General features: G+C 40.9%; 2 protein-coding genes across 2 annotated transcripts; both read left to right on the forward strand.

Moving 5' to 3' along the window:
- Positions 1-27098: 27098 nt before the first annotated feature.
- Positions 27099-89268, forward strand: LOC129110685 (E3 ubiquitin-protein ligase HECW1). The gene is given in 30 exon segments (XM_054622852.1): positions 27099-27157; positions 30929-31250; positions 32153-32260; positions 34777-34871; positions 43119-43194; positions 45807-45976; positions 57195-57337; positions 57636-57736; positions 58647-58689; positions 58691-59630; positions 60300-60894; positions 64094-64186; positions 68633-68786; positions 69388-69491; positions 69800-69906; positions 70598-70783; positions 71901-72035; positions 72938-73043; positions 73143-73239; positions 74578-74661; positions 74771-74877; positions 78592-78706; positions 79251-79364; positions 81008-81160; positions 82553-82651; positions 83627-83756; positions 83853-83999; positions 84220-84334; positions 84931-85129; positions 89157-89268. Coding segments are annotated over 30 exon segments (4977 nt in total). The 5' UTR covers positions 27099-27130.
- Positions 89269-95056: 5788 nt separating this feature from the next.
- Positions 95057-126516, forward strand: stk17a (serine/threonine kinase 17a). The gene is made up of 7 exons (XM_054623397.1): positions 95057-95499; positions 111606-111818; positions 121815-121962; positions 123014-123140; positions 123234-123282; positions 124522-124701; positions 125610-126516. The coding sequence occupies exons 1-7, from the start codon at positions 95315-95317 to the stop codon at positions 125962-125964; spliced, it is 1257 nt and encodes a 418-aa protein (XP_054479372.1). The 5' UTR covers positions 95057-95314; the 3' UTR covers positions 125965-126516.
- Positions 126517-144179: the final 17663 nt, after the last annotated feature.

A 144179-nucleotide genomic window follows, 5' to 3' on the forward strand; every position in this document is an offset into this window, starting at 1 on the left:
ATATCGGCTGTGAAAAGAAGCTTTCGGCTGGTTGTCCACATTTGGCGGGGTTTCAAAAATATTTTGAAAAAATGACTGCATAACAAGCTGTCATTTTATGGTCAAAAACACAAAATTCATTACTCTTTCTAGCGTCCACTCAGTAATGTGATTTTAGTTGAGTTGAGATAAGTTGTAGTCAATCAATAATGGAGGACAGGTCATCATCATTGACATGAGAACTTGTGTATGGGTGTCTGTAATGGTTTTGCGGATTTATATTGGTTCTGGAAAGGTTATGATTTGGGCTGTTTGTTAAGTTGTGATGGGGCTGAAAGCTGCCAACCTGATCTGGCACCACCATCTGCGTGGGCATTTGTTGAGATGGATACAGGTTAACATGACTGGGATAGCGGCCAAAGAGAACATACAGAATATTCTTGAATAAAGTCTGCAAAAATAGTGATGCTAATAAAGTCATTTGAGATAAACACAGTAGATCAGTGATGAGTCAAAGTGGAAAACGCTCCCTCTGTAATTTTTTTAATTGGTCTGCTTTTATTTGTGCGGTCTGAAAAAGGATAAGACTTAATAGGAAGCAAACCCAAAAGTATCAATTTCCCTGGGAATCGGACTAGCCAAACGGACTATGGCTTGTGATAGCTTCCTGCGACTTGGAGGACTCAGAAATAGATCATACAACCTCACTGACAGGTACAATGACAACGTGAGGGAGTCCCAGTGCTGGCTTATACAAATCAAGCGGGCGCGCACAGGAAACTCAGGGGACATCCTCCAGGCTAAAGACAGGAGCCCACAGGAAGCACTGCTCAGACAAGACAGAGCCAAATGGCAAAGGACCACATGTCTTTCCGTTTCTGCCCAACAGACATCACATGTTCATCAAAAAAGAATTGCATCACGTCATCGCAATGGAAACATCATTATGAACATGTGAACTATGAACTGCAAATTCAATTTAATATTGAGGTGCAAATTCTGCGATATTGGAGTCAAATTGCATTTGTCCTTGCGATGCCATAATAATGCAGAATTGATTCGCAAAATATAGGATAAGAGAATGGAAATAAATGCGAGAATTCACTGCACCTGATTTACTGATCAGCGTAGAATGACGACTGTGTCTGAAAAGTAACATCTGGGCAAAGCAGATGTAAAATCTGCAGCCCTGTTTTAGTGGACACACACACACACACACACACACAGGGAGAGAGAGACTATAAAAAACAGGGAGGAACCAGACATAACGAGAGAGAGAAACACAAATTAAAAGATGCATTAAAAGTTACTTTACCGAAACAATCCGCTAAGTTATTTTCAAATGACTTTACCTCCTCCGTCTCCTGCAGTGGCCTCCCGTTTATTTTTTCCCGACAGCAGCTACAGTCATGTGCAATATGATTTAAGCAGCCAGTAATCTGGTAGGCTGTAAAAAAAATTATCTGTATATAAAAACAATCCAGTGAATTTAAAAGTTTTATGAAGAGCATTTAATTACTGATATTTTAGTTATCAGCAAAAAAATATTTTCTTTTGCACAACTATTTTACTCTAAATGGATTATAATTTACTAAATGAACATCATGCTGTATTGAAGAAGACTTGAAACTAGAGATTGAGTCAATAAACTCAACTTTACTGAGGGAATAAATCAAAAGAGAAGTAGAGTAATTTTCTCATAGACACCTGCTGGTCAGTAGAGAGAATGCAAGGTCGAAGACACCTCCGCATTGGCTTCACTTCACAATTACACCTGTCAGAAGGCTTAAAGTTGCCAGAGGAAAGGACAGTGTGTCGGAGTTGCTCCACCATTATAGGGGACGTTAATGGAACTACATCCAACATGCTTAACACACATTCAAACAGACAGCATCAACCAGATGTGCTGATCACGGTGATGTGGAAGGAACTTAGCGGAGCCCAACCCCTCTCTAAAGCAGCCTTTAGATGCAAAGGCAGAGTGGGAAAGGCCAGCAAGGCCTTCTCTGCTGGCCTAAACATCATCAGAATATTAATTATATATTTTTTCCACAAATATGTATTAAATTATTCCCCATAGTCTATTCTCTTAATTTCATAGCTTTTCTCTTGGTTGCGCTGCTTCCAGCCTCAGGTCGAGATCGAAGGGCTGGCCTTTATGTTAGAGCTTTTATCCAATCATATTTCAGCCATCATGTGTTGCTAGGATCCAAGAAATCTGCCCTTGGGCCTTCAGAATCAACAGTGCGGGTGCCTGTAGCTTAAAGTGAACGGAATCGAAACTGTGGTGTTAACCAATCAGATTTCGAGTTGGCGACACCGCGGCCAGCTAGCAGGCGTACAATAACGTCAGCACGTGCACGTCTTTTGATTGGATGCGCACTAGTGAGAGGCGGAGCTACGCAGAGCTAGCAGAGTGAACCTGTGGCGACATGAACGAGCTAATTTGTGTAGATCTATAAGCGGTTTTTTTTCAACCCAAAATGGCTGATGGAGGAGAAGAGATGGATTTGGTCGCAGATATACTTACAACGCCATTTTCAAGATGAACTGTTCAAGAAAAGCTAGACATTGTGAGAAGGGGTCGGCCAACCCTGATGCTAGCGAGGATGCTAGGATGGATTTTGTGTTCAAATAAGCAGGTGTTTTCTGGAATAATCAGTCGTTTTGGTGAGTTCAAAGCATTTTTTTTTATTTATTTTTTTATTAAATAAAATATATAGACAAATATATAAAAAATAAATGCTTGATGCTTCTGCAAGAGATGATGTGTGACACTGGCTCAGCTGTGCCTGCAGGGAAAGGACTCAAGGAGACTTGTTGAGTTGTTTTGGTTTAACCTATATCAAAGTTTCACCACTGTCGCAAATATATTCTCAAGAACAACTGCAAATTATTTCTTTGTTTTCTTTTATTTTCAGTGAATAGTTTGTGTCTTTATCATCACGTTTCTTAAATGAAACAATGCGCTGTTTAGTGAACACACTTGTTAAAGCTCACATACTGTTGGTGTTAATAAAACTTCTTAGACTAATCCCTTAAAAGCGCCTTTTATTTTAACGTTTTGACAGTATCCAAGAGACCTTAAAGCTGGTAGTTTAACACTCTTAATTGTAAATGCGGATTTATTGATTTTAAATGCTTCGGAAATATTAATATAACTCTGTTGTACTCGACTATGTTAAGGTGATGCAACGCCCAGTTATAATGCGTTTCTGTCTAAATGTATAGTTTCTAGAGCCATGGCGTCATAATGGTGGTATTAAGAGGTGGATTAATTCAGGTAGGACTGTGTAGGACATCACTGAAGGCCTAGGTGTGAAATGCACGGCCCGCTACTGGAAAAAAACATTACAGAAGTAACAGCATTTATGTTGGGATATAGCCAAGGTGGCTGAGACACTCCAAATGCATACGTATTATTCTTATGCCTCTTTGCCGGCAACAGCTGTGGTCAGAGGCACTATGTTTATGGGTTCTTCTGCTTGGTCCATTCTCGTGAACATGGTATCTCAGGAACTACTTGAGCAGATTTCTTAAAATATTGCACGAACTTTCACCTTGCCTCGAGGACAAACTGATTTGAATTTGAAGGTCAAAGGTCACTGTGACCTCACGTCCGTCCCACTCTTGTGATATCTCGGAAAGGTCTTCAGCAAATTTAATAAAATTTGACATAAATGTCCGCTAAAGGATGACCTGATTTAAATTTTGTTTGTCAAAGATCAATTTGGCTCTTCTTTTTCATTTTCATGTTAAGGCCCCCCAAAAGGCCTGTGCTCCTCCACCTGTCATCAGTTTGTGACAGCTAAGTTAATATCCTCCATTGTTCCACTAAAGCCATGTCACACTTATCTTTCAGTTTGACTTTTATTTCTAGTCATGCTAACTTTGCACCTGCCAGCTCTGTTGTCCAGATTTCGACTCTGGCAAAAACAATGAATACTGTGAAATAAGCTACTAAAGCTTTCCGAATACATGAAATATTACAGAAATAATATCAAACTCTCTCTGAACCAAACCGAACGCAATCACCTAAATTAGACCCCTAAGTTAGCTATAGTAGCTAACTGATTTAGGATCTACTCCCGCAGAAACTTCCAGGCTGCGAAGGATATTTAGGAAATTAGTCGACATTCTAAAGCAGTGGATTCCAGGTCAGATTCCCTGAGCAGCAGTTGAACACAGAATGTCTTAGATATGGTCTGGTACACACCCAGAAGAGAGAGAGCTATTAATAATAGAGAGCACATTAGAGCGTATGGCCCCTATTATCTCTCTGGACAGTCTTGTGGGGAAAATGTCAAGGGGACTGAATGAGGGTCTCATACGCAGCTCAATATTCATAAGTGCATGAAGAGATATTAGCTGAAAACTATTCAACACATTTAGACAGAACTCAGGTGCAACAGAAGTCCAGTGCAGAGACAGGAGGTGTGATGTCAGGCCTGGTCAATTTTATTGACAAAGCCGTATTATTATTATTTTTTTACATTAGTAGCAGAGGGGGCTGCACAGTGGTGTAGTGGTTAGCACTGTTGCCTCACAGCAAGAGGGGCCTGGGTTCAATTCCCGGGACAACCTTCTGTGAGGAGTTTGCATGTTCTCCCCGTGTCAGCGTGGGTTCTCTCCGGGTTCTCCGGCTTCCTCCCACAGTCCAAAGACATGCAGCTTAGGTGCATTGAAGACTCTAAATTGCCCGTAGGTGTGGATGTGAGTGTGAGTGGTTGTCTGTCTATATATGTCAGCTCTGCGACAGACTGGCGACCTGTCCAGGGTGTACCCTGCCTTCGCCCATTGACAGCTGGGATCGGCTCCAGCACCCCTGCGACCCTTAACTGGATAAGCAGGTTACGGAAAATGGATGGATGGATGGATAGTAGCAGAGGAAGTATTTGCGACCTTCAGTTTACTTGTATTCTCTTTTAAAAAATATATACACATCAAAATCATACATTAACTCCCCCCCAAAAATAATCTAACATGTTTAAAGTATTATTTATATAAGAACTAATGTTATTATGTACAAGAGATAGAGGATAGCATAGAATATGTCTATTTACATACAATGATCCATAGATAACTACTTATACATAGATCGACACACAAATACAGACAAACATAAATAAAACGTAAATGTACTTAAAACAACACATATAAAACAAGAAACTAGTTCAGCTCTCAACCAGGCTATTCCCACAGATGTCTTGTGTGATTGAGTGAATACAACCCACGATTGGCTAACTCCCCCCGTCTCGTCCTTTGATCCCCGACACCCCCAGTCCATGTTGATGTGTACTTCGGCAAGACACCAAAAATTGCTCCCGTAGGTTGTGCCTGCGTTGTATGAATGCTGCGTACCACAGACATTACTGATGGGGAGGTGGCACCTTGCATGGTAGCCCCTGCTATCAGTGTATGAATGGTTGATTGACATGTAGTGTTGAAGGGCTTTGAGTAGTCGGAAGACTAGGAAAGTGATATACAAGTATAAGTCCATTTAGCATTTACTAATGGACTGTTCAATTCAATTCAATTCAGTTTATTTTGTATAGACCAGAATCACAAATTACAAATTTGCCTCAGAGGGCTTTACAATCTGTGCACATGCGACATCCTCTGTCCTTCCCTCACATCGGCACAGGAAAAACTCCCCTAAAAAACCCTTTAACAGGGAGAAAAAAGGAAGAAACCTATGGGAGAACGACAGAGGAGGGATCCTTCTCCCAGGATGGACAGAATGCAATAGATGTCATGTGTACAGAATGAGCAGCATAACAGTTCTTAGATACAACACATTCAATGTATATGACATAAATGATTCATATAATAAGACTACTTATAATAACAGCAGCAATTATTACAGTAGAATTATAGCCATGAAAATAGGGATAGTAATGTGACCAATAATAATAATCGAAGTAGCAGTGGGTGTCAGTCGGCTCACAGCAGGAGGCACGACTACGGTCCAGGTACCACAACGATTCATGGAAACCTGCAGAACGAGAAAGCAAAAGGGCTTCAGGGTGGAAGTAAAGCTAAAATGCTTAATGGTACAGGTAATAGTAATAGTAATGTGACTAGTAATAATAATAATGGTGGTAGCAGTCGGTGTCAGCAGGGCCGTAGCAGGATGCACATCCACGGTCCAGGTACAGCCACGATTTATAGAAGCCTGGGAAGCGAGAAAGCACAAAGACTCCAGGGTAGAAGCAAGTCAATAAGCGTAATAGTACAGGCAATAATAATAGTAATGTGACTAATAATGATAGTGGTAGTAGTAGTGGGTGTCAGCAGGGCCTCAGTAGGTGGCACGATGACAGTCCAAATATAACCCCGATTCCTGGGAACCTGCGAGGCGAGAAAGCACAAGAACTCCGGGGAATAAGCAAAATCAGTAATGTGCATAAATAGGAGATTAATACATAAAGAAGACTGTAAGACTGTAAGGTGTCATAAAACACACTTCATTCAAATAAAAGGACAACCGGTGATGAATGCAGGGAATCCGTTCGAAGTTGTTGTATACAGGTCATACAATCTTGCCAAAAACAAAATGGAACCCACAAAGCTGTTGGCCCACTTGGCAGCGGTTCAGTTGCGGCGAGGTTCAGCAGTGCGTGAATGAGTAGTTCCGTTAGATGTATAGTAAGCCAAACGCACCGTCAATAACAATAAAAGTGAGTTGTTACAGTGTGTGTACTGGTAGTTTCGTTAGATGTTAGCAGTTAGCCAAACACACCATCAAAAACAATTAAAGTGGGCTGCAGAGGAGCACACGAGAAGTTACGCAGGAGTTTGTGTATGAAAGTTCTGTTAGCTGTTAGAAAAACACACCACAAACTGTTATCCCCCCACTGTGTCTCTGGGCGCAGAGCAAAGACTGGGAGTCGGCGATGCACTCAGCTGTGTTGTCATTGGCGGTGCCTACCTGGCGGATGATTAGGAGATAGTGAGTGAGCAATAAGGAGGCAGTCAGTGGCCTAATAAAACAGGTAATACAAGTTTGTTTCAGCAGTGTGAGTCACCGCGACCACAAAGTCCTTGAGCATGCAGCCATAACAGGGCACCCAAATTAAAATGCAGTTATCTGAGGCAGAATTCAATTAGTCGTAGACAGATTCAGAGGTGCACATTCACTCACTCACATGCTAAAGATTGCATGATCTTCCTGGCAGAGATAATTATTATATCTCAATGTTTCAAATGAGAAAACAACAGTAAATCATTCATACATTCAATTGTATTAAGTCAGTACTGCACCGCATTTTGTGGTTACTTATCATTGGTAACCATCTACCGAGAATCAGTGATATTAGTGACGGGTGGGGCCTGCGCAGAGCCCAAAGATATTTAAAGATACTACACACCCAACCCCCAAATAACCTTGAACCTCATGGTCCCTATGCAGAAGATGGTTTCCATTGTTAGATATCATCTAGGTATGGCATCAGTGTCCCTCCATCTACTAATGAAACACACCTCCAGACAATGATCTACAAATAAATTATCGGCACATCCCTTATTGCAGTTGTAGGCTGTAGATACAGCTAATGGCTATATACACATCACATGTAACTCGAGAAAACAAACAGCTGTCATAAATACTGGCAGAAAAATAGACACCTCTGTAAATATGAATTCAATCTAATTGGTAAACAAGTTACTCAAAAAACAGAGCAATTGAAAAGGTGAACACTTATGAAGTCATGTTTTTGGTTAGCTTTGTTGGTTTGTTTGTCAGCAGGATAATGGAAAAACCACTACCTTGGTGAAACTTGGTGGAATGATATAGCATGCTTAAATTGATCAAGTGGGATCAATATTTTTTTTCCTGGCTAACTGGCTAAATATTTAGCAAAGATGTAAATGTCTACAGCCCTAGGCCCTCACCTGGCCCTTCTTCCTGCACCAAGAGCAGCTTAGGCATGCCCCTGTTTGGGCATATCAAGATGTTTTCAAGTCCTCCAATACATTAATACTTTCCAATATTATGGAAACTCCTTTCAATGTGGAATGAAACACACTGGATTGGGTAGAGTTTAATGCAATTATAGATAGACTAAACCAAAAAATACATCAAACCAAGGGCTGGTCCATTGAGTAGCACTGCCAATTCTATATATATATATATATATATATATATATATATATATATATATATATATATATATATATATATATATATATATATATGGTTCTATTCATATATATATATATATGATATCAATATGTATATATATTTTATTTATTAACCTTTTATTTATTAACCTGGTTCTGGTTCAGATGAAAACATGAGCTCACGCTGTACCTGGTGTCTATCTATGCCTTACACAATGGCCCTGCCAAATCTAATAAGTTTATGCTCTGGTATAAAACACACATGCACTCCAGAACATTTTAAGCATTCCATTCTTGTTACATTTAGCTTTCTTGTCGTATTTTCTATTTATATATTCCACAACATTGAAAACATGATTTGAAGATTCGTAGAACTAGGAAGGTTCCACTGGCTTATAAATGATTGATTTCAAATTTAGGATGACATATTTTGTACATTAGATGATTGCTTCTAACCTCTTGTCATACCAGTTTTAAAAACACTCGAATTCATGTCAACATTGCCAATTATGGCTCGGAGGAAAAGGTGATATCTCTGATCTGATCAGTTTATTCTCCTTGATAATAATTATGTGATAGTGACTGGAGCTAAGAAACATGTTGCCAAAGTAAAACCGTTGACTCCTCTACAGCAGTGTTTCAGTATGAACAGCCTACAGTGTGACCATGTCAAACCAACCACACAAGTGCAGAGCATTTAGTATAAGATAAGAGTACTACATCAACCACATAGCTGATGCTACAGACTACATTACATTACATTTTAGAACCTTGAATCCCAATCTTCTATTATATTTTCTGCCATGCTTGAGATATCACACTCAAGTCCCTAAGTGAGTTACATCAGTCTGATGCACGAAGTCAACTTCTCTGTTCCTGTCAACAGTTTGGTTGTTCTATGAGGAGGTCGCTTCATGCCAGGGATGAATAGAAGAAATGACCACACTGAATAAACCTTTCGATGTATATATAAGCATTTGAGTATGGTGTTAAGGTACATGTGAAAAACTCAAGACCTGTCCTTTATAGCTGCAGTAGTTACGGTAGCAGCAATACTACTACAGTTACTACTCTAGAACTAATAGACACATTAGCAGTACTAATAGGAGTAGCAGTACTTTGCCATGGGCATTTTTGTTTTACTGCTTTTTTTTAAGCCTTGAATGATCTGTCTGCTTTTGCTGGTATGGTAACTATTATAACTTTTTCATGTATTTTATCTCGTTTATGTCTAAAGTTCTGGGTCTTCATTCTTTTTATCATGTTTTTTTATTGTAAAGCACTTTGTAACTTTGTTACTTAAAGGTGCTATATAAATCATGTTATTATTATTACTAGTTACACCAGCAGTGGTATACTGATGGTGGCACTAGATAAAGGAGTAGTATTGGTAGCAGCAGCAGTTGTAGTATTAGTGGCAGATGCAGCAGGAATAAGGTAGCAGTAAAAGCACCAGTAGATGTGGTAGAAGTAGTAGCCGCAGTAGCACTGGTAGAAAATAGTGGAAGTAGTTGTTCTAATAGTGTCAGAGGGAACTGAAGTAACAGGGAATAGCTGAAGCTGTTTTAGTAGTAGTACCAGCAGTCGTATTAATAGTAGTGGAAATAGTTACAGCAGTCTGTTAGTAGCAGTTTACTATCAGTGGCAGAAGCAGTAGAAGTAAGAGTTAAGGCAGTAGTAGTGGTTGTAGTTGTATCAGCAGTCTGGTTGTAGTAATTGCAGCAGTAATAATAATAGTATGTTGAGATAGTTACAGCAATAGTACTTGTAGTAGTTGTATCAGCAGTCTGTTATTTATTAGTGGTACAGTAGAAGTAGTAAAATAAGGAGTAAAGGCAGTAGCACTGGCAGTAGCAGTGACAGCAGATGTAGTATTAGGAACAACAGCAGGAATTTTAGTGGTAGTACCAGCTGCCGTAGTAAAAGGTGTATAAGTAGTAGTGCTAGTAGTCAGAGCAGTAGTAGTGATACTCAGTAGCAGTGACAGTGATAGAGGCAGCAGCAGCAGTATTAGTAGTCGATCAGTATACAAATATTGGTATGAGCGCTGAAAAGACGCTATCAGTGGAAAGCCTGTGTGATTGTGTCACCTTCACAGACATGCAGGATTTTCAGAGAGAACAAGACAAACACAGAGGAGCGAGCAAAGAGAGGAAGAGGAGAGAGAGAGGAAGAGGAGAGAGAGGAAGAGGAGAGGGAGAGAGGAAGAGCTGGTGGTGTTAAAAGATGTTCGTTCATTGGAGCAGATGCCGTGCCTTGCTGCCGCTGGCCAGTACAGACGAGGCAAACCAATACTGCGACTAGTCACACTCACTCTCTCTCACACACACACACACACACACACACACACACACACACACACACACACACACACACACACACACACTCCTCCTTCTTATGTAAATAGTAGATTGTGCACTGATGTGAGAGAGGGAGACGGATGGAACCACATGATGTTGCAGAGAGCATACAGCGAGCCTTTTCAAAAGGCCTTCTTCAAAAACAGTGAGGGGGAGAAAAAAAACCTGCAGCGTGTCAGCTGAGGAGAATGACCACACTGCCCTCTAGTGCTGCATTAAGGTACAACACTGCAGATGATTTAACCCCCCCACCACTTCAACAAGATAACGTGGTTTCTCTGAACGACACTTTTGTTTTAGTCTCCCTTGTTTCTTTCACTCTCCCTAGTCTTATCTTCTAAAGGTTTCAAAGTATGACATATTGAAAGGGACGGTTCTATTGTTGGTCAAGGCTTTATTTTAATGATATACATATATCATTAAAATCTTTATCATAAAATGATTGGATGGTGGGCCATATACTGAAAATTACAAGGAGTGAGGGGGCCAAAACAATAGTGAATGTTGAGTTATACTTTTATATATTTTATTGGTTTCCCCACATATTACAAAAAGTATTTTTCTATCTACTGCTCTTAAATTTTAATTCATTCCGTATATTTTAAACTGTAATACAGTTCTTGGCCTACATGCCCACTTAAGATATGCTACTGTTATGTGTAAATCTGTTAAGACGTAAAGTTACAAACATGCAGAAATTGTTCCGTATACCGATATTGGTTTCTGTTCATGGCCTAACGGCCCACTTAAAAGATTGCAATGCAAAAGATGTGATTCTATAAGTCTAATGTTAAGATGTAACAAACAGAAGAGGCAGAAATGGCTTTCATTAAATGTAGTCGACATCTAGTTTTTAAACTCGGATGTGCAATACAGTGTTATTTAATAGAAACATGCTCAAGCCATATTGTAGTTTATTTTTTATAAATTAACTGTTGACAACTTGCTTGAGTTTGGCCTGCCCAGGTTTAAATTATGTTATTCAATTTATTTATTTATTTTAGAGATATGTTGCTATGAAGGTAAAAAACTACAGAAATTGTATATACTATACAGGTAGAACACCAAAATAAAGTGTTCAGTTGGGTTGAGATGTGGTGACTATGCCATTGCATATGATTTACATTTTTTTATAATCATCAAACATGATGATACTTAAAAAAGCATCTGCCTTCATCATGTTTCTCCATTCTCACATTCAGCTTTTCTCTTTTTTTGTCTCCATCTGACTTCATCAAACTAGGCTCTCTAACCCTAATATGGTTTAATTTCCCAAACATAGCTACAAGCATGGATGAGATTGATACAGCAGGTCAAATCCCCTTAGAGAAATAACGACTCTTAACATACGTATTTGATCAATATGAACTGCTCCTAACGACCGCTACTGCAACCTCTGTGTCAAATGGAAATGATGTCGGAGGGGAGATACAGCAGTTGTTACTGAAGTGTGAAGTGTGAAGTCTGAAATGGATCCAGCTTCCCAGCACCAAATATTGGACACATTTAGCAACTACCTGGTGAACAAAGCAGAGTTTAGCAGCTGAAGACACGGATATCTTTCTCAGGAGACCAAACCAGAGCTTTATGGAGAGGGATTATTGGACTTCAATTTATCCGGTGGACACAAACACAACTCCTAATCAATGCTATGTCTTTCTGTGTCCGCTGGATGTCTCATGAGCACCTGTGTGTTATGACCTTTATAGAGTTGTTTTACTCCGTTCTGTATTTATTTAAATTCAACGATATCAACAATGTAAGTAAAAATGTAAGACAAAAATCTGTAATGATCATATAGGTGTACATGAGGACCATCAGTTTGGATTATTCAGAATTAACTTTGTTTCTGAGAAAACATGTTTCATCCACCTTTTAGCAAAAATAACCATGAGCCTCAGCTGTTAACGAAAATAAAACATAGTTGCTTTAATCAACCAGTTGACCCCAAAATGAAGGGTGAACTGATTCAAACATCAGATTGTAAAATATGTTTTCTCATCTGCGTAATCTTAAACTTCCAAGTGATTTAAAGCTAGGCGATTGAATGTTTCCTGCTGAAATGCACCTTGGGAGTCGTGATTACTTTTCACCTGATGTTTACAAAGCTTGAGCCTTTGAGTCTTCATCAGAAATTTTGAATGTTTTTTTGCACAGTTGTTAATCTTTTGTATTCATAATTTAATCTGGAGAGTTTCATGCCACGCTGCAGAAAATATCCAGCTAACATTGTCTTTGAGAAAAATGAAAGAGATTTGACTTCAGAACAGGACACACCCAAAAATGGCTCCTGCCACTTAGCAGCACGGTCTTCTGAAATGTTCCCGTACAACCAAACTGCTTTGTCAAATATGATTTGCTGGAAACTTATTATGTTTATTTTTGGCGTATCACAGATACATTCCTAATCAAAGCCTACATAAGGAAAAGGACAGGGGGAATGGGCAGGTCAACACAGGACAATCACCCAGGAGACAGCTGTTACTATCTGGTGTGTAATCCAAAGGCATTGACTTAATTAAATTTACATCTGTAATTTAAGGGTGCCAAATTCAATATTCAGAGCATTAATAAAGCAGCAAACAACTGTATGTCACATAAGATATAGAGGAGTAATGTCTACCTGAGCAGAGAATGAAGTGTCTCTCCTAAATAAGGTAACAAACATACTTAGTTTGAGCTAAACCCTGATGTTTTACTTAACCATATGTGGTGTTTTTTTCTGTTATCCGGTAGAAAATATGCTTACCTCGACACTTAATAGATAATGAAGTTTAGTTTTATGAGAACTTCATTTTGAAGGAGACAGGGTTGCACTTATGTGGGCCCCAAAAAAAAAAAATCAACCTTTATATTTCTAAGCTACAGTTCATATGCAAAAAAAGTTTTGTTCATGTACGTCACACAATAGCATATTGTTACTATAATATTAGCCTGCACTAAAGTTAAACAGGGATTTTTATTTGAACGCACGCAGCCTTAAGCTTTTCAAAACCCCTAAACATGAATCAAAAGTTTTTGACTTTAAAGCCCACATCCCTTGTCGGTTTTGGGATTTTGCACTATCCCCAGGTGCCTCTAGATTGTTCCACAAACTCTCTGGAGAACTGACTCTCTAATAAGGAGGAGAGACTGCATTTTAATTACTCTCCACAGTGCTTTGCATTACCAGCCCACAGCAGAATATACGTCAATATAGCGTCAATTTAAAGGTAAACAGACTGGGCCACGGCTGCTTTAACTGCAGTCAAATTAATGTCACTGGTGTAATTAAACCTAAACTACACATCAAGGGCCTTCTTCTCCTCAAAGCTGTCTGATGGGGATTTTATTAATTAGGACATAATCATGTTTGACTGTCAATAAGAGCAATTAAAAGTGTCGTACACACCTTTTAATGAGAGTATACGGCATACATCAAACAGCTGTTGTCCCTCACAAATCATTGAACATTGTCAACCTGACATTATCTTACACTCTTATTCAGTGTAGCAAGAAACATATTTATTTATACTGTTCATGTTTAAGCTATAATTCCAGCGGGGCACTAATTATGATTATCTGATGTATACCATAGGAACAGTATTATATGGTTCACATCAGTATTAAAAATATATTTGTCACTTAAAGTTGTCACTTAAAATGTATTTTAAAAGTTTACTATGTCCATCAGTTTATTCAGATCTCAAAATAATTATTCTCAAATCTCAATAAAGATAAATCTTGTTATGGATTTATGGTGTTCAGTTCCTCTTTTGAACACCACCAGTGGTTTGACAAAAATACAAAATGGCTTCACAAACCAACAAACCATCTATGTTTTGACAGCCATAAAGCTCTTATCTGAATCAAACTTAGTACAGAACCTAAAGACACTTGATAAGCACTTTTTGCCAGGAGAGCCTTGACTTTGTTTGGCTATAAAGGAAGTACACAGCTTAGCTAAACTGCTAGGTGAACCAGCCAGGGAGGCTGTGGAGCCGTTTAGAGACTGGAAACAGGGCACACCACAGGGAAAAAAAACACTGGACAGACTCTGCACTCAACTCCACGTCTGCTAGGTGTGAGAGAAGATTTTCAGCCATTAATGAGAAAGCCAGCCAGAGCCGCAACAGAGAGCCAGTCTGCACTTCTGTTTGTCGACTGAAACGGACCGCCTGCGGACACAATTTGATCTAGTGCCGTCCATGAGAACCTGGATCAAAGCAGGACATCTACTGTCCTCTTCTAGGACAACAGGAGGTAACGAGAAGAAGCTTAGCCATGGCCCCTGTGGTCCATTCTTTTTTTGGATAAGGTCAAATATTTTTCCATCTCTAGCCAGTAATCTGAGACTAAATTGTGCATGAGGTGAAAAACTGTACAGCGACACACAAGTGTGCTCAAAACAGGTTCCAGTGTGTGTGTGTGTGTGTGTGGTGAAGAGAGAGAGAGGCAAGTGTGTTCAGGTTTGTGTTGCAGGGCAAAGTTGTTATTGTGTGAGCGTCCTTATTGTTATTGCTGATGTGTGTGCTGTGCAGCGTGTGTATAGTAGGACTTCAGTGTAACACTGGAGCACTATAGGAGGACATGAGGAACCGGAGCTCTCCAAGGTGCTGATTCGGCTGTGGGAGCAGCTACAATAAGGAGCTGTCCAGAGTGCTGTCTTTCTCCCCGCCAACAATAGTGAGAAGATCGAGGCTAAATAAACAAGACTTTTTTTGGTGTTCTTTATTGTTGAATAGAAGCAAAACAAGTAAACGTTCATTACTGACATGAACTCTGTCTGTCTCTCGACCCACACATCACTAATAGTGGTTCCACCGGGGTATGTTGCACACTGGTTATTAGCCTAGTGAACATGTTGGCATTGTATGTTTCTGCAAACCACGGATAAATTGAATTTCAACCTTTTGTTTTTTTTTGTTGTTGTAGGTTACGTGTTATTAAAAGTTAATAAGAATAACAAGTGAGGAAGTACTCTATGGGAATGATGGCAGGCACAGGACTTTCACTCAGGAGATCACTGTTCCTGTCCCATGTGAAAACGTTACGCTTGTTACGTAAGGTTACGGTTGTTGTGTTATTATTTTAGCAGGCGATCTTTCTGTTCGTTCCCCATGTGAAGCAAGAAGTCAACGTGGATTTATTCGCAACAGACTTGCGTACTTCAGTAATGCACTTCGGTAGTTACTTTAACCAATACCTAACCAAGTAGTTCTGTTGCTTAATCCCGACTAAAGTTGTTTCCTGTGAGGAGGGAAGTTTATTTTGAAAAGATCCCATGCATGTAACGAGGGTAAATTGACACGAGTTTCTGACTTGAGTAGCTTTTTCCTAAGATATCACATAAACTGTTTTTTTTTAGGACACGTTGACCCACATGCACACATCTGAACAGCAGGTAAGGTGAGAACAAGTGTTTTTGCTGAAAGATGCAGGTAGGGACAGAGAGCAGCTTCAGAGAGAGGTGGGGGCTTGGCACAGGGAGACCCCATGTAATGAGCTGGCTGGAGGACTTGGCAGACCGGAGAGGTGGGAAAAGCAGGCAGGTAATCCTTAAGACGAGGAGAACAGGTTTTAGGGGAACTGCTGGCAGACAGCAGACCATCTAATAGGTTGGACAAGAAGCCAACAGACCAGCATCCAGAGCTGGCTCACTGACAGACCATGTGTCCAGAGGAGCAATAATCCAGAGGGGACTGAACGGTTGGACCAGGTTCCTGTAGGGACAACTTGATTACTTGATGACAGGCAGGGTGTGCTGATTCCAGATGATTACCAGGTGTGAGAAAGAGAGAGGGAGGCGGAGAGGAACGGGGGGAGGAGAATGGACAGACGAAAACAAAACACACACACACACACACACACACACACACACACACACACTCAACCAAAAAGGGCTGACTAAGACACAATCACACATCCAGCAAGTGGCACAGAGCAGGAACCATGACAACTTTAAAGTTTTAAATCAGGTAGAAGTTTAGACTTTCTCTGATTTAAAAACACGATCTGTCTTCATTTAATGTTACTTTGCAGATAAGGACGTGTAGAAGGATCATTGTCACAAACAAGATAACCTCTCTTATGCAGTCTGACAGTTTATGGATAAGATCTGTCACTGTCCTGTTTTCTCTATGATGTCTGTATTTATGGACTCGGGCATAAAACTATATTAATAATCACAATTTCTTTCCGTAAATCTAATAGTTTTAAAGTATAACATATTACAGCGCAATTTGAAAAAACAAATCATAACACAAGAGCACATATTGCTATTGTTTTTGACACCTGCTTGACTTGCATTTGAATGCTGGCCACACGACAAATTGCCTCTTGGCGGCAGCTTCTAAATGAATGATAATCAGTTATATGCCATGATGAAATTATTAGGACAGTATTTCCGAGTCAACAATATCCGTACCAAAGCTGGACAAAGTGATCAAGGCTCAAGCTCCAGTGGGATTTTGAGAGGAGTTGACCCGTGTTTTTGTCCTTATATCAGTCAAAATCAAACTGAGTCAAGCTGCAGGAGTTGCACGCGTGACTAAGCGGTTACTGGACAGCACCAAATAAGAAATCCTCCATCCCCTCCTCCTCCTCCTCTTCCTTCTCCTCCTCCTCCTCCTCCTCCTCCTCCTCCTCCTCCTCCCTCTCACGTCTCAGTCAGTGGAAAGGCAAATAAGCAGCTGTTTCTCCTTGTTCTCCAATGAATCAACCTTAATGGAGAGGAGCTGACGGAGGGGCCGGGGAAATGAAACCGAGAACTGGAAGTGGGAAGAGGGGGAGGAGGCGATGGTGTTAGTTTGGGGAAGAGAGGGATGGGTGAAGACAGTGAGTGAGTGGAGGGGACTGAGGAGGAATGAAAGGGAATGGGGAATAATGTGAGGGGGCGGGATGACAGGAAGGCGGGGGAGACATCAGGAGACTACGAGCGCAGCCAACCCAGGAAGATGTAATGTTGGTTACTCATTTACATTCATATTGTCATTTTTCTCTCCCCTCCTCTCCTCCCTCCCTCCCCCCCCCCTCCTACACACAAACACGGGCAGAATGTTCACCGAGTCCTTGCACAGAGATCCCACATACAGCAGAATCATTCTTATCAGTGATGTCATACAGGCGCACTAGCAGCTTCGGTCCAGCAGAGGCCACCAGAGAATCAGCCCACTCTCTCCGACCTCTGCAGCAATTGACTACGGTGATGAATATCCCACTGTGCTCGGCGGGTTTCCCAACCTTTTCTCCATGTAACCTCTTAAATTGTGTCAAACTTCATGAGTAATCAGCAGATTCAAGTCATTTTTTTTCCACTTCCTCCATGTGTTCTTGTCCTGATAAGCTCAGTATAATGTCCATTATCACACCATTAGTAATATTAGTACTGCAGGAGTCATGTCAGGTGTTCCCATAGACTGTATATGTAGCTAGACGATGCGTCTCCTATTCCTCCCACTTTACATAAGTGAAGCCACGTATCAGTAACATAGACACACACAGATGTCTAACATAAAGAGTTACAATAGTTTGGTCGTTACATTACACATTGCACCTATAAATCTGTCAGAAGCAGGATCTGATCTCCACCTCTAGGTGGCACTAGAACCTTCTCTAGCACAAAAACAAAGTCAAAGTTTGAAGGTCTCAAAGACGTACAGAAACTTAATGTATTTGTGATGAGGACGTCCAGGTGAGCCATCCATGTGATGAACTGGCTTTCTTGACAACAGGTCCAGGTGTGATAAGCCAACATGTTTGGGAAACACAGAATCATGCGACACTCTGATTTAAATGTTTTAGTGTAACTATTTGGACCTGAATATATTTGATCACACCTGCATGGTTCCACATTGAAGGGACATATTAAGCAGTCTGGATCCTCCCCCAGGATGATTAAATCTCAATCACTTCATTCTGGTGATTTGTTATGCACCGGTTTATGGTGTAAATGTTTTTATTCATGCAAAAAGTCAGGTGACGATTCAAAATATAAAAATATAATGCAATATTATGAAGCAATGCTCTCGGATGTTTTGTTTTTATTTCAAATATCTATTCCCCAATGATCAACCTCAAGAATAACGCTGTAGTATTCTGAGGAAAAACACATTATATTATGAGAATAGAGTAGTAATTAAATGGGAATAAAGTCATTATACCATCATTGAGACGGTCTTACAGGCTCAGAACCTTGTTTTTGACTCTCTAGATGAGACGAAGGGAAGGGAAGTGGCGGTACGCTGCTCTGCATCGGAGCTGGTAAACCAAAACTAACTAAAAGTGCTTCTGATCAGGTGTAAAACTCACCATTGTGTGACTTATTGTCCACACAGATGTAACTTCACCCCTTTGCATTAGATGAATCTCATAGCCGCTTCACAGTGGGAAGGATCCTTTAGTCTGGAAACAGTCTCAAACAGAGCTACTTCCTTCTCCGTTCTCTACACTGGTGTCTCTGAGTGAGAGGGAGGCAGAGACTCTAAGGGAGGCAGCAGTAGCACATATAACGAGGGAAAACTCACCTCTTCAAGAAGTCTCTGAGTGAGAGGGAGGCAGAGACTCAGAGATCCGGTCAGAGGGAAGACCCCCCACTGCAGCCCAAACGCTCTACTAGTCAAAATACCTGGAGGCTGCAGTAGCACATATAACGAGGGATTATTGTCCCTAGCTCTCAGCTGCTGTCAGGTGAGCAACTTGATCTGCATTGTCACTATCTCACTGTATAGACCAATGTGGTACATTATCAACAAGATACTATAAACCTTTGACATTGATTTATCCTTAATAATAATTATTATTATTATCCTTCTGCTGTTCTTCAGTGTGTGTAGTTTTCTCTTACTGTGTGATACTGTGGTGAAATCAGCTCACTTCTTCTCTGTTAAGAATGTTTGCTGTCCGAAATCATTCAGATTATTGTCCAATGAAAACTCGATGGGCATATATCAGGTCATTCTATTGTACACTAGTTAATAAAAGGAAAGAGAAGACATTATTAAACCTGTTTAATCTGGACTCTGAAAAAGGAAGAGTGGTATATCACGTATCCAGTGATGCTGGAAAACCGATTTGTTGCTTTTTTCTGCGTTAACACAGAGAACTGCAGAGACTTGAGTAAATGTATGTAAAGTGCATTCTCTTTGCATTCATTTCCTGTGGAAATGATCTTTACGCAGACAGTCCATCAGACGGAGCCACCGTTTCTACAGAAGCACCGCTCTTAATGTCCCGCTGTGGCTATTCTCTGCTGTTCTCCCTCTCTTCTTGTTTGGAACTACACTAAGAACACTTCACCATGTTCACAGGGTCTGTCCGTCTTATCCCTCTGTGTGTCTTTGTGTCGGCTGTGGGGCGGCTGTGGTGTAGTGGAGAGCAAGGTAGTTCTCCAATCAGAGGGTCGGTGGTTCGATACCCGGCTTCAGCAGTCGATGTGTCCTTGGGCAAGACACTTAACCCCAAGTTGCTCCCGAAGGCTTGCCATCGGTGTGGACTGGATGTTGCATGAATGTTAGTTAGAGTCTGATGGTGGCACCTTGCATGGTAGCCTGTCATCAGTGTGTGAATGGGTGAATGATATGTAATATACTACTGATTGTAAGTCGCTTTGGATAAAAGCGTCTGCTAAATGACTGTAATGTAATGTAATGTAATGTGTCGTCCCACCTATCCATGCTCTTCTGACTCTTTCTTTTTGTTTTTCCATAACTTCTGGTTTCTCTGACGCCTCACCCTTCTTCTTCATCTTCTGAGTCTTATATCACACCACATCTTTGGTTTTACACCTCTCCTTTTTATTTTTCTACCCACTCTTTTCTCCTTGTCTTACTGATAGACACGATGCCCATACGTCAATAAAATGTAGGAAACACAGTCATAAAATACACCCAGCAGGTTAACTATGACTATGTTGCATCTGTTAGTAAGGCAGAGTGTTTTATTTCTCCAATAGACTCGTTACTTTTTCAATTCTAAACAAAAGTTACAGAACAGTGTTGTGCAATGAATAGTGTTGTGCTACAGATTACTGACACAAATATAGCTAATAATGCAACGCTTTATTGACGTGCATATTGATATTTGTGGTCCATTACGTGCAAATGTGGAATTAATACAACAGAACAATTTTGAGATTTCTTCTTTTTTTGCTTTGGATTACTTTTACCTGATGTAAGAAAAGTTGGAAAATAAAGTGAGTGCAAGAGATCAACGGGGGTTGGGGACTCTTTTTGGGGGGTTCTTTCACAGAAAGAAAACATTGGGGGAAAAAATGTGGTAACGGTTTCTTTTGTAATATAAGGGACGTTTTGTAATTCCTGCTTGAAACGATTAAGGTCTCTGCAAAATCTCAGTAATATTATGGAAAGACCCGCATTTTCAATATGAAACACGTGAGCCATTATGATGAACGAATAGGCCACAGAAAACATGTTGTGAAATAATCCAAATAAAATGTCATCCTGCCTCTTTTCACAAGAACACATTGGCACTTTATAATTACACCGTCTTCCAATCAAGAATAACAGGTTTACATAATATTAATATTAAGTTTACGAAAGGAAAGTTGTATTTTGAAATGACATTACTTATATATAAGTAATGATACTACTATTCATTTTCATGTTATTTCATGTACTATATTCTTCTGCTTGGTCCATTCTCGTGAACATGGTCGGGGCGGCTGTGGCGTAGTGGAGAGCAAGGTAGTTCTCCAATCAGAGGGTCGGTGGTTCGATACCCGGCTTCGGCAGTCGATGTGTCCCTGGGCAAGACACTTAACCCCAAGTTGCTCCTTGCCATCGGTGTGGACTGGATGTTGCATGAATGTTAGTTAGAGTCTGATGGTGGCACCTTGCATGGTAGCCTGTCATCAGTGTGTGAATGGGTGAATGATATGTAATATACTACTGATTGTAAGTCGCTTTGGATAAAAAGCGTCTGCTAAATGACTGTAATGTAATGTAATGTAATAGTACCAGCTACAAAATTGTAATAGTAGTCCAATATCTATATCCTTAAACCTGGATTTTTTTTTAACTGCATGTCTCAGTAATATTTCAAGGCTACTACATGAAAGCTGAGTATTTACCATCTAGTAACCTAGCGTTTCTCTCCTGTTCCCCCGCTATATTCCCACCTCCACGCTGAAGTGAACAGTGATGTAATTGCCGCGCTCCGCCTCCTCACGTCAGCTCCCTGCACGAGAGTAAAGTGTGATGTGGATAATAACTGCGCCCGCGCCACCGTGTGCGCGTGTGCTGGCTTACATCTTCACGTGCGCGAGGAGAAAGCAGCGCACGCGAAGAGAAAGGCGCGCTTTCCGATTGGCTGTGAGGCATTGGTACCCAGCTCTCTCCGACACATTTATCTCGAGCACGACCAGAAGAGGAGCCTTCAAAATAAAAGCCTATTTTAAATCGTGATTGCCTAACTCCATTATTTCTACACATACAGCGTATTTGCCACACCCGTATATCACATGCTTATCATAGAAAATGTGCTTTTTGATTTAAAAACATTGAACAAAAATCCCCCATCAAACACCTTCACAGGTCGCGGCTTTGTAATGACCGATTTCGGCGGTGGCCGGAAATGCTTGTTGGTATTGTAGCTAGCTTGACTTTGGTCCAAAAGGATGTGACTCCAGCCTCTCTCGCGTGCCTCGCCGGCCCCTTTACTCGGTCCTCCGTTTGTTTGTGTTCCTCCTCCGTTAACCGTCGAAATGGAGCCCGGTGGGAATTAGCAACCGTGCGCTGCTTCGAGTTCTCACCCCTACCTTTTGGAGAATGATCCACCGGCAGCTCCTTTTATCCCAGGTAGGTCGTCTCCATTGTTGCCGTGCTACGTGAGGTGATGTAGCCCCGTCGGATCGGTCTCTCAGCAGCGGCCCGTCCATCGCTCCGTAGCCCGCATAGGCTGTGTGTCATCCCCGGAATCCCGTTCACAACATGGAGTGATTAGCGTTACGTTGGGTTGGTCGGTAAGGACACGGTAGAAAACAACCAGTGGGACATATGGTTGTCTTTTTTTAGAGGCGGTTAACCGGCCAAACACGGTTCTCCTCCGGCTTAAGTCCCTGTCGTTGCAAGCGAGTCACATCGGTCCTAAATGAGAGGTTTATATTTACCGACCAGGCTGATGCTGCGTTAGTGGGAGCCGTTAGATGTGTACGACTCTGAGAATGTCTGATGTCATCTTTCGTGTTAAACGTCCACATTTGCCAATAAGCGACGTGACAATTAAAGCGGTTAATAATCTGAGTAATGGTGTTTTGGCGTGATGGACCGGCGCTGCAGATGCTTCGCCCCATACTCGCTCTTGATTTGGGGATGTAGCCTACTACTGGTCCCCCCCCCTTAAGTGGGGATTCCCATCCTCAAAAATCCTCTTAAATACTGGAGCTAAACAACACGACGTGCATTTCCCTTTTGTTTCCCTCTGTGGTCTGGTGTAATCAGTCCACAATGGTTTAGCAAACAAAACAAAACAAACAATTGCAAGTGAAAAAAATGCACATCACTTTTTACAAAAAGTGCCAATGATGGTGGTTGTCAAGTTGTCAGGAATTTAATTTGAGTAAATGATCATGTCCTTCAGTTGGTGACCATCATATCCACACCTACCTACCTATATATATATATATATATATATATATATATATATATATATATATATATATATATATATATATATATATATATGTATATATATTAAAAAATGTTAAATGCCATTTTATGCATTCTCTATTCTCTCATTGCTATTATTTTTTGGCCTTTTTATTATTATTATTATTATTATTTGTACGCTTTAGGGCTATTACTTTAACAATTCGTTTTGGTGGTTTTCCATTAAACTCCATAGAGGCCTGTCATTTCCCATTAGCTCATAAATATGAATATGCATGTATCATAACTGGCACCCAGTTTAGGATAACATTAGCTAATGTATGCAGAGAAAGTGTGACTGAAGGCGTTGCTGGTGTACAGTTTCTCTTTTTACGAAGCCGCAGAGATAAATGGAGCTCTGCAGCGGTTGGCTGAGGTCCCAGAGGTGAACCCAGGTAGCCTATGAGGACTAGTAGTCTACTGAGTACTGGGCCTGGTGCCGGATCATCTTTAGTTATCAGCTATTTATCTTACCCCCAGTTATCTCCCCTTGTAACCACAAGCAGTGGTTAACCTTTGACATTGTTTACATTATATGTTAAATTTGCACATGTTTCTTTTTCTAATTCGTTATGTTCTGAGCTCTTTAGATTAGATTTCAGTGCCGGTGTTGCCTCTCTCTGTGCATAGAGAAAGTTAAAATGAGCATCAGTTTAACATTTCATCTTCCTTGTGTGACTCCTAATCTTGTTCAGGAGATACTGCTCTGTGATCAGACCCATGCAGACCAAACCGACAGCACCACTTGTTCTGGGTTTATCACACAGTTTGAAGCATGACAAAGCAGTCGCTGACATCCACACAAACAGAAAGTGTATAACTAAGCAACCAAGGGAGACTCCAAAGAGAACTTTAAGATATTAACACAACGGTGTTTTTTTTTTTTTTATTGTTTTGCAGGTGAATACATATTTTTTCGATCTGTTTTATATGTCATGCAATTTTTTTAATTTTTATTACCATTTTTCTGAGCCCTCATAACGTAAATAAAAGCATCAACTCTAAATTGTACAACAACACAGAGGTTCCACAGTCTGAACCAAGACAGCAAACTTTACTACTCATTTCAACCTAGACAAAAGCATTGCAGACCAGATCCTCTCTTCCTGTTCTTACCTTTCACAATAAAAGCCCTAGACATATACAATGCGTAATTGTTTAGCAGAGGGAACTCAAATTCTCTCAGAGCATTTTGACTTGTTGATGAAGTGTTGCAACTGTCATACATTTGTTTTGCTGCCGCTATGAATAGTTTTGAGCATCTATTTGTCAACTTAGTGTGTTGTTTATGTGTCTCCTCCCTCCCTTGTGAACAACTTTAAACAGTATGTTTGTAGGGTTTTTCTATGAAAACATGGATATTAGTATGATGCCATCAATCACTACACAATAGTCACTGCCATTACCAAAATGTGATCCAATCATCTCACAATATTCACTTCACGTTAAAGACTAGCATTGGCAGCAATAGAATACTGACAATACAACATATTAACTATTGTTTTATTTTGTACTCTTTTCATGAAACACATCAGTGCAAATACACACACACACACACACACACACACGCATTGCATATCAGCTTTCACTTGAAGTGAAGAATAGAGCAGCTACAGAGTCCCGTGTTCACGTGGACAGGAACGATGACATCATAGCTATGGTTACCCATCTTTATGTGAACAATGAGCTGAAGGAGGGCTTCCTCTGTAGTGATCATCAGGGAGATCATTAAGGATTATTTCCAGCAGAAGCTTTTGCATGCTCTAAAAATGTGTGCAGAATTAATAATCATGTAGTCTGCAACGCAATTATATTGTTTAATTGTGCAAGTGTCCGAACAACTAGAAGAAGACAACTGGGGATATTTCCCAGGAGATTACTGTGTGTGTGTGTGTGTGTGTGTGTGTGTGTGTGTGTGTGTGTGTGTGTGTGTGTGTGTGTGTGTGTGAGAGAGAGAGAGAGTTTGTGAATGTGTGGAGCTATCTTGGGCATCCTACTAATATGGTTCTACATGACTAATGAGGACTGTAGGGATTTGAACATGATGTGAAACAGCAGCAGGAATAGTTTCTGTATGTGCCTCTGTGCTAATGTGTGTCACATTGTGCACCCCTTTGTGTTTATATGCATTTGTGTTCACCCCTCATTGGTTAGTTACAGCCAGGACAGAACCACTGCTGGAGTCACAGGATGGCTGGAGAAAAATACAGGGAGGTAATAAGACAGTAGGGACATTAAAATAAATGAATATGTGAATTCAGTCGTTTCTTTGATTGAACTTGCTATTCAGCAGCTGGCCCTCTTAGATGTCAGATTGTCCTTGAAAGCACCATCAACAAAGGAGTGAATTGTATTCTCGTCAGAGCCGAGTTGATATGGTGAACTTATCAGCCAACAGTTGCTTATTTACAGAGACACACTCTTCATTTGGAGTTGTGTTTATGTCAACCCGATGAATTTAAGTCCCATATTCACTCTCTATTAGCTTTGCTTTGGTCTCTATTAACTATTAACTGAGAAGAACATCCGGCTCTTTTATTCCTAACGCTCCATTATGTTCACCAGCTTGTCGCTGACTGTGTTGCCTGGGTCGACCCGCGACTGACCCACTGGGTCAGGAGGGTTTGTGTGTGCTTATGAGAAGATATTGCGGGTTTTGGCGGGCGGGTCAAAAGTGACCGAGCAGCGCTCTGGGGTAACATTGCGGGCAACAGTCCATCTACCACTCCCCTCTCTCTCTCTCTGTTGCTCTATCTGTCAAAGACACACACACACACACACACACACACACACACACACACACACACACACACACACACACACACACACACAGACACGATGAGCGGTCAAGTCTGTCCTTTTCACAGACCTCAGTCCTGACCAGGCACCATCCTCCGGTTCTGAAAAGTGAAGCCATGCTGAAGTGCGTTAAACCTGCATTCTCTCTAGTGTCCATCAGGAGGCGACTCCTCTGGTTGTATAGAAGTCTATGAGAAAATGACTCTACTTCTCTCTTGATTTATTCCCTCAGTAAACATTGTCAACATGAGTTTATGGTCTCAATCTCTAGTTTCAAGTCTTCTCCAATACAGCATGCATAAAGTAGTCTGTTTGGGTGTCGGGTTGGGTTCTGGTGGTTGATTAACGCACGCTAAAAGAACACTCTGACCCGCTCATCACTACTCTGCCTGTCTGCTGTTTCGGTACCAAGCAGCGAGGGCTAGAAACCAAGACAGTAAAGTTGTGCTGGACAATGAGCTGAAACTAACATTTAACAGCTGCGTTAAGTTGAGTGAGCTTTAGATTCAGCTGATAATTCTCCATAGGTTCCTCACTTCAAGAGAGCCCTTCCACATCGTTCCCACAATGCCATTTCGATCATGCTGTTATAGAGATATTGATTACAGCAGCTTTAGATTAACTAAGGGTACTGTCCTCACATACACGGACAGTGTAGTATTGATACTACAGTGAACACAGCCCACAAACATGCCATAGCAGAGGTCAGCCCCATCCACAGGACCAGACTGATGTAAAGAAAAGCACACATCGTATTCCGGCTGACATTTCCCCCCTTTGCAGGCTTGCCCCTCCACGAGAGCAATGCCAACCATGTGACCATCGATGGATATGAAAACTAGAGATGTGGAAAATGAGATGCCGCTGTTGTTGAATATGTTTTCGGTGGAGCGTCATTATCCGATGTGATGTGCTGTCTGTTTGTTGCTGTCTGTTTGTTGCTGTTTATCTCTGTGTGGAGGTCAGCGTCCTCGTCTCTCCGCCTCCTCTTGTTTGTCCATCTGTGCTTCTGCTCCCTCTCAATTATTCATATTTTTATCCGACAAAGATGGAAGTATGATAACGTGTGATGATGCTGTGTTTTTTTGTTCATTTTTTCATACTTGAGTCCCTCCTGCTACATTCACAGCCTGTGCTTTTTAGTTTCTGTGGTTTGTAACACGCCCCCCCCCCCTTCTCCTCCCACTTCCCCTCAGGTTTTGGTCTGCTTTGGGTTGACTGGTCATTATGCTGATGCAGCTCTGTAGTATCAAGGTCAGTGCCCCACCCCCCACCTTCTCCATTTGCCTGCTTACCACCACCCAGTCTGTCTGTAGCATTTTGGGATTTTGAAGCCTGGTCCCATTAGCAATACAGAGAGTTGTTCCGATTCTGATGTGTCAGAAATGCCTCAAACATAGCTTCAAATCCTGGAGCGGGTATTGTGAGTACGATCTGATAGCACATTATCATATCATTCATCAGCACATTTACACACAACAGGAACTACAACCCAGTTCACTTTCTACCAGATCCGTACATCCTTCCTGATCAGTGCTGCACATGTGCAATTGGCAGGAAATGGGCAGGAGGAGAGCGAGTCACCATTATCTGTTAGCTGTTAGCAGCAGGTGGTAAGCACAATCCTGCCTGGCTATATAACGTTAACGGTGGTCGCATTGTGTTACAAAATGATGCATTCAAGCTCCATTTAGTTCAAATTAGTATTTGGCAAAGGTACATTTTAACGTTATCATGATGTGTTATAAAATGTAGTTTTTTGTGAGAATCTTAAATAAACTCAGTAGTATGAAGTAGATATCTTCACAGCAATATGAAATAGATATTAGAGATGAATTATGAGCTGTTTAACGTCCTAACACAAGCTCTATGCAGATCATAATGCATCATTAAAACTAATAATGACACACAGTTTTTTCAATCAAAGCAAATAAAAATACAATCATCTATCTTCTAATCATTTGAACAGTTTTTTTTATATGAATGATCTACGGACGAAAAAAAACAAAGTTTAAGGATAACATTTAGAATTTTAGATGGTTTACACTGACTTCGGGGTGGTTGAAATTATTGTTTGGAATATGTGTATATATGCATATACATATATAGTTTAAACTCATCAAATCAGATTTGCTATTGGAAAAGAAAAAAATGGTAGCAATATATATATAATTATGTACAACGTACATTTTTTACATTTAGTATCGCTAAATCGTGTTAATTCCTAAATATAAATTTACTGCATTATATATTATATAATATATATTTATCATCCCATATATTCTGCAATATTTGCCAAATCAATGAAAAGAAAAAAGCATATATTGGTACGACCCTCGGCTAAATCAATAACTATGCTGGCTTTTCACTAATATCCGTATCACACAGTGACACAGGCAGACACATGAACATCGCACGGTGCATGCAGACGACTTTCTCCTCATCACCGACTGCACTCGCACAGTCCTCAGCATTTAGGACAGTCAGTCAAGGCTGGCTGAGTCGCCGAGTCGTGCCCCGGAGCTACTTCCCAACTAGAGCGTTCTCTGATCCGATGGACGGCCCTCCCTCACATCCAGACGTGCTGGTGATGATGCCACATCACGCAGTGATCACAGCGTCCACGCAGACAGACACACAACTCTGAGGGGCTCACACCTTTAAACATGTTCACGGGTGATGAAAGGTTCAAATTCACATGTTCTTACTTTCAGTAGGTAGGTTTTGTGGAAACACACTTATTTATTTTTATACTATTATACTTCACACTATTACCAGTGAACACAGGATGCGGACACAATACAATATGTGTAACATCTAATCAAACATTTTGATTCAACATCATGCTGATATCTGAGGTTATAGTGGTGTTCTGTTGGTTTGAATTATGTTAAGGGTGTTTTTGATATTTTGTGTACTCAAAATTGTTAAACTAAAACAATACAATCCAGTGAATTGATACTACTAATGACAGTGGACCTGAATGAGTACCTCTCTGACACTTTATTATGAATCACAAGACCGGCCCTTTGTAGCATTCTAGCTGAGGATTGGCACTAACTACTTGAGGTCATATAACTTCAACCAATAGCAATGACCTCAACAAGCACTGCAGGGGGGGTCCTCCCCAGAAAAGTGGTGAAGTGTAATAGTTGTAGTTATTACGCCTTTCTGACAGTCTTGTAGTCCTTAACTCGGTTTGTAGTTTGCTGTTGTTAAAAAGGTTCAGTTTCATTTTTATTTTATTTTATTGAGCCGAAGCAGATTAAAACATTCAGCACACCATTGTGTAAATGCTCATTTTCATTTACACTTAAAAAAGATAAATTGTAGAAAAAATTATTGTATTTGAGAACAGGATCAAAAATAAATAAACCAAAAACAGAAAAAAAAAAACAAATAAAGGAAATTATTTATAAAATATATTACAAAAATGGACAAAGAAAAGAATATACCTAATTAAATTAAATCTAAATCTAAGAGTAGGAGCAGTCAGTTTCAAATCCGGTGTGGATTAAACAAATTCCAGTGGGAACAATGCTTAATATCCTTAAAGCCATCAGGATAATGATCCTAATGTTTGTTGATATATATATATATATATATATATTTATATATATATATATATACACACATATATATATATATATATATATATATATATATATATATATATATATATATATATATATATATATATATATATTAGTGCCGGTTGGTGTGAACAGTTTTCATCATGTTTGATGAAGGCTTTAAAAAGGCTCTCTGTGCTGAACCTTTTATCAGATGTAACTGATCTAGAGACCACAGTCTTTATATGTTGTTGAGTCTAAGACTAAAAGTCTAAACATTTGCTCTTGTTAATGTATTCTACCCACTCACTAACAGCAAATGGATGGATTTGGAAAGTCAAACTGTTTAGGTTGCATTCAGCATCTTGAGTTGTTAATGTCATGCATTAGTTTGACAAGCTATTGCACAGCGCTGTACGTCCACTGTCCATGTCAATCTAACTAGCATGACGCTATCACCGGCAGCATGCCGCTCAACCCACCAACAACAACCCATCATCCTCAGCTACAATGCTAAGCTAACCAGAATGCTACCTAAGCCACGGAATAAACCAAACATTCAGTTCAACCAGCTCGTACGCTTCAGTATTCGTAAAGCTTTAGGGATACTGCTCCAAATTTGGTTATTAGAGTTTAGGTTTCTGATCTACTCAATAATCTGCGTTTTTAGTAATAAATCAGATTTGGGACAGAAAGGACCGATTGGTTCATCCCTACAGAGTCACAGCATGACTGGTGGACTAAGCAGAGATTTAGCAGCTTGCTTTTCAGCTTCTAGCTGCAGCAAGCTGCTAAATCATTTAGATTCACACACCGGCTCTGTGCTTCTCAGCCCACCAAGGGAGTGGAGTGAAAGACAACGTTGTCAAGTACTACTGAACACGAGCTGCTTGCTTTTAGCAGGAAGCTCAAACATGGGTGAAAGGAAGGAAATGTTGGAATTGAGTCTTAATATCCACATTCACAGACATGGCCATTGAAATTGGTAATATAAAGTTGAATACATAATCATTGATCAGTGGCCTGTAAGGCTGAACTTAGATATTTGTTACATGTTTTAAACAACACATAGTAAAAGGAAGCTGCTAAAAAATATATATATATATAAAAATGTCATAAAAAAAGTCATTACTCAACACTCAAATGTTTCATGGTTTGAAATCTTTGGTACAGACCATGAACCTCACACCCTAGCCGTCTTCTTATAGAGCAACCTCACACCTGGTGTTCAGCACACCCCCCCCAAAAAAACATGTTCAAAACCCGACAAGGCGACCCCTGCCAAGTCTCCACCTTCACTGACCGCTATGACTGGTTCAGAGCTGATTCTGGTTAGCTTAGCCAGGCTTTAACCCTGATTATGTGCTTTCTCCATTGATTTTCTTTGTGTTCAGAACAAACTATTTTACCTTGTTATCTGTGTAAAAGCTTCTTGCTGTGCGTTCTCTTGCAGAACTTGTACCAGAGTCGGTTCCTGGGCCTGGCGGCCATGGCCTCCCCGACCCGCGGCAGCCAGACCCGCCAGCGCTGCAAGGACGCGGTTCGCCACAGCTACGGCCCGGACAGCTACGCCGTCAACGGTCTGAACCAGGAGGACTTCATGCTGGGGCTGCCGCGGTCCACCAGTGACACCGATCTGGTCTCCCCGGACGCTCGCTCCACCCTGGCCATCAGCTCCTCCCACTACACCATAGGCCAGTCCGAAGACCTGGTGATCACGTGGGACATCAAGGAGGAAGTGGATGCCGGGGACTGGATTGGCATGTATCTTGTCGGTAAGTGAGATATGACATAATGACATTGAATGACTGAATAAAAATCATTTAAGTATATTTAATGAGTCCACAAACAGTCTACGTTAAAACAAGCGCTCCCTGTCAGTGTTCAGATGATGTTTAGACACTCTGCAATCAGGTCAGACTTGTTTTAAGAGCGACTGCATAGCAACTATGGCACAGTGGTAGAGCAGAGTGGTCCTTCAATCAGAGGATCGGCGTAAATTGTCAATGTTCTGAGCACTACACTTGTTTCTTTTTACTGAAGGCGTCCAAACTGCACCAACACTGCACGTTCTCTCTTCCCCAGCAAAAGACCCAAAAAAAGCCAAGTGTGAAGTAGATTGGATAAACCGTTCTCTCGATGTGTGAAGGACACACACACACACACACACACACACACACACACACACACACACACACACACACACACACACACACACACACACGCACGGATTCCTTGCTTTACATTGAGAGACGGTATGATAAACCGGATTCTTAACTAACTTCAGATCAGTGCAGATGGGTAACACCGGTCCTCTGGTTCTACCCGCTCATTGTCCCCTGAGCTGAGTCAGATTCTGACGCGACACGTCTCAAAGTCAACAGAGTTACTAGAGGACGGAGTGTGTGTTGTGGAGGGACTCTGCTATCTTTACTATATTGATATATAAACTATATTTATTTATACTAGTCGTCATGCCTCAACATGTCACAATTCCCTAAATATTGTGACGTTACACATTTGATCACATTGAGATTCATATCATGTATAATTGATCGGCGTTGGAGAATCAACTCATTTTATGTTACTGTAAAGTACAATGTAACGGGAAATGGAATCTAAAGCATTCGGAAAGGTTGGAGTAGCAGTGTGGTTTCAACTGTTCCACCCCTTTCAGATGAGGCTTTGTCTGAGAACTTCCTGGACTACAAGAACCGAGGCATCAACGGATCTCACAGGGGACAGATCGTTTGGAAAATTGACTCCAGCTCCAACTTCAGTGACTGTAAGTAACAAAAACTCACTTGATTTTTGAGCAGAAGGACACCTTTGCAGAAGGAAATTAGCTTCTCATTAAAATCAGCTCAATAATGTTGCAGCGTTAAATCAGTTGTACCGCTTCATCCAAGTTGCATTAGCTGTTCGATAAATGTTTAAATGTTTTACCTGTTTATCTGTTTGGAAAGTATACAATTCCTTGTCTCCAGTTTTAGTGCCAAGTGGTCTTGACTGTGGTGTTTTTAGATCCTGTCTCAAATAAGTGGAGTGGATTGACCCTCTAAGCCCAGAGAGTGCTGCAGCAGCATGAGGAAAAAAGTAGCAGGGTTGCTTACAGAGGCACATCATTAGAGGGAGGGAGAGGGAGACATTGGGTGCAGGGAGACAGTCACAAATGGTGCACAAACGCTGCGTTTAGGGTACGGGGGAATTGTGCATACTACGTGGATGCAGACTACATTTATCAGTGTGAAGCCGTCCAGGTGTTGCCATTTAGGAACTAGAAATGTTCCTTTTTCATTTCCCATTCCCATACCTGAACTTGTGTTTAGGCAGACAGCGAGTACTGATCCAAAACCAGTGTGTTGAAAACCAAAGAAATACATGTTATAATTTGTTTTTTAACAGCTGTATACAACTAACCCTTGATGTATGACCTGGCTCAGGTTAATCCTTTTGTTAAACATGAACAAATGCATACAGAGAATGAATGCCATAGCACTTTGTTTTATTATCTAATTTAACAATCAGTCAGAACTGAAAAAATAACTTAGATAAATCTAGGAAGGAATAAATTAATGAATTGTTGGGGGGGGGATTGGATGAAGGCAAGGTTCACCATGTACAGGTCTACAGACCATCACAGGGCTGACATATAGAGAAAGTCAACCGTTCACACTCACATCCACACCTACGGGCAATTTAAAAGTCATCAGTTAACCTAAGCTGCATGTCTTTGGACTGTGGGAGGAACCGGAGAACATGTAGAGAACTCACGATGACACCGGGAGAACATGCAAACTCCACCCAGAAGGGCCTGCAAGTCATGCTTAATCCTGTAGAAAAAAATCCATCGTGCCATGACGACTACAAAAATACTTCTTCCCTCCAACATTGTCAAAAATGTTACTTTAGCCTCAAGATTAAACTTTTGAATTATGCTATTAGAATTTCACTGCCTCCAGTATACTGTGATTTTTTTTTCAACACACAGCTTGTCCATAATGAAGATTATTCATGTAGATGGTGCCATCATTTATAATACTGTACATTTGGTGAATTTTGGTCCAAACCCGGCTAGAATGGGACTTCTTATGTTACTCGTCAGCTGATGTGAACTCTCACTTGGGTTTACTTGTGAACATAAATAAAAAAGTTTGTCCGTACTAAACTTTCATGGCAATCCAGATATTACAATCTAGTGGTGGATTGACCCACGGACAGAACAACATGGCCATCCGTAGAAATGAATTCAGTCATCGTATCCATCCTATCAAAGTGTTGAGAGACAAGTCATTAACATTTAACTGAGATCTTAACCACGTTTGTTTGGTTCCTTGAAACCTCCTCACAAATAGGATGTGGACCCCGGAGAACAGTTTAGTAATACAATTGTAATTTCTAGGAAACAGGGCTGCCCTGTGCTGTAATTGTTACAGTGATTGTTACCTTTAATGACTGAAAGCTGCTTGAACAAACTGTTCTGGCTGTGGATGTTGTGTACATTTAGCTTACATCATTTTGTGTCGTAATAAGTACTCCAACTATTCCCGGCATCTCCTAACGAGGTTTTCTATGTACTTGTTCTCCTTTAAAGGGTACTTAAACTGAGAACATTAAGTGTTTTCATAAAATGAGTGTTATCAAACCGCGAAGGGACATTCAAATAGAAGTCACTATATTTTTTCCTCCCTGTCTGTGAGACGCTGCTGACACAAGCTGCCGGGCTAACTTGTGTACGTTCAATCACTTGCGTGCAGTGTCGCTGTGTGTTCCCCCTCTTCTCGTCAAATCATCTAAGTGTGTCTGCCCAAACAAGCAGAAAAACACGCAGCTTTAGCATGACCTTAATCTCCTCGGGTCCCCCAAGCCTTTTACATTATTTTTTTTTGTTGCTCTACTTCCCACTATTTTTCAAAAGACTATGTAGTCCAAGAAATTATAGATAACAAAGATGATCATTTAAATACATGAAAAAAAGGTTACTTTGTTCTCCTTTATCTATCTGCTTAAACTGTTGGGAAATATGATAAATATTTCAAAATGTTTTCATCACTGCATTTCATATGAACATGATCACATGGGACTTCACAAATAAACAATGTAAAATTACAAAACCTTTTATTTTTGAATGTGTCATACTGGGATCTTTAGATTTTGGTTTCTGTTTAAAATTCTTATTATTTTAAAAGACAGTATGGAGTTGGATTCAGTGTTCAAGCAAACTAACTGTTGTTTTGTTTTCTCTCCATCATGGCCACCTCCCCTCTCCTACTTTCATGTGTGTGTGTGTGTCTTCCTCAGCGGAGACCCAGGTCTGCTTCAGGTACTACCACGGTGTCACCGGGGCACTGAGGGCCACCACACCCAGCATCACCATAAAGAAGGTCCCAGCACACGTGAGTCCCTCCACCCCTCATGGCTTTATTCTGACACAGGCAGCGTCCTGAGACTAATACTACTCAGTATCTGTTGAATGGCGGCCGAGCCTCTTTATTTCTGAGGTAGCTACGCTGCAGCTACACCTCTGTTGAAAGAACAGCGCTGCATTAAAAGACACTAAGTACATTTCAATTGCATCAAAGAATTGACCATCCATTGCAAACGGTTATAATCAGTCAGATTTAGCAGAGAAAGGCTCTGCTCTTTGAAGGAGCTTTCAAAGAATTGGAGCTAATCCTCTCAACACTTGGGATACAGCATCAGATGAACATAGAGTTTAGCAAGATAACAGCAACCTGCTCATAGTGTCTCACAGGCAGAGGCTGGAGATCACTGAAATATTTTTTTGATGAAGTAAAAATATTTTTACTTTCTATAAATCTATATACTTGTGTGTTTCTCAGTAGTGAGCGCATAAAGCTAACCGTATCAGTCAGACACCACTGCACGGCTCATAGCTCAATTGCATACGAAGAACTTGAATCTGCTCGTGTGTGTGAGACGGTCACTCTTGACGTCAGCAGTAATGTCACAGCTGTGGACGTAACAGTGCAGTGTGTGTACAGTTTATTTGTCAGTGTATAAATATTACCCATTGGTTTGTTGACTGCTGTCAGGAAGCCTTGTGTTCGCCATGTTGTTTTTCTTGGCAACCAATGAACAGAACCATTTGACTCTAAATGGACGGTCCATTTAGAAACTTACATTTATTGGTTGCTATATACACAACATGGCGACAGCTGCAATCCAAGATGGCAAAAGCTAAATCGCCGAACTCGAGGCTTCATAACATCAGTCCACAAACCAATGGGTGAGGTCACAATGACTACGTTCACTTCTTATATCCTGTCTATCGTATTATGAACAACTCATACCGGTACTCTGTATCGGAAAGTACTCAAATGTTAGTACTTGTACTTGGTCCTAAAAAAAGTTTTTGGTGCATTCCTATTGCTGGCCCTACTTTTTTATATTTTAAAAACTGGCTGCCACTCTGGCAACCAAAGGCCAAGAATTGATTACCAATTTCTCAGAATGGTTGCTAATGGCAACCTAGTGCTTTTTACTGTGGAGCCTTGGGTATCCAAACCTGTGGCCTCTATGACTGTGACTTTCCTGGAGTCACTCGCAGCGTCGGGCGGCTGGAGTCGGGCGGCTGTGGCGTAGTGGAGAGCAAGGTAGTTCTCCAATCAGAGGGTCGGTGGTTCGATACCCGGCTTCGGCAGTCGATGTGTCCTTGGGCAAGACACTTAACCCCAAATTGCTCCCGAAGGCTTGCCATCGGTGTGGACTGGATGTTTCATGAATGTTAGTTAGAGTCTGATGGTGGCACCTTGCATGGTAGCCTGTCATCAGTGTGTGAATGGGTGAATGATATGTAATATACTACTGATTGTAAGTCGCTTTGGATAAAAGCGTCTGCTAAATGACTGTAATGTAATGTAATGTAATGCATGATGACAGATGGCCTGTGCACGGCCATTGGCTAGTGAATTGAATAGTGGTCACATGATAAATAGGTTCTTGAAGATCTAGGTTCTTTGAAGCCGTTATACCAATCTAACTTATCAGCATATCAACACTGTCACAGCCCTTCTAAAGCCTCCATCAGCCAGACCCTGGTGTCCAGCCAGGATATTGGGTTTCAGTGTTTGCCTCCCAGTTCTGCTGCTCTGGGCCCCTGGAAATGCTGATGGGCCCTGAACTTGATCTGCACTTGCTTCCTGAGGACAAATGAATAAAAATAACCGCAATAGGAAGGGAGACAGGGGGGAGAGAGGAGGGGAGGGAGGAGCAGAGATAGGAGAAGACAGTCCACTCCAGGTGAGTCATTCAGGTTTTTGGAAGCAAGGGGTGGGAAAGCACCGGGTCAAACGGGTTAAGGGCCGACACCACAAAGGGAGAACGAGGAGGAGGAGGAGGAGAAGAAGAAGAAGCAGAGAGGAGAGACAGCAGAGGACTGGAAGATCTGTCTGCTCTGCCTGTCGTTTGCTCTAGACTGAGAGGACACAGCGTTTGATTTTGTATGGGTGTGATGGACGGCATGTGTCTCCAGCTGGGACTGCTGTCTCCCAGCCGCCCTGAGAGGAGGAGCGGGAGGAGGACGAGGCTCAGCTGGATAGCCTGGGTAACCATAAATACTCACTTTCTTCTCACACAGATGCTTGTGACGGCTCGTTCAGTCATCTGCCTTTATTTTCTCTCAGCGTCTTGAGAGGCACATGCATCTGATCTGTGAAGTGTCCAGTTCAACTTCTGTAATATAATACCAAGCATGGTGAAACACAGCTGCTTGGTATTTTGCTTTACGTTTATGACACTGGTGTGCCAGTTTATTCTGCATTATCTCTGACGCTTCATTGAGCTAATGTACACTGCCATTTAAAACCTGTTATATTGATGTTACTATTTTAGATAAATACAGTATAATTTGGACACCAAATGTATTATTTACATTTGCAGGAAACATGAAACCACGGAGTTGCATTTGCATTTTCATTTAAGGATGCCTAGGAAAAAATGTGGTTTCATAAAATCAAGGACTTCCTTTGGATGTAAGAGAAAATTCTTTGATCTCTGAGTGTTTGCCCCTAGGGTACTTAAGCATTTCCCTCTGAGTTGCTAGACGGTCCTTATTTAGCATTTTACTTAAATGCAAAATAGTTTGTGTGAATAGGCTAATGGCTGAATTTATGGAAAATTGCAGATGAGGAGGAGGATATACCAAGATTCATTTATAGGGACAGGGAAAACCCATTGCACACTATGAGAGATGCGCAGTTATACAGTATTAATGAAAATAAAATGATTTATTATATATATCATATTCTTTCAGGTGAACAACATTCTCATCTTCTGTCCAGTTTGTCTTCATTTAGCTTTTTGTATTCTCTTTCTTGTCATTTTTGGAGAAGCTAGCTAATACTGACAGTAATGCTGTCCAGTAATGAGTAACCATGGTAACCGAAGTGAACATGTGCTGTATTAGGACCAGATCTTCAGTGAAAGCTTTAGTCTAAAAAGATAGGGAAGGGGACCACCTCAGAGTCTTTTAAACGCCTGGTGATGTCTTCTGCTGTCATTGAGTGGCGGCTCAGAGGGATCTTTGTCTCTTTCCGTCTTCTCAGTTGTCACTCTGGTTGATCTGTTGTACAGCGTTTTGTTCTGTGTGCGTCTGTTTGTAAATGGAGGACCTTCTACAACCAAAATGCATTTAGGACCATTCAAACACATAGAGCAGTCCTCTCAGACCGGACCCATTTTGTGGCAGGAGCACCCAAACCTTTGAATGACTGTAAAGCTTAATTGATAAAGGAATAGTTCAGCATTTTGTCACGTCTTTAATCTGGGTTTCCTTGAGTGAGAAGAGAATATCAATATGAATCTTATGTCTGTGTGTTAAATATAGAGGTGGATTCAGGCTTTGTTAGCCTAGCTTAGCACTAAGACTTGGTATGAGACATATAACGGGCATACATATTTGTTTTGTAACTCATTTTAATGAGTTTCAGTGGCAGCCATCAGCTAGCCAGCGGGGCTCGCTCACATGCACTGACATGCACTAAAGCATGGCGACCAGCCCGGCTATATGTAAACAAAGCACAGAGACACTCTGATGACAACACACACAGAGGAAGAGGGCTTTCACTCTCTGCTCAAGTACACATAATCCATTATATCTTCATGTAGACAATAGTTGTTTGATGTTATATTAATGCTCAGGATAATGAATTTAGCACATTTAATCTCTGCAAATGCAAATGCAAAAAACAACAATTTGTGGTTTTAGAGGGAGCTACCAGCTGGTACAGTGACTGTGAGCAGTAACTCAACAGTTATTAGGCGGTGATATTGTAAAGAATACTGGGCAGATAGATTCACTGTTGTTTATCATAACTATCAGAGATAACAACAGAAAACAGAAACTTCACAGTCCTTAGTGCTGAGTCAGTGAGGAGAGAAGACCCCTTGTTGAATGTTTGTGAATATGTGAATGAACATTAACGTCCATTGTCACCCTTGTCATCTTTGAACTAAGGTTAACTACTTTAAAATGATTGTCCATGGCCTGAATACTGAGCAATAAAGAGCCTGTAACAGACGCCACGTAAAAAAAACGGGACGAACTGTTAAAAGCCAGCTTCCTGATTGGTAATGTTAGCAAGCATTCGCTAACTTAGTGGCATTTTTCAACTTATTTACCAGACCTGGAACTTAACAAAGTACATTTACTCAAGTATTGTACTCAGCTCAAATTGAAGGAACTTGTATTATTATAGTATTTTTATTTTCTGCAAAATGATACTTCTAGTTAGCTAAATTTATCTAACAGCTTTAGTTGCTTTAGACACGCATGAACAATACCATCAGTATGTTAAGCAATACATATTCATTATATATATATATATATATATATATATTTATATGTACATACATAAATTAACAATATATTCACCATTAACAGAAACACCATTAAAGTTATGAAGTTTTTACATAAACAATAATATCTCAAAACAACCCTAAAGGCTTTATTTATGTATCAAACTCACAAATATTTTCTTCCCCTGGACCCCCTCTACCTGGCTTTATGTCATATCCTGTCAGCTACTACAGGTGTGTTATTAATAAACATTGAATACAAGTTACAGTTGCACATGTGTAAACCTTTTCATGTTCTATTTAACTCCTGCTCTTGTCATTCAGTCATTCACCTTGATCTGGTGTCTTTGGTTGTGTCGGGTCACACCATCCTGTGGTGATGACTCGGAACAATCACACAATAAATACAATGTGGCATATGCAGGTTGATAAACAATGCCACACTCATGTCACCTCTTCCTCTATTTTATAATGTCATTAAACTGTTACAGATTTCATTGGTAAACATTTGTGACGGCAGATTTCTACGTGTTACATGATGATAGGACTTTGGTGAATAAATAGGAATAGAATAACACAAGCTCAACTGCCTGCTTGGTTTGGTGCATTTTTTCACACACATATATGGAATTAAGCATATCTACCAACCCATTGAAGCTGATTCTATGTAACTGTGATACTCCAATTTTTACCAAATATTATTTTGTCCTATTTAGGTCCCAACCAGTATACAGTATAGTTCAGCTCAAGATGGATGGATGGATTGTTGCTTCAGGTACATCATAGTTATCTCCATTGAAGGCCTATAGCAGGAGGCCCATGACTGCTGCTGACTGATGGACATTATTAATGACATTTGACCACGCATCCCCACCAGACCTGCTCTCACCACTGAGCTGATAGAACCTCGTCTACACCACCGTGTGTCTCTGTTAACCCACTCTAACTCAGTTAGATCACTCAGCCTCTCTGTCTTAAAAGCCACTGGGAGATATTAAAACATCTCACACACACTCACCCAGAGGTATGAGCCTCGGTGTATCTGAGGGTGTCAGATGTGCACCCACTTTGTACATGCAGGCTGTCACTTTCAGACTGGTCTGTCTCTCTCCTCTTATATCAAGATCTTTGCAACACTTAAAGGACGCCCATGAATTCTACATACTGTTCCTTGTATATCTGGTTGTTCTCCTCTTTGCTGCAGTAGGATAGTATATTATATAAAGTGTGTTGCAGATGGGATGGAGATGTCATGTGGTTTATCTGTGAGATTAGAATCATTGAGGAGACACGTGCTGGCTGACTGTACTCAGAAAGGCAGATTAGCATCTCATTAAAACTAATTGGTCCGAACATCTGTCATTTCCTTTATCCCTGTTTCTTTTTGTTTCCACTGTTAGTTTTTTTTTTACGTTATTTTTGTTCCCAGCCAGTTGCATAAGCATTCAGAGCTCATACAGACTAGTTTGAGGAATAGTTTTCTGTATTTTGAAAGACTGTGACACATTGCTTGTTTACAGATACTTCCTGAACTGTCTCTATTTCCCCCCCGCTTTTGCCTTGATGTTGAACTGAGTGGACAGTGTTATCAGAAGACTGTATATAGACGCTATTAGATAAGAATATTTCCTTACTTCACCTCCAACTTTAGCACTACTTTTATTTAATACCGAAATTAAGTCTCAGCTGTACTTTGTGCTTATTGCTAATTAGCATTTGCTAACATGATAACATGCTAAATGAAGTTTGGTGACCATGGTCACAAAATCTGTTCAGCATTGTGAGTATGTTAGCATGTTGATATTAGCATTAAGCTAAGCATAGTCGTGCCTCTACAGCCTTAGGCTGTTAGCATGGCTGTGGACTCGTAAAGTTTTTGCAAGTCCAGTTACCATTTACCAATATTGCTCATCAACTATAAAATTTGAACCAATCTGTCTTCATGGGCCTTTTCACCCATAATCCTTAACTTGTGGGTTGTGTTTTTATTTCTCTAGCTTTTTCATTTTCTGCGTATTTCGGATGCCGTTTAAAAACCAAGCAATTAATAAGATAGTGACTTCTGATCACGCGATCAATAGATTTTCCCGGATGTTGAGGGACATAATACTGTTCCTACCATCACACAACATAAGGAATATTGATTAATTTGATCCATTTGGTCGCACAGCAGTCATGGCAATAAATCGACAAAAGAAAGGTAAACATACTTTGTTGTCATGGCATCACATAGAGAATCATTCATTTGCAAGGGCATTAACTGACCTTAGGCTGTGGACATTATACATGATAGAAATGACACATAGTTGTGAGAGTACTATACAACCTATACTATATAAGATAAGTATCTTTGGTGGAATGTATGGAACACAAATGTTTTTGTCAGTCTTGATGTGAAGGACGAACACGAAACAATCTTCAAAGAATATTCTGCATTTTCATTTTGTCTTTTCATTTTTGTCTGTGGTGTGAAAAGGTCTTCCCTCCAAACTAATTAAGGAAGAAAATGAATTAAATGCTGGTGAATGAGGGCCAATATTCTCAAAACAATTAGGATTCATTCAGTGTTGTCTAAAACAATACAAACAATTAATACTAAACTGATAAACCTTTTTGGTTTCAGTAACATCCTGACATTTCATTTAACTCTATCTTAAGGCCATCTATTATCTTTGCTTTAAAGCCTTAAAGGTCCAGTGTGTAGCATTTAGGGGGGTCTGTTGGAAGAAATGTATTACATTATTCATAACTATGTTTCGTCAGTGTATAATCCCCTGAAAATAACTTTGTTACAATAGAATGAGCTGTTTATGTCCAGACATGAAGCGGGTCTTCTTCATGGTCTCGGCCGCCATCTTTCTACAGTAGACCAGAATGGACAAACCAAACTCTGGCTCTAGAAAAGGCCATTAACATTTTCAAATGTTAATGTGTAGTTCTCCCACATGCTGGGCTCACAGGAGGAGTTTCAGCTGGTTGCAATCTGCTACTTCACTGCTAGATGCCACCAAATCCTACACACTGCACCTTAAGTCTTATTTTAGTTACATCACAAAATGTCTGTGCTTACAGAGGTTAAAAAAAATCCAGATGGAAGATTCCAGAATTTGTGAAACTCAACAATATGACTGTCCCTGTGTCTTTATTATATATTTCGGTAACCACTCAGAGAGCTTGGCCATAATTTTCGTCTTTTTGCCTGCTCGTATTTGACTGGGTTCACTTCTTAAGGAAAATCACCCGAAACCTTTCCACTGCACCGTGGAGCTGAAGCATCACAGCGGTGCTCACGCTTTCCTCCACTTCCTCCTCCCTCCATCAGCTCGTCTGTCTCCCTCCCATCCCCCATGCTCCTCCCCTTCCTGGCTGTGGGATCAATGTTAGGATAATGAAGACAGAGTATTGATCGCAGGACGCTGTCAGGCTGCCTGAAAACAGAGCTTTAGCAAAGGGAAGAGATGAGATGAGGTTGGACGTCTTGTCCACCTCATCTCATCTCACAAAGGTGTCAGATCTCACATGATTTCAATTGTATGTCCTGTCTGACATCTTTGTTTTTTGGAATGAAAACAGCTTGCACATTGTCAGTTTTGTACTATATAAATCTATCATAAATATATTTGTTTACATTTTGTATTAATCGCTATTGGTTTTTACTCTTACTTTACTGTACTCTTTCTTTACTTGTGTACTGTTACTTATGACTTTTACTACGTTATTTAGCTGCAGTGACCCACTTTCCTCACGGGGCATCATTAAAGTTTGTTTTCATGTTCTTATCATGTAAGGACAGTTCTTAAGTCTTCTTCTGTCTGTTTCCTCAGGTATTAAAGCCAGTGGTTAGTCCTGAAGTCAACCATGGACTGGGCAACAGGAGGCTCATTAACTTTTCCTTGTCAGGTAGGATCCCAAAGACTCTTTCTCTTTCCATCCATTCCTGTATTACTGTACCTCCACATTCAAAGGCTTCCAATCACTGTTTTCATCCACTGTTCCCTCACGTGACCCTCCTCTGACCTGCAGCTCTCTCTAGTAATGTCTGTTGTCTCCCTAAAGGCAGTAGTTTGCTCAAATCAATGCCAGCCCAACTGACTAAGAAAGTTGATTAATCTCTTCAGACTACCTTAAAGTCAAGATGGCCGCAAAGAAAACAAAAACAGGGAATTGTTCATCCTGCATCCTGCTTAACTTTAGTTGATTATAACATATTTGATGTTAAATTAATCTGCCGATGCCCTGGTTCAAAATGAGACCAAACTTTTCTGTGGTTTTTCGAGCCACGAAAAAAGCCAAACTGAGGCCTTAAACAGACTAGGCTGCCTTATTTTTATCCAAGTGGAATGCTGTTTGCTGCTGAGGCGGTAGTTGTTAAGAGGAGTAGAGAGTCGTCGGTCAATGACAATATAAAACATTAAAAGTCATTAAAAGAGGTTTTACATTTTTTTGTATATCACCACGATCACGAAAACTCCTTGAACATACAGTCATTAATGAGCACAAAACAATATTAGGCTGAATGTGAATGTGATAGATTTCCTGTAGGAGCTGTGCATATTCTCCAGATTCCCAATGCAAAATATGTTATTTCTCAGCCTCTTCAAACCACATATACGTAAGATTAACATGAGTTTACATGTAAACCTATTTCTGTCATCTGCATTATTTATTTTTAATATAACTGACTCATTTTGGCAAAGCGGTATTGCCTGCGTGCACAACACGAATCGCTAAATCTACACCGTTCATCATAACCTGACGCTTTAAAAACGAATAATCTTCAGATTAACATGTTTCCAACGGTCCTCAAACACATCATGTTTGACCAACGCTTGAGGAGAGGAGAGGCTGTAAGAAGAGGTTGTAAAGATGTCAATATATATAGCACTTAGAGCTTCCTTTTTTTTATAACATTGGTAACACTTGTTGACACTTGGAAAATGTTGAATATATAGATTCCATTGTTTGCCAATTTTTGTAAAATAAATTATCAAAAAAATGTACATTACGTTTTTTCTTTTCTATGATTTATGGCATTGTATCTGTCTTATACTGCACAAAAGACATGTTTGAGTTCTCTCCTCTTCTAAGCATGGTTGTTTTGTTTCCATAGAGGTGCGGGACTTTTCTATTGCAGTGAAAATCAAGGCCACAGAGAGAAAAATGTGACAGGAGCAAAAAAGGCCCGGAAACAGCTTGGGGTTCAGAGAGTTAGACCCTGACATGCTGGTTAATTTAAATGTGATACCAAATCACTACGGAGAAACTTTGGTGGGTTTTGGACTTAAATCTCATGTCCCTATTAGAGCGTAGCAGGAATGAGTCCATTAACCTGTTAATCTGTTTCTTGTCTCCTATCATGTGCTCTTACATCACATATCACCTTAGGTTAGGTGAGAGGATCCCACTCTGGCTATCTTTACTACCCACATCATGCACAAAGCACTTAAAAAGTCAATTTAATTCCTTAAGACAAAAGAACCTTGACACATGTTCAAAAACACAAAGGGGATATTACAGCAAGTTCATCTCCCCTTTAGACACACCTATACTCCACAACAATGCATTCATTAATAATGACACACACACACATATATATATATATATATATATATATATATATATATATATATATATATATATATATATATGTCTGTATTGACCTGTTATGATGTCCTTCACTTACAATGGTATATTTCCATAATCTTCTCTATGAAAAGAAAAGCCCATGGTATTCTCAACCCTCTGAACCAGAAGTAGTTCCAGGGGGTGTTTGCTCACATTTTATTCACTGTGGCCTAATTTTTTCCCTGCCATATTATACAACATCCTTCACCTCCTTGGAAACAGCACAATCACGGCGAGAAGTAGTGAAAATTAAAAAATGCTAGGATGGCATAAATCACAAAAAAGACAATAATAACGCAAGTTGAATTTCTCTGATAATTTTTTTCACAAGTTTTATTTCAATAATATGCAACCACACACAACAGCCTTATCTGCATACTGTCAGTGGCTCAGAGGCCCAATCAGAACAACTGTGGTTTGATCCCGGCTCCTCGGTCCATGTCAATGTGTCCTTTTACACCTGGCCCCATTTTGTCTTTTGCGGCTGCTGTGATCCATTCTAAAATAGAATCAAGTTTTTATGCCATGTCAATCTGAATGAAATGAAAGTGTTTATCTTTTTGTTACCAGTTTTTCATCTTAAAGAACAACTTTCACAAAGTTTTCCACATGTAAAAGTAATTGATCATTTGGCGTCCATGGTCCTCATGAGTTTCTAAGATTTTAAAAAGAAAAAGAATGACTTGAGATGTTGTTACTCAGCCTAAACATAATCCCACTGTCTCAAGAATAGTGCCGTTTTATCTCAGAGCTAAACCCTACAGGTCACCATGACCTACTGTGTGTGATCTGAACCGGGGGCAGAGTTTTCTGTCAGAACAGAAACATATTGTTATGTGTGATTCGGTAACCCTCTCCGTCTTTGCTTCCATGTCGGCCTCTTTCAGACCTGCAGGCGGTTGGTTTGAAGAAGGGGATGTTCTTCAATCCTGACCCTTACCTGAAGCTTTCCATCCAGCCCGGGAAGCACAGCATCTTCCCCTCGCTGCCGCACCACGGCCAGGAGAAACGCTCCAGAGTGGTCTGCAACACGGTCAACCCACAGTGGAGCACAGAGGTACGTATACACACACACACACACACACACACACACACACACACACACACACACACACACACACACACACACACACACAGAGCAGTACATGCCTTCTCACTTTACCGACTGTAGAAACATGCCAGTGCAGAGCAGCAGACCCTGTGAACCGCTCATTCTAAGCTAAGAACACAAGTTTGAGGTAATTACACACTAATGAAAACATAGTTATAAATAATATATTCCATTTCTGCAAATAGATCTCCGGAAAATGCTTCACACTGGCACTTTAAATGACTTCTGAAGGTGGGAAAATGTCAAGTTTCTATTTTAAAGCCAGTACAACAGATTGTAGAACACAGAAAAAGGAGGATTAGGTGCTGCTTTGGTTTCAGCAGCTGGGCGAGAGGATCAATGTAATCCATGAAAATCATGTTTGCAATGTAGAAAACAAGATCAGCCAATTGATTTTCTCATTTAGAGACTTTTTCTTGGAAAATGGTACGTTTCTGGAAAAGTCCATCGGCAGTCAATCCTGTTGTGGATGGTGCAGTTTAATGGAAATAGGCTAAAAGTAATATTAACATTTGATATACTTTATGAGGAATGACTTACAAAATACAAATGTAGTGTGACTAAAAGCTTTGCCAAAGGCATAAAATATTTCATCAATACATGAAAACCATGCATATGTCTTCTTTATTTAATTGTTTCAGGGGATGGTGTTTACTATTACAATTCATTTCATCTATTCAAACTTTATTGAGTGCTTTATGTATCATCAAGTGACTCACATGCACAAAAAGAGTCTGTGTTTACCGGTTTCCTGCCAGATTTCATTTTCCAGAGCACCCAAAATACCAAATTTCAATCCCAAAAATAAGATCCCCTTTACTAAAAAAAAAAAAAAAAAAAAAACTGTTTGTTTTCGCCATGTTGATGTTGCCTAGAATATCTGACTTTGGATATACTGAGCTCTGTTTGTGATAAATGTCATTAGAGGAGTTTTTACATTCCTTTTCTGAAATGGGGGACATGTCAGTGCACTTCACTGAAATCTGAGATTCAAACATAAAACAGGAAAGCGAGATTCGCTGAGTCAGATATTAGCATTAGAGAGTGAGGTTTAGCATTAGCATTGTGTGCAGTGCGTGCAGTTTTTAGATGTAAAGCGGACCCTGGATCTTCCTTCCACTATCTGCCAAAGAATGACCATTATATTATATATTATATATTATATATCATACATTATATATTATATATTCACCATTATATATTTAAAAAAAGCCACGCTGTGTTACAAGTTACAGCTACAAGCTAACAAGCTAACAAACAACATGAACAAATCAAAGATGCTAACTACACTTGCCACTCTTAAACGCCTGCTAGTCGCAAATTTTAATGCAGGAACAAACATGAATGGATAATTCAACCTCAGCTGTCAGTCCAACTACTGAAGTGCTTTAACCTAAACTGCAACTGTCATGCCCTATTTCAAATACAAAGAATTAACGTTTTGAGACATTTGGACTTAAAACTTCAATATTCAGAATACTTGTGCACTCATAACTAAACTTATGCTGATATAGATATGGTCAGCCTTCCTGTGGGTATTATTATTATTATTATGATGAAGCTATTTTAATGCCCTTCACTCCTGTGTCACTACCACTTTATTTCACTCATCATGTCCACCATTCTTGAAAATATTTCTGCTTAAAGCTAATGGTTCATAGTTTGAGGCCCCAGCGTCATGATAATGGCTTTTAAGGCGAGTAATAACATTAATAGCTCCTGTCATGTAACCTAATAAAGTGTTTCTCCAAACTTGGCAGTACATCATAATTAGTGTCACTGAGGGTTGCTGTAATTCATGCCTCTATGTTTGGCTTTTTTTCTTTTTCTTTTTTATAAATGACTAAAACCAAATTCAATAGAATTGTACATGATTTCAGTTTAACCAGCGTTGGACCAGGGTTCTAGGAACTGCAATGATTCCTATTCCTCTACACTGAAACGAAAAAGTCTATTTATACTTTGCCATATGGATTATTGCTATCAGAACGGAAATGTTTGCATCATGATGCTTTCAGCGGCTGTAATTCATTAAGTGTGTCATTGTTTTGTGCGTAATATGGAGCTGTTTTCTGTCCGAATGCCGTTTCTGTCTCAGAATGCTCTCCAGCACAGTCTCTTCCTTTAATTATGTCCCTCAGGAGACTCCATCCACTGGTTTAAAGCAGCGTCTCTCTTGGAAGCATCCACTCAGCTCAAAGCCACTCTCCCTTTCCAAGCAGCTCTCATGTTGAGTGGAGCTCGGCTTGCTTGGCAGTAATGTGCTGTATAACTCTAATGGGTCTCCATTGCATGCTAGCTCAGTCGGCACACTTTCCATACTGCAGCCCAGCACTGTGCAGCTTTAAGGGACAATTCTTCACCATTATATAAGACGATCAACTAATAAACCGTCACAACAATGGATCTGGAAGAAATTACCATATCATTTATCCATCCATCCATTTTCCGTAACCTGCTTATCCAGTTAAGGGTCGCAGGGGTGCTGGAGCCTATCTCAGCTGTCAATGGGCGAAGGCAGGGTACACCCTGGACAGGTCGCCAGTCTGTCGCAGGGCTGACATATAGAGACAAACAACCATTCACACTCACATCCACACCTACGGGCAATTTAGAGTCTTCAATGCAAGCTGCATGTCTTTGGACTGTGGGAGGAAGCCGGAGAACCCGGAGAGAACCCACGCTGACACGGGGAGAACATGCAAACTCCACACAGAAGGTTGTCCAGCCCGGGAATTGAACCCCACAGTGACAGTGCTAACCACTACACCACCGTGCAGCCCCTCATATCATTTATATATTCTATATATATATACAGCGGGTAAAATAAGTATTGAACACGTCACCAAAAAAATTATTGTATTTGAGAACAGTATCAAAAATAACTAAAACTAAAAGAGAAAAAAATCTAAATAAAGGAAATTATTGAATCAAAAATGCACAAAGAAAAGTATATACCTAATTAAATGAAATCTAAATCTAAGAGTAGGAGCAGTCAGTTTCAAATTCCTGTGTGGATTAAACAAATTCCAGTGGGAACAATGCTTAATATCCTGAAAGCCATCAGGATAATAATCCTAATGATTGTTGATATATATATATATATATAGCGGGTAAAATAAGTATTGAACACGTCACCATTTTTCTTAGTAAATATATTTCTAAAGGTGCTATTGACATGACATTTTTACCAGATGTCGGTAACAACCCAAGTAATCCATACATACAAATAAAACCAAACAAATAAATTCAGAAATTAAGTTTTGTGTAATAAAATGGTATGACACAGGGAAAAAGTATTGAACACATGAAGAAAGGGAGGTGCAAAAAGGCATGGAAAGCCAAGACACCAGCTGAAATCTATCAGTAATTAGAAAGCAATCCTGCCCCTTGTCAGTGCAAATTAATATCAGCTGGTTCAGTCCTAACTGATGGCCTATAAAAAGGTGTCTCATTACCAAGGTGTCACACAAGAAACATCTCATGATGGGTAAAAGCAAAGAGCTCTCTGAAGACCTTCGCAACCTTATTGTTGCAAAACATACTGATGGCATTGGTTACAGAAGGATTTCTAAACTTCTGAATGTTCCGGTGAGCACTGTTCGGGCCATAATCCGGAAGTGGAAAGAACATCATTCACCATATACCGGCCACGACCAGGTGCTCCTCGCAAGAGTTCTGACAGAGGAGTGAAAAGAATAATCAGAAGAGCCAAGGACCACTTGTGAAGAGCTCCAGAAAGACCTGGAACAATAAGTAATGCACTCAACGGCCGTGGCCTGTATGCACGCTCACCACGCAAGACTCCATTACTGAAGAAAAAGCATGTTGAAGCTTGTTTAAAGTTTGCTGCACAACATTTAGACAAGCCTGTGAAATACTGGGAGAATATAGTCTGGTCAGATGAGACCAAAATTGAACTCTTTGGATGCCATAATACACACCATGTTTGGAGGTCAAATGGCACTGCACATCACCCCAAAAACACCATACCAACAGTGAAGTTTGGAGGTGGGAACATCATGGTGTGGGGCTGTTTTTCAGCATACGGCACTGGCAAACTTCATATAATTGAAGGAAGGATGAATGGAATAATGTACATTCTTGATAAAAATCTGCTACCATCTACCAGGATGATGAAGATGAAACGAGGGTGGACATTTCAGCAAGACAATGATCCCAAACACACAGCCAAGGAAACTCTCAATTGGTTTCAGAGAAAGAAAATAAAGCTGCTAGAATGGCCCAGCCAATCACCTGACTTGAAGCCAATAGAAAATCTATGGAAAGAACTAAAGATCAGAGTTCATAGAAGAGGCCCACGGAACCTTCAAGATTTGAAGACTGTTTGTGTGGAAGAATGGGCCAAAATCACACCTGAGCAATGCATGCGACTAGTTTCTCCATACAGGAGGCGTCTTGAAGCTGTCACTACCAACAAAGGCTTTTGTACGAAGTATTAAATAAATTTCAGTAAGCGTGTTCAATACTTTTTCCCTGTCATTCCATTTTATTACACAAAACTTAATTTTTGAACTTATTTGTTTGGTTTTCTTTGTATGTATGGATTACTTGGGTTGTTACCGACATCTGGTGAAAATGTCATGTCAATAGCACCTTTAGAAAAATGGTGACGTGTTCAATACTTGTTTTACCCACTGTATATATTCTATAAATAGCAGTATCATGCAGTATAAATAATTAATGTAATTTACTTCTAGTGTGCTGGATCTAAAAAGGTTTCATAATTGGCTGTTGATGATGATGATCAGCAGAGTTTAACTCTTCCCTAGTCAAGAAGATTTAAAAGAAGCTTTTTAATTAGGACATGACATATAGTCTGTAATACTCAATTGAAATACTATTTCTATACTCATACTAAGTTCAGGAGTCCACAGTTAACATCTTAACTCCCTCATCATTATAACCTTAGTTGTAATACTAACTATCCATGAGCAAATTAAATCTCAAGACTATTGTGAAATTTAATAACAAAGAGGATTATCAACATTACACCATCAGAATCTGTATCAGACTTTATTTAACAAGTACATGTGTACAAAGAATTCTATTTTTGTGTTGAAGTCAGAACAGCAAAAAGAAGACATGAGATAGCAATACATTTGACTCTATTTGATCAGATAGCTGAAGAAAAGATGAAATATTAGTAGAAAGTAGTTGTAAGTACTTGTAAACATTATACAATCTAACCATAAAGCAAGGTATTAACATTACCATCAAACTCTTCTCCACTTCCCTGGAGTCAACAAGCACTGAGCCCTTCTACACAACACTGCAAGCAGCCATACCACGGTATAATAATAGGCCTGCTCCAAAAGGGCATGTGTTCCAAACTATAACACACTCATAATGGACACACTCCCCGACATGGCTGCAAGCAGTAAGACCGGGATCTAAGCGATGGAGAAGGGTCTAACTGCAGTCTTGCATGCTACATGACTCACCCCTTTAGATAACTACCAGGATTGATGCACTTATTCTAACACCAAACCAAGTAGTGTTTGTGCCTAATGCTAACCAAATAGATAAAGATAAAGAGGTTTTATTGTCATTGTAGTGATACAACGAAATTCCGTTTGGCAGCTCTCAGCTAGCCCGCAGCAGTGTAGTAATAATAATAGTAATAACAACAATGTACAAGATAGAAATATACAAAAGGAATAAAAAAACGTTACTGTGTACAGCATTTAAAAATTGTGCAAACAGTGCAGTGTAAACATTTGTTCAGTGTAAACATTTGTTGGTAGTGCAAACAGAGTATGAAGTGAAGTGTTTGGCGGGGGTGGTGCTAGCTGTTTAGGACTGAGTTGCAGCTACAGGGGTGTGTGGTTGGGTGGGTGTGTGGGGGGGGATGATGGAGGCCACAGCTCTGGGGAAGAAGCTGTTCCTCAGTCTGTTTGTGCGGGTTTTTATTGTTTTGTACCTTCTCCCCGATGGCAGGGAGACAAACAGACTGTGACCTGGGTGGGTTGGGTCCTTGCTGATGTTGCTAGCCTTCTTGTGTAGACGGCTAGCATGTACTGTGTCCAGAGTCGGGAGCTTGGTTCCTACGATCAACTAAAACCTAACCCAGTATTTTTAACCTAACCAAACTGTGACTGTTTAAGGACATATCATCTAGTAGTGTCCTGTAGTACTGTGCACCCTCAGCTAGACCTACTTGACACAATCGGCCCATTCCGAACTGGTACGCCCTCCGAAAGGGTGCGCGTTCCAAATGTCGACGCCCTGTAAGTAATCTGCAAAAACTATATACAGCTTAGTTTGCCAGGGAAGGCTCTGTTTAAAGGATCATACGTACAATATACATACAACATATGTGTGCAAAGAGAGCCGTAATGTTGGCAGACAAGCCCAGTAAATACACAGAGCAAATATTCACAGTATTTGAGTACGTGCATGACCTAAATGTAATAGTAAAATTGCAAGGCCAGTGTACAACCCAATGAAATGACCTTAGTGACTCTGTAAGGATCAATGCCTTTGATGTGGAGAGAGGCAGAAAGCTGATGCTGTGCCACGCTATAGCTCCTACTGCGGTATGGATGCCCTGTGGTGCTGAAATGAAGTCCCATCATCATACCTAGTTGCATGAGAGATAAACAGCATCTTTTCTCACAACAGGCCGTGGCTTGGATAGCTACAGTAGAGCAGGAGAACTGAGATCACTGTATGTTCACCCTGTAATACATCAGGAGCCAGCTGCTGTAGCTGAAGTCCCTCTCCTGGCTCTTGTATCTCTCACTCAGCAGCATCAACATTTTGAATGAAGTCCTGTTTCCTGTAATGTGAGGTCAGAAAGGAATCCAGGCTAATGAGCTATAATACACTGACGGCTCTGTTTTATTCCCACATCGACTTTTTCTTCCAGCTTTATTGGCTGTACGACCTTATAGTTCCATGTCAGATGTCATGCTAATGAAATAGTGCTCTGTACCTCTAAGCATACAAGACAGTACAACAGGGGTATTCAATTAAAATTCAACGAGGTCCAGTTAGAGAGAATTTCCTCCTGCAAAGGTTCAGGACATCACAATATTGTCTAACTTTTTGGCTATGATTTAGTGCAGCAGTTGTATTAACGTCTGTTTGTAGTCAACATCTGATCAAATAAAGAAAGTCCAATTGAATAATACCTAAACAGTATTCATTGGCAGATTTCAAATTGAACTGGATGAATTATAAATAAGTAATAAATGTTATTCTCTAATTTCATGTAAAATAAGGCCTGGATTAAAAACATAAAATACATTAAAGAAAGCTTTTGAAAAATGTGACCATTAAATTGTGTACAGGGACTATATCTGTGGTTATTGAACCCACTTGTTTCAGCTCTATTTCTCTCTCTGTTTACAGCATTGTTGGACAGTTAAACATTTTTTTTTAGGATTCTGATCATATTGGGCTCTTATATTGTTTATGTTCTGTACCGTCATTTCAGCATTTGTGAGTGGGAACGTTTGTCTTTTATCACACAGACTAAACTCCCCTTTCTCCCCCCCATCCTCTGGTCCTCGCCAGCTTCATTTCACTCCTCTTCCTAGAGATTAACATGGTACTGCGCTGCTGCAACAGCACACACTCCTTCCCCTCCCATTTCCTCTCTCTCTCTCACCCTCTTTATTGAGTTGGTCCCGCATCCTCCACTCACAAACACACTTTTGCTCCGTCTGCTTTCTCCTGGCTCATCTTGTAAATTATTCACTCTGACTCCCTTTTCATCGTCCTCCTTTATCACCCTGCACACTGATTCTCCCAACCCCAGCCTTTCCTTCCCTTCTCTTCTCCTTTTTTCTGTCTTCTTAGCTGCATGTCTCATTGCGCTCATTTCCTCATCATATTCTCAGTTCTCGGCCTAACCCTTTCCTTGTATCTTTTTTTCATCGGTCTTCCTGCACTGGGATTAAACATGAAATATCACAGGACGTGGAGGAGCACTTATTTACAGCTGATATGATACATACAGAGTCACTGACTGTAAAGCTGGATGAAGGTCAGCAGAGGACAGCAGCTGAAATCTACTGTAGCTGCCACTGCTAATACACACACACACACACACACACACACACACACACACACACACACACACACACACACACACACACACACACACACACAGTCTCAATCAAATATGTGTGTCTGAGAATAGACACACATAGGTTAAGGCGGGGCAAGATGGAATATGAGTATAAAGAGAACCGCTGGTAGAGGAGGACCAGAAAAAATAGATTGGGGGAATTGATCAAATGTTCTTCCTGTCGTTTGCGTGCAAACTAAAGAAAGAAAGGAACATGTTGTATCTTATTAAAAATGCATGTGGAGATGATATCTTTCAAGGAAGCAGCACCTACAACTGGTGAGCTAAAATAACCCCTTGTTAAATAATTAATATTTCTTTAAATACAATCCTTTTCATTATGAACAACGATGATTTCAAAACACATCTGCAATCCGTTATGAAAGTTAAGCACATAAAAGAAGTGTATAAGCAACGTAAGAGCATTTTTTTATTCCAAAGAAATAAGATATACAGCTTTTATTCTCAAATGTGCAAGTTGGAGTAAAATTGTGGATTTTTTTTCTTTTTATCTGTAACATCCGTTTCAGATTCAATTTAAGTTTTGTTCTTTTTTTAAGTAAAGGCCCTGGTGAGTCCTAAAATCTCACTGTGTTTAGCACCAATTGGTTCTTGGATTGACCTTCTAGGTAATGGTTTCTGTGATCGCAACCCCAACTCTTAGTCTTTTTAAAACAAACACAATAACAGCCGTTCTGAGAACACTTGCAAGAGGTGGTTTCGGTCTGTTTCCAAGGGAACCCTAGAACTGTTCTATTGCAGTGAGGATATACTGTAATCTGACACAATTGCAAAAAAGTTAACCAAAATACAGGCTGCCTGCACGGGCATCTGTTGACAAAGACACAGAGTGGTAGTGGACTGAGTTGGACTTCTGCAGAAGTCTGATGTCTAGGCCGAAGAGAACATGCAGAATATGCTAAATAACCTCCTCAAAAACTTTCATGAAGTTCATCGAGATAAGAAGAGAAGAGAAACGTGTGCACCGTACATCAATGCTGAGTCAAATGTAAAAAAACGTCTGTGAAACCAAACCAGAACCAATTAGAAACAGAACAAACATATCAACTTCACTCAGAGCAGACTTACTTGAAGGTACTTTACTACGAAAGTATTAAATGAGGCTGTTCAGCCCAAAAACGACCAAGCAGAAAGGGAGTTGTATCTTTCAGTTCATAGAAGCTCTCTGAGTTCATAATAGAAACCTCAGCAACAGTCGAGTAGTTTGATATCAGCGGTCATATTGGTACTTCTGCTTCGGTCTTGTTCACAGCAGAGCCCCTCTGGAGCTGAAGAACCGTTTCAGAAAGGTTCCCTGAAGCACCGTGCTCAGATGCTCACACATTTATGATGCTGGAAAATGACCTTTTTATAAAGGTCTTTGCAGCACTATGCTCCAAATATTCTTATCTCCGCCAGGAGAACCATGCCATCGCTCGAGTGAGTGAGCCTGAAAGTGTGCACCTCTGCGTCTGTCCAAGGCTAATAATGCATTCTGCTGCAGCAAACTGCATAATATTTCAGGAGACCAGTCATGGCTGAATGCTCGAGGACCTCTCTTGGTTGCAGTCCAAACACCTTTTATGGCCTGTTTATACTGCTATTGACTCGCTGCCGACTCCTCACTCACTGCTCTTATTTTCAATATCATTAGCTCGATATCTTTTGTTAATCACAACTTGACATGGGACGGATGGGAGATGCAAGTGATGCTCAAAACAAGGTGCAATCAGCGGCCCCAATCCAATCTTTGTGAATTCTCCTGTTAGGGGTTTTGCTGCTATAGTCCAGTTTAGGGAGTCATTTGTTACAAGTTGTTACACAGTATTCTAGCAAATGCTTTATAGTACTTTGCGTTCAACATCACCAAATATGTGTCATTTGTAAACACAGTGGTCATTGTTTAGAAAAAGTAGCATACAGTAGTCATTTTGTGGTTAAAATGGTGGTAGAACTTTGCTAAATGGCATTATATTCTTTCATAATTTGTTATTTGAAGACATTCATTTTCAGATTTAATCCAACTACAGTTTTTTGCCAGCCTGGCAAGTTGTCCATCTGTACAGAGGTTTCTTCAACATTTGCACAATCGTCCACTTGAACTCAAGTATGAACTCATTTGAATTTGATGGTCAAAGGTTTCATAATTTTACCAAAATGTCATAAAGGATAAAAGCTGTTGGACAGACATGGATGTAAACTGGGACTTGGTTGGCTGAGGCCTAGGACCCAGAGGCAGTAATTCTTCTTGTAACTTGAGTGTTAATGTTTGAGCTTCACTGTACAGAAGAATGCATTCTGACACTAGAATGCTGTTTTTACATCCATCTACTGAAGGGGAAAGTTCCTCTGTACCTTATATCTCAGTTCAAGATGTGTCACATTACTACTAGATTTGAGCAAACATAGTCCAGTTTGCAACTTCCAGGTTTGCATTCATGTATTTAATTCACATTTTTAGGTATCACATTAGAAAAGCTGCTTGGAAAATGGCAAGATTCAATAAAAATTCCTCAATTGCACAAAACAAGCTTGTTTGAGGTTTTTTCTTTAGTCTTTGTCTAAAAAGAGTTGCTGCTCTAAATACGGTATGGATACACTTTTGCCACTATAAGTGTCTTCCTGGATAAATATTAATATATTCTTTGTCTTCAAACAGCTTGAAACAGGGCCAATACTAGCTGACATGAACGGACTATTAAAATTAATTTAAAAGAAATCCGGAAAACCTCTCTCTCGTAGATGTTAGATGGCTAATGTGTCTTCAGTTTTGCAACCTTGACCTCTTCTTCTATTGTGTTTACTGGCAGATTACAGCCATGTGTAGCCCATAGCTCCAACTTCTGACCAAACTATGCTGCAGTTTATTTGCTCTAAGCCGGTTGATGGAAACACACACATTTCTTTTTTGTGACGTTTCAAAGAAATTGCTTAAAATTCAATTAATTAAACAGAAACAGGTTGTACATATAAATGTCTACTTAGCATGTTGGTAAAAAAAAGTAATCCAGACTTCATCATTCATTATATTTCATACAAAACTCTCTCCTCTGACTCTTTCTCCAGAGGTTTAACTTCGTGTCTCTGCCTACTGACGTCCTGGAGATCGAGGTCAAGGACAAGTTTGCCAAGAGTCGGCCGATCATCAAGCGTTTCCTTGGGAAGCTCTCCGTCCCCGTCCAGAGGCTGCTGGAAAAACACGCCATTGGGTAAAACCAAACACCACACCACACACAATAATGCAGCGAGTGTGTAAGATGAGGACTGAAAGGGCCGTGTCCGTCATCAGTCCAAAATATGACTCTAGTGCTTGATGTTTCACGAAAGCTGTGGCCGCTTTCCCACACCCACTAGCCCTCACACACAGAGGATGAGATGAAGGATGTGTTTGCCAGTTTAAATCTCACATGACCAGTTGATTTTGGCTCTCATTTCATTAGCTATATTTGAATTCTCCCATTTTTTCTCCCACTCTTTTCCCCGTCCGTCTCTGTCTGTGGTCCACAGGGATCGGGTAGTGAGTTACTCTCTGGGTCGTCGGTTGCCAACGGATCATGTCTGTGGTCAGCTGCAGTTCCGCTTCGAGATGACCTCCACTATTCACCCAGGTACACCAGGCTTAACGCCATCATATCATCCATCCTGATTTCTTTCCTTGGATGTTAAGCCGTCAGCTGTCTTTCTAAAAACGTTTTTAAACTTAGAAAAGTACCAATGACGGTGGATTCTTCTACATATATTGTTATCAGTACATGTATAATTCCTGAAGTGTTTGGATAAATGGTGAAGTTTGTTGGCAGGTTTCTCAATTTTGGTTTAGTTTAAAGAATGGATTATATCAGCTGAAACTAAATAAAATTAAACATCCAGTGTGCAGACATTGTAGGGCACAGATCTGAGTTTCTTTGAGTTTCACATACCTCTCCCTTAAGCATCAACTGTAGGTTCAGTCGATTAACGTGATTCGTTGTTTGGGGGTTTTCTGCATTCTTGTGCTACAGAGCAAAGTGCAGATGGCAGTGAAGCAAACATCTTCTTTTACGTCACTATTTTAAAGCAGGAGACATTTAAGTATGTTTTAGATGAGTTCTACTGCTTATGTGATTTACTGAAAGCCTTTAGTGACTTCAGAGGGAGCTGTGTGAAGTCTGATAAATGTCCTGAACTGACACGCTGTCCTCGGCGCCCGTTTGGGTCTGAAGACTTCAAAAAAAATCTGGAGGTGTGGAGTTAGAAAGAAGTGAGCTCCACAGTGTACACAACCCAAACTTGTAAAGAATATGTTCAACACCACCCAAGTTATTATATTGTTTTTACTTATTTAATATTCTTTCCTGTTTAGTACTTTTATTACTTATTTATAATACAGTTTTTTCTACAATGTCTCTTGTTTGCACATCTCTGTGCTGCTGTAATCCTGTAAATTTCCCCGCTGCGGGACTAATAAAGGATTATCTTATCTTATCTTATCTTATCTTATCTTATCAGCACCATCACCTCCATGTGTTCTGTCCTCAGATGACGAGGAGATCTCCCTGGTCATAGAGGCAGCCTGTCCTGAGGGGGAACGCAGCCAATGACCCCCACGCCGCCGATCCACCTGATGATGACACGCTAAGTGTGGGCCCCGACATGCCCGACCTCCCCCTGGACGCCCCCACCCAGCCCGAGACACCACCGTCACAAGCCCCTGCGCCGGAGGAGCCCCTTCCTGCCGATACAGAGGAGCCGGAGGCGACGCCGGAGGAGCGAGAAGCTGCGGAGGAGGAGAGCACAGTGAGGGAGGAGCCCCCTTCTGAGGAGCCACAGGTGGAGCAGCAGGAGGAGGAGGTGGCCCCGGCTGAACAGCAGGAGGAGAGCAGTGGAGAGGTTGAAGGAGGGGAGGAGGGGCCACGGGAGGTAGAAGAGGAGGAGGAGGAGCGAGGAGCAGAGTCGGCACCACAAGCTGAGGAGGAGGTGACAGCAGGAGAAGAGGAGGTTGGGGAGGAAACACAGCCAAAGCCAGACTCTGACAAGCCTGTAGGAGAATCAGCAAACAGCGGGGCTGCTTCTATGGAGCCACCCGCCGAGGGAAACACCACATCCCAGGAGGCCTCTGTAGAGCAGTCTGAAGAGACCCCACAGGAGGAGACAGAGGGAGGAGGCAGAAGCTGCGTCCCCTGCGCCTGCAAAGCCCTCTTCTCAAACTACAACTCCCATGCTCCCTCGCGCCGCAAAACCCGCCCCTGCTCCCTCCCGGTGTCGGAGCTGGAGACGGTGATCGCGTCGGCCTGCGGCGAGCCGGAGACGCCCCGGTCCCACTACATCCGGATCCACCACCTCCTCCACAGCCTCCCCTCGGCCCAACACAGAACCCTGAGCCAAGAGGAGGAGGAGACCGGGGAGGTGGAGAATACGAGCACCCGAGACACCACCTCCACATCGCCAACACTTAAAACCTCCAAAGAGGAGGAGGGGCAGGAGGAGGAGGAAGAGGAGGATACAACCCAGTCCCCCTCTCAGGTAGGACAGTCATGGACAGAGGTGGGAGGTGTAGCCTAACACTGTAACAAGTTACTGTAGAACAACTAGAAAGCTTAAGGTAGCTGTCAAAAGAATTACTTAACGCATCCCCTGAAAAATGCACTTAAACGTGTATTTTAAGATGACTATTATGCTTGTCAACGTTACACACTGGGTTTCTCCAACAAATACATGTGTGTGTGTGTGTGTGTGTGTGTCTGTGTGTATATATATATATATATATATATATATATATATATGTACTGTATATATTTTATATATATATATATATATATATATATATACGTGTGTCCACTAAATATTGGGCTACTTGCTAGTGTAATCTACCAAATCACTGCATCCGGAAAGTCAGATTGCTTTGGTTGTCAATGCCATTGCATAACTTGACAAGCTGTTGCACTCCGCTGTGCTTCTCCTGCCAAACAACATGTGCACACTTATGTACCTCAACATTCACAAGTGTTAAAGGGCCTATTTGTGGACGCTGTGGACGCTGCGTCAAGGCTTTCGTTATACGGTAGTGGTGGTTTCCCTTGTCCACTTATAATTATTTTCAAAATGATGCATTGGGTGTGTTCAGAGGAAAAATCCTAATGACCTTTCATGACGTCCACGTTTGTGAGTTTAATGGTCGCTGTATTCCTGCAGGTTCCAGAGTGTCCGGGCCCCTGCTGCCGCCGCTCTCTGCCCCGCAGCCTCTCCATCGAACGTCTCTCTGAGCTGAACCAGCTCCTGGAGGGTGATGGAGGAGGAGGAGGAGGAGGGGGAGGAGGACACACAGCTGTCAGGAGGATCTCTCCCTCCTGCCTGGAGAGCGAGGAGGGTGATTCTAGCAACGGAGGAGGGAGAAGGGTCGGCGGCAGCACCCACAGGCACCCGGGCGAGAACGAGTGTGAGTTCTGCGACACCTCCTGCTACAGCACCTCCTGCTATAGCACCTCCTGCTACAGCACGTCGTGCTACAGCAACTCGGGCTACGAGGGGAGGGGCCGCTTCTGCAGCCACACCCGCCTCTCCTCGGTGGACAGCAACAGGTTGTCCGGCAGCACCGTGTTCTCCTCCCAGGACGAAGACGAGGACGAGGAGAGCGCCTTCGAGTCGGTGCCCGACGGCAGCCACTCACCAGATGGCCAGGAGGTGGGCGGGGCAGGAGGAGAGAGGAGGACGGGGCGGTTGAAGGAAGCCAGGAGAGGAGAGCAGGGGGAGCCGGCTGTGGCGGGGCCCAGCGATGGAAACAACATCGGTGAGATGAAACGTGACTTCTTGTTGGTTGTCAACTGGAGCCTCAGCTTCACTCTGGGTTCAAACTGAAACATGAGGGCCGTATATGACACAGCTGGCCTCTAAGTTTGATTTTATTTCATTTTTAGGTAAAACACTGGTAACAAATCCTTAAATTAAAGAGCTCTTTAATTTAAAGCAATCATAAATTGGAAGCTTCACATTTTAAGGTGGAAAAAAAGATGGAATGTGACATCAGTGTCAACTATGAAAGAAAGGGAGAGATATACATTTAATAAACCAAAATGTAAATACTGAATAAGGAAGTTGCATTATTAGCTTGCAAACTAAATCTTTTCTTAACATGTTATAATTGATAATAACTCAACACAGTTAATTATGATTATTATTCCAGTCGCAGACTACAGGCTGAATGACCATACAGCATGTGAGTAAATAGGCTTTTAATCCTTATTCTCACTGTTCCTTAGTCAGTAAACTTTCCACATGTTGACTAGGAAACTTGATTAATTAAGCAATTCCAACAGTAAAATAAGACTAATGTTATACTTCCACTTTGCTTTATATTTTAAATCGCTGTGAAGCTACATCAATGACACTCAACACTTCCTGGACAGAAGTGTCATATTTAAAAGTAATATAGCATCTCAAAGTGTCCTCACTTTCCATTAGGGAGACCACATGAGGACATTTTCCCACCAGTAAATAAACTTGTGTGATGCTGATTTCACCTGACATTTAACAAAAAAAGTTGACGCTCGATATCTGTAGAGAGCTTCCTTTGATCTTTGACGTTGGATGTCTGTGTGTCCGGCCTCTCCGGTCCAAACAGCCTTTTTCACTGCTGCCAATGTGACATGTCATAGCAGGGTAAACACAGGTGTAATGTTGTAACACTGATAAACATACCATCACATAAACAGGTGATGTTGATTTAATTAACACCAGCTATTACCGATGAAGTGCCTTAAACGTTGTACAGATGTTCCATTTGTAACGTTTTGAAATAAAAGTAACAATTAAATCAAAGAAATAAGTGAACTAAAATAAGAAATAATAGCTTGTTTAAAGGTGCACAAATAAGACACTAAACTCCAGTAGATAAACTGGTTGTTACCACATTTTGGTGTGAGCTGCTATAAATGAAACTGTGTTGTCTTGTTTCACTGGGTATGTATTCATGTTTTATTCTGTAACTGTACATTTTACAGGACAACTGCGCGAGAAAAGTAGGTCACACACACACATACACACACACAGTCAAAACAATGAAATTCCCTTGCAGTCAGTGTGCTGACCACCTTTATGTTCCCATCAGCATACCAGAACATACTCCACCTGAAAGTGTTCTTTCTAATTCTAAAATAAAATCTCCACACATGTATTTAGATCATTTTGTCCTTAGAATGTAAGTCTGATCCGATCCAAATTTTATGAACTAAATTATTTAAGAGATTTAATGAACCCTGAGTCTCTCTAGGCGTCTGTATCACACAATTTGAATTATTATATTGTGTAATACAGATGCCTAAAGAGACTCAGGGTTTATTCCATCTCTTAAATAATGCAGTGTGAAATACCAAAGCTTCTGTGCTGATTGTAAATCATAAATGCTGATTATGTTGAATGTAAACATGGTAAAGGAGCAACATTCATCAGGTGAAATGAGGACGTGAGTGAGTAATGCTGTGGTGAGTGCTGAGTCGCGGCTATTTAAAGACACCTGCAGAGTGAGTGTCATTGTGTGAGTGTTATTTTAGGTTTAATCTGGTGGAGTTTGTGTCCGCTCTGTGGGTGTGAACTGAAAACAGCAGTGATTCAAAGCTCTATGCTGAAGTCAGTAAGAGTTTATAGTCATCAAGCCATTATCATGTCAGAAATTACTATTAAGGAGTGTCATAATCATATAAATATCCTTAAAAATAATAACAATAATCCACTGTTTACTGATACAAAGTTTTCTCTAGAAATGCTCAGATACCATTTTTTTTCCTTCACAACTCCAATACCAATAACTTACGTATTGGCCGATACAGTGAATGAACGCCAAAGTACCTACTTTAATCTACGCATAAATGATTCTGAGTGTAACACATGGTAAAATATTCAACAATCCATCTATATATTTATTAGAAAAGCACAGTGTCACTCCTGATGTGGTGGTGTTTTTGAATGATATACTTCTACATATTTGTCACTGCGTGATATTTAATGTTTACAACCTGTGGAGTTTTTCTATGCATTCTATTTCCACATGGTGATACGTTCTTATTTGTGATATGTTTAGGTGAGGATGATGCTGGTGATGTTATTTTTGTTGTTCTTTTTGGTTGCTCTGGAGGGGCTGGTGCCTTGCTCAAAGGAACCTCGGGAGTGCCCAGGAGGTGAACTGGTACCTCTCCAACCACCAGTCCATGCTCCATACTTGGTCCATGTGGGGACTTGAACCAGTAACCCTCCAGCTGCTTTTTATTCATTTTTAACCGGGCAATCTCTTTTCAATTTAGATATGTTCTTCTTGAAGGATATCGCTTTTAGTTTCAGTTAACAACAATGCTTTATGCTGCTTATTTTGAGAAAGAGAAAGAGATTCAAAGAGAATTTCCTTCTCCATACGAGCGTCAGTCTCCTCTCACCCTTCACTCAGTCAGTCAGAGAAACAGATCTCAGTCAAACATAATTTCTCTCCTGCCAGGTTCCCTCTGTCCTGTTCTCGTGAGAACCACACAGTTCCAGCATCATTTTCATTTTATGTGATTTGTCCCCCCTCTACACACAGTGCTATACCTGTCTGACAATCTTAGAATTATTAATGTTGATGTATAATGAATAATGTAATGAAAAATCTGGGATTTGTTGGGTATTGCAGAGCATATCTTAAAAGACAACAACAATGCACTTGAACAGTGATTTGGACGTTGATTACCATGGCAACGGTCAAAACGTTGAAGCATTCAGGTTTAGCATTAGATACTATCTATACATATATATGTGTATAAATATGTATATGTATATATGTGTATATATGTTTATATATATATGTATATATGTATATATGTATATATATATTTATATATATATATATATTCATATATATATATATATATATATATAAAATACTCCACATTTCCTGCCGGGTGTTTGGTGCGTCCCCAGCATCATGGTCATTTATCCCGTACTGTCTCTCTGATGTCCTGTAGGCTCCTCCCCTCCTGTCGGCCATCTTCCAGTCCTGCGACCCAGCCATGACCTAAACCATTTTCCTGCTGCCACTGACCAAGCCTTACCTCCAAGTAAGAAGCAACGCCTCACAGTCTTACTCTGGAGTCCCATCCCTACACCCCTGGTCTGCCGTCAGCGTGGCTGCATTCATACCGGTGCATGCTGCCACGTGTGTGTGTGTGTGTGTGTGTGTGTGCGTGTGTGTTTACTTTCCAATCATATTCCATCTCCTGTGTGTTTGCCGTCATCATATCATCATGTCATCATGTCATCCTCCCTCCTAGCGCCTCCTTCAGGTTTAGATGAACTGCTGCTTGGTTCATGTTTGGATCTGTACTTGGATGGCTGCATGGCTCTTTGGTCTTCGCTGATTCAGAGCAGGAAGGTCAGCTCCTGGGAGGCCAGAACTCCACTTAGCCGTCTTTTCGGTTCTCTAAATGTATAGTATAGATTTATAGTTAATAACAACTAGAAAAGTAAAAGGAAAGGTTTTTGGGGGGGAAGTTAGATAGTGGAACCACTTCTTTCAGTCTTTGTGTGTTTCTGTTTCATGGCACCGACGTCCTGCGTGGATGGATAATAACAGTGAAATAGTGGCAGCACTTAACTAGTCCTGAAACAACACCCATTACCAGTTTTAACATCTGTTGTACAGGCTAGTTTCATCCCCATGCTTCCGTTTTTTATGCTACGCTAGGTTAACTACCGATAAAGATCCTCTTATGTCAGTCTCAAACATGGAACAAATAATCGTGTTCCAAAAATGTGTGACACTCATGTCATTAAAGCTGCTTTTCCACCAAGCAATCCTGTTCAGGATGGTATGAATAAGAAATGTTATATTTTTTGTTTTCAATTGCAATAGTTGTGGACAGTACCTGGTACTTTCTTTAGTACCACCTCGGTCGAGCTTTCAAGCTGCTCTGATTTGATTCATCACCAGGGCGACAGGACATCCCAATGAATCTGAACATGATACATATATGATACATATATCTTCAGATTCAGACTTTAGCCATGTAAGGTAACCGTTTTTAATTTTATCATGAAAAAAAGTCCATGAATCCCATTGGAAATCAAAGTTTAAAAAATATGCTTCATAACGGCAGAAATTGAATTATGTATCCTTTTAGTGATGCCAGTTTGCCAGAGTGAAAGCAAGTATTACAGGCTAAATAACAACTTAACTCTTCTGATCTATGGCAACATTATATTTTCTGTGTACCTCCCCAAAGCATCATGGGAACTGTAGTTCCAAAACTTAGAGGATTGTTGTCCCCGAAATAGAAGTCAGACAAAGAAAAATAGGAGTGACATTAATGTTTACTTTTGTTCATTAACCCATCAATATACATATATTTTGACATTTCTAAAGCCCAGGTAGTTGAGGGGGCGCAGATATCTAGATTTGGTCAAAGGGGTCCCACAGTGTCAGACTTTGAAACCCCTGCCCCAATGATCCAGTGGTACACAAAGTGGGAACATTGTTCTGGATTGGAAAAGAGAAGTGATGAATTCAAAAGCATGATTTTGCCAGATCGGCAGTCATACAAATCTGTGTAAAATGTAATGAAACAGATGAAGAGATCAACACATTTAAGCGCTGGAACCAGAAAATATTTCATAATTTTTACTTGAGAAATTGCTTTAACAATAGGTTTTTTTTTCTTTTATCGCACAATAAGGAAATGCCACAGTCTTTTTTAAGGCACTAACCCTTTCCTGCACAATGTAAGCAGACAGAGTGTGGAGCTCATTCCACCTTGACTTTAAGTACATGCAGGTCAATCCAGTGGGATTTAGACAAGCACTTTCCAACAGATAGGCAGAGTGTTCCATCATCTGACACCGTGGACTGGATCCACTTCCAACACTTACAGGAACAGGACCACATTTACATTATCCAAACCTCCTTCAGCCTGATGACATGGAGCAGGGCTACGAAGCCAAGGTAGGAACACCGACTCCCTAAATATGGGCAGGACTGGCATTAACAAGCTGTGCTGTGTGCGTGTGTGTGTGTGTGTGTGTGTGTGTTTACGAGGGTTATTATGGTAACTAAAACTAACTAAAAGCGATATCCTTTACCAAAACCAAAAACTAAATTAAATTATCAGTTAAAAATATAATGTAATGATATAAAATCTACGCAAATTCATTTCAGTTTTAGTTCTTTGACATTGAATACACACGGGAGAGCTGCATGCGTCATGTATCTGTGTGCGCGTTCGTGGTCAGAGCAGTCATTACAACTGAATTATCTTCTTTATCTTGCTCCTCCTCCTTCAGCCTCCCACCCCTCAAACCCAGACTGGCCAATCGTAGCATAGAATCAGCCAGCTCTGACGACTGTCCGGCTCTGCTCCATAGACTCTCATCCAATGGTTTCAGATGTCCTTCATGTTCTGGCTGGTTTAGTGGATCTGGAGCTAGTCCCGGTTAAATGTTGTTTAAAAGTGATACCTGTTACCTAGAGAGGTAAATATATGGGAATATATGTTTCTAAAATGTTACATTTCTACATAAAAACCTGTTGAGCTAACATAATTAACTAGCTACTGAAGGTATACTGAATGTCTAAGCATGCTGCTTTTACTTTTAATGATTATAGCAGTGAATAAAGACCTAACCGGCTCTACAGGAACACTGATGTTCCTTCATTTCATTGTCTTCTGTCTCCATCACCAGGTGATGCGGTGGTTCACTTTACACTGTGATCTGTGGCTTTAACTTCAATCTTAATCTTTTTCACTGCTGAACCAGTTAGACATCCTGGAGTTATCCTTCAAACACATACTGTAGACCCTTCTGTCTGTTTCTCTCTGAAATCTCTTTTTAAAAAAATAATATTTCTTCAGGGAGTACAGTTAGTGACAGTGTGGGCTCCATGGTGGCTCTGACAGCTTGATGGAGTAGCAGTAGTTATTCTGACTCACTGGATGCAGACCGTGGATACAAGCCTTCCATTGGCTGCCATCTCAGATCATCCTCCCCTTCTGCCATCAGCACCATCTGTTTGTAGGGCTCCATCAAGATGATTGTGATTGGTTGAAATGACTGCAAACAAGCCAAAGTGTTTTTATACCAGAGTGATAATGTGTGGGGCCAGACCTTTCTTTAGCACTGACACAGCACTGTGGAGATAATTGTGGCTATGCTAAGCAGCAGCTAATGTCAATTACAATTTAACCCGCCTCTGTTTCTGGCAACAAGAAATTAACTCAAATCACTGAAAATTTGCCAAAGTGAGTAATTCTAAATTTGAACTTTAAGACCTTTTGTTACTACCCTATAGCAGCTCCAAATTTCAGTTTATTTTGCGTCTGAACGGAGCAGAAACATTGTTAAGAGGAATGTGTCAAAAATAAATAGCAATGTGTCAGATAAAGTGACACAGACAGCTCTTGGTTTATTATTTTTATTTTTTTCATGCGGACTATAGTTTAAAATTTTTGCCACATATACTGAGCATAAGTTGGCTATGTGAAAATGATTATAACATTCACATGTTAAGGCTTAAATTGGAGTGCACCATATTAAATTATTTGTGCACTTTTGCTTATTAATGCTGATGAATACCAATTGAATAGTGCCCTGCCAATATCTCAAAGTCTGCTTCTTTTGATGTTGCTCTGTATCTGCTGGATGCGTCTTGGCTAAGACGTTTGCCACAACAACTTAATAAGGTGATAACAAGTCAGTGTTTTTTTACAGACTGTTCCATAATGGCTTGTTGAGAAGATTTTGGATGCATTTTCACTCTGTGATCACAGACAGATCCACTTGTTTTTGGAGCATTTTGTTTTTTTAAAGGAGATGATGTGTTATACTAGAGTCGATCTTCAGTTTTCACCAGTGGTGGACACTGTGTGAGTTTGATTTTATTTCCAAAAGGGAAGAGATAAGCTTGTTATTCTCAGTCATTTGCACGTAAGCCTGGATCCTACCACCTTGTCAGAAAAGACCTAAAAAGCTGTGGGGATCTTGGAGGCAGGCATCAGCCAATGCATGAAGGGATGAGTTATCCACTCAGTCTTGGTTTTTATGACGTGCATACGGCATCAGAGTCATGGGAAAATGGGGGAAGTTAAAGAAGAAACTCCTTGTGAGTGGATGGCGGTCAAAGCTAAAATATTTGGAAAATGTCTGTGAGGGATTTAGAGTGATTATGTAAGTAAGGATTGATATGCTTTTTTATGTAGTTTGTTAATCGCTGAGTTTGCTATCCCTGTTTATTTATAATGCAATGTGTCTTATTGTGAGTACATTTGAAAAAGAAGCTTCAGATCTTGTCAACTTGTGAATGAACAAATAAAACAGGGCAATAAAAAGTAAAAGGCGTTATGGATGTTGATTGACAACCAGGGAAAATAACAATCATGAGCTTCTTTTCATTTCATGAAAAGGTTTGTTTACATCCAATTAACCGTAACATGATTATTCACCACGCTCTAAACAGTGGAACAGAAACTTAGACAATGACTGTCTAATTCTCCTCCTCCTCTGTGTCGTCACAGACTGGGAAGCTCGCATCGACAGCCACGGCAGAGTTTTCTACGTGGACCACGTCAACCGGACCACCACCTGGCAGAGACCCGTCAACAGCGGCAAGTGTAACCACGGCATCCCCCGCTCCGGATCCACACAGCAGATGGAGCAGCTCAACAGGAGGTCAGACTGGGAACATGGGATCGTAGTAGACACTGTCACACATCAGTGCTGTGGCATGTGTTGGTATACTGGAACACCAATGTTAGCTGATGAACACAGTCTATATTTAACATATTAGTTTCTCTTTAAGCACTAAACAAGTCTCTCTTCACTTAAAGTTGTTTCAACATACCAGTGTATCATGTTATAACTAGATGTGTTCGTGTTTTAATGAGATGCATTGTTTAATATTGAGAATACAACAAGAGACCGAGAAGAAAAAGAGGGAAAAAAATCCTGGTAGTCCATTTCCTACATTTGTTTTTGTTGAGCTGAAACAAGGCAATGAGAGAGTGGAGTACAGTCAGGCTTACTGGTCCTATAGTGGAGATAGGCTGACATCTGGTGACTGGAAAGGAAACTCCATCAACCTTTGTGAGGCTGATTTTGTGCTAAGAAGTGCAGTGAAATGCAGAAATGAATGTGCAATAACATTAAAAACAGTGACATGTCTCTTTGTGAATGCTGCAGATAGCCTTTATTATAAAGTTATAAAACTTCACAAGCCAAAGAGTTCCGTCTTCATCCTCCTGTATTAGAGGACAACTTGTTGTTTGTGCAGGTACCAGAACATCCAGAGGACCATGGCCACGGAGGAGGACGGTGGGAGTCCCAGGCTGGAGCGGAGCGGCAGCACGGAGACCGATTCTGAAACGCCTCAGACAGGTACAGGAACGAGCCTACGCACAGTTCAAACTGACATCAGATCTGCTTTGTCATGCCAGCTAAAGAACAGACTATAGAGATACATTGTTTAGGATTGGGTTCATGCATAGTTATGCAACCACTGACCTGTTTCCATTATTTGAATAAAGGTTCTATTTTGTGTCAATGCCATTACAAATCTTCTGATGCAGTACTTTTTTATGTTGAATGTTATATTTATCATATGTACATGTAATACCTAGGTAAAACCTACTTCAATGCTTAAAATTACTATCCAAAGAAAGTACATATCTGTCGTCCCTCTGCAGGCCCCGCCTCCCCCGTCAACCACCAGAAGATCAGCCATCTCCTCCAATCGCCTGCTGTCAAGTTCATCACACACCCAGAATTCTTCACTGTGCTGCACAGTAACTATGTGAGTCCTGCACACACAGACCAATACCTAGATACAGTATAGTGTACTCAGTACTTTATAGTTATGCTACAAGTCAGATGTAGTAAATATAGTACATTCATTATGTATGTGTTAAAAGAGTCTATGTCAGACCAGTTTATCATCATGCCATGCTTCCCATGCTGAATCTATATCTATATCCATACAGCACAAGGGGATCTCTTAACATGTTCCTTCATCCCCATGAACACACACACGCTATAGTTGATTTTGACTCAGTCCCACATACACCGTCCTGCTGCCACAAATACTCATTGACAATAATAATAATATAGATTATTGACCATTCCCTCAGTATATATTGAATGATATCTTGAATTGAAACAATTGCTGTTCAGCAGCCAAATTTGCGCACTCTCAGATGTCACAGTGTCAAAAGTGTATCCAAATGGAAGAGTTTGAAATCTGTTCCTGCATGCAACTACAAACGCATGTGGTGATAATGTCACTGTGACAAAATGTCCACTGATCAGTATTGACAACAACAAAACATACTCACAATAAAATAATGAAATGATGTAATGTAAGGAGCAGAGGAGGCACTCAGTTGGTTGACAATGTGTAATAAACTATTGGAGGCAAACCAAGATAATCTAATACCTTTCTTTTTATAAATGTCAAAGTTCAACCTGTCCCTGTTCTCTGTCTTCAGGCGGCTTACCGGATGTTCACCAGCAGCAGTTGTGTGAAACACATGATCCTGAAGGTGCGTCGCGATGCCAGGAACTTTGAGCGCTACCAACATAACCGGGACCTGGTGGTTTTCCTCAACAGGTTTGCAGACACTCAACTGGAGCTGCCAAGAGGCTGGGAGATCAAGACCGACCCCCAGGGCAAGGTAGGTTACCTATGTATACATATGAGGGGGATGGGTGTTAGCTTCTAGTCAGCACTGCGTCACACTTGCACACTCACGTGCTAGCAAAGCTAAATGAGCCAAGGACAAAACACTGGACTGATACTCATGTCAGCTCTTTGGCATGATCATGCAATATGAACCCCAGAGAAGGTCAGAGTCCAGCATGTGTACTGCAGAAGAAGTTAAATACTGGAAGGGTAAAACCGCCCACAATATGAAACCGGCAAAAGCACTTACTGTCTCAATGAAATGGAGTTGAGATGATCTGTGATATTTGAGGAACAAAATGTACAGTCTTTTGTCCTGCTTTTTGTGTTAAATTCTGTCTCATTAACTATTCATTAAAAAAATTCAAACATTTATGCATTATTATGCGTTTATCAGCCCCGTGATACGATGGGTTCTACCTTGGCCCAAGTTACAACCCCTGACATTTCATGAAAAACAGGCTGCTAGGTTTTACCGTAATCCTGCTGAAAAACCGACAAACAAACCTAAACTGCAGCGGTTTGTTTTGTGTTTGAGAGAGTCGTGCCAATCACGTGAATCTGAGTGCTGTAAAACTGTAAGAGGGAACCGACACTCCAGCCTTATATCCACAAAAAAGTACCTTAAAATGACAGTGTGTGACCATTTTGTTTGTAGAAAGTGACCTGGGAGTTGTTGTAGAAGATGGATATTCAATTTCCAGAAAGTACCGAGTAGTGGTGTCACAGATGCTTTGGTTCAAATTGACCAGGCGACCAAGCTTTTCTACGGATGTCAGTTTTTGAGCCACGACACCAGCCACAATATGGCCTTCAACAGACAGGAAGACTTGTTTTCATGCTGTTTGCTACTGAAGCAGTTGTTGATCCCGAGTAGAGGTCCTTGAACATACGGTCATAAATGAGTGGCGGTTAGTTCAAGCAGTATGCAAGATATGCTGCGGACAGACAGACAGATTCACGCAAACATCCGAACGCATTATCTCCACATAAGATAAAAATGAACAATAGTAATACAAATGCATTAAATATTTGATTCCAAATTTGTTTGGAATGAATATTTGACAGTACATACGGTACAATTACAGTCCAATTTTTCTTTCTCTCAGTCTTTCTTTGTGGACCACAACAGTCGAGCCACGACCTTCATTGACCCCCGCATCCCTCTGCAGAATGGCCGTCTGCCCGGCCACCTCGCTCACAGACAGCATCTGCAGAGACTACGCAGCTACAGCGCCGGGGAGGTACTCACCGTTCACACACACTCACTAGTTGCATAGAAAACCACGTATATGTCACTTCCTAAAAGGCAATCCTTTGTTAAAGGATTGCCTTTTAGGAAAACCTTTGTTAAAAACAATAAAAAGCAGCACAAATAATAATTTTGTTAGCTTAGAATCATATCTACAAAAGAAAGTGTGTCTTCTTCACAGAGTAAGCCATGTTCCTACAGTAGCCCAGAATGGAAAAACAAACCAGATTGGCCCCAGCTTGAAGACAGACATAAAAAAGGCAGTTTTTTAATTTATAGATACATTTTTTCAAAAGGCTCAGTGAATTTCTAAAATAGCTCATCACTGGAGTATTTAACAAACAGTACACGAACAGGAGGAAATAGTGCAGTAAACTACAGTGTGTTTATGGCAATAAAGGAACATGTCACCCAGTGCATCATGGTGGCTCAATGATGTGTTTTTAACAGTTTTTGACAACAATGGTGCTCTACGGCACAGAGAAGGTACAACAGGCTCGTATACACACAATACGTTTGTTTGGATGCACATGGGATATGTTGAATAGAAGAAAAATAATGAACATCACCAGACTTAACCTTTGAACACCATAGTAAATTATGAAGTTTTAAAATCACAACAATTCAGCTGAAGAACGTAAAAAAAGTGCAGGAAGTTTCATGGTTTTCAGGATTTTAGCTTGAATTCTAACATGACACATGCAGTGCTAAAATATGAACACATCAGAAGGGTTGACACGTTGATGTTGATGGACATTATCTAAAAACAGTGGATTAGATAATCAGAGGTGAAATGATTGGTAGAAAACAGCTCTCATCAGCAGTATTGTGCGTTTGGTTGACCAGCAGCTGTGTCTCAGTGTAAAGCGTGTCCCCTTTGCTGTTTGTCCTCAGGCCTCGGACGTGTCCAGGAGTCGTGGGGCTTCTCTAATGACCAGGCCCGGAAACAGTCTGGTAGCCGCCATACGAAGCCAGCACAACTCACAGCTGGCCGCTCCATGTAGGCACCGTCACGAGCTCCATCACCAATAACTCATTGTTCCAGCTCTTCCTCCTCTGCGGTCCTGTCTGACCTCTTCTCTCTCCTGTCTCTTTCTAGCCTACAACGATAAAATCGTGGCATTCCTTCGACAGCCAAACATATTTGACATGTTGCAGGAGAGACAGCCAAGCCTGAGCAGAAACCATGCACTGAGGTACGCTGCTTCCTTAAAGGATTGAATCACTCCTTCATCTGCTGGGGTCCAAGTTGGTGGATGACTTGGTGAAGTTGGGGAAGCATCACTTAATGCCTTATGAGAGCGTTTCCTCTCCTCGTTGGTCGGACCGGCGCGGTGCCCGTTGGTAGTGGGCTGATTGTCGGCCCCTTGGGAATGCTGCGGGGGAGGGGGGTAATCACTGTCCTGAACTGCCCAAATGTCAAGAAGACTTTCCAGGTCAGACTGTGATTCTTCCTCTGGCCAACGAGCTAGCTACCTGTTGGTCGGTTGGATCACTTTGACCTAACTGCTTTGGTTTGGTTTTGGTTGTTGTGTTTGTCCATTTGGTTCAGTTCATTTCATTTGGTATGAAAACTGTCATTCAAACTCTGATCGACACTGAGCAGCTTCACTGTGGAGCTATATCCCCAACAACATTTATCCTGCCAGTCCGGGGAATCCAACCAGCAACCCTCTGCTCAAAATGGTGCTTCTATAACGTTTGGACCACCGCTGCCCCCTGAATACATACATAGAAGAACTCCAATCACCAGAGGTTGATGTCTGAAGCAGTTTAAGGGAGGAAAACACATTAGTGAAAATGATTTGGGTCGTGGAGACTGATGGGACCAAGGTGGATGGGGTCTGTTCCAGTCTGGGTCGGTAGGTATTGACAACTCATGACGTCAGTTGGACTAAAACAAGAGGAGAAATAGCGATTCCTCCAGTTCCCTCTGTAGGATATCCAGTCCACATTCCCCACCAGCCTCCATCCGTTTCCCTCCTTTTTTAGCCTTCTCAGTTCGAATGCCTCCCTGCATATAAACAGTACACACTGCTGGCTGCTGTCCAGGTTCGTTTTGGTAAAAGCACACAGGACAGGTGGCGTTCTCCAGGGATTGTTGCAGCTGTCTGCCTCCAGAACTCCAGTCGTTACTGACCAGTGGTTCGGCGTGTTTCAGGGGCGTACTGTTTGAAATGAAGTGTGCCAGTTCAGATGGATTATGCTGTGTTTATATCATGGAAGAACAGTTTTCATTACTGGACAGTTGAAGAAGACAATACAGACTTATTTTTTCTTTCTAATCTACAGAATGTAACACGTTATGGAAAATTGATTGAAACCAGCATCAATGAACATTTTGAACACAAAATAACATTGAAAACAATTCCATGAATACTGATGCATCTTTCTTGATGGACAGAGAGCTCAAGAAGTCAGGAAGGATGCATCCCGGTATCCAGGCCACATATTTATGTGGTATTAGCTGTTTTAATTCAACACAATATATGAAATAAATAACTGATGAGGACTTTGTGTCGTTGGTTGTTCAGGGAGAAAATCCACTACCTTCGGACAGAAGGCACTCAGGGGGTGGAGAAGCTGTCATGTGACGCTGACCTAGTCATCCTGTTGAGGTAAAGCACACACTGAACCCAGTAAACCCATGTTGGGTAACAACGTCTTTTTATCAATGTAGTGCAGAGGAAATAATGTCTTCTGCTTCTCTGTGTCCTGTCCTTGCAGTCTATTCGAAGAGGAGATCATGTCTTATGTTCCTCCTCACCCCATCCACCCCAGCTTCAGCATCTCTCCTCGCTGCTCCCCCGCCTCCTCGCCGCAGAACTCTCCTGGTAGGTCTTCAAGCATGACAATCACAAAAACGTTTTTCTGCCTGAAACATGAATAAAATGGTTTCTTTAATCGTCCCTTCTATTGATGGTAAATGAAAACATACCTATGTAACACAGCAGTGAACGGATTCCTCTGTTATTGTGAATGGAATCTTTAAATTATAAAATACTATTATATGGAAGACCTGAGAAGAACTAAAATACATGCAATAAAGTAAGTTTAAATTAAGTTACATTAAGTAATTAGATTAATTCCTTTTCAAATCAAAACGCAACACAAAACAAGTGAAAAGGTGAATTATACTTCAGTGTTTACCAGCAGAGAGCAGCAAAGACCTGCCAGCATTCTCATTAGTTTTCATGAATGGAAACACGTTGTCAATGCCAAATTGACTGTCCAATAGAATCTTGGGGGTGGGACCATGGCCTGAGATTATCTTTGCTGACTCAAGCCATGCCATGACAGACAGCCTTTCAAAACAAAACCTGTGGGATCTTCTTGGCACAAGACTGTTATAGTTAAGGTTACTGTGAGGAATTGTAAACTGGTAATTAACCAGTCTCAGTGTAATCCTGATCCTCTATATGACCTCCATTTTTCAAGATCCTCCTAGTAGTTTTAACTCTGTTTTGTATTATCAAGGAGTACAGCAATGGCCTAGTAGTTTACTGATGGGTCAACTGGCAATATGTCAGGGTGACATTTAAGGCATAACCTCTAGTGCTGACTATTGAATTATATTGTAAACTGTATTGGGACAGATCCCCACAGATTTAATATTTTGTTTATTCACTTATTCCTAAATTTGAATAAGAGTTGACAGCACTAGTATCAGGGCTCTGCACGTCTTTAAATGGATAAATTCAGTTTCCTTCTGAAAAAGTATTTAAGAAAAAAGTATTTTACAAAGATCTTAAATGTTTTACCTGCTGTAGTTATAAAGTGTTTCTGCACCTTGCACCTAATTCCACCATACTGGTTATAGAAAAGAAGCCTAACAGCGGGCCATCTCCCCATCTCTCTAATAATTAGGCCTATTATCAACATTTCTCTCCATCACGTCATTCATTTTTCTGCTGCTAATGCAGCAGCCGTGACGGCTGAGGAGGTTAGCAGAACATTTTCTCTCCATCTGTTAAAAGCTTTGCCAATATTGTAGCTCTCCAGAGCCTGGAATCACAGTTTATTATCTCAGCTGTAGGCGATATTGACTCTGGTGATTGGTGTTTGCCTCCAGTCTTTCCTTTTGTTTTGCCTCCATGGAACACCATGACGTAACCATGACGTTGGCTTCTAAAGGCTACACGTAGAGTACTTCAAAATTCTAAGCATGTTTGTAACAGGTTCAGTCTAGCAATGTAAGAAAATATTGATTTGTGATACTGTATCTATTCTCAAAAACACTATTGATTTTAAATCAATAGTTAACATTCAAAGATTGGTAGCAGACTGTGGCTCAGCTTGTACAAAAAGTAGTGCCATGGTGTTGGATGTTACAGTGACTGTGACCCACAAACTTCTTTTTACTGTGATTTTATTCATTTGGTGGTACGTTCTTTATACTGTAGCAGTTTGCCTAAAGTTAGATGTATAAAAATGCCTTGCTTACAGTTTTGCAATATTTAAAATGGTAACCCCTGTATCATGATCCACACCAGATTCTTACCAACACACAACCCTGGTTCAGTCAGTGCAGCTGTAAGGTAGCTGGGACATAAAAACTGAATAGTAGCAAGATGGCAGATATAAGGAAAAATAGATTTTCTGATATTTTTGTGGTATCTGTTTATCATCTGAAGCCACTGTGTGTATCACAGTAATCAGTGGGCACATAGTTAGTGGATGCACTCTGGAATCCCATCGACAGTGAAGATGCACAGTGATCCAGGACGCTATCTGAAGCCCTCGCTCACTAACACACACACACACACACACACACACACACTCGGTGAACCCTGAACGGTAATCACTGCTGTTTGACAGAGCCTGCTGTGCTATGTAATGGTGCACTAAAGTCATCTTAATGAGCTCCAGCAGGCCTCGAGAAGACCTCAACTCTGTGTGTGTGTGTGTGTGTGTGTGTGTGTGTATTGGGTTATGTATGTTATGGTGGGAGGGTCTATAAAGGGAAATTGGGTCACAGCAGGGAGGCCCGGCTTGCAATTGTGCTTCATTCATTAGTTGCTCTTCTGTCGTTGTGAAAACATGAAGTGGAAAAACAAATTTTATGAGTTCAGCTGAGCTGCTCCACATCAGTGCGTCTCAGTGTTAGAGAGATCCCACAGAGATCACTCATTTCTTCCAGGAAATGAGTGATGACTGGATATCTTCCAGGCAGGTAGATAATCCATCTAAACCATCCTAAATATCTATTTTGTCTTATTCCAGGAGATTATTTTCCTCTTACACATTAGCAGTGTGAGAAAGATTGATTTGTCTTCCTTAATGTGAGCGGGCGGTGTTTTTGAGTTTTGTATATATTTCTCTCTTATCACTCAGTATAATTAAAGCTGCAGAGTAAACACTGTGTACAGTATAACCCCAACAATAAGTTAACCAACACTGCCATTTATGAACCTGCTCAGTCTTTAAGCCAAGGCTGGACTGGCTGATGTCCACTGGGTACCAGTGCTACAGTTTACGTTGTATTCAATACAATGTATATTCTGATTATAAGCAATAAAATAAACAAGAGACTTCACAATGCTGATGCTGTAATCTATGGTTCAATCGAAAATTTTAACCAGATTTATAAATCATGATCACTAGTAATGAACATATTTAACTTTTTTTTTTTTATATACGTGTATTAGGCTTAATGCTACTATATATTTGATCTCTACCTAATTTCTTCCAAATTATATGAGAGCCATAGTAGGTAAAAACAAATGTAAGAAATAAAATGCCTAGCTGGTGGCCGGGGTGAGTATTATAAAAAAATACTAACTGAAGAAAAAACTCCAACATCCAAGATTATAAAGATGAAAAATCCAATGGTTATTCTCTAAGAAGAAAAAAAGTTATTTTTGTGGAGTGATGAAGTTGATACCATTCAACATGAAGAGATGTGGTCCTCCTTTTAGCAAACTTAAGATTCAATAATAATAATAATAATAATATTTTTCTCTGAATTTTCACTTCCTTCCCCAGCTCAATTCTTTATATTTTTGACACAAAACAGCCATTATTCACCTCCCAACATTTCAGAGTATAATATACTGAAATATTTTCACCACTGAATTTACTTGTCATCTTCTAAAATATAATGGAATGTTCAAATTGTCTCTAGCTTGACAGGCTTTAACATTAAAATATGAACATCAATTCATATTTTAATCATCAATATTACTTATCCAATAATATAATATTCTAAAAGCCTCCGAATGGGGCCATTCCACATAATGAGCACTTTTACTTTTAATAGCTAAATTACATTTTGTTGATAATCTCTCTGTACTTTTCGACTTATTTCTAATGGAGTATTTTGACCAATGGTATTAGTGCTTTTCCTGGCATTTTTTGTTGTTGAAAGCTGTGAAACCTTTCAGTATCAGACTCCTATTTAAAACAAAAAGTGTTTTGTATGAACCTGTATCTGTGTGTGTGTTTTTGTGTATTTGTGTGTGTGTGTGTGTGTGTGTGTGTGTGTGTGTGTGTGTGTGTGTGTTTGTGTGTGTGTGTGTGTGTGTGTGTGTGTGTGTGTGTGTGTACAGGCCTGCAGAGGGCGAGGGCTCCGGCTCCTTACCGCAGAGACTTTGAAGCCAAACTGAGAAACTTTTACAGGAAATTAGAAGCCAAGGGCTACGGGCAGGGACCGGGCAAGATCAAGTAAGACTTTCACTACACATGTGAAACGGTTTATTGTACCATCCGACGAAAATGAAAGGTGGACGGCTCTAATACAGTATTTCTATATTCTCCCATTAGACTGTAGCAGTTACTGTCGATGTGATCGTAGATATCCTGATCACAGTTGGGATCAAAGCTCACACTAGATGATCATAATCTGCCCCCCATACAGTATATGTTAATCGATCTGCATCATCTTAATTTTTATCTGATCTATTGTGTAATAACATATTTATCGTAGTACTATTGTAGTGTATGTGCTTTGTTCATAAAGACAGGGACATAGCTGCCATTAAAAACAATAGGGTAATGCCCTCTGTTAAATTGTGTATCTTGAATTGGGGTTCTAGTATGGGATAAATTAAGGTTTGATTACATTTAGTAGACAACAATTTCCCCAGCAGAATTGTATTCTTGCACTTGTTGCAAAATAAAATGTACAGAAACTGAACAGTTGAATCAATAAGATGTGTCCTGCATGGGGATAGAAGCAGCAACATGTGAGCCCTGTTGGTGGTTGCAGGTTGCTGATCAGGAGAGAACACCTGCTGGAGGGAACCTTCAACCAGGTGATGGCATACTCACGCAAAGAGCTGCAGAGGAACAAACTCTACGTCACTTTCCTGGGAGAGGAGGGGTGAGACACACACACACACACACACACACACACACACACACACACACACACACACACACACACACAATGTGTTACACAGCAGGGTGCGTGATGTTGTTTGTACATGCTTTTGAAGCCCAAAACTGGTGTATAATCTCTGGAAACTAAGAATTGTGTGTTTTTGATGCCGTAGAATGAGCTCTTCATATCTACATACAGCTTGGGCTCACTGCCAAGGGCGTCAAACACTGACACTTGGGCGTGGCAGTCTGGCTTCTGTTGCTCCTTAAATAGTGTTATTATGGTAAGGATGTCTCTGAGCGAGGTGTATGCGATCCCATGGTTTTTCATTAAGCATCTTACATGACAGCAGTGAGTGGAGGGGTATTCAGGGAGCTGCAAACTGCAACTACACTGCCAGATGCCACCAGCTCCTCGGCAGGGATTGCATCAACTGGGCTTTCAACATGGTGGCCGGCTGAGCGGGCGGCTAGAGGCTAACGGTGCTCGCAGCATGAACAGTGCAAACAACAGCAATAGTGCTGACGGAGCTAACGGTGTTTACCTGATGCCGTGGGTCCGCTCTGACTTAACCACAGTGTGAGTGCAGCGCAGAACAACAGACATTATCTAGAGGACGCACAGACAGCATGGCACAGCTGAGAGGAGGTATTTTACGGGGGGGAACGTTATTAGTGTTATAAGTTAGCATGGCAGAAACATGCACATTTTAAGTTGCAATGGCATAGCAGCGCTGCTTCATTAGGCTATCAGCCTGTTGACTTAAGGGAAGTGAAGTAAAGATTATTACAGCATTCATGTAGCGTTAGCATGCTGTATCCAGCATCCAGGAACCAGTGCAGTCAAGGAGCCGCTGTCTCCGCTTCTAAAAAGTGAAGCCAATTTTGAAGTGTCTTAAAGCGGCATTCTCTCTAGTGTCCATCAGGGGGGGACTCCTCTGGTTGTGTAGAAGTCTATGAGAAAACATTGAAACTCAGTAAACGTTGTAAACATGAGTTTATGGTCTCAAGCTCTAGTTTCAAGTCGTCTTCAATACAGCGTGATGTTCATTTAGTAAATTATGAGTCAAATAGACCATAAAGCAGAGTATGCTTTAGGGCGGGGCTACTTTGTGAGTGACATGTTGCATTTGCTACCAGAGGCCTGTACGGCATCTCTACATCATTCCTCCTCTCCCAAATATGGTCACATCCGTTCACTGGTTGCAAAAAGTCAAAATGGCGATGACCAAAACGCAGAACTCGAGGCTTCAAAAGGGCAGTCCACAAACCAATGAGTGATCTTATATACAGCCTATGGTCTGTCCTCTGTGTACAACATGCTGGACTCTGCAGAGCCCTGAAGCCCCGCCCCCACTGTTACAAAGAGCGCTGCTCTCTTGTTGATTCAACGTTTATTTATAGTGAATGTGTCTAATGTCCAAATTTGACACTGCACTCCCTTTGGTCTCCAACAATACAGCAGCCAAGCGTGAAGTAGATCAGACGAACGGCTCTTGAGATAACACACGGACATTCCTTGCTTTATAGTTGGATATCTTAAATATGGCAAAAGAAGGCTGTATTATCAGTTTAACTGTCCAAATATACCATGAACCACATGAGTAAAGATGTTTCCTCTCTCTTGTCTTATTGTTTCCTCAGGTTGGACTACAGCGGTCCGTCCAGAGAGTTCTTCTTCCTGTTGTCCCAGGAGTTGTTTAATCCGTACTACGGTCTGTTTGAATACTCGGCTAACGATACCTACACGGTCCAGATCAGCCCCATGTCAGCGTTCGTTGAGAACCACCTGGAATGGTGAGCTGTACAGAACAAACACACTCACACACAGTGACACACTCACACATACACACACCTAGTGAATCGGTGTTTTATGAAAAATACTTCAACTCATCTGCAACTTTGGCACTAAGTGTTCATTACGTTTGCGATTGTTCCAACAAACCAGCTGATATGTAGCTACCTAACAGGGCTGGAACAGTTTATGTATTTATTTATTGACTGTAGTCATTCAGCACAAAGAGTCAGTTTAATGAAAACCCAGAACACAGTTAACAGACTATGGAGTGACGTGACTTAGTACAGAAGCCCTGAGAGGCAAAGTGAGAAAACAAAAGTCTGGTGATCCAATTTCTAAATCTGAAATTATTTTCTTTCATATGTTTGTGACTTGAGAGCAGATGAATCAGGATCAGAGCAGGATCATCTTTTTAAGGTCCTTTTTTTGTTTAAATCTGTGAAAACAGGTGTTTGTTGTTGTAATATTCATTGGCCACAAGAGGCTAAAGTGCACCTCTACCCTATGATCTCAACAGGACTAAAGCATAGCACTGATTAAATGACATTTCTAGCCAAAGGAAAAACAGCACTAAAATGTAACATAACTTTGTCACGCACAATGTAATGATTAGAGTGCATGGAGAAATGTATACCCACCTGGAAGAAAACGTGAATGCATTTAGTCCTGTTGAGAACATGGACTAGAGGTGCACTTCAGCCTCTTGTGGTAGCAATAAGTATTATAACAACAAACAATTCAAATGTTCCTGACAAAAATAATTGACCAAGCACCTGGAAAAGTTTTTTTCTCCTGTGTTCACAGATGAAAAAAAACGCAAAACTTTTTTATTAAATTGATAAAACAAATTAGATCAGACTTGGATCACCAGAAAAACAAATTCCTATGATAGGAGGTGACAGTATAATACATTTTATTCATAGCTGCTGGCACTTTAATGTAGAAAGAAAGATTGTACTAGTTGAAGAACTGCAGGTTCTCTGCAAATTACTAACGGTGTAGTCACAATGGGTCAATGGATTATGTGTTTTGCCAAAAAGACTGCCATAGTCTATGAATGAGAGTGACAAAATAGACAGGATTGTATAAAAACATGGTGGCATATTAGTTTCACTCCCTTTAGCACCATGACATTGATGTCACATTCCAAAAAGATAAAGTCAATTTAGAGAATAATGTATTTGATATCAGGCCAGTTGGCTTATTTTACTACTTCCTATGTCAAAGTGTTGTTTCACTGATTCTAGTGTTAATTCAAATGTTCCCTCTGTGTGTGTGTGTGTGTGTGTGTGTGTGTGTGTGTGTGTGTGTGTGTGTGTGTGTGTGTGTGTGTGTGTGTGTGTGTGTGTGTGTGTGGTTCCGTGTGTGTGTGTGTGTGTGTGTGTGTGTAGGTTCCGCTTCAGTGGGCGTATCCTGGGCCTGGCTCTGATCCATCAGTACCTGCTGGATGCTTTCTTCACCAGACCCTTCTACAAGGCCCTGCTCCGACTGTCAGTACACACACTATATGTTTGTTCTTCTGCAGACACACACACACTCTGAGAGTGTGCACATAAGAACTCTGAAAAGTCAATGTCAGTTGTGAAATGAAGTCATGTTTATTTTCTGCATGGATGATAGCCACACGCAGTGACAGTGAACTAATAGGCGTCTTCAGAGAGCTGGTGGGAGCTGAAGCTCATTCATAAAGGAGTGGCACAACCAGCCCGTCCACTGATCGTGGCAGTAGTGAAGTCATCGTCATGCCCTGCTCAAACTCATTTATTTTAAGATGCAGTGACAGCATGCAGTGACGGCTGTGTCATGAAAAATAAATCAATAGAGCTTCCTTACATGTCATGTTTAAAACATGAGAAGAAGAATAAACAACCATGTTAGGTGTGTGTTTGCGCCGTAATATTAGCGCAATATCTTCTGTGACTGGACCTTGAGACAATGCAGATAGCAGAATAGAATTCAAGAGCTACAGCTCTAATCCAACCCCTGACTGCTTCTTCATTACAGCAAGGGTCCATAGTGTTCATAGAAATCCATCCAAATATGAGAAATGTTGAAAATATGAATACCGTGTCTGTAACTTAAAGTATTGTCACTTGACCCAGCAGACTAGTTCAGGAACATTAAAGATATCTTTTAAAAAAGAAAAAGAAAACAGTTAATTTATATCTGCAAACTCCTTTTAATTTTAATGTTACATATTTAGGAATTACTCCTCAGTCCATGTTTGTGTGTCTAAGCCGTGAATCCACGTGAACTCTTTTGGTTCAGAATACTTAGCTTCTGTTTCCAAAACTGTCACATCCTGGTCTTTTTCTTTCCTATTTCCTGAGCTCTACAGATATATTCCCCTCCGTCGGGGTTATGTTCAGGAATGACATGAATCTGCGCTAGCTAGCTGATTAGCATGCGGCCGTTGTGCTCAGCAGTTTTGTGGGTTGCACATTTGAGCTCCTTGTGTCCTTCAGGTCCACAGACCTGTCCGATCTGGAGTATCTGGACGAGGAGTTCCACCAGTCCCTGCAGTGGATGAAAGACAACGACATCACTGACATCCTGGACCTCACCTTCACCGTCAACGAGGAGGTCTTCGGCCAGGTCAGCGTTTGCAACATACATAGTGTTGTTAATCTAGAATGTATGTTTTTTTTCCACAATGACAAGCCTTATCCCCGGTACCTGTTCCGTTGCCAGGTGACGGAGCGGGAGCTGAAGTCCGGCGGCTCCAACCTCCAGGTGACCGAGAAGAACAAGAAGGATTACATCGAGCGAATGGCCAAGTGGAGGGTGGAGAGAGGAGTGGTGCAGCAGACGGAGGCGCTGGTCAGAGGCTTCTACGAGGTAAACAGTGCTGTCTGGTTCATAGAATAAAATAACAAGTCCTAAATTATAATCCACAGAGAAACACTTTAACACATCTCCAAAATAACCCACTATATATCTATAACTTTCATAGTATATATACTGTAAGAGTTTGTATAGACTGAATACATCATAATACATGAGTGTGTGCCCACACAGCTGAACAGAATCATTAGCTTGTTGTGTCTTTCTGTCCCAGGTGGTGGACTCCAGGCTGGTGTCTGTGTTCGATGCTCGGGAGCTGGAGCTGGTGATCGCCGGGACAGTCGAGATCGACCTCCTTGACTGGAGGAGCAACACCGAGTACAGAGGAGGTGTGTGTGTGTGTGTGTGTGTGTGTGTGTGTGTGTGTGTGTGTGTGTGTGTGTGTGTGTGTGTGTGTGTGTGTGTGTGTGTGTGTGTGTGTGTGTGTGTGTGTGTGTGTGTGTGTGTAAAACCTAGTCTCCATTTCCTGCCACTCAACAAAGCCATCTAATGTTGACGTCTGGATTAGGAAAAATGATCACATCAGCCGGAGAACATCTGGATTTACTCTGTGTTTCATTTCACAGAAATCTTAGAACTAACGTTCACAATACTGGACCCTGAATGTTCAGCAACAGCAACTCTTTTTTAATCCACATTTGAATTAAGTTTTACCAGTTTAAATATTGCTGGTGTAATGTCAGGTTTCCTTGGATAAGTGTAAAACGAGTATGTCAACAAAACTTTTCACTGTTTTCAGGGATGTTTTCCAGTCAAAATACCAATATTAACCTTTTATAGTTACATTAAATGACAAATAACATCAATTTCTCGTTACGCACCGTATGCATTTCTAATAGAACTGGTCATTACTAGACTCTCTATGCAAAGCCCTTAACCTGAGTTTATTCAGTTACATGTTAACTCCCTGACTCCCGATCACCAGGTTACCATGACGGCCACATAGTGATGCGCTGGTTCTGGGCTGCTGTGGAGCGGTTCAACAACGAGCAGCGTCTCCGCCTGCTGCAGTTCGTCACCGGGACGTCCAGCGTGCCCTACGAGGGCTTCGCCGCGCTGCGGGGATCCAACGGCCTGCGGCGCTTCTGTATCGAGAAGTGGGGCAAAGTCACATCACTACCCAGGTACCTGAACGTCTCACACTGTCCACGCTACCATCACTTTGTCCCCTACAGTCAAAGGACCCGCTGCCTGCTTCATGGAAGTCCTGCTCTAACCCTCAGACTCAACGGAGGGCTAGGTTCAAAATCAGTACACATGATCTAGACTATGTTGTGTGTACGCAGGACTGAAACATGAACATGAACACTAACACTGTAGTTAATACAAACTACAGTGTTCGACTCTTGTTTCACATGAGTCAACTTATGAATGAAAAACAAATCCATATTAGTATGGGAAATCAATTTGAAATTGTCTCTACAGCGAACTTCATTCTGTTTTCATACAAACCCCCTTTTATCTTGTAGATAAAAATGTTGGGGATTAAACGAAACAACAATCCTTTAATCAGATTGTTGGTAACATCTCAGTCAATTAAATAGCAAAACCATTCTCACTCCTAACTCATGAAAAACTGAGGCACACTTCATGTCTGTATTTCAGCTAACTCCAATGTGAACCTATCCACGTTGTTATTAGATGCTCAGAGCAACTGACGTTATATAAAGAGCGTGGAAGTCCCCTTAGGGAGGAGAGGGGGCATTTGATAGCTCATACATACACAGGACTTTCACACAGGAGACCGCTGTTCGTTGCAGTTTATTTGAAAAAAAACCTATGTATTTAAGAAGCGGAACCTTGACACACCGTCCCTGACACATCCTAGTCTGACCAGCATCATAGCTTGAAGCTCAGGGCCAATGACCAAGCAGCCGTATTTAACGAGTTGAGAGTGAAAATGTGTTGGAGATTGTCACAAAATGTCCCCTCTGCATTTTTGCATGAAAAGCAACAATACTTTAGGTTCTTAAGTCACTACAGGTCCTGTTCCCTACGTAGGACTTTGGACCCGCCAGAACAGAGAGGTTGACGTGTCATCAAGGTCGGATCTTTGACTCAAAAGATCATGGTGGCTGGTGAAACTAAATCAATCTGCTTACCACCTTCAAAATGTACCAGCACTTTGGTTCAGTGTATATTATTTCATAACTAGAAGCTTTACATGCAGTGTAAATGCAAAAGTTTGGACACACCTTCTCATTCAACTACTTTGAAGAATCTAAAATATAAAACATATTCTGGTTTGTTGTGCATTTGTTTGTTTACCACATAATTCCATATGTGTTCCTTCATAGTTTGGATGTCTTCAATATTAATCTACAATGTAGAAAAAAATAAAAATAAAGAAAAACCATTGAATGAGAAGGTGTGTCCAAACTTTTGACTGGTACTGTAAGCTGCCCCCATCAGTTTACTACAATGCTGGAGCTCAGCAGAGCAGCTATTTTTGGTATTTCCCCTCTGTATTTTCAAGTAGATGTGATATTTTGCAAGGTGTGTTCTTCTGACCTTACAGCAGGACTTTCTTTTAGTAAACAGCAGATAAACGTGAGCATGCTCAGCACAAACGAGTGGGGCTCAGGTTTCACTGCAGAGAACGGATAAATGCCAGAGTTTGACTTTGTGGACGATGGAAGCTTCAGCATCAGCAAAATATACTGCAGATGTACTAATAATAGCAGGTTTGGAGATGTGGGGGTTAGTGTGTCTAAGTGTGTGTTTGTGTTGAGTCGGTGTAAAGTGAAACTATGTGACTTTTGAAGAAAGCAATAACATTAAAATAGAGAAACTTACAACTAAATTTGCTCAGCTGCTACAGCTTTATTTTAACATGTAGCTTGTTGTGGCTAACGTTAGCTAATGTTAGTAGTTAGGTTATGTTAGATAAACTGTAGATAGATCTACCTTTTGTACTGGACATTACAAAGACTGTTTGCAGACTTTCTAACACTTCTCTACTGCTGCTGCATTCTTTTTTAGCATTAACCATTATCTTGTAATTGTCACATGTTGCCACAAGGGGCACTGTTCAGCAACTTTTACATGGGCTCTCTCTAGAGGTGCCCTGTGCAGCAAAACACAGTGAAGTCGGTTAGGTCGGCAAAACAGTGTTGAATAACTTTATTTGCTGTATTTTAAATCCAGCATTGTTTACATCCATGTTTGCTTGTTTAGTCTTCTTCTTCTCTGTCTTTTGTTACCGCCACATGATGATTTGTAGAATAGTGTAACATCATTGGTAGGACTGTGTTTCCTGACAACCCTGTGTGGGAATTTATGTGTGTATAGGGCTACAAGAGGTGAAAAACTCCAAAGGGAACCTGTACAGTGAGAGTCACAGTCATTATATCAGACAGGTCAAGTATGTCCCGATACATGTTGAGGTGTCCACGTGTACATGTATGTCTAAATTCCCTATTTGTAGTTTCTATTTCTGCATGGCCATGTGGTTCTATGTGACATAAATATTGTCATCTGTTCATGTCCACAAGCAGACCAACATGTATGACTTTGAGTAAATCCAGAGTTTCTTAAAGGAGTACTTCACTCTCAAAATGACCATTTGTTTAATTCATTTCTCAGCCCATGTTAGCTAGAAAACGTTGTTTTTCTCTCATGCCTTCACAGTGAATGATGAATCCCAAAATCCTTGATGAATTGAAGTAGATTGCGGTCAGATTTAATGACAGCAAAACTTAATCTAATATCACTTTACAAACTCTCACACAACTCGTGCAGTGTTATTCCAGTCTCTTTGCAGGAGAGGAAGTGGATGAAGTTTTTAAAACAGTTGGGTTTTAGCGAAAATGCGTGTGTCTACTATATTTCTAAAACTGATGTTTTGACATAGTTTTGCTGTTGTCAAACCTGGACCCAAATCACTTCATTTCATCAAGGATTTACTCCGTTTTGTACCTCCTCGGAGGTATGAGGGAATAACACAGTTTTCTTCAAGATTTTCAGCTAACAAGAGGTTGGTAATTAATATTCAAATGGTTATTTTAAGGGTGAGGTACTTCTTTAAAATTATTGATAACATTCTCATGTATCTAAGGTATGTATGAAGCTGGAGCCAGGAGACGTTAAGCTTAGCTCAGCATAAAGACTGGAAGCAGGTTGAAATAATACAGTTACCTTTGTGTAGAACCACACTTTCTCATTTCACAGTGCTTTCTGTGCTGGACCAATAATTGGCATGGCACAGTAACTTTAAGGTACTTCTACTTGTTTCCTGGTAACCCCATGATTTCAGCAACACTCAAGGAAGTCAGTTCGCATAGCTAAGAAAAGTAAAGTCAGTTTCTAGTCAAACCACAACTTGTAGTTTTCACAGTAACACTGGGGTTTTTGATCAGATTAAACATACGTGATATAAGCTCTAGGCTACATCCACACTAATACGTTTCCCTCTAAAACCAGTGTTTAATAACGAAAACGATCATTTTCAAAGTCATTTCCGTCCATACCAACACGCCTGAAAACAAATGTCACATGACTATTCACCACTGGGTATGCGGATGCTGATGTAAACAAGAAGTAGATTGGTTGCTTGGTTACAGAAAATATGACAGAGTATGATGATCAAAATTTAGTCAAACTTAGTGAAAAGGTTTTACTTTTCAAACTAAGTAACGTATATATCAGTTCAAAACGGAAACAGCATACTGTGGATGAGGCCTTAGAGGTTCTGGTAGGTGGATGTTGTTACCTTTAGTTAGAGCCAAGCTAGCTGTTTCCACGTATATCTAGTTTTTATGCTAAGCTAAGCTAACTGACTGCTGTCTGAAGCTTCATGTACCCTATAGACACAAGACGGATATCAATCTTCTCATCTAACTCTCAGCAAGAAAGCAAGATAAATATGTGTCTGTTTTCATGCAGCAATTCCTTTAATCGTCAGGAGAAGATAAAAGCATCCTTGTATACAAGAGGAAAACTCTATGCAGAAATTATATTCTGAAAATATTCATTGTTTTCTCATTCCAGGTGCTTATAGCAAAGTATAAGCTGAAGGAACTTGTTTGCATAAATAGAATTGTTGAAATATTCTCATCTAGCCTTGACTCTCCATAAAAGTCTACCTGTCTCTCTCTCTCTCTCTCTCTCTCTCTCTCTCTCTCTCTCTCTCTCTCTCTCTCTCTCTCTCAGGGCTCACACCTGTTTCAACCGTCTGGACATGCCTCCATACCCCTCGTACACAATGCTGTATGAGAAGCTGCTGATCGCCGTGGAGGAAACCAGCACGTTTGGCCTGGAGTGAGCGGCACAAGAAGGACAACATCAGCACTGCATCCCTCACTGTGGCTGGGCTACATACGAGAATAAAAAGCAGATCTCGTGGGCTTGATACGTCGTAAAGATACCTGGATTGTACTCGACAACGTTTTTGGTCATGTGGATATATGTCACTGTTATGGTACTGTGTGTTAGAGTCTCTCACTTAGCTACGAGGATCTTTATGACAGCACCCAGCCCTGACAGTCAAATTATAGCTACACAACAGCACTGAAAAAAGAAAACTTTAGATACTATCTATCGATCTGAGTTCACAGCAAGGATTTAGGTGATAAAGTAATGAATGATAAAAACCTTTTGTGTTCTATTATGTTGTAAAGATAATAAGAAACAGAACAAGTAAAGAACCTATAAAATCAGAAAAAAGTATTCGAAATATAGACAGAGACAAAGACAAACTTTAAATGGAAACAGAAATTATAATACAAACAGTGCACTAGTTCAGAAGCATTTATGATTGTGGCTTTAAACAAGTGGTACAAAGTATAATGCAGATTTTTAACGAAAGCTCCTCAGATGGTTTCAAACTCCGGTAGACCCGATGCCAAAGGAACAAATGTCTGGTCCTTAATCTGGAGAGCCTACGAGGATCATTATATATTTATCCGGACTGTGGTGGACCAGTAGGAACCTGTCTGAGACTGGGATCTGGCACATAAAGAATTAAATAAATGCGATGTAGCTTTGTGCCAACACCTCATGGTTAATCAGAATAACCTTACAATCAACTCTCAATCTGTACCCAATGTCAAGATGCTTGAATGATATAGATCTTGTCTATTGGCTCCAGGCAGAGCTGCACATTAGGAGATGGGAGAGGATATTTTGAAAACAGACAAAAACATGCAGAGCTGCAGAAGTCTAAGTAACCCTGAGATGGAAGGATGGATTACCTTTTCTAGTCCTAGCATTTGGGTTTAAGTTCAAGAAATAATGGCAAATGATGGCAGTTAAGGAATCAGGCACTTTGCGAAGTGATTAAGAAGGTAGGCTAAAGCTATCAATATTGCTATGTTTTATTAGCAGAAACTTCTAGATATGAGGCAAACAAATATATATTTGCAGATCATTAAAATGTGAAAGAGTCCAGGAGAAGTCTTACAACGAAAAGAAAATCGGGCCCAATCTGATCACTGAGGAACATGGTGAGGAGTTCTACGACATTGTAAGAATGATTTACTGTGGAAAAAGGAGCTGGACCACTGGGGGGACACATCTAAGTCAATAATAGTTAAGCCAACCATATATATATAATCTTGTTATACTCTCAGATAACTATAGCAATGAAGCATATTTTTCAAGCAATGTCAATGTCTTCTCTCCTCACTGAGGAGCTGAGATATAAGAGAAGGGGTCTTCTACACTGGAACTGGGGAACGAGTAACATAGGAATACTTCTTAAACAACTGGCCTTTGGTTTAATTCAGATACAGTACACCAACAGCGGATCCAGGTAAAGCGTGTGCTATTTCCCTTTAAATAGGTGGTTCTAATGGTTAGGCACAGACTCAACAACTAGTACAATACTTTGTCCAGTTCGGATACTCAAGAAGTATTGGCATTGTCCAGGAAGGAGCGCAGACCTTTTCATGTCCTCCTCTCAATGGACTGCAATATAACTGACACAGAACTTCCTACTGTCTACGAGCTTTCTTGCTCTGCTACGCTTCCAAAAGCAGAGACGACGATGTCACATCTCCTCTATCAAAGTAGCCATTGATTCCAACACAAGGGCTTCTGGGATTCCGTCCATGGAGACCAAGGGCGATCGTTCTGAACCAAGCAAACCCGTAGTTCACGAGTCCTTGACGACAGAGAATGATGCTGTCTCCAGCTGCCAAAGGAGACTCTCTGTGAAGCAGACTCTCAGCCCCTCTGGTCCTGCTGTTTGAACTGGAGATGCTTGTACTCTTGTTCAAGTCCTCCACTGATGGACTCGTTCTCTCTGACTATGTACCTGTACCATCTTAGCACGGAGCAGGTACTCCAGTATCCAAAACCCTGTACTGTCTCAAACAACATGCAGCATGTAGGTCTCAAAGGGCCTAGGATCAACGGATCCGCTCAGTGAACCAATCCGGTCCCTCTGGTATATATATACCTGTGATGAGTACAAGGGGCCCTTGGATAAACCTGTGTAATATATGCAATAGTTAAGACCTTTATTCCGATGTGTTCCACAATCTACCATGTTCTTTCAGACAATGACTGACCGCATTGTACCCTCAGTGTTCCCAGCCCCCTGTCTCCATCTCTGGTCCCGTAATGGAACTGTGCCTCACGTGTGGCCTCTGGGGTTGTGGTGATAGAACTTCAAATGTTCTCCTGGGTTCTTTTGAAAACCTTCTGCATGTTCTCCCAGTGTTTGTGTACGTCGCACACAAATCGGGTTCATCTGAGACTCTGACAGCCCATTTACAAGTAGCCACCTCATGCGTCTTAAGGCAGATAGCTCTCTGATATCAAACAAGCCAAGTATACATGCAACCAAGGAGCAATCAAGCTGGATTGACGTACCGATACATTTTAGCCAGATGTTGAAAAGGTAAAAAAGTCGCATACATTATCTTTACTCCTCGCGGGTTTGACTGCGAGGTTTGCGATTGCAACCGTTGGATGATCTTTATGATTAGCGGGGTTCTCCACTGATTTTACACATCAACTTGTGTTTACAGGTTTGTGGGGTTCTGTTGCATATGTGAAAAAGAAGTTGTCCTGATAAATGTCCTCAAGTGATGTCACTTGAGTCAGCGTCGGGTATGGAGTTTGAAAATGAAAAAAACAAAACAATCTGGGGTTGTGGAGTTAGAAAGAAGGCTAAGAGGCTCCAGGCTACATTAGCCGCTACTAGCATTACACACCCGACCCTCATTGGTGGCCTAACCATAAACACACCTCAACCACTGTTTATTTGCCATGACGACAATCTATCCCCAACCTTAACCATGCCGTAGTTGCCATGCGCTGATATTGTACAAAATTACTTTTTTTTTCACGTTGCCATTGGATGTAAAAAAAAAAAAAAAAAAAAAAAAAAAAGAGAACTTGAACTGTGTCTTTGAACTTCTCGCGGGTTTCACTGAATCATCCAGATATGATACAGTTGAAATGCAGAGTGTATATAGGCTCTAAATTACAGAGGGTTAAAGACATTTCTCTGTTAGCCTTGAGAGAGATTGGCAACCTAGACTATAGGTTATTACCCCAAGGCATGCTGGGAGAGGATCCAGCTCCCTTAACCCTGAACAGGACCAGTTGGGTGTAGGGAACAGATACATGTGACCTCTGAGGTTTTGACTGAATTTGACCACAGCTGAACCTTTGACCCGCATTAACCATCAGTAGCTTGTCGAAGTTCATGACTTGATCTGATACTATTTTTCTTTTTAAAAAAACAGTTGAATACACAGGTTCAAAGGTCACATTTGTATTGATTTCATTTGAAAGACCCAAATGGTGCTTTATTTGCTCGCAAGCTACAGAATTTTTCACAATGGGGTATTGTGCCACGACTAAAGCAACAGGAATACAGGACTTTACCGTTAAATTCTGGCAGAAGTCTTAGACTTATATACTTATAGTATATAATTATATATATATATATATATATATATATATATATATATATATATATATATATATATATATTAGTCAGATCAGTAGTACTACAGTCATCCTAGGCAGTGACGAGGCCTTATCCACACATCTCTACAACCAAGAGGACAAGGCTGTGATTCTGTTGCATCTTCCCCCTCTTTTTTTTTCTACAATCTTTTGTACTGTTATTTATACTGTATTGTATTAATAAGTAAAGGGAAGTCCAGAAACTTTCCTTGAATGTTTTGTTTGTTTGCGTTTTTTTTATTTTATGATATGATCAGAAGCATTAGTCGGAAGAGTTTGCCTTCACTTTGGAAGCCTTTGAGTTTTGATACACGTGTCATTTCTATTATCTATTAAGCTCGCTGGTTATCTGTAGCTCAGTCTGTTTTGTGTTTCCATCCATATTTCTCTTTTCTTCTATCAGTCTGGTTCATTATGGTGTTTCAGTTTTTGGAATATTTTCTTTCATGTCATAGACGTCTCTCTAGTTCATACATTTCAGAGCTGCATGTATACAGCAGATACTCTGTGCTTCAGGCAGTTTATGACAACAAGGGATGTCCATAAAATAGTTGATTTTTGTATGTCATTTGTTGAAAATGTAAAGACCTTATATGGAAGTTTTTTGGGGGTGTTGATAATGTTAACACATTATTCTGGAAAATAAATGGTTAACAACACTACCATAACACTTATATGTAAGTGTATTGATAGCAGCTAACCTAGAAATATTTAAATACGCTTTTGGAGAGGTAAAAAAACGGTGGGGTGTCTACACAAAGGTAATGTGTTTGTGTGTTTTCAAGCTATTTATTTGTCTAATTTATTTTTTAAAGGGAATTTAACAAAAGGGAATATGTGAATGGATGGAGGGTGACACTGAAGCATGCATTTTGTTTTTGTGTTTCCTGTTGTGTGTGTGTGTGTGTGTGGATTATACACACATGTACATAAGGTTGAGAGGTACAGTTCTGAATCCGAACGGGTTGCTAACTACTCAGGCTGTGCTATCGCTCCACCACACCATACAACTGTTTATGAATCTCAATAAAAATGGTCACTTTGGTACTCTGCTGTTATTGTGTGGATATGTTGTAATGAATGAAACCAAGGAAGGACAACTGAGCCCCCCCCCCCCCCTTAAAAAAAAGTTGAGCTTCCCTCTTCTTACTATGTTCAACACAAAGTTATCAGAACTAAATGGGGGGCCAAATGTAGGAAAATAATACACAAGTTGTAATAAACCATATTGCTAATGGTATAATCTAAAGACTAAGCAAGGCGAACTGGGGTTGAAAATTAGCTCAGGACTTCTGATTAAAAACTCAACCCATGTCACACTTTATAAGAGTTGTGTTGTGAATAAAAATGTGGTTTCGTAAATTCAACCATGTCGAATGACCCAAAAATGGAAACCCCTCAAATGTGTTATACAGCTAAATGATAATAATATATTTATATAATTGTGTTATGTAATAATTGTTATTTGGGGTGTGTCATATATTTGATAATTTACAACTAGTTTGTGAAGTGTTGAGATAAACAAACTATTGGGGGAAAAAAAGTCTGATATACTACAGTCCAATACAAGACTAGCAGTGCATTCTCAAAAACGACCATATCACTACTGAACATGGCTCCCTGTGGGCCTTCTGTTTCTCAGGAAAATGTTTGCATCACTTTTGGTTGTCGCTCTTTGTCAATTGTGACTTTTTCAAGTTGTTTTGCATCTTTTCCTGGTCATTCGGCATGTCTTTTTGAGGTCGTTTTGCATCTGTCAGTGGTCGTTTTGCATCCCTTTGCATTGTCTTGCATCTTTTAATTATGAAAACAACAGAGGAATCTTTTTTTATCATCTCTTAAATAATAAAAAATATATATATTTATATTTTTTGATTGCATTTTTATACAACTAACTACTTCACGTGACATACCATTTCATAATTCAACTCAGTATTAAATACTGTTCCATCATTTTGATAAAGCTCATCCTGTTTCCATGTGAACGCAGCAGAGAACACCACGCGCCACCGTCGCTCAGCCCCATTGGTCAGCCCGTCTGTCAATCAGCGCGAGCTCCCCCCATGGTAACCGAACGCACAGCAGCGGAGCGGTTTGTGAGTGAGGAGCGAGTAGAGGAGCGCCGACGAACGAAGAGCCAAAGACCCGACCGGAGCGCATCAAGATGAGCCCGTCGGTTCCCTTATTAAACTACGCGGAAGCTTTGAACTGGTTTACCGCCGTACAGTGACGTCCCTCTGTCGCGCGGATGTTTCTTTTTGTTTAAGTCGTAGTTAGGTCAGTCGGTTGTGTGTCACGTTAACGCTGCTGTTTGTAAACTTTTTTCCCCCCCCCTGGACGTTTGCGAACTATATAAAACTAACTTTTACGTACGTTTAAAGTACGCCATGATACCCGAATGCCCGCGCGCCGGGGGCTCGAGGAGCGGGACCCGCTTCCAGCGCAGCCCGGCAGCAGAACCGAGCCGTGGCGGCCGCGGCGTCAGCGGCTTGTTGTCCGAGATCCGAACCCCCATCAGCACCGACCTGTTCACCGACCACTACACCATCATCCCCGGCAAAGAGCTCGGAAGGTAGGGCCGTGTGTTGGAGACGGTTAACGTCTGTTAATATCATTTTAATAAACGTTTTAATCCAGAGAGCATGCCACTGTCATACAATCCTGCGCCTTGGTTTGTGGTCAAATATAATTTAACATAAGGTGAATTAATGATCTAGACAGCCGAGGTGATAGACTAAACTAAAGACGTTAATAACGTAAAGTTAATAAAACTATCACCTGGAACTTCCCAAGTTGATGACTGATTGAGCCTTTTTTTCCTGATATGCAAATAAGACCATATCATATTAAATATGTGCTCATTTACATACATTTCTAGAACAGAAATCTGAACATTGAATTTCAGAACCAGGTTGAAAATTCTTGTTTCATTTTGTTTTCATATTAGAGTCAAAGGGTTTTACAAAGGGAATAAATACCTCTTTGTATCACTCCATAAATCAGAAAACACTAGCAATAAAAAATCCATTTTCTCCATGTTAGTAATAAAATGTTGTATAAGTCAGACTATGAATGATATATGAACAAACCCCTCTGTAGAGACCTTCAGAATATAGAAAGGAAGGAAACTGTAACGTTTGGTGAATGTAAGTTCTACTGAAGAGGAGATTTTCTGGATCAGAGTCTGAGAATAAACTCATTTAGAGAAAAGGGCCTGTAAGGATATGTTTAGTTAAATTAAATATATTTTGAAGACACTACAGGGGAATAGGGTAAAAAATAAACTCCGAGATATCACCATGAATCTTCTCCAGCTGATAACTTTCATCAAGATAACTATTTTTATATTACACGTTTTGTTTGTAATGTTTACGTATGCAAATGCGGCATTATCTAATGGTTAACTTTTTGTGAATTTAGGAGAAACCTACAGACACAATTATACATGTATAGAAAGTTTTCCTTCACTAGTCTGAATGACGACATGTTTTGGAAGCAAAATGATTGTAATTCTCAGTAATAACCAGTGCATGAAGACCAGTCTCTTTGCCTGGGGTGCGTCCCCTTTATGTTATTGTTGTGGTCTACTTGCAGCTCAGTCACTGAGCACAGCTGGTAGGCTACTGGAGTCTAATAACCACTCCGCTTTCATCGTGACATTAAAGAGCATTTTCTCCATCAGAAGACAGCGAGCCAATGAGCGCCCAAAGGTGTACTCATAGTTAGCCAATCAGTGCCAAGGGGCGGGACCAACGCCGTTGTTAGCTGTCATCTGGAACCAAAGAGCAAGAAATTTAACATTGGAGACAACACTGAAGCTTTTAAAATGATTGAAAGTAGCGAACAGCATTCTGCTTTAATGTCTAGAAAATATCTTATTATCTTTCACTGTCCTACTACGAGAGGCTGGGTGGAGATTCTGACATAGCTTTTTGTTTGTGGCGTCTTTGTTGGCATATCACTCTTTTTCTGCCTTCCTCATTTGTGTCCGTAACGGTTACGATAAGCTACGACTGCCACCTCTTTACAACACATTGTTGTTCAACCCTGAAGCCTCGTTTTTTTCAGCATGGACGGTCGCACCAACATGTGCTGATGTGGACTCTGACGAGGATACTTTAGGATCATATGTTCTCTGTGCAAGTGTCTCCTCTCTGCAAACCGACATTCTCAAAGCTACTCAGAGTTCTCCATGTTCTCCTCCCCGTAGTTAGAACACATGCTGGATGTACACAGGGTGTCTGATGGGGTGACAGTTGCAGACACTCTCAACCCTCTTTCGCTAGTAGCTAACCCTAAAACATTCTACTCATTTGATGATTGGATATTACTTTGATGCCCAGCTGTTTATTTGATTTGCGTTTTCTGATCGTTTTCCAGGTGTGTCATTGAACACAGCATGATGAATAAACGTATTGTGACCGGATCAGAAAAGCACATTAGCCGATTTGTGTTTGACACTTGTAAAGTCAAATCCAGCCCATTGTTTGATAGCAGGGACCTGGACTCTTTGGAACAGCTAATGTTTCACAGGATTTCTTCAAAGTTAATGAGTAGAGGAAATGCCCTCCATTCTGCTGGCTAAACTGATCTGGGATCTGTCCCCCCACCAGAGTCACGAGGCCAATCCCCGGTTGATTAGAACATGCTTTTACCCCACTAATAACCTGGTTCTCTGTCAGCTTTTTCATAAAGCTAAGAGTGTGTGTGTTGACTCAGGTACAGCTCCAGAGATAAGAGCTGAGTTTACACTTCACCTCCAAAGTTATTTCAGCCAGTAACCTCCTGTTATACTAGTCTGAGACCCAATAATGTATGTGTGTGTGTGTGTGTGTGTGTGTGTGTGTGTGTGTGTGTGTGTGTGTGTGTGTGTGTGTGTGTGTGTGTGTGTGGCTTTGCATTGCATGACCTGACATTGTGACTGAGATTAGCTGCCACAGAAAAACATGAAAGGTTACATTAATCTGCAGTACCAGTCTGATTGCAGTGGGCGGATCAGCTGACACAAGTTCATGTGCACCAAGGTTACCTTGGATCAAACGTGGTGTCTCTCGGCCTCTTACATGATAGTTCTATATGATATGACTCAAGCTTTATTTATTACCAGTGATATTGTTTATTTTGGGTTCAAACAGCTGTAGTAGATCAGCTTGCTAGATACAGTGAGTAAACCTCCATGAAAATCCACCGAGCACCTCCAGATGATGTTATGAACCCAGACAAGACGGGGTTTAGTTTCCCGGGATCTCTGGGACTTCCACAACAAGCACAAAGCAGCAATACTGGTTATATCTTCAATAGATTGGAAGATTTCCATGGAGATTAGCCACTTCTCCACAAACACAAATTAAACTTTTAATGGATGAGTTCATACATTTTGCAATAGTCAGTGAAGTCCACTTTTCGCACAATATGTTGAGTTTATTGCTGATGAATAAGACCGTAGGAAGGTTGGTAGGGTTAATCATTTTAAACTGAGTTGTGGATGTGTTCATAAGGACGGAAGCATTCTTGTATAGTGCTCTCATACATAAATACTTTATCCAGATTACGGGAGAATTGAAAATGCTGCTATGCACATTGCCTATATTGACGGAATAAAATAACAGAATTTGAAATTTTGATGTGGTGTCATTAAACTAAATGTAAACCTTAAAAGGCACCTAATATGAAAAAGCTTGCTAACCCCTAACTCATATAGATTCAGATAAACCTAACATTTTTGCACCAATAAGGACTGGATTTTGTCTCCTATTATTTCCTTTGGAAGGTTCGTTTTAATAGCCAGTATTAATAATAATAATAATTAAGCCTTTATTAGTCCCACAATGGGGAAATTATTTCTCTGCATTTAACCCATCCCGGAGGAGCAGTGGGCTGCAATGAAGCGCCCGGGGAGCAACTTGGGATTTAGGTGTCTTGCTCAAGGACACCTCGGCATGTTGCCGGTAGAGGGGTTTGAACCACCGACCTTATGGTTACGGGACAAGCGCTCTACCTCATGTGCCACAGCCGGAGGAATAACTGGAGGAATAACAGGAGGAATGAATAAAGAATGAATAAAGAGAGGAAAACCTGTTTAATTGGCATCTTAATATTTTAAGACAGAATTAGTTTCATTGACATCTGACTACTGTCAAGCTACCTGTCTGAAAATGATATCAATCAATCACCTGTTTATGTGGGGAAAAAAGACTGAGCCCACTGATTACTTTTTTAAAACATGATAAAAGACACAGAGTTGTGTTTATTCTTCCACTAGACCATCTTTGATCAGGGTTTAATGCACATTCACCAACACGCAGTGAGCATTTAACCAGGCTACAAGCTACAATAATGATTATAGCAAAAATCATCATGATAATTTGGTAAGCATTGAGATTGCAAAAACACAGCGTTTTCAGAAATAAAGTTGAAATAATTTATTCTAAAACATGGTCAAAAGATAAACCTAGTTGATCATTAAGTCCATGTTTCTATGTCCAGCAACACAAAGGAGATCATTAAAGGAAAATAAGGAAAATACTTCAGATCCAGTGTTCCCTCCCACTTTGCAACTCTTTAACTCTTAATGAGTACAGTACTCCAGTTAAGTTAAGGCTCTGTTTATATGAATCCGATTCATTGTTCAGCTCTAATAAGGGCTCATGGTTGACTTTAATAGGCTGATAAATTACGTTTGCAACTATGCCATTATTTTCATTCTATATTTAATCTGTCAATATGTTTTTGATTAATGATTGAAAATAGTTCAAAAGTATCCGGCAGTTTCCAAGAGACCAAGGTGATGTTAGTGGAAAACCCAAAGATTCTTTTTAAGATAATGATATGAAACAGGGCTCAGCACTAACATTGTGAGCTATTGGTTGCCAAAACTGAAAATATGGTTGTCAATTTTTAGTCACCTTATATATTTTGGTAATTAAGATACTTTGCAGTTAATAATCTGCTTAATCATGAAAACGTGACAATTTGAATACAAGCTTTATTACAGCTACCAAACACACTTCTTTATAGTTTGTGTTTTATCTGATACTTTTACACAATTTGAATCCTAAATGTAATTAAGACTGAGATGTCCACCCTCAAGTCCCGCTATGCAAAACACCAGAAGAGCAGCTGTGGTCCTGGTTTGGTTTTTCTAGACCTTTATACCGATTCCCACCACGGATCAGTCGGCCCTTCAGCATTGAAGACTTGGATTAGACACCAACATCAGCTTGTCCATCATCTCCACTTTACAGGTGACTCCCCTTTAACATACAGCCGAAGAGACTGGGGGAGACAACACCACATCATGTAGCATCAGCATGTGGGCAAACCTGTCCTGGGGGCCTCCAGAACATGCTCCTGAAATAGTAAGCCGCCCTTCTTTGGCAATAAAGACCTTTAGTTGAATCTAGATGTCTGGTTTGGGTTCTGACTGTAACAGAAATAGTTAAATCATGAATGCTACAAATGTTAATACAAATATTTATTTTGGTGCATTCTTAACGGTTGCTGTCCCTACTTTATGTATGGTTGCGATTGATGGCAACCAAAGCCAAAGAATTGGTTTGCCAATTTCTCAAAATGGTTTGCCAATGAGAACCTCGCAGTTGTACCATGGAGCCCCGAAAAAAACAGCAGATCCTTACATTTTTGAAGCAAATGTTTAAATCATGAATTTATTATTTTATTGGCTAATATTCCACTTATTTATGAATCAACCCTGAAATAGATTGAATGCAGTTCCAGTGGTTGTGGCCATGAGCCTGAACGGAGTTCTTTGTCAGTGTCTTCTCCTGGAACAGTTCTCTGCTCATTCATGTGTTGTTTTGGGACTGAAGAGAGTATACTTGATTCCTATTGGCGCGTTTCCAGGGGGGATATTGTTCTGGTGTTAATCAGTGTAATAACAGTGTAATAACAGAGCAAGGGGGTGACGTTCTTTGGCCATACCACTTGTTGTTTACTCCCTGGTTGACTGTTGGCCAGTTCTCTGGTTGAGCCTTAACTCAGCGGAGGAATTCCATTCATTCATTCAGATTAAAGCCTCTGCCTTACACTGGGCTGTGACTGCCAATGCACTTCCCCCCCGGTTTGTTGTTTTTACCTGAACTACAAACATCATGAAAGTAGAGACATACCTCATTCATTCTTTGAATGAACATGAAATAAGCTTCAGTTATGTATCCAGCTGAAATGTAATCTGCTCCGGTTGTGTGAAAGGTTTGGTCACATTGAAAACTGGAGCAGGATCCTGAAACAAGCCTGCGGAACATTCTGCCTGTAGCGGCGGCATTCTGGCAGCGTGTGTGTTCATGAAGAGTGTGAGCTGTGATGTGGGTGGTGGGCAGCTGTCTGGACTGATATGTGGACGGATGCCCCCCCGCTCACACCTCTCTGCCCCGTCGCCCTCCCAGTATTCCTGCTCAGTGAGGAATCTCCCTGCATGTGTGGACTGGACCCACTCAGTTTCTCTCTGGGTCTACAGAGGGCCACGTTCAAGCTCTGAATGGACCTCAGCTTGTATGTTCACTTCCTCTTAGCAGTAAAGACATGTTCCTCCTTCTTTTTCACTGTAAAACGCAGATATCAAGAGAAAATACTAAATGCTTTGAACATTGTTTGAATTTTATCTATTTTGATTGTGCATTTTGACATTCCACTGCACATTCAAATGAAACTCTGTCCATTCAGTCAAAAGCCGGTCTATAAAAGCTTTAACAGCAGGGTTTCCTGCAATTTATTGTAGTAGAGCATCCTGCTGAAGTAAAGGACGGCTCCATGACCACGTACTCTGGAAAAGTTGAAACAAAAGTTAGTCACTGCTCAGACACCGGGCTGAGGTCAGTTTGATAATTGTCTGCAGCTGGACAGATGGACAGATGATGTAGAGACTGGGCGACTGTGGCTCAGTGGAGAGCAGGGTCGTCCTCCAATCAGAGGATCGGCAGTTCGATCCCTGGCTCCAGCAGTCCATGTCGACGTGTCCTTGGGCAAGACACTTAACCCCGAGTTGCTCCCGAAGGCTGTGCCATCGGTGTATGAATGGGTGTGAATGATTAGATAGATCCTGATGGACAGGTGGCACCTTGCATGGTAGCTCCTGTCATCAGTGTATGAATGGGTGTGAATGGGTGAATGATTAGTAATGTAAAAGCGCTTTGAGTGGTCGGAAGACTAGAAAAGCGCTATACAAGTACGGTCCATTTACCATTTACCTCCTCTGCTTCAACTGTCATATCAATTCACTTCAATATATTTGTATAGCCCAACATAACATAATAAGCTGGAGCCGATCCCAGCTGTCATTGGGTGAAGGCAGGGTTCAACCTGGACAGGTAACCAGACTATCACAGGACTGACATATAGAGACAGACAACCTTTCACGCTCACATCCACACCTACGGACAATTTAGAATCTTCAATTAACCTAAGCTGCATGTCTTTGGACTGTGGGGAATTGTAATTGAATGAAACCTTGGTTCGTTGGCCATAAGTGGTGCTGCGAGGTTTACCATAGACTTTATATAAAAGACGGTTACCAGCTCTCCTCCTTTAGATTCAAACAGATTGGTTGTTTACAATGTAACATTATCAGAGATCAGAGACTAGAAAAGCATAAATGATGTCCTGATCTCATATTTTACTGAATATTGGAGGGTAAAGATCGATAGTAAAACTTTATTTCACATTGTGATGGTTAACGTTAATCTGTGGAATTAATCCAGGGTTCAGTGAAGAAGTGGTGGGGGATCAGTACGGATCACAGATTGACAGTGGTCCATGTTGTTACACCACTAGTATTTGTTTAACATAATGGTTAAACCTTAGCCGGGGCAAACCACAATGATAGCAATCATATCACATCCATATGTTTGAAAAAGAAAATCATTTGCATATTTGTTTTTTTTACACTGGTGTCGGATCAGTACTCGGTATCGGCCGATACACAAATTGAGGTATTGGAATCAGTATGGGAGTGAAAATGGTGTGGTGACATCTCTACATTGAAGTGGTTCAGTTGGTGCTGTCAGGTGCTTCTTTTTAACAGATTAATCATTCCTTCCATCTCCTAAAATGCTCTGAACTGTGAGAAGCAGTTTGTTAGGAAATGTCTTTCTCTCCCTCACGTTTAATCCATTGATTTTTCAAAATATTTCCCAAATTTCCAAAATGTCTCATCCTTATTTTAACATAAATTCTAGCTTGCACAAACTGAACAAAATCTCTTTCTACTTGAGCTCTCTCATTCAAATGTCCTAAACCCAATATTCTTTCCAATGAGGAAGTCCTCACATTGGAGACACTGTTCGTGTGGAGCCTTTGGGCTTTTCTCGATAACTTGCTTGAACAAAGGATTAAATGATTGTCAAAGTATTTCTGTCAAGGTTGAAAAGAATGTTGGTGCTTTAAAACGGTGGCTGTTTGGCCCCCACTAGCTGGCTGCTCTTCACATTTAGGAGCTGAGGTAAACTGAGGATGGATGGTGGGGGGGTTTAAGGTAATACCCTCCAATACGTCCCTGCAGTGGGAGTCCCAGATGGCCCACAGCCAAGCTCCTTTAGTGACTGTGATAATGGAGAAGCAGTCATTGAATTCCATATGGTTAAGACCCAAAGCTTTTTCCATGAGGGGTCTTAGTGACAGAAGCTGCCACTCTCTTATTAGCCCATATGGTGCTGGCAGAGCTCTTTAGTGATAGTCACCCGGCTAACGTCCTCATCGCTATGGATACGGGCAATTTTTGGGCCAAATTAGCTGACTGCTTACGTTCTCGTTTGGAATTTTCACTAATTCCATTTTGGTTTTGAGGTAAAGCTCAAATCAACTCTAGACTGTGAAAAATAAAATCCCTGCTGTAATGGAGGGTGATAATGATAAGTGATATATACATAGTGAGTGTCCTGATATTCAGAAACAACCCACAAAGGACAGGCCTAATAATATTGTTATTTGTTATTTGTATTGTGATTCGTTGTTTCACCCTCACTGGTAAGGCAGCATCAAGAATTGGAAGGACGACAAGCTGCCAAGGCTGCTGTGTTTCATCATAATCTGTGTTAAATATATCAGGGTGTTGTCTATTCCCCCCAAATACCTCAATATCAATATGTTGACAATATATAACAAAAACAAAGAGACTTTTAATATTTAATCATCAGTAGTGTGGATGTATTGACTAAGTGGGTAAAGGCAAATTAAAGAACAGCAAGAACAGTCCTTAAAATGACATCAATCAGCCTATAAATCCAGGAGAAGACAACACTTATGTCATATAACGACATTACGATATCCAGCATCTGAGACAATATCTAGTCTCATATCAAGATATTGATATGATATGGATATATTGTCCTGCAATAGTACTGTCAGAGAGTTAAATTAGAAATACAGACATCATGTTGTCCTTGATTATCTGTACGGTCTTTCAGTCTATATTTTCCCATAGTGAACTGAAGGCAGTGCTGGAATCAGACTAATGCCGCGTTCACACCAAAAGCGAAGCGAATTTTTTGCGCGTTTAGTTTACATGTAAAGTCAATGCACGGACGCGAATATACGCAAGCTCGAGCCTGGCGGCGCGAATGAGCCTCGTTCGCCTCATTCGCACGAGTTGAAATATTTCAATATTTCAGCGTTGAGATTCTCCTCCTGTCATCCTGTCATGTAAGCAAAGTCCCGCACCAATCGATTCAGAAAGCAAGCATTTTAAAAGTGATTTCTTTGTCCACTTGCAGAGAGAACTAACAAAACATGAATTCTGACTTTTTACAAACAACCATCATTATGTTGTTATTTCGGCGTCCCTTTTTGTACATTTATTGCAATTTATTTTCGGTTCATACAGCTGTAGTAAACCAGCCGACGTGTGGCTTGCTGGAATCAGTGAATACGACTCGACGAAATCCACCGAGCGCCATCGGATGATGTTATGAACCCAGACAAGACGGCGTTTAGTTTCCTGGGATAGCTGGGACTGCCACAACAAGTATAAAGCAGATATAGTAGTTATTTCTTGCATGGTTGATGGCGGAAATAAATAGCTGAGTTGACAACGTTTTCCATGGAGATAAGCCCCTCCCCCTCTCCAGAGAGTCTAGCGTGAATGAAGCAAATAACCAAAAATGGACCTGCGAGTAAACTGACGAGAGGACGCGTCGCGATTATTCGCTTCGCCTTTGGTGTGAACGCGGCATTAAGAGTAAAGACCTCTCCCTGTAGAGGCCACTAGGGAGGAGAACACAGTAGGTTTTGAGTCACAGACCGGATCGTTTTTCGGATCAGCAAAAATAAATGGGGGCAAAGTTTGGTTTCAGTTTTGTTACTCAATAACTTTAACAACACTTAAAACAAAGAAATGTGCGCTGTGGTTTTACATGAAAACAAAAACATTCAAGGTATCCAAAATGAAATATAAATAAAATCTTAAAATGAAACATTCGAGAATGCTCGGATTGTGACCTAAACGGTTTCTTAAAGGATTGGTTGTTGTTGTTGTGCCTTACCTCCCGTGGTTGCCATGCTCGATGTGTTGCCTTTGTCAAAAGGCTTTTATTGCTGAACAATGCTTTCATACTGTAACGGTTTTGTCCACGACCCTAAGTCTGTCATTATACTTCACAGAGAAGCCGAGCTCCTCCGCTCGCCATGACTTTCAACGTCAAATGCTTTTAACACGTTCTGTTCACGTGAACAGACCACTGCTTTATATCCTTTCACTGCAACTCTGCATCAATATTTCGGGACTTATTACATGAAAAAGCAACAGCATCAGTAAATCTTTATTTCACACTACGATGGTTAAACTGTAAAAGAAAAGTAAACTGCATTAAATCCACGGTTCACGTGAGTGCCGGACTGTGTGGGGGGGTCTGTACGGATCACGGATCAACTGTTCTCCATTACACCACTAGGACACATTGTCACCATGGTGATCAGTTTCTTTCTCTCAGAGCCGAGTCCCAGTTGGGCTCATTCTACCTACAGTGTGAGTCATCATCTCTGACACCGGTGACAGATTTAACGACAGGAGGACGCACACTACCAGACAGCCATGGTGTGCACAGCACATGGGGAATCTGTTGATGTAAAGTGGGAGTGTTTGGCCCGCAGCCAGAGGAAATCTTATTTCATTAAATGCATCCAGGTCTGGCTGGCAGCCTGCCACAGCGCCAGCTATGAGACTGCAAACAGCCTGTGGTCTGTTTCAGAACGCCCACGCACTGAAACCACTGATAGCTCGTACTCTGTTGTGGTTGGAAACACATTTATAGAGCAGGACGCTCAGATGTCCATCAAAGATGAAGACAAGGAATGGCTTCCTTAAGCCAGCCACAGTGTATCAGCTATACCATAATATAACTTCAAACGCAGTTGTATACTTCATAATCATCACGTCAATGACTGAAACATAAGTTCTGCATAACAACATAAATATAAGACACAGAGCAGCCATGAGGCAACGTGAAACCCTTCAGTGTCCTTAGAGCTTTTTAGGAGTTATTTTTAATGTTTCTATGACAACAATATCTTCACCAGATCATCACCACTCTAACCATTGTTGTATGGTAGATTAGCATCACTCCTTTGCTTTGTATCATTTACTTGGGCTACCATCTATTTGTTTCACATAGTTTTCACCATGAGCACCAAACAGAGGACGTCTGCTTCATACTTTTGTATCGATGAGCTCGTGTCTGACAGCCGTGATGTGAGAGCACAACACTCAGCAGCTACATTCAGCGGCTGTTACCCAACGGATCTGCTCCAACTAATGGGCTTTTCTGTCATAATAGTGTTTGTTTGAAATATAAAGTTCAGGATATACAGAAACAGCCAAAACAAGCGTCTGCTCAGTTTACGAAAGTTACGTCACCAGCGCTTTTCTGAAAAGTTCAGAGATTTTTGCACCCTTTTCCTCCAGACGGCGAGGAGCAACTGAAAAAAGGACTCTATAATGGGGGGTTGATCCTGGCAACTATTAGTTCAAAGATATCGAAGCATGATTACATTTCTCAAGCCAGTTGAATTGAATAATAAAGGCCAGAACACACCAGGGGCGTTTTTTCTTTTTTCCATGCGATATAAGTCGTCAATATGTTTTTTCCAACTATTGTTTTTGTCATGGGGACTTTCCCACAGAGCGCCAATAATACGCTGAGCTTTCACACCGCCAATAAAGGCATCAACCAATCACGTTGTATTTGTGAAACAACGACACATTTAATACCCTTATTAATGTCGACAAAGCCAGCACAGAACCAGATCTACTCCTTCTGTTCTTTCACAATAAAAGCCCTGGATATATAATATTTGCATACGAATATTTTCATTTTTTAAGCAGTAGCAATTTGTGTGGTGATGAAATCGTTGATGCATACATCTTCTCTTTCACTGTAACTGGGCCATGTTGAGCAGCTGCTGCAGCTCTCTCCATCACATGTATTGTGTTTCATGTTGTTAGTGTGTTAATGCACACAGAGCACTGTAAGGCTCTCTGCTGCAGCGTGGCTTCAGGCCCTGACAACCAGTTCATCCATTAAACTAGTGGTGACCATGCCATCACACACACACACACACACACACACACACACAGCCGTCTCTTTCAGGGTGTAGTCTGTGAATGGGGCTGCTGGCTTTGTAAATGTGCTGAGGCTGCTTTAGAAAAGGCTGTGGTGGCCCAGTACGGTTTCTAAAGAGCAGGCCTAGACCCCCCACACCAAACATGGCCACACCCACACACACCGCTGTCAGAGTCTTTTAACCAACGTGACCTGGAGAAGGATGCTGAAATATGACAAATCTGTCAAAGGACTTGTGAAGGAAAGACCCCTCGACCCACCACAGCACGACGGATCAGACAGGCTCAATAAATGTTCTGCCCGCTGTCCCGGCGCGTCAGTAGCCACATTGATTTGTGGGCAAGTGTTGAATGGAAAAATCTATTTACAATGGATTATGTTGGAATACATCCACTGTGATGTATGTTACGATACAGACTGCCCTCTGTGAGCACAGATCAGATACGGGCCTGCAGCCATCGCTCTTTCTCTCCGTCACTTCTCTTTTTCTCATTAGAATCATCGGCCAGTATTGCGTTCCACTTTTACCATCATTTCTTTGAATTTCATGAAATTTAAAAAAGGTATATTCCAGAAAGGCAAAGTCAATTATTTGATCTGCTGTCTGCTCATCCAGAAACCTTCTCTTGTTCTGATTGGACTGACAAGGCAGGTATCCTTAAGCATTTCATGTTATGTTATATTGTAGTTCTACACCTTGTAAATAATTCTCCATGTGTATGTTTATAGAATTCAACCATGTCATACCTACATTTACTAAGCTTAATGTGTCGTTAGTTATTTTTGGTAGTTATGTTATATGACTGGTATTGCTGGGGATGGGAAGTAATATTTAATCATAACTGATTCAGATATCGACTCCGCTCAGGCCGGGTCACTGTAGGCCAACTTTATCAAAAATATTAAAGAAAACGATGCGTCCCAACAGGTTCGTGAGTATTCTTTTTTTCCTCCACCATGGCTCTGGTCCGACTCCAAACTGAAACTCACCACTGAAGGACATCATTGATAACACTAGTGCAGCAATCTTTGCTCCACATATCTCTCACTCTCACAAACACACTGAGCCATATACCTGCTGTTTTTCTAAAGTCTCCATATGTGTGTAAAAGGTGTGGCCAGAGGTAATTCCAGAGCTAATGGGATTGGAGGGAATGGGTGGAGGTCTCCTGGTGTCATTGCATCACAGAGTGGGATGTTGAGAGCTGCTTGATTCTTTCACTAGGTCTTAAGCTTTTAGTTTGGAGCCAAACAGGACCTGCTGGTTTCCTCTCTGAGAGCTCCAGTTTATGATCACCAGCAGAAACGACATGTGAAACATATTGAATCAAACATATTATGAAACATGGGGCGATGGCGCTCGGTGTTAGCAGATAAACGCTTTAATATTTCCAATTCATGTTTCATTTAAAGGTTCAGTATGTATTATTCGACAGCATCTAGTGGTGAAGTTGCACATTGCAACCAACTGAAACCCCAATACCTGAACGTTCCTATAGATAGAGACAGTTTTTATTTTATTCGTTATCTACCTTTTAATATAACTAAGTAGGATGTTGTTTTAAATTGTAAAATTTGATCATGAATTTGTCAATTTTGTCGGGCAAAATCTTTGCTTTTTGCGATGCACTTTTTCAAATTCATCTGAAGATGGAGAAACCAGTCGCACCATCGGATCTCATTAGAAAACCGGCCTAAGTGTTGGAATCTGTAGCTCCCAGCTACATAAGCCCCATGACTCTCACATGAGGCCAGCTGAGGATGAAGCAGCCCAGTGGAGAGCTCCGGGCCCAGAGCTCCTCGTCATGGTCTGTACCCTGACACAAGTCCTCTATGGCAACCACACAGGCTCATTCTTTGTGATTCTGTGGTTTTGGTAGGGGGGGGTCCAGGGACATCCTCCCCCAGGAGATTTTCTTGATAAACAAGCTCAATTTAGATTTGTTTTATTTATTTTTTAACAAAAACTGTTTAACTGTTAATTTCAGGAATAGTTATGAATTGTTACATAAATATTTTGTAGATGTTAGTAATTAGTATTAGTATGGAGTAGAACCAACCAGATACTTCACAACACAGTTTGAAAAACAGCTATTAAATGTGTTGGAGTTAATAATAATAGAATTTAACTACCGTAGGTACATTTACTGAAGATACTTAAGTCGGCAACAATTTTAAATACCTTGTACTTGAGTATTTCTATTTTATGTTAAACTTCTACTTCTACACTACATCTCAGAGGGATATATTGTATTTTTACTCTACTTCATTTATTCGAAAACGTAAGCCACTTTGAAGATTCAGATTATTAATACAAAATATAATCAACTACTGTAATAAATAATGAGGTTTTATTAAAGGTTTAACTAACCAGCAATATACTAGCTAAATGCCTGCACAGATATGTCCTTAGAGGAAAACTTGATGCTTAGTGTCAGTGTTATAGCGTTGATCATTGGGACAGGATTGTTATCTTGTTCTCTGATGAGACCGTATGCAGTGGTCGTCAGGAACAGACAGCAAACGTCTAATTTAAAATGGAACAATGGCTTCGTATCCAGCAGACTGGCTGCCTGCCGTGCTGCTACATTAAACTCCCTCAATCATTAACAAGCGGAATTTTTTTTGGAACACAACACTATTTCTGTCTGGTGCCTCTTAGATAAAAATAAATACCTATACTTGATAGATATGGATGCTACATTTTCTATTTCTCACATCTGCTCTTTCTGCATTTGGTAAAAGTAGGTTAAATCAGTAGATTTGTGCTTCTGGCGACTTGTAAGACAGAAGTTGTTGTTTAATTTTCTATTCGCATATTTATATTCCCCCTTTATTTACGTCAGGCCACACAATTAATCCTAAAGACCTTAAAAGAAGAAGGGAAAGCCGTTGTGTCTTGTCTGTGGATCGGCTGTGGATGGGTCAGGTTCAGCCAGGGTGCTGCTGCTGATTATTGGAGCATTGACTGCCAAAAGTAGCCAGAGGGGAAGACACAATGTGGGCTTGTCATCTCAATCACCAGCTACATTTCAGAGGATTTCCCCTGGGCAGTATGCACATGTGCACACACAACGCTGTGGTGCTCACATGAGAACACTTTCCAGCCAGAAATAAATCTGGGTCAGGCCAGGCAGTAGTGGTGAATAGAGAAAGGGAAACAGCGCCAACAACATCCATTTAATGTTTTAACTTGTCTTTGTTAATCCAGAATTCACACCAAATACCCATCTATCTGTGAAGCTGTGTTTCAAAATGAGGTTGAAGTCAGCCTCTGATGCCACAGTCCTTCAAAGCAATAACCCTAATCCAATAAAGCTACTTCTATTTTCTTCATAATTTTCTTTCCAAAAATGTACGCCATTGAGCAGAATATTCAGCACAAGATGGTGTTGAGGGTGGTAGAGAAAACCCAGCAGGAGTCTTTGAAGCAAATTTTACAAAGTGTCCAAACCGTGGAACTACAACTTCTGGGTCAGTTATGCGATACCACTGGGACCCAAAACATTTTTATTTTTTATTTTTTCCCCATAGACCTATATTGGGAGAAAGATGTAAATCAGTGGATCATTTTTTTGTGAGCGAAATCAACTTCCCAGTACAAAAACAGGTGATTAGCCCTCATTTGAATCATCAAGTCCTAAAGCTTGTAAAATGCTTTTATTACTGAATTTAGGGTTATATTTCTTCCTCTTTTCAGGCAAGACGGAAGCCGGAGTGAGGGCTAGGAGGCGGGGTTAAAGGAAACAGTAGTGAGCTTGCCCCATGGTACCATGGATGCAGTACATCCAGGATGCCAGAGTCGCTCAACTTTTTCGTCTGTAAAATGCAGACCGTTACATAATGGGATTTATGAATTAGTGCACAAACCATAAGTAACAGTAATTTCCCATGGACTCACTGTTCGTTTTGATGGAATTTCCTAATAATGAAGGTTTCATAAATTAATTTGACCAACCCGAGTTAGAATTCAGAAGACAAATCCATGGCGGCTCCATAAGAAGATGGTAAACGTGTTTGCTGCGATACCCGTTAGCACCGATTGAGTCCAAGTAACATCCCCACCTAAACATGGACTCACAGTACTGATGGTCCTCTTCTCCTCCAGGGGGAAGTTTGCCGTGGTCAGGAAGTGTGTGGAGAAATGCACGGGCCACGAGTACGCCGCAAAGTTCATGAGGAAGAGACGGAAAGGCCAGGACTGCCGGATGGAGATCATCCACGAGATCTCAGTGCTGGAGCTGGCCACATCCAGCCCCCGGGTGGTCAACCTCCACCAGGTCTATGAGATGGCTTCTGAGATGGTGCTGGTCCTGGAGTTGTGAGTATACCAACCTGCACAGGTTGTATTTGGAAACTTAAAACGGTTGTGTTTCTGGATACCGACAAAGACAGTCATTAATTGCATTACAAACTATATTTCAGCCATCTAACGAAAGCCTTTTAAAAAAACCTTGACTTTGACTTCCGAACAAGGGACCCAGAATAGCAAAAGTGCTGACTCATTTCTGGGATTTAAAGTGGCCCTATTATGCTTTTCCACTTTTTCCCTCTCCTTTAGTATGTTATATATATTTTGTAAAAGGTCCATAGAGTGTAAAACCTGAAGTCCATGCGTAAAAGGAGTTACCCTCCCCCTCAGTAGCTCCTGAGCTGCCTGAAACGTCTCCATTGAATTCTCTCCTTCACTTCTGTAACTTTATGAGTTCATAATGTTACAGAAGTGATGTAAAACTCCTTCCGGCTAGTTTGGCCCTCAAACAACAAAAGAGATTTCAGAGAGAGGGTGAGAAGAGGTGCAGCAGGACAGCCAGGATGAGAAAAACAAGGCGGATTATGAGCATTAACGCATGTAAACATGTTGTAACTGTAACTTGAGATAAAAATATGCACCCGGAAAATAGCATAATAGAGTTTAAAACTCCTTCCTGAGCATTACATTGCTGGCTATAGTAAATACACGTAAAAAGTTGCAATCCTGATTGATTCACACAGCCATTTTTCACCAGTTCCTTGTGTCTTGTGATTATTGGTTTTAGTTATTGGTTCATACTTTTCTGTTTGGTTGCTGAGCTGCTGGATTCTAGGTGCTCAGGGGTTTTCTTTAGAATACGGGGCCAAACATGTTAGTGTCAGTGTGTAACTGGTGAACTCACTAAACTATAGGCTATAAGTTATCATGTATTGAAGAAGACTCGAAACTAGAGATTGAGACCATAAACTCATGTTTACAATGTTTACTGAGGGAATAAATCAAGAGAGAAGTAGAATCATTTTCTCATAGACTTCTATACAATCAGAGGAGTCGCCCCCTGATGGACACTAGAGAGAACTCAAGTTTTAAGACAGTATTGCATTATCCACTCTGCAGAACCGGAGGTTGCTGCCTGGACATAACAGAGAACCCACAGGAAGCAAACAGTGTGATGACCTCAGAGCAAAAGTGATAGAGACAGAGGCCTTATAGCCGGGGCTGTTTTACTCCTGCTTCAGCAAACACAAGCTATTCTAACAATGTGCCTCGCCTGTGTCCTTTTGTGTGTATATGTACACACTCACACAGATTGTGTTGTAGGACATGGAGGGTTTGGGTTTCCTGTGTCCCAGGCTTATGACTGAGAGCTGAAGGGGACAGACAGACTGACCCGTCAGAAGTACTGAATAATGCACAACTTGGGCACAGCTCAGTTTGACCCAGTACGTGGGTTTCATACAAACACACACACATACACACACACACACACACACACGTGATACTATATGGTGTTGACTACAGTAGCCGCACCAGTTGTCGATGATCTCATCTGACTGGTCTCAATACCCGGGCCATGCTTGACCTGGTTCCCACAGTGTGTGTGTGAGTGTGTGTGTCTGTGTGTGTGTGTGTGTGTGTGTGTGTGATCAGAAAGGTCTCTCTCACTTCCCCCTCTCTATCTCTCTCTCTCTCTCTCTCTCTCTTTCTGTCCTCATCTCTCCCTCCAAATGCCATATTGGATGTGGCTGCGTTCCTCACCATAGTGACACCCAGAACCCCCACTACACACACATATACACACACACTCACGCAGATAGGCAGAAGAGAGTCAGTGTTGAGGGCAATATGCTAGATTAGAGGGTAATGACACATTGTTGATCATCCGTCTCAGACGAAGCCTCTCCAGAGCCACATATGTACACTATACAGCTGTTTTCGCAGGAAGCTGCTGCTGTTTCCTCCCTCACTGTGTGTGTAACTATTGTGTTTGAGACAACGAGAGTTCTCAGCATCTCCTGGAGTAACTTCTAAGTTACCGATAGCATGACTGTTAACTCTGGACCTTACTAATACTAATACTAATTTGGAACCGATGATTGTTTAGAACCGAGTTTGGGGGAGCATCTGTAGTTGTTCCATATAAACGTAACCGTAGTCAGTGTTTTAGCTATAGTAACTTAAATGTTTGGAGGAGCAGACGGTCCTATTTAACTGTTGTGGTCGTCAGTTCGGATCAGAAAGTCAAACGAAAACAGAACCAAGCCAACTGATCGATGAACAGCAGCAGGTCCTGTGTTCTGTGAGGTCAAATTACTGATTTTGTCGGAGGAGTCTAGTGGCTCCGAAGAGAGCGATAAAAGAGCCTTAATTCCTGTCAGAACGGGCTGACTGACGGTGAGCCAGGGTTGGTAATTAAAAAATATATATATTTTTGCTGAAATTCTCATTACATACCCAACATCAATGAATGAATCAAACGTTCTGACAAAATGCGGCCGCAGTGACTGGACGGCTACCTACCTGTCTACCTGTGTGCACTGGAGTCACTAGAGACTTCCACTAGCTGCTAGTTTAACAGCTGCGAGCAATAACAGAAGCATTTTGCTCATTTACGGTCATAATTATAATATTCTGAGAGAGACTTTTGGAGCTAGTGCAGCTGGCTGCTTTCATTGAAAAAGAGTTGAAAAACTCTTGGCTGGGTTTTCTGTTTGGATCATTTTTAATTTCATGTGTACTCTTGCCAGTTCCTTTAAGATTACCAGCCCTCCCTGTAAACTGGTATTGATTTATGTCTTAGGTGGCTAAAATAGTTTTATATGCTGCTCCCATTCATAGAAGCTGGTCAGACAGCCCTTTCTGACGGAGAACTGAAGCCGTTATATTGCTCTCCTCAAAGCCACCAGAATCCAGAAATATTTATCATAACATATGAGCTGAAAAAAGGCCGGTCAATCGTCGGCTGATGAATCGGTGCATCTCTACTTCTACTTCACTTGTTGACTTCTTGTTTCATTATCTCACTCTGCCAGTATGAGTTCACTGTGTGTCTGCATGGAGTGAAACATGAATATAGAGGCTGAGAGAGGCTGCCGGTGTTTTACAGGATTGTAGTGTTTTACAGGATTGTAGTGTTTTACAGGATTGTAGTGTTTTACAGGATTAGGTGCTGTCAGCAGCACATGCCACACAATGCAATCTGTCCTGTTAAGGGGATCCCTTAAATGCCCCTTGAAATGCTCAAATCGGCCCGATCCTCCCCCCACCACGGCCCGTAATCCCAAACCCAGCCATTGTTCATAAAAAGGATAATCCCAGAATTAACTGCTGCCCTGAATGAGGATAGTGCTCCCAGTCACGGACACACACACACACACACACACACACACACACACACACACACACACACACACACACACACACACACACACACACACACACACACACAGGAACACACACAGGCCGAGCTTTACTAACACAGAAATACACCACAGTTTGGTTGTGGGTTGTAAATTCCCTGGAATTTGAAAAAAGCTAAATAAGGAATAGTCATAAGTGATGTGAGGAATGTGGGCTTGTATGAATGTTGATTGCCACATTGCTCACTCACTAATTAGGCATGTGTAGCAGACAACACACTGTGCATGTGTCTCATAATTCTTGGTAGCACTGCTGGCATCTTTTAACATAGAGATGCTTTTTGAGCAGAGCTCCTACCAGAGTTAAGATTCCTTAAAACATGGAGGATTAATTCATTTAATAAGTATTGGTGCTTTTTTTTCCTGAAAGTCAGTCTTCTATTGACCAGAGTAGGAAGGACTGAACCAGGTGGCATTATTGAAGGAGTCCAGTAACTACTTTAACTTCAACAGTAAGCACACAGCATCCTCCGGCCTCATGAACTCAACATGCTGTTCTCCTCTCTGTGCGTCTAACAGGATACTTGCATTCAGTGGGACACTTGAACAACTTCCTCTAAAACTCTTCAATATTTCCATCTGATAGTGTGAAAACTGACTAATACATATGATAATATATGGATAGGAAGCAACACAGTCTCATCTCTGCATCAAACACCGACTCTTTGTCAGCCTCTCTCTATACTATATCAGTTGCTCTGAGTGTTTTAAAAGGATACAGGTGTGTTTACATTGGAGTTAGTTTCAAGCCCGGATTGGGAGTAAGAACGAGTTGTAAAAAACGAAGCTTAATCCTCTCTCCCAGAGAGTTTTCATAATAGCTGCTTTTAGAAGGTGCTGCAGTCCCCTCAGAACCCCTACTTCCTGCATCCATGCTATGTGCACAAATACAATAAATAAATACATACATATATTAAAACAATGTCTGAAATTTTCAGCACTATATTCCTTTGACAGTTCATGGAAAATTACTATTTTTAAATGCTCCTGGTAGTCTTAAACTACAGGGGTCTTTCTTGATACTTCTATTCTCGTGCTACAACTTATTGGCCTGTGCTACTAAACCTTTAACCTCTGTAGCACTGGTGCTATGTGCAAGGTAGTTAACATAAAGCCCTGATGATAACCTGGGTCATTTTTTTATTATTTTAATGTTTAAATAAAAAACAGCCCCAGTATGAGCTCAGCATAGTCAGTTAATTGTTAAATTGATCATAAAAATCCAAAGGAAGGAAAATCAGTTCAAGTGTTTGATATGAAAATATTAATCATAAGAATGAAGTGAAGAGATCCCTGTGTGGCTGCACCGTTCAGCCCATCTGAACACACATATTTGTTGTATTTATCAGAGGGGAAATAGAGCAGAATGGTTTCATTCTTTCTTTAGAGGGATGTTGACAACATCGCCCTTCTTTCATCTGCGCCGACAGCTGACAGATATTTCGGGCGGTGGGGCTACCGGTGATGACGGAGGGCTGATGGAGGAGTAGATAGAGGGAGGAGGGTGCAGATATTCTATGAATAAGGTTCAACTCGACATAGAAAACTATTCATGCCATGATTGGATGGGGAGGAGGGGGGAGAGATAGGTGTGGAAAACAGGAAAATGGGCCAAAGCTTTTTGTTTTCAATTTTTCAAAGAGACAGAAACAGAGAGTGATGAGAAAGGAGTGATGAAGGTGATGGTGAGAAAAGTTCAAACGAGAGCCACGGCCTAGAGCTCCAGCTGGGAGTTCATCATGTCAACTGACCCGCACTAGTGCACGAGACCAGTCAAAGCAAGGCCGCTCGCCCTTAGAGAGAGAGAGAGTCAGACAGGGAAACGAACTGCATCGCATCGACTCGTTGATATTCACAATCTGACTGCTCTGTAGATTCTATTATTGAACTTTTCTGTGGACTCCTGCTCAGTTCTGACATACATAAAGGAATGGAGGCGTAGAGAGCTGAAGAATCCTTAAGAATGGCTCACACATCTATAGTTTCATTGTTTAAACAGCTGGTCACTGCACAGCTTAATTCAGCCCTTAATGTAATGGATGCTGATGCCAGACTGTGAGCTGGTTCTTGAAGCCACTCCCACATGGAAAAGTCCAGTTTGGTGGACGTGAATCCGTAACGAGTGCAGGATGAAGGGCCGCTGTGAGACGTTCACTTGACCTCGCTCTTACTGGATCCTCCCTCTCTCTCTCTCTCTCTTTTCTCTCTCTGTCACGCACATGTTATCACATTGGCACCTGACTTGCTACATTAATCGTGATGACGAAGAGAGAAATGAGCTACGTACATAAACTACTTCTAGAACTCTCAAAAAAGCCTTTTTTAATCTACCATATTCATATTTTCACATAGCGGCTCTAAGACAGGGCGACTCCTGAATGTGTCTGGCAATTTGCACTGCATGAATTAGCCTAGCTGCTAGCTGGCATTAGGACATTAGTTAAATGGACCCAATCCCAGTCTTCACACTCTGAGGAGCACTTCTGAAAGTCCATGAGGATTTAGTTCTGTGCCGCTGTAAAAATGTTGAGTGTTTGATGGCTCTCTAGCAGATATTTTGAGCCCTTTATGAACACTTTCCGTAAGTCCCCATTTCTTCAGACTTTGCCCAAGGGAGTTTATTAATTAATCAATTCATAGCAACGTGACGTTAAACACGGGGTTACCAGTGGAAGCACAGAGACGTTAAAAAGGTAAACAAAGAAGACAACCTGGTGTATTACATTTACTCAGAAACATTAAGGATTAAAGATGGGACATAAAAACACATGAAATCAGAGGAATGAGGCAGAGGTTTTGACAAAAACAAGTAAATACATTATTTGACTAATAACTCTCATCTTCTAAGGAAAGAGCTTGGAAGACGTTCCAATCAGGGAGTAAAACGTATAAAATAAATACCCACCATTGGACATAACATTTTCTGACGTTGTCATGGTAACGTGATATGTTGCAGCGAAGTGCTGTCCCATTCGTATTTACACCATTTCAAGCCCTTACATTCTATCACAGTCAACCATTTACCAGGTGAAGTCAGAAAGTCCCTGAGGTTTAGGGTTTAAGGCCTTAGGGGGGGCACCGGGATCGGGCCTTGGACTTGCATTTGTGCAGCGCTTTGCACTGCATGTCATTCACCCATTCACACACTAAAGTAATTCACACCCATTCATTTACTAATGGCATGGTTTTTGGGATCTTGTCCCAGAACACTTTGTCATGGACGAGGATCGAACCGCCGGTCATTGATTTGACAACCCGTTCACCTCTGAGCCACAGCCACAGTAAGTGAGATAGTTAGTTATTGAGTTACTGACTTACTTTTCCTTTTTTCAGCTCCTCTACACTTAGTTGGATTAAGTCGCTGAGTCTTGTTTAAATGGTCGAGTCTGCAATTCTGGAGAAAGATCATTGATTATAACCCAACACCCAAACAGAAACCCCTCAAGATAAAGGTCCTGATCAGAGGGCGACACTTTTGGGGGTTTGTTGTGCTAGGCAACTATTGAAAGAGTGCTAAGATCGGCATTACACAAACTACGAACTGTACGCTACCTAATAGTTAATGGTACAGTTTAATATTGAAAGCTGTACCAAAACTTGTAAACTAACCCAAATTCTAAAGTAGCCACTTATTGTCCTCCAGGCCTGCTGTTTTCTGTTCCCATCATGGAAACTACGGTTGGTAAAGTCGTACAGTCACCACAAAAGGCCCGCCTCTCAATTCATCCAATTGGACAATGGAAAAGAAAACACTACTTATGTCGGAACGCTTTTTCTCTCTGAGTTGAAGTTTTTTTAAACTTTTTTTTAAACCGTTCAGGGCCCTCCTGTGAAAACGCGAGGCGCTCAGCTACGCATTGAGCAGAACGCCTCATTATCATGGAAATCAATTACTAAAAGCTGCCCAAGGCTGCTTAAAAGTGCTCAGTTTGGTTTTGTTGTCCAGACTTTGTAAAGTCAACGCAGATAAAAAATGATCAAAAACAGTCCGAACATGGACTGAAACACTGAGGTTACGTTTAAAGAGAGATCCTGGTTTGATTAAATTTAGAGAAAATAAGTTTTGTCTCAGTCCAAGCCAGCTTTTGGTTGACTTTAACTAAGTCAACTGTCCAACCTTAACACGGTGCTTTGAGTAACCTAACCTCACCACATAATGTTAGCCATGCTTTAGTAGTTTTCTAGAGGATTTTGTAGGAAAAAAACGACTTAAAACATTTCAGTGAATGTTCTGCAGATCATTCGCTGTGAACATTTTGCAGATACTTTGATCAAAAACGCTTCTTTATTATGTTAAAAATGCTATCCAGGCGACATGAAGTTTCTTTGGAAACATATTAGCTGTTTCTAATAAGTAGTGTCTAGATGTAGTATTTAGGGTCATGATTCCACATAATTCATGTTCAAAGATGGACACATTAGACCCGATGGTGCTGTAGCAACATGTCAGAAGCCTAAAACCTTTGCTGAGCACATCTGGACCCCCTGCTGTGAATACTGAGGTCTGTCTTTTTCTTTCTTCTAACACTAAAAGAAGTCCAACACTTTTTGGATCACTGTATCCAGAAACACACTGAGCGCCAACTTGTTTAGTCAACCAATGCTAAATAAACCGCTCACACTTGATCGTTTAAGTCCCTTATCAAGGGGAAATGCCAAACGCCTGCTGGTTCCAACTTCAGCAATGTGTGGATTTGCTACTTTGTTGTTGTTTTTTTTATATCATTGTTACTTTGTTATCTAACATGTATGGTGTTTTTTTTTCCCATGGTTGTCCGCACCAATAATATATTAACTTCCTGGATTCAGTTTTTAAATCTCTGGTTTTGTGTTTGTTCAGGCAAAGCCAGCAATTTAGAAACATTAATCTGAGCCAAACTGGTCCTTGAACACATCATCAAACATAATTATCTCCTATATCTTCAGCTCTGTTTGTCTGCACACTACAGTGTTTAATAGAGAGTCAGTATTTAGCCTTCTCATCTCCCATTGACCTTAAGAAAGGCCTCCACTCATAGAAGAGGTAAATGGACCATATCTAGTTTTTTATAAAATGTCAAATAACCCAGATATTAATCTTCTCCTACTGAAAACATATCCCGTTTTGCTGCTCGTCGAAGGGCGTGCCCGTTCGGGATTTCGCCGTGGGGAACCCATGCCCACTCGATTGCTCGGCCCCTGACAGTGCTGATGCAGCGCTGTCAAGAGCCGCTCAACATTCGTTGACTCACACGTTGTTGGTTTACAAGAAAGTTCACGTGTTTCTTGGGGCGACGAGACAACTGCACCAATACGCCGACACCTTTTTATTCGAGCCGACAAAAGAGGCGAGCCTAAAAGTATAGACGAGGCAACGTGTTGGATCTGCAGGAGTCTCAGCGCTCTCATTCGTGGGCGTAGACTCTCCAGTCTCATCGTGTTCCAGCGGGGAGCAGAGACCGACTCAAGTGTGACACCTAGTGGTACAATTAAGGTGTACAGGACTGGTGTTCTGCTTTGAACCGTTTTTTACCAGCCCAACTCTAGTAACTAGAAGGACACTTTCGGGCCAATTGCTCCGTCTGTCAAATGATTCCGGATCCGCGCCAGAAATTGAATTCCATGCTTCACCCTTCAACCTAATATCATGAAAATCAGGCCAGTAGTTATTCTATAATCCTGCTGACAAACCTAACCGAAGACGTAACCTCCGGCTCCTTGGTGGAGTTAATAAACCAGAATTATCTTCAATAAAGTTTCATCTTTAAAGTGCTTCATCACTTCCTGAACCAAGACCAGGACCCGTGTGTAGCACAGATTGTTCTGTCACTTGATAAGTAATAATACTTTTGTTAGCATGCATCAGGTCTAACCCTACAGTGTTAAAGACCCTTTATTTTTTCTTCTCACCTTGAAAAGCCCCAAACCCGCTCACTCAACCCTCCTCTTCCTCCCCCTCCCCTCCTGAGGGCTCCTCTGAGATAAAGCCTAATTCAGCATCCCCAGAGGGGACGCCTCGTCTATTCCTGACTGCCCTCCTGTCTTTTTCTGTTCCGTCATGCACCCGTTCTAATTGAGTTTATCCGTCGGAGTTTATCTCAGTTTGGAGGAAATTAAAGCTACTTTGAGGAGGCAGTGGGCACTGTGCTGTTTATTAGAATAATAACAAGCCTGTTTTCTCGCGTGAAGGCCGCAGAGTGCACACTCCCTCAACACTAGCAGCCCTGTTCAAGTGAAGCTCATGATAAGTAGTTTGCCCTGCTATTTCTGCCACCGCCTACAGCAAGTCTTCACACACACAGTCACACACAGATAAGTGATTTATTTCCACTGTGTCTCTAAGAAGCCTGATGTTTCATACAGTCCATAATGGTTTTGGTGAGGTGGTGGACCAGGACCACAGACGGTAGTTTGGGTTTCCTTCTGGTGATCCGGTTCTCCTCCCACAGTCACATACTCTTAATTAAAGACAAACATGTTTGGGTATGCTGTAGCCGGCCTGACCCTGCTCAGGTTGAGCAGAGGGAGTGGGTAGACTCAAGAAAACCTGGCTCATCTACAATGCTTTTTGTGTGTGTGTGTGTGTGTGTGTGTGTGCGTGTGTGTGTGTGTGTGTGTGTGTGTGTGTGTGTGTGTGCGTGTGTGCGTGTGTGCGTGCGCGCAGTGCGGCTGGAGGTGAGATCTTCAACCAGTGCGTGTCAGATGAGGAAGACGAGGCCTTCAGCGAGGAGGACGTGAAGAGGCTCATGAGGCAGATCCTGGAGGGAGTGTCCTTCCTCCACCAGAACAATGTAGTCCACCTGGACCTGAAGGTCAGTGGACAGACAAACAGTGGTTTCTATTTGTTTCTACTCTCGTCTCTCCAGGATGTCTGAACGGAGTCAGTCAAAATGAAACCTAATTCATTCACTCTGACATTAGACCACTGGAACAATCAGGTAGTCTGTCGCCTTCAGTTCAGATCAGGGCTGTCCAGACTGTTCATACCACATGGAGAAAGACATCTATCATCCTGGGCCATAAGCCTGTTTTTGTTTTTTACACTGGACTCAGCAGTAAACATCACTCCTGTTTGGAGCAGGGATGCTAGGCCTGGGACTGAAGAGCTGTTCTCAGGTCTGCTGTAAGTCTCGTTGTGGAGATCCATCACCGAGGTGACTGTCAGTTATCCTGGACCTAAATCTGCCCTGTATGTAGAGCCAAATGTGACATGGTGTTTCAACCCCCTGTGGTGCTGATGGAGACCTCAGAGAGTAATGTCACTCTGCATTTTAATAAGCATCCTCCTGGACTCCATCACCATGAACAGAGAAACACTGTGAGGACAGGTTCATGTCCTCCTTGAACGTAGGGGGGTTTGAAAGAGCAGTGATGTGAACACAGTTATTATCTAACATGATGTCATTAGAAGTCAATGACTGGGCTAAATGTATAATCTACAACTTCCAAACTGTCAACATTTTATTAAAAATTATAATTTAAATTACATTACATTAAATTTGATTTAATAATAATGCAGATGAAATGTTGCTTTGTGAGCCCGGCGCTTAGATATTTATTTTTCCAACTGTCAGCAAGATTTGTAAAAATCCATTCTAAGACATTAGTGGACAAGGAAGTCATCAAAAGCCAGAAGGTATCAGAATGATTCAGATTTCATCCATCAGAAATGAAACAACTAAACTAGGAGAAGAATTACACATAAACCTATACAATTGATATTATCCTGTATGAAACTGGTGAAACAGAGAAGACACTTCCTTACATGAGGGAGGGAGTGTAAGACGACACAGGTCAGACAGATGTAGATGTGTGTTTCCTGTCTTAACACCAACACACCTGCTGTGCTGTGATGTTCTGCAGCCTCAGAACATCCTGCTGACCTGCAGCTCTCCTCTGGGGGACATCAAGATCGTGGACTTTGGTCTGTCCAGGATGGTCAGCAGCCACCAGGAGCTCAGGGAGATCATGGGGACTCCAGAGTACGTCGGTGAGTTGCATCACTTCTACCACCACACTGCACTCATTTTACACGGATTTCATTCAGAATGATTAACTGGTGTGTTTGTGTTCTTGTTTACAGCTCCTGAGATTCTAAATTATGAGCCCATAAGCACAGCAACTGATATGTGGTAAGGAAAGTTCTCTGTTTGAAGGTCACTAGATGAATAACTAGTGGTACTCTGGCCTCTCTTTGTGGGACGTCCAACTCAGGAAATGTCTGACTCATGGGGCCCCCTAGTGGTCGTATCAGTCTTTTTACTGACACTAAGAGTCTGCAGCCAGTGGGATGGAGTGGCATTAGTTTTGCAGGTTATTGCTCATAAACCAAACTATTGGACAATTAAAAAACATGACCTGTGATGGCGCTAAATGAAAACTTAATATATACATTAATAAATCACCAAAAGGAGTACAATTAATCTTGAGTCTGAACCACATTCATCCAATAGTTGTTGAGATATTTCACTTAGAACCACATATCTAAACCTCCTGCTGGCACTAGAGGAGAAGTCAGAGGATCACTGAAGTCAGCAGGGTTCGTCCTCTGGGGACCCTGCATGTCAATACGTCAGAATCCATCAAAGTGTAGGACCTATTTATCCACCAACCAACAGACCATAGAGCCATGCCACTCACATGGCTACAAGTCTGGTGGCAGAAATCACAACTCATATGATACAAGGAGTTTTTTTCTCTAGTTACCACATTTTTTGATTCACCCTGTCATTGAATCTAATGAGTTCTTCTTACAAGTTACAACTAAAAAAAGAAGAAAAACTAATATTTATGGAGCTCTACATAATATCAAGAGAAAGAGGGAGAGGAGGTGGATGGCTTATTAAAATGAGCATATACCAAAAATCATTTTTTTTAAAATACATAGTTCCAACAATATTAGATGTGTAGAGAAATATTGTGTTTCTACATTGAGAATTGTTCAGGAATAATATTCTGTGTGTTTCTTTATCTAAATTTGATGAAAACACATTTTTGTAATTTATTTTATTTTATTTTTGGCACCATTTCAATACTTTTATAAATGATTTTGTTCTTTTGACTTAAATAACATAGGCTGTACAGATTTTAGTGATACTGACATCACAGTAAACCAAATCGTCACTGTAGGAATGGGGGAATATTAGGAGAGTAGGCACATATTCATCTTTGCTTCTCAGCCATAAACTCCAATAATGGAAAAAAAACTAGCAGGCAATTGTAACTCAATAATGTGTGAAATAACCATTTTACTGTATGCTGCTGATTTGGGTGAAGGGTTCACTTTGTAGTGTCCACAATGCTTCATTTATCTAAACGAAGCATTGTGGACGTTGTGTCCTCACCCCGTCTGCACTCTGCCCCGTGTGTAGGAGTGCTGGTGTCCTGGCCTACGTGATGCTGACGGGAATCTCTCCGTTCCTGGGCGAGAACAAGCAGGAGACCTTTCTGAACATCTCCCAGCTCAACGTGAGCTACAGCGAGGAGGAGCTGCAGCAGCCGGACCGCTCCGCCCTGTCCTTCATCCAGACGCTGCTCCGCAAGCATCCACAGTCAGTCCTCACTTCACCTTAACTCTGCTGCTTATTGTGGGGGGGTGGGGGGATCGTAAGGAATTTATCCATACTAGAACTCTTATCCATACTGCTTAACGCTCCGGTTCCTTATCCATACTCGTATTGGTTCTTTTTGATTATATCGTCAGAAATAAGGCAATTAATTAAGCTTTATTATTTTGTATGTAAACAAAGTCTTTCTTAAGCAGCAACACAAGAAGTTCCAAAATCTTTAAAACACATTCTCAGCTAAACAATGAGCTAAGTGATGATCTTCCATTGATGATCCTGTTCTTCTGATCAAACTAACGTTACCTGCAGTGGACGAGGATGGAAAACTGATCTCCAAACAGCAGAAAACTGAGCATTTCTGCAGACTGATGTTCTGCTTGTTGTCCAGAAGTTGTGATAAACTGCTGCTGTTTCCTCCCTTAACTTGTGAGGGTTCTCATCATCTACTGGAGGAAAATGTAGCCTCACTTTGGATCTTTGTGTTCTCTCTGCCATGATGTGTGTCTCACGCTGTACGGAATCGGTGTGTGTGTGTGTGTGTGTGTGTGTGTGTGTGTGTGTGTGTGTGTGTGTGTGTGTGTCAGAGTAATGCACAAAGAGACAGAGAGAGGACGTTTGAGATGAGCACATCTCACTCTGGAACTTCTAAAGTACCGATAGCAGACCGCATCAATACTCCGGGTTTTACTCATTTAGAACCAGTTCTCGTTGACAATCTGGTTTTGGGGGCACATCCGCACCGATGACGTAGTTATGTCCCTCGATAGCACTGGAAAGGTGAAACAGAACAGGGTGAAACAAAACAGGATTATTCATGTGTTTAAACCAGAACAGACGCAGAATGTCAGATATCCAGCTGTATTCATGTGTGTGTGTGTGTGTGTGTGTGTCAGGGACCGGGCCACAGCTGAGCAGTGTCTCCAACACCCATGGCTTCAGTTCTTAGAGCCTCAGGAATCCCAGACAGCGGAGGAGATCCTCCCAGTGGAGGACCAGGAGGCGTCCAGCTCCCCCATTAGCTCCACCAGTAGCCCTGAACCTCCCACAACCACAGCTAAGGAGGAGGAGGAGGGGGGCCTGGTGACGGAGGAGCTGGTAGTGGTGGCCGCCTACACGCTGGGTCAGTGCCGCCAGTCCTCCTCAGAGAAGGAGGCCCTGGCTGCCGAGCAGAAGGACATCTCCAAACGCTTCAAGTTCGAGGAGCCTTTCAGTGCGCTGCAGGAGGTCCCCGGAGAGTTCATCTACTGATGAAACGTTAGTGTTGTCACGGTAACGCAAAGAAACCCTCTGATTATACAAATTCCCCTCATATATTATATGTGTATAATCACATCCTTATTTAAGAAGTTGGATTTCAAGTGCTTTTTTTATACCGACCCTCTCACATTTTTCTCCCATAATGCAACACTTTTCTTGACATCCTCCCACTCCACCTTCTGAAACAGCTGCAGTATATTTATGTCTCTTGTGTTTGATTTGGTTTGCCGTTGAATTTATTTTTCTCTCTCTCAACATCTGGCCAAATCTGAGCAGCGTGACAATTAGATATTTCCAGAAGCTTCAGTTTGTTATAACGAACTTCAACATTTTAGACCAACTCTCAACAAACAAAGAGGGAGACGTCCACGTAGGAAAGGCAGAGAGGAACAGGCTGAATCTAAATGTCCACCTTCTGGACCAGGCCTTTAAATCTGTTAGGGTGCATCAGAGACTTTAGATCCAGCATGAGTCCATGATGTGACCTCTCCAAGTCTCTTAATGATCAGAAGTCACACATTGTGTTCAATGTAAAGCCTCAAAACACAAATAGATGTAAATATAAAGAAATCTAAACATTGATTGAGACTGAAAGTTCATTTTTTGTTCTGATGACAGCAGTTGACAAAACAATCTTCCTGCAAGGTTCATTTGGTATTTCTTCAGGAGCTCTCGATCACATCACTGGAGCTCCTTTAGCAGATGGAGTTTGCCCAGCTTTCATGGAAAGAACGAGAAGTGGGAGAGGACAAAGGACTTTGAAAGGTTGAACTTCAACTTCATGATAACCAAGTTGTGTTTTGGTAAAGTCTCCAGTGAGCAGGCGTCAGAAGTCTTCCCATGACTCTGATTATTGGCTGGTTCAGTGTGCCGGTCTGCTAATGCAGGGTAGTTTGAACATTTGGGTTCAAAAACCAGACCAGAATGCAGCCAGAAGTCAGACTGATCAACAAGTCCAGGTCCAGTTTCAGTGTTCTTCCTCAGACACTCACAGACAGCTGGTGGTTGAGGGTGAATATCTGAGCTCTCCACACTCCTGGAAGTCTTTAGTAAGGTGTGTACTTATGGTCTGTCCTAATCAGAGCCTCACTGATACTGCACACTGAGGCCCGTAGTAGTCTAATATTGTTACATTACAAAAACATAAATAATTTAAATAAATATTCCTTGAATGTGGTTGTTACAGACAAAATGTCCTGAGCATTTCTGTACTGACATTTCTTATCTCTTACTGGCCAACATGCTATACTTAATTCCCAACAATATATGCTGTGTGTATGTGTCTCTGAACATTGGGATTCTTAGTCTCTATGGCTTCACATTACAATCGTAGGAAGTACTAATCAGAGTAGTATCTGATTATACCATGGTCACTTGCCAGCAAAAGAGAATCCACTTCAAAATGTGTGCTTGTTTATTTATTATTTTGATTCTTGCTCTTTTGTTTAACATTTCACAAAATATAGACCATGTACCTAAGAATGCATGCCTTTAAATTACAAGTTAACATCTAGCTAAATAGAAATAAGTACATTTCACAAGGCTGGGCTAAAATACTCAAGTTAAATAAAAGAAAAACCGTCAGGGAGGTTCTTTGTGGAACTATTACACCATAGAAGGGTTCTCTGGAGAACCTTTCATATATAGTTCAGGGCATAAACCTTTAAGTTGGGTTCTTGGTAGGACCCTCTGGAAGGGTTCTAGTTAAAATCTTTCCTAAAGGTTCTACTAGGAACCAAAAAATGGTTTTGGACAAAGTGAAGAACTTTGAATAATTCTAGTGAGCATCTTTAGTTCTAAGAGCTCTGGGAAATAAAAAATCAAGATACACAGAGTAGTCATTAAAAGTTGAAGTGTCCTGGCAACAGTTTTTTTTTATATTTATTAATCGTGCCAACGGGACAAATTGGCAACATATATATCCATTGTTTGTCTCACAGAAGTGTGTGACATCACCTGTTTCTACCTGTGTTAACAAACAGCACAGACCAATCACGTTGTGCAGAACTGACATATTAAAAACGTACACTATAGTGTTCAACAATACAGAGTCTCCACAGTCTGAACCAAGACAGCAAACTTTATTTATCCTTTCAACCTCGACAAAGGCAGCGCTGACCAGAGCCTCTTCTCCTGTTCTTACCTTTCACAATAAAAGCCCTAGACGTATACAATGTAGCTGTTTACTAGAGGGAACTCAGTTCACTCAGAATATTTCACTTAAAGAAAATGTAGTATATAGCTTACAGTAGTTTAGACTGTAGGAGACTTTAATTCAGACAGAATGTCAGCAGGATCCTGGTAGTTGGTCCTCTGACTTTGTAAAACTTTTATGGGAAAAGTGTTACAACCATCACGATTTTGCCATGCTGCTTGTATAAATAGTTTCGATGCCAAACAGTCCCAATACGTATACAGCATACACGTACAGGTGTGTAAAGGCCTTTGGTTGCCATGGTATCAGATACTGAGAACACTGACCGCGCTGATGTATCAGTCAGGCTGTAGTTCTAGCGCAGCACTCTGTCTCACAGGGGACATCAGTCCATCTGGTTTCAATGCTCTTTATGACATCATTGAACCATCATGTTGATCACGGGCCGAAAAGCATTCTGGGAAAAGAGACCTCACTGACTAATGTAGAAACAGCTTAGTCAGGTTTAGGGATTCCAATGTTACATATCCAGTCATCATATATGTGCATGAGAACTGCTGACTAAAGGGGGTTGGCCTGCAGTTAGGAGTGTTTGTCCTCAAATAAACAGCTAGAAAAAGTCACTTTTCTTACTTTTTTCACGATTTTGAATTCAGAAGCCAAATGTTTGTTGATTTCTGTCCGTTTTTCTGTCTGTTCTGCTCTTTTAACAGAATGAGCTCTTGCTAACTTGTTTTTCATCTCATTTTGTTTTGGTGCCATGCTTGGAGCAAATATTTGATGATTTTTAGCTCTTGTGTTGTTTTGTTTTTTATTGCAGGTGTTTCTCTGTAATATTGCAGATATCTCTGAGACATAATCTTTGAGTTTTCTAATTCTGTGTACATGATGCAAATCATTTATTTTTCTGTTTTATGAGGTTTATTCAACAGTACTGTTCAAAGAGCCATTTCACATGTTCCTCTTCTATGAATGACTGACCCTCCCATGGTTCACTTCTCATTTGAACCTGTACATGTAGACAACAAGCACTCTAGACTTAAACATGGTCTTGACTGTAAATTTATGTTTATGAAACAATAAGCTCTGTTGCCATGGGAACAGATTTGTACATGAATGTCTCGTAATGTAAATAAACATTTCAGAAGTGTGTTGCGAGTTTGTGATCATTTGGGATCAGAGTAAAGAAAGGAGACGTGTGTTTTAGTATCGACCAGTGGCTTAAGGTAGAAACAGCGGGCCGTACTGCATGCTAGTTACTAGTTATGAAGCACACACAAACTATTAGGTGTATGATATATATTTGACCAACAAAGTGTTGGATTTTACAGTGGAATAAGTAAGTTAGGCTGTTGTATTGGGAACAAATGGCCTAAAGAGAAAGCTGTCAGGACTAGCTGCCAAATATATCAATTCATCTCAAATATTCAGATAGAGACTTGAAATTCAAAAACATCAATATACATACTACCCAGAAGTCATCATTTAACATCTGCATATGACAAAAATACCAAAGAAAATAAGTAACACTTCAATTAATTTAAATGTTATTATATGGTTTATTTCTGGTCTTTCTTGTGGGTAAAAATAAGCATTATATCTAGTTTTAAATTGCAACTAACTTTCTTACTAACAGACCCTGACAGTCCAGAAGTCTCTAATGTGCAGCATTACCTCCAGCCACCACTAGATGGAAGCAGCAGTGTTTCTATTAGAGGTCATGTGGCGGATGGGATTAAAATTCAGAGTTGGAATGGATTTTCTTTCGAGTTGCAAATTCATTTTAACAATCAAATACTGCTGGTTTTGGCATTTTAACACATGTATAGTTAGTTTTGGAGAAGTGAATATTTCTGTTAATGATGCCCCATAAAGAAATGGGTAATAACATACAGCAAAGTAAATAAAATAGATGTAAGTAACTGGGTAATGTCAAATGTCAATTCAAACTAATCAAGGGAATCAACAACTGTAAAAACATCACAATAGGACAATTCAGTGAAAATAGTTTAACATAATAATATATACCGTTTATATATGGAGCGTTTAACAAAGATTTTCAGATTTTTACATATCAATATCATATTCACATTCAAGCCTATACAGCTCCCTCAAGGCTACACACTGCTCCTTAAATAATAAATATAGATTTCATAACTCATCATTTCACCATGCTAAGTGGATTTAGCTTTTAATCCAGGTGCACATATATGCAAAAACCACTGCTGACTGTTTATTGATGTAGTTTGTAGCCTCTATAGGAAGGATTTTACCTGAGAATACCTCCAATTATTGGTTTTGTTTAAATATGAAACAACCTTTGTTGGTTGGTCAACCAATTCATCTCAGTTTCCCCTGTTTGAATCCAAGAGAACTGCTACATTTAGTCACTTTAAAATAGATGCACTTCTTTGATACACAGTACACTTTTTGGTACAGTGGCAGTGTGTTTTTTGTCCTGTCATGGACAAAGGTGACTGTTGGTAGGAGACATTGAGACAAACAGCAGCCTGAGACACTTTGATCACTCAAACACCCCCACTACCTCCTCCCTCTGAGCTTTTGCAGTGCTACTATGTACTCCTACTTTGTTTCTCAGATACAACAGTTATTATTCACACGACCACAAGAGGTCACTCGTCAGAAGAACAGGAACCTCTGGAGTCTGCAGTGGGGCTAGTGGCTCTATGAGACTGTCCTCATACAGCGGTGCTTTAGGCTAGCTGTATGCTAACTTCAGCATGCTCATAATAAAATGCTGTTTCTTCTGAGGAAGCAGCCCCATGCCCCCCAAATAAAAACCAAGACTTGTGACAGTATATTCTGATCATGCATACATACTCCTTTTTATATAACCTTTACTTAAAATTCGATTCAATTAGAGTTGACAATGCTCTGTTGACATGTATGGATGTTTTCTCACTCTGTGACAACATGAGGCCTGGCCTTAACATATTCAATGTGAATGCAATACCAGTGGTTGTCCACTAGATGTCCACATTTCTCTGTATCCAGCACTTTGAAGCAACCAACTATTCAGAACACTTCTCTTTGGTTATGTGCTTTAGGAAGCTGTGTTTCCTCCATCAGTACTGGTTAGTTATACAACAGTGAGGGAACTGTTGACCTTTAAGCAGAGCATGAATGAATGGGAGTCACTGCGTTTTTTTCTTCTCTCTTGTTTACTATTACCTGATAGTTTAAAGCTTCATTAATACCGCCTGCCGTTCAGTCCTTGTCTCGGTCATTTTTTAAGTTGTCAGTCTAAAAGACATAATGTATTGAAAAATGATTCCAAAACTCACAGAATCACAAAATTACAAAATATATTAATCAATTCATATTTGCTGGCATTAAGTTTTTCAAAAACAACATTTCCACTGTGATCAAAAAACAGTATACTCTCCAGTTTTCAGCACACAAAGGGAGGCACAGTCTGTATTAACAGGACAGTCTAGCAGCAATCTAAAGGCACCATGACTTACATTTATATAACCTTAACAACACAAATACTGTTTCCCCTTATTTTAAAGGTAATGAGGTCATACAATATGAAGACAGACATTTAACGCTTCATTCTAAAATGGAATGACAATGCTAGCTTTTCAGAAGGGGGCTTAGTCACTATTATGGCCACATTCACAGGGCCCCTTGACCTCAAGATGGGTTCTATGGGTACCCACAAGTCTCCCCTTTGCAGACATGCCCACTTTATAATAATTCTATGCTGTTTGTTTTGCCTGCAAAGACTTTTGTGGATCCCATCAGCCTAACTTTCAATTCAATTCAATTCAATTCAATTTATTTTGTATAGCCCAGAATCACAAATTACAAATTTGCCTCAGAGGGCTTTACAATCTGTGCACATGCGACATCCTCTGTCCTTCCCTCACATCGGCACAGGAAAAACTCCCCTAAAAAACCTTTAACAGGGAGAAAAAAGGAAGAAACCTATGGGAGAACGACAGAGGAGGGATCCTTCTCCCAGGATGGACAGAATGCAATAGATGTCATGTGTACAGAATGAGCAGCATAACAGAGATACAACACATTCAATGTATATGACATAAATGATTCATATAATAAGACTACTTATAATAACAGCAGCAATTATTACAGTAGAATTATAGTTATGAAAATAGGGATAGTAATGTGATTAATAATAATAATCGAAGTAGCAGTGGGTGTCAGTCGGCTCACAGCAGGAGGCACGACTACGGTCCAGGTACCACAACGATTCATGGAAACCTGCAGAACGAGAAAGCAAAAGGGCTTCAGGGTGGAAGTAAAGCTAAAATGCTTAATGGTACAGGTAATAGTAATAGTAATGTGACTAGTAATAATAATGGTGGTAGCAGTCGGTGTCAGCAGGGCCGTAGCAGGATGCACGACCACGGTCCAGGTACAGCCACGATTTATAGAAGCCTGCGAAGCGAGAAAGCACAAAGACTCCAGGGTACAAGCAAGTCAATAAGCGTAATAGTACAGGCAATAATAATAGTAATGTGACTAATAATGATAGTGGTAGTAGTAGTGGGTGTCAGCAGGGCCTCAGTAGGTGGCACGATGACAGTCCTGGGAACCTGCGAGGCGAGAAAGCACAAGAACTCCGGGGAAGAAGCAAAATCAGTAATGTGCATAAATAGGAGATTAATACATAAAGATGGAGGGAGAGAAGAGGAGAGAGGAGCTCAGCGTATCCTAGGTAGTCCCCCGGCTGTCTAGGCATATAGCAGCATATCTAACTCCATTCATGTGTGATGATGGTGAGGGGAACAATGGGTTAGTGGTTAGCTCTGCCCCTAACAACAAGAGGGGCCTGGGTTCCATCCTGTTGTGACCTCTAGAATAATAACAGCCTTATGAAACTTTACAACCACAAACTATAGACATTGGGCATTGTGCATGCAGCTTTCCTAGGTATATTGACAATAAGTGTGTTTCTGAGCAGTTTAAACTACAGATGAGCTCCCCATTCAAATGACAAAACATTCTTTCAGAAATCTATCAAATGTCAATAGTTTTAGATACCAATCACAGCATGGATTTGTCTATGGTGTTCCTCAGGGTTTGTGTGTCTTATTGTTGTATTTTTGGAGGGATTTTTGATCATCTCTATTAATTTTTAAGTGGTACATTTTTCAAGTCATAGCATCAAATCTGTGTAATAAATGGTATCAACCCAATAATTACTGCAATTTATTAGACATAAGCAAGCTTTCTAATGACATCATATATTTCCATAATAATGATCTAAGCCTTTACAATTAATTGAGAAGTTAATGATTTTTTATTTCCAATTTTATGACGAGACAACAACTTGACACTGCTGTGCTGCATTTAAAATGAATCTTCAGGTTGTCAGCCTCCAGATGATGTACACCATTTCTATGTTGAATATACTGTTGACCTGCAATGTGCATGTCTAAGGCTTAAAGACATTTTCTATATCACTAAGTGGAGAGAGCATCAGGGAGGACAGCTGCAGAAAGCCAGCGTGGACCTCTGGAGGAAGGAAGAATCAGTGGCTCTTGTGTGTAGTGGAAGAAGAAGACCACCCCTCCCCCCTTCACACACAAACACACACACACACACACACACACACACACAAATCATCGTACATTGAAATGTGTATGAGCTGCCAGTAGCCTTTATGGCACCACGCTAAATCAATTTAAATGTCATCCATCACATCCTCCAACAGGGAGGTGGGGGACACTTCTCTCCCTACCTCCTGAACACCATCACACACACATCACCATGATAGCTGTCCAACACTCTAAAGCGTATCCTCTGACCTATGGTGCTGATTACAGAACACACTCATGCTAGCTGTGTGACCCGGGGAGGGCTGGCGTACCCGTGGAGCTCCGGTCGCTCTGCACCGTGTGGTCTGTCAGGTCTGATCCGTCTCCAGGCTGAGAGCTGCACACAGAGCGGTCAGGCATAAAAGGCCATCACCGCTCACCATAAGCCAATAATAATTAATTCATGTCATTTACAGTAGCACACATCTGCAACGTCAGGGAAGTGTGTGTGCATAAAAAAATAAGAAAAATGCGTTTGGAGTCTCCCACGTTCCTTGTGGTGATCTTCAAATGCGTTTTCTTATTTATTTTTTTCTTTGAAGCTTTAATATTCAACAATATTCGATTGTGTTGGTGCCTGTATCAGAGACTCTGTCCCCTGTATGGAGAATACTTCTCCAAGGCACTGTAAAAGCGGTTCATTGACTCAGCTCTTAGTAGATGTTTAACCTCTTTCAGCTGTTTTCTTCCATTTACTGCTCTGAACGGCATTGTTTCCTGCAGCAGAAGAATATCTGTTTTTAGTCACAAAGCTCTGAAAACCCATCGTGCACTAACGCAGACAAACACAGAGACTTACTGGTGATTATAGAGGACCATTTAGCAGTTAAAGCGATAGACCAAAACAGAGCTAAAACGAGAGTGATTGAACTTCCATTTCATCAGGCGGAAACTAACACAACGCCAAATGGATGCTATTGTGAAGCAGCAATATGCATTTTACTGCTTTCGTCTGAGAATTAGCCGACCTTTAATTTGCCGTGTTATACTTCAGTAAAATCAGCAACAACAAATGGACATGTTTGAAGGTATGTGATCAGTTTTTGATCATACTGGTCAGAATAAATTCATCAACATCTGAAAAGGAAGCGTGGGGATTTAGTGCAGCGTACTATGTGACGATAAACATTGACGGCCCACCAACCAGCAAGACCTGAAGGACCAAACGCCACCAAACTGCCCCAGAGAGGAGAGCAGAAATGGAAGCTAAGATAACCCAGCTAGGATTTAAGGCTACTCCACTTCCCAGCGTGCTCCTGGCTGCCTGATGTCCAGTCTCAGAAAAATACGATGGATGAAAGCAGCATGGGGTCGGTGACGGTTGAGCCCACATCTTCACAGAGATCTGGATCCATCGCTCATTCCGGATCACACTGCAGTCGACGGGCCGACAACAGGACTGCAAAGGGATCAGAGGAGGTGGACTCTGTGTTTACATCAATGATGCTTGGTGCTCAAGCACAGTCAAAGTTGATGGAAAATGTTTTCTTCATGTTGCGTTTTTAATGTGAAGATGTCTGCCATATTATCTGCCCAGAGAATTGTTTCTGTTGCTGCTGTTTACATTCCTTATGAAGCAAATTAAAGAAATGCACGACAGGAATGTACTGCTGTTTTTGATTTGTATTGTTTGTCATGTGCTACATATGGGCTACAACTGAATTTCATTGTGTATCCCTGTGTTGACAAGAAATGATCCTTGAGTTCTTGAATCCTAGATGAAGAGCTGCAGAGGACAGGCCTTTAGTGTGGTTCATAGGAACCACCCTGAGCCTTCCTCGTAGCACTTATTGCATTCGTATTAGTTTGTTGCACTTATCCTATTCGTAGTAGTTTGTAGCACTTATTGTATTTGTATTAGTTTGTTGCACTTATTGTTTTCGTAGTAATTTGCTTCTGCACTATACTTTTGCTCTGGTTTATGCTTTTAGATGCTTGTTTAAGAAAGGAGATGCACTTATGACTTCTGGTGACTAGTAGTTCTCTTGAATACCTATGTTGAATACACTTCCTGTAAGTCGCTTTGGATAAAAGCGTCTGCTAAATGACTGTAATGTAATGTAATGTAATGTAACCAGAACACCTCCAACACATCATCATTGTTTGTTGTAAAAGGTCAAACGTGTTCCATTCACATCTGGTGTGAACTGTTTGGTGAGCTGTGATGAGTCTAGGTGAGGTTCAGTGTGAGGAAAAGGACAGTCCTGTCACATCTAATGTATCCCTCCACACTGTGGTGACGTCACCCAGAGGTGACATGCTCAGCCAGCCCTACAGTTCTATGACATCATCATCTATGTTCAGTTCCAGCCTAGCTGATAACACCTGTGGGCTGATGCAGTTCCAGTCAAACAGAAGTTTCTCACAGTCCAGTGATGACCCTGATAACAAAAAGGAATCCACTTGGATCTCTCAGCTCTGTTAATGAGACATTAAGTAAAAACAACTCCATTCTTCATCCCCTGAAGATGTCCTCCCTGTCCCGTCCCCTTTGTGCAGCTAGGACCGTCTCAAACTTAGTCTCAAAGCTCAGTTTCCACTAAACAAAAGTGCTATCTTGGGCTCTTCTAGTGATGTCAGAGGGGGCGTGTCCATTGATTGATGGACATGCCACTGATGCTTTGTTAAACAAATGTTATTTGCATTAAGAGGTTTGATTCATTATTCATAGGGGTAAGTACGTAGAACTGCACGGTCACATGTGCAGTCAAGTGACCATCGCCTGCTGTACTGATATCCTCCGGTCAATGACATGGTGGTGGTGAGTAATGTGTTAAAATGACATGTCTGCTCCACGAAAACAATGCCAACTGAAAGTCAACAGGAGCCTCTGTTGTGGTGGATACACAAACTAAATAAATCCACTTGAAATATGCAACGCTCAAAGCTAATAATGAAGTTCAAACAATAAGAAAGGCCACTTATGGTAAATGTTACAGGAATGAAAGTGGATCAGTCAAACAAGGACATCTAACCAGCAGACCAGAATTCAAATCCCAGACGATTGTTGAGCTATTGTGAAGCTATGTCTATGATGTGTTTATGTATTTATGCCCATCCATGAAGTTTTTCCTAAACCAGTGTTTTGTTTTGCCCAAAAGTTAAATTGTGTCACCAACACCTAATGTGCTGTTAAGAAGTCATAGTCATTTCACATATTTCTCTGATATCAGGTCAAACTTTCTAATTTTACAGCTCAATATTACACAAAAATAAGTTTCTAAAAACAGCGGAAGGTAGAAGTAGGCAATGCAGTAAGAAAATATTTCATTCAGCGCTGCCTGAATGTGGGTGTGGCCAAGTGGGGTCACCCACACACACATCTTATTAGCGATTAGCTTAGGCTGAAGCCCTGCAGATCAGAGCTCACCAAAGTTAAACTCCATGCAATAGGAAGATGCTAATTTTCTCATGTTCGTCAATGGTCTTTCAGTTCAATGTACATTTTAAAACTATTGGGGTTTTGGAATAAAGAGCTGTTTAAACAAACAAGCAGCTGCCTGTCATGTCGGAAAACGTCTCAGCAAATTTACAGGCAGTGTTATTTTGATAGACTGACCCAATATTGGGAAGCTACATAATCACTTAGTTGCCTGAAAGTTAGCCTGGCTCAAAATCTCACATGACTGACAGCCTGTCTCAAGGCACCCAGACGCAATGCATTGTGGGACAGTTGAGTATGTGCAGTAAGCTCACGTCTCCCAATCAGAACTTCTAGCTCATGTGGTACACATCCGGGCACATCTGGAGCACACAAAATCCACATGCTATGCATTTGTAAAGCTCAAGGTACTCAGTTTGACGTCATGCGTATGAATATTATGTTAGTATGCGATCTCAAACGCAGCCACAGTCTTTGAAGATGAACTCATCGACATGTTTGCTTTTGGAATCGTTGCCAGGATTTGAAGGTCTTCTCCAACAGTTATGAGCGCTGAATGTTGGAACGTCTGATGGAAGGCCAGCTAAGGGATGCAGAGCTAAATCTCTGAATATTCATTATGTTCCCTGAATTCCTCTAAGGCATGCTCTGAAAAATGAGGATGTCAACGCTGGAACCACATGGTTCACATTCTGTGTCTATGTGTATGTGTGTGTGTGTGTGTGTGTGTGTGTGTGTGTGTGTGTGTGTGTGTGTGTGTGTGTGTGTGTGTGTGTGTGTGTGTGTGTGTGTGTGTGTGTGTGTGTGTGTGTGTGTGGAGCTCCTTCTCATACAAGCTTATCCTTGGTGGATGACCCCTTTTCTTGCACAACATGAATGAATGCACAAATGAGTGAGTGAGGGAATGATTCAATGAATAGATGAATGAATGATGGGGCTGGATGAGAGGATGGATGGATGGAGCAGCGTTTTAAATAATTCCTGCGTGATGTGTGCTGCTGAACAAGCATTCGATGTTCAGTCATGCATCACACAGCTCAAACTGTGCGTTCAGTTGCATTGTTTTGTGGGGAGCAACCTACTTTTAAAATACATATGACTCACTGCGTGGGTTACACACAACGATACCAAACTGTCGGACGGATATTTTAGCCATCCTCTACTGAACTCTGACTGAGGCTTAAAATTTAGGGTGTTAAAAAATCTGATGTCTGAAAGGAGAAATCATTCCAGTTTGGTGATTTTACTGGATTGTGTGTAAAAAAACTGCAGTGAAAACTTTTTCATTGTGCCAAAAAGGGACAAAAAGGACACTTTCAGGGGAACCCTGATTCCTCATAATAAGTTTTAGAAAGAATAGAACGTATTGGTCAGAAGGAATTTAAGAGACCAGGCTCATCACCACGCTACTGAAAATATGTTTCTGCATGCACAGGAATGATAATGTGATTACTCATCAGACTGAGGGTGAATATTTAGACAGTATGAACAAAATATTGTGTTTTTTTAACATTACAGGATGTAAACATGTTCTAGTAGAAACCCCAAATAAACAAAATTGAAAAGTATGAAAATGAGCATGATATGTCCCCTTTAAAACGTGTAATCAGTCACTTATCATTGCTGGATTTATCAAAACTATAGATATTATGGTAAAGCACACAATTTACAATCCACGTTATCTTGTAATGTTCCCCTGAAAAAACATTACAAGATAAAATGTTTTTGGGGTTTTATTGGCTTATAAATGTTTCATTTTGAGTAATGATGCCAACATTGCCTGTAAGTTAAATGGAACCTGATAAATGGCAGAGACCATCAGAGATGGAGGGTTGAGTATCTCAGACAGGATTGTGGGTAAGTGTGAGGATCTCTGGTGTCTTCAGTGCTTCCCTCTCTCCCTCTTTGCAGTCAAAGTAGGAAAGTAGGACAAGGCCAGCAGCTGTACTGTAAACCCACAGGAGAGGAGGGGAAGCACATCTCCTTTCCATTCATTATTAATTTGACCTGCACATATTATGATTATTTTCCAAAAATGAAATATGTTTTTATTGTGCAATTGTGATTACTTACTGGAGCTGATCATTTAGATTTCATTCACCGCTACATGGATAGTTAAAGAGGCTGGGATGGTGGTTTTCAAGCTTTAGCTGGAGTTATATATTTTATTTTATTTATAACTCACCTCTCCATTTAAAGGACGGAATTTTATATTTCCATACAACAATTATCCCCGTCTCATCACAGAATCGTTGCATATCTATGTGCTTCCAGCTCACGGCATGGAGCTTTTGGTTTTTCATTTTGGAGACAATATACAGGAACCCTGTTGCTATAGCAACCTCGAGGAAGAAAGAGGGAGATGGCTACAAAGGAGGAGAAGTAGGGCTTATTATATTGAGAATGCAAAAGAGAAGGAATGAATGAGGGGGAATATTTGATTCCAGTCTCTCCATCATCGTCTGTCAGCTGTCTGATTCTACATAACTTTTGATCAGAATTAGTTTCAAGGTCTTGTGAGTAAAAAAATACATATCTAAAATGCTGGAGTGCTTTTATGGCGAACAAAGACATACAGTTGGACTGAGCTGTGACTGGAAGCACAGCGTCTGCTCTGCTCTCAAAACACACTTGGGTTTTCTATGAGCCCACAATGGAGGACGGTCATATAAATAGTGTGCTGACTATACACACACACACACACACACACACACACACACACACACACACACACACACACACACACACACACACACACACACACACACACACACACACACACACACTTTTACCAACTGCTCTCTCCCGTCTCTGCTCTGTGTCAGTTTTAATCAGGAACATTTGTTGGCCCCTAAGGCCTTGTGGGAAACATAGTTCTTGCATCTAAGTACCTTTTTACTATTTCTCAATGTCTCTCGTAGGATTTCCAAACATAGTCTGTTAGCTTTTTCTGGAGTTATCAACCAGTGTTATTTGTTGGAAGCTGTTTTAGATTTGATCTCAGTCTTTAGACAAAAAAGCTTATTAGTTCTAGTCACACTTTAACTGACTGCTCTCTCCCATATCTGCTCTGTGTCAGTTTTAATCAGGCACATTTGTTGGCCCCTGAGGCCTCATGGGAAACATCAGTAGACCTAGTTGTTTCATCTATGTAACATTTGAGTATTTCTCAGCATCTCTTGTAGGATTTCAGACCCTAGCCTGTTACATTTTTCTAGAGGTATCAATAAAGGTTAATGTTGGCAGCTGTTTTAGATTTAATTTTAGTCTTTAGACAAAAATGCTTATTAGTTTTAGTCACATTTCTATTCTTCGTTTTAATAGATTACAACTCAAAACATAGTCACCAAAAAGTAATTTTAGTTAACTTTTAGCAAATATATTGATTTATTTTATAATAAATTTGTATTGTGTCAATTTCTTTTTAGTTTTTTTATTAAGTCTTAGTCCTGTGTCAAAAGTATTTTATCATCAGGTTATATTGAAAATTTCAGTCAATCTAGTCCAGCCAAAACAACGTTTTTGTCATTTTTGTCAAATTTATTTCACAGAAGGTTTTATCTTATCCTTATCTGATAGAAAGTTCGAATGATAAGCAGTGCAGAGCTTTGTAGGTACAGGAATGAAAGAAGGCTTTCCCTCCTGTGAAACCACAACTTAAATATTTCTGTTTGTGTACCATTTAAAGGAACATAAACCTGTAGAGGTGTTGCTAGGTGTGTTTTTGAACTTTGGACAGAGTCACATTTGTTGTTCACCTTTCTCTTTAAACTAACTTAGATTAATTCCATATTGTTGCTACTTACTGTAAATAGAAAAAAGAAAAGATAGCGACATCAGTCTCATAATCAAACTCTTGATAAGAAAGTGAATAGTATATTTGCGTCAGATTATGAAATATGACTTTGATACATGTTTGACTAGACCGTATAAATTCCATTCCATAAATATAATCAGTAGTACAGTAGTACAGTCATTTAGCAGACGCTTTTATCCAAAGCGACTTACAATCAGTAGTATATTACATATCATTCACCCATTCACACACTGATGACAGGCTACCATGCAAGGTGCCACCATCAGACTCTAACTAACATTCATGCAACATCCACACCGGGAGCAACTTGGGGTTAAGTGTCTTGCCCAAGGACACATCGACTGCCGAAGCCGGGTATCGAACCACCGACCCTCTGATTGGAGAACTACCTTGCGCTCCACTACGCCACAGCCGCCCTATCTAATCATTAGTGTTAATTTCATAAACAAAAACTATGAAAATAACATTTTTGATGAACACCTATTTTACATATTAAAAATGAGACTTAAACGATATACAAAGTTACCTTTGAAAACAACTATGACAAAAGTGTTCCCTTTTAGTCAGCAAATAAAAACCAAGCGATAATGTTAAGACAGAAGAATTGATAAAGGGACTGTTATTTAGGCAAAGTCTTATTCAACGACCTCCTGATAAGTAAAACAAACCTGTCTCTTGTTCAGAAGACGATGTAGCTGTTAGCTGTAGCACTACTGTTAATAAATGAGAGACAACAGGAACGTTCTGTTTCTATCAGTAATTCAATACAATTTTCATATCAATTGAATTTATTTTGTAGAGCCCAGTATCACAAACCACCAGTTTGCCTCAGTCCCAGGACCCTGGCATAAGAAAAAAACCAAAAAAAAAAAACCTAAGGTACACTTTAGGGAGAGCAAAAGAGGAGGGATCCTTCTCCCAGGATGGACTGAAATGCAATCAATGTCATGTGTACAGAATGAACAACATAGTGGAATTACAACAAAGTCAATCCATACGACAGAATAAAAGCAGTGATAGTAGCAGTAGATATCTGGAGTTCAGTCAACAAAACCATTGGGACACACAGTGTGGATCAGCAGTCCTACGGCTGAAAGTCCTCTGTTTGTTGGACTGACTCTTTACTATTTCAATGAGTGCCATGATACTGGGCTGGGGTGTTATGTTTCCTCCGTCAAGTTTATAACGACAGCTAGTTCTGCTGCTTAAATGTCCGACAGTATTTGCTACACACTAACCCAGAGATTCAAACTGCTGCTCTGGTCACAGCCTGACCTCATGTTTACTGTTTACCCACTTCCTGTCAAGGAGTTTGAAGTGGACACGTTCGCCGGCCAGTTCCCTCAGGTATGTGGGATGGCTGGATTTTTAGGATATATTTTCAGCAGCGCATGTCCTCAGTGTCCATTATCTTGAACCAGGATACCTTTGAAGTGGTAAATCCCTTTGGCTCCAGGAGAAAAAAAGCACAAGCAGCTTGCTGTTCACATGTCTCTGTCAGAAATCTGTCCACATTTCAGGTCCTCTATAGACTAGATACAGACTGTTATGCTTCATGAGGAGGAAGACTTTACGTGTTTAGGACAAGAGGAAAGTGTTTGGTTCTCTTATATTTCTGTCACTAATGTGTTAGAGCTACAGAGTATCACAGCAGTTTGCTAAATAGTCACACAATGCAATCTTTGTGTACAGGGACAAGAATTGTCCGTATTTTTGGTGTTGTTCAGAACAACTTTTTTCTTCCGGGTTGACATTAAAAATTAAAGTTAGGTTTAGGCTACAAAACAGCTTAGTTAGGTTTTGGGAAAAACATTGTAGTTGGGATTTAAATAACTACGTTCAGTTAGGTTTAGGCAACAAAACCACAACCAGAGAACCACAGCGCGTTGTTTAGCACTTGTCTCGTGCGTTACTTGGTATAACTGTTGCTTAGTCACATGGATGCATTTGATTTGTGTCCACAATGAAAACGGATCCTGATTGACTTTCATGAAATGAAACACGATTGCATTTCGTGACTATTTCACCACCTGCCATGATACTGTGTTGGTCATAGACGGAGTTATTTTAAAAAAATGCCACTCAAGCAAAGTCACAAGAACTCCCTCCATGGTATAAATTTGAATGTCTTTAAAAGCCTGAAATACTTTCATGAATGTGACCGTGGACTCCCAGCATGCCTGGGACACAACCTTTCTGAAGGTGTCGTTTCAACAGATCAGTCTATGCATCAAGCTGCCTGTCACTGTGGAGACACAGTGTCTAGTGAATCTAGTGCATGTTGAACATCTACTTGCTTCCACTGGTTCATATTATGGAAAAAACAACAAATACGTTACCATGCAGATGACACACAAATTAACTTAACCATATCACCAGCCAACTATGGTCCAATACAAGCACTGAGAAAGTGCATTGGAGAACTCAACGATTGGAGGTGCCAGAATGCTTTTCCATCAAACAAAGACAAAACTAAGGAAGTTCAAAAGTCAGCACTAAACTTCAATCTGCAAAGTTAAAAACCACAAACCAAGCCAGAAATCCAGGTGTAGTCATGGACTCAGACCTGAATTTCAAAAGCCACATTAAGACAATTACAAAGTCAGCCTACTGCCACATTTAGAGTAAATTAAGATTCAAAGGACTTATGTCTCAGAAGGATTTGGAAAAACTTGTCTCAGACTCAAATGTTACGGTGTCTTCACAGGTCCTCCTAAAAAACCAAGCAGACAGCTGCAGCTGATTCAGAATGCTGCTATTCTAGTCCTCACTAAGGTCAAGAAAGTGGATCACGTCAGTCTAGATCTGCGGTCTTTACACTGGTTTACTGTCTGGAAGAGAATTGACTTCACATTACTACTGTTGGTTTATGAAGCACTGAATGGTTTTGGGCAAAAATACGTTTGTGATATTCTGCTACATTGTGAACCATCCAGACTTCTCAGGTGGTCTGGGACAAGGTCTGCTTTCTGTCCCAAGAGTCCAAAATAGACATGGAGAAGCAGCGTTCAGTTTTTATTCACCATATATCTGGAACAATCACCCAGCAAACTGCAGGTTTGCTACCCTCCCTTCTTCTAAACCAAGGCTGAAGACTTTTCTGTTTGCAGCTGACTTCTTTTAAATCAACTCCTATACTGTTTTATTCTTGTATTTCATACCTGTCTTATTCCATTATAGCATTGTTTTTTTATATTTCAATTCTCTTGGTGTTTTTAATTTTATTTACACGTCCCTTTATAATGTGTTTGCACTATGTCTTTT

This window comes from Anoplopoma fimbria, chromosome 21 (assembly GCF_027596085.1).
Source record: "Anoplopoma fimbria isolate UVic2021 breed Golden Eagle Sablefish chromosome 21, Afim_UVic_2022, whole genome shotgun sequence".
Lineage (NCBI taxonomy): Eukaryota > Metazoa > Chordata > Actinopteri > Perciformes > Anoplopomatidae > Anoplopoma > Anoplopoma fimbria.

What these genes read in the sequence shown, in the direction of transcription:
- stk17a (XM_054623397.1), top strand. Translation starts at nt 95,315, where the DNA reads ATGATACCCGAATGCCCGCGCGCCGGGGGCTCGAGGAGCGGGACCCGC. An exon ending in AGCACAGCAACTGATATGTG is followed by an intron (nt 123,283 to 124,521) that starts GTAAGGAAAGTT and finishes CCCCGTGTGTAG; the next exon opens with GAGTGCTGGTGTCCTGGCCT. An exon ending in CTGCTCCGCAAGCATCCACA is followed by an intron (nt 124,702 to 125,609) that starts GTCAGTCCTCAC and finishes TGTGTGTGTCAG; the next exon opens with GGACCGGGCCACAGCTGAGC.